General features: G+C 38.5%; 1 protein-coding gene and 1 pseudogene across 3 annotated transcripts; one reads left to right on the forward strand and one right to left on the reverse strand.

Moving 5' to 3' along the window:
• Positions 1 to 5,961: 5,961 nt before the first annotated feature.
• On the reverse strand, positions 5,962 to 6,039 carry LOC121459161 (annotated as a pseudogene).
• Positions 6,040 to 12,596: 6,557 nt separating this feature from the next.
• On the forward strand, positions 12,597 to 83,452 carry LOC121458917 (tyrosine-protein kinase Yes). Of its 3 annotated transcripts, none has more exons than XM_041668306.1 (12): positions 12,597 to 12,745; positions 50,163 to 50,435; positions 54,387 to 54,486; positions 57,810 to 57,908; positions 59,001 to 59,104; positions 59,189 to 59,338; positions 60,904 to 61,059; positions 61,261 to 61,440; positions 65,172 to 65,248; positions 66,478 to 66,631; positions 69,928 to 70,059; positions 82,312 to 83,452. In XM_041668306.1, exons 2-12 carry the CDS (start codon positions 50,171 to 50,173, stop codon positions 82,518 to 82,520), a joined length of 1,626 nt encoding a protein of 541 aa, XP_041524240.1. In that variant the 5' UTR covers positions 12,597 to 12,745; positions 50,163 to 50,170; the 3' UTR covers positions 82,521 to 83,452. The 3 variants fall into 3 exon arrangements, with proteins under 3 accessions (XP_041524240.1, XP_041524241.1, XP_041524239.1); XM_041668307.1 differs by lacking the exon at positions 12,597 to 12,745 and adding an exon at positions 32,011 to 32,051; XM_041668305.1 differs by lacking the exon at positions 12,597 to 12,745 and adding an exon at positions 43,189 to 43,212.
• Positions 83,453 to 112,443: the final 28,991 nt, after the last annotated feature.

Consider the following 112,443-nt stretch of genomic DNA (forward strand, 5'->3'; position numbering starts at 1 on the left):
CATACTTTCTACTGGCTAATATCCCTGTGAAATGTGCTCAAAGAAATCTGTAATCTGATTTCCCCAAAGAAGGTTTTACAAACCAGAAGTTCATGTCTCATGATATGCTTTATACAACTTCTTTTTCTCTACATTACTTACACTCTTTGCTGGGATCATTATCTTAAACATAATTCCAAGGAAATACTTATGGAAAATGTGTGGGCGTGGGGAGGGATCCACCTCAGTCTCAGCCAGGAGTCACCATTCCTTTTTAAATTCTGCATTTGCAGAATTCTTTCTGGTCTCCTAGACATTAGCAGCCAGATTTAAATTTAACAATTTATAGTGTAGCACTATAAAGGGAATAATAAAGGTTGGAAATGTAGCTCAGTAGAGTAAATGCTTAGTACCCACAAGACCCTCAGTTCAGTCCCAAGCAAACAGAAAATGAAATTAATAAAATACTGTGAAACATTTGCAATTGTTAAATATAAAGTTAAATATTCAAATTTGAGCTGAACCAAAGTTAGATTACATCTTCTAAATGTATAATAGCAAAATCATGATTGCAGGATGAAATATCTAGGTAAATATCTTACATGTGCTTCCAGTAATGCTAACAATCTAAGTGTAGTAAACAAATGCATACAATGTGTGATGGTGTATTCAGAGAGGCTTCAGAGTCCTGAAACAAAGGGAACTGTCATGCATGGCTCGGAGAAACCAATTAGTGGAAGCTAGACTTTACAGTGTCAAATAATTTAACTGAAATTCAGTATGCTCTTGATGAAACAAGAAAACAAAATCTCAGAGTGAAGCCTAATTTAAATCCATCAGTTTTAATAAAGAAGACTCAAGTAAGCTTCTTTTAATTTTTAATTTTTGAGTTTTTGACACAGGGTTTCTCAGTGTAGCCCCAGTTGTCCTTGAACTCATAAATTCACCTGTCTTTTTCTTCCTAAAGGAAAGCAACATCATGCCTGGCTAAGCTTCCAACTTTTAAAACCTCATTATGGAGCCGGGCAGTGGTGGCGCACGCCTTTAATCCCAGCACTCGGGAGGCAGAGACAGGCGGATCTCTGTGAGTTCGAGACCAGCCTGGTCTACAAGAGCTAGTTCCAGGACAGGCTCCAAAGCCACAGAGAAACCCTGTCTTGAAAAACCAAAAAAAAAAAAAAAAAAAAAAAATTAAAAAAATAAAACCTCATTATGATTTATGTATTATTATTGGTGGTGGTGGTTGGTCACAGATGGAGATCAGAGATAACTTCCTGGGATATGTTCTCTCCTTCTATCATTTGGGTCCTAGGATTAAACTCAGGTCATCAGGCAGGAAGTACCTTTGCTTGCTGAGCCATTTCACCAGGTCAAGTTTCAATTATGATTGCCAAGGGACTGGAAGGGTTGTTGTTGAATCATTACAAGAGGAGGGACATGTGTGCACACTCAATACAGGTATGATTAAAAAGAAGGCAGAGAATTAGGTATTTGTACTTTAAAAAATGTTTCAGTCATTTACCTAAATTTGGTTTTCAATTCTCAAGTATGCTATCATTTGCTTTTTTTTTTTTTTTAAAAAAAAAAAAGCTAATTAGAACAATTCTGATCTCAGTACACACACTGAACTTGCTTGTTGCCAAATTCAGCCAAACTAAAGTTGAAGGGAAAGAAATGTTTTTGAGACAGGCTCTTTCTGTGTAGTCAAAGCTTCACAGCCCTACCTTAACCTCCTAAAGTTCTCAGGTTAGAGATGTATCAGTGTCTAGCTCCTTTTTCTGTGCTAGGGACTGAAGCCAAGGTCTTTCTTTCATTGCACATGATAAGCACACATTCAAATCTTGAGCTCAAAGAAATATACCAACCTCAAAGAAATCTTCATATTAAGAAAAACAGAATTACAGAAGTTGTACTTTTTCTTGAGGAAGAATTCCTTAATACAGAGACACCTGTCACTTTTTTCTTTTCTTGCTGCTGATTCTCAGTGGAAATCTTAACCCCACAAAGGGCTGATGGGCTAAACTGACTTGAAGGCTATACTTTCTGCATCGCCTTTAGTGGTCTCTTTAATGAGATTTATTGTCTATTGGCAAAATATTGATTTTTTTTAAATAATATTCACCACCAAGCACATGAATTTTATAGGAGAAAAAGGGCTAAACAATTGTATGCCAGTTTTAAACTTAAAAAATATATTGTGAGAACTCTAGATAGAGATGTCACAGTAGTTGAGTGGTAGCTCTAAAAAATGATTTCAGCTCAATTTCAGCTCTCTCCCTTTTGGTGGAATGATTTTTGTCTTAATGATTAATTTTTCTTTCCCTCATTTCCCTACTTCTTGAATGAAGCTTTTTAAATCACTTTCTGCTTCCTAGACTATTGTGAAGATTAACTTAATACATAGAAAGTTGAGAACAATGTCTGATTCATTGTTTAAAAAAATGTTACGTGTGAGCTTTACAAAATACAGTGGAGAATTCAATACTTTCAAATTGTATGTTAAGATAACTAAATTATATAGGAAGTACATCATAAACCAGGTGATATTCTTGGTTTCTAACATTTTTACTGCAATCCATGGTAGAAAAGAAATTACATCATAACTATTACACATATACAAAGAAAGCTAATGTTTTTTACAAAACATGGCATAGAATATAGTTCTTTGCTTCAATCTTCAAAGGATTTTAATTACCACTAAATAAATTGATTTTTTATCATTCATTAAGAAATATTAACATAGTTGCAAAGAATATTTGCCTTGTTCTATCCCTTCATTTTAGAGTAGAAAAAGTGACATTCTAAGAACTGGAACATTTACTTGACATCTTAGAGACAAAGCTACACAAGGGCTATGGATTCTGTGATCAGAATGATTTCAATTGAGATATACAGTAAAATTTACCTTTAAAATTTATAGCTGAGTGACTTTCTCAGTATATTCATAAAGCTAGTCTCATAATATTTTCCTAACCCCAAGAAGCAACTCTGTGCCCACTACAGTGGTACCAAAATTTATTTTACTCAGAATCCAAAGATTTTTTTTCAATGTCATAACCTGCTATCGCTATCCAAATAGATAACCCCAGAGGTAAATAAACATGTCTAAAATATCAAATTTTAATTCCTGTACTTGGGAGGCAAAGGCAGGTGGACTTGTACCTCTTTAAGTTCCAAGATAGCCAGAACTACAGGGAGATATCCTGTCAAAAAACAAAACAAAAAACAAACAAAAAACACAAACCAAACAAACAAATCAAGTTTATCAAATAGCTCATAGGATTTTGAATAGCTGTGGGCTAAAAACCATTAAAGATGTCTGTATTTTTCTCCCCCAACCCCATTCCTTCCAATATCTCAAGAGGATGTGGTCAGCACTTAGGAATGGTTTTTGTGTACTTGAAACAGACTCAGGAAATGCTTTGTCCTTTCGACATATATAATCTTAAAGGAATGAAACTGGTACTTTTTACAGGGAATGTGTGAGGTTTTGAGAAAAAGTAGTTTATTCTGGAAACTTTTTATGAAAAGTTTTTTTTCCTGTATTTTAGGGCTTTTAAATAAAATGTATTAGACAAAAAACCCGTAAGAGATTTGAGGGGAACCAAAACGTTTTTTCTGGACAGAAATTCAAATGAATTTTAAATTACTCACCATAACAAAAACTGAGTTTCTAATCTGTGATGATTTTTGTTTTATTTTTCCAAACTATTCATTCCTTTGTCTCTTCTTTTCTTCAGTTTAAACTTACTGGAATTAATTTTACGAGCACAAACATCAATGTCTTTTATGTGCCAAAAATTGTAGTTTTCACAAGACAAATCTCTTATGTGAAAGCCTATCACATCTATGTTATTGAAATAGCATCCTCCAAATTGTGATAGCCATCACATGCAGTTTGAATTGTCAGTACATAGCTGGTAATTCTTTAGAATACAGTTTTGAGAATTCATAAGAATACCTGTTGAATGTGGCAAGGGCCTTTAATCCTAGCACTCAGGAGGCAGAGGCTTGTGGATCCCAGTGAGTTCAAGGCCAGCCTGGCCTACAAATGATTTCCAGAGCAGCCAGGGATACACAGAGAAACCCTGTCCCGAAAAACAAAATATCTAACTGTGAAAATTTGAGTCCAAATAATGTGAAAATTTGAGGATTAGGTAGCCATAAAGACATGAACCATGATGGTAGTAATAAGACTACAGGGCAGTTGAGAAATAATGGCTAGGGTTTTTTTCTTCTTCTTAAAACATAATATTTAAATCATATTCATTTTTAGTGAGTACTTCAAAAAGAAAGCTTTTTGGTTTTTTTGTTTTTTCTGTGTAGCCTTTGGTTATCCTATAACTTGCTCTGTAAACCAGGTTGGCTTACAGAAATCCACCTCCCTCTGTTTCCTGAGTGCTGGGATTAGAGGTGTGCACCACAGCCACCTGGCTCAAAAGAAAAGAAAGTTTCTGCCAGGTGGTAGTGGTGCACACCTTTAATCCCAGGACTCAGGAGGGTGGCAAGAGGCAGGCAGAGCTCTGTGAGTTCTGAGTTCCAGGACAGGTTCCAAAGCTACAAAGAGTTTCGAGAAACTCTGTCTTGAAAACTTTAAAAAAAAGACAAAGGAAAAAGAAAGCTTCTAATGGTCTACAAGCATAGGGTATTAAGTCCTTTTTCTTAAAAAATCTGCTAATTCTTGTTGGTGGTGCCACACATCTTTAATCCCAGTACTCGGAGGCAGAGACAGGTGGTTCTCTGAGTTCTTGAGTGTCTGTCTCACTATCTTGTTTCACTACATTACCCAAAACCACAAAATGGCCGGTTGTGGTGGCACATGCTGGTAGGATTTGCTGAAGAAGGCAGAGGCAGGAGGCTCATGAGTTTGAGGCCAGCCAGGGCTTAAAAAAAATAACTCACAAAATGTTTAATATAGACTAAAATATAATGCAGTAGGTGGTGCTTTGTAAATGTTCTATGAACGAATAAACTGATCTTAAGATATTAATAATATTACTTCATGGGCTGGAGAGATGGCTCAGAGGTTAGCACAGGTGGCTCTTCCAGAGTTCAATTCCCAACAACCATCTAGAATAAGATCTGGTGTCCTCCTTTGGCATGCAGGCAGAACACTGTATACATAAATAAATATCTTTTTTTTTAAAAAAGAAAATTGCTTCACATGATATTATTAACTGTTATGGGGTCTTATCATTATGGTTATCATGCAAAGTTTAACTATAGTCATCTCAACTTGACAGACTAACATGGAAATTTTTAACATTGTATAAAATTGTATATTTTATATACAATTGCTTTTCAGGTATTTGGTTTTTGCTTAAAAAATATGGTTTATGCAGGTTTCAGTAGACATCTGAGTGAATAACTGCAAAATACTAGTAATCAGTCTTTTTTTATTAAAAAGAAACAAACTTTTTTTTCATTTTACATACCAATCTCAGTTTCCACTCCCTCCCCTCCTCCCATTCCCTCCACATACCCCCCTCCCACTCCACCCCCATCCACTCCTCAGAGAGGGGAAGGCACATTGCTTTGGGGAAGGTCCAAGACCCTCCCTACTGTATCTAGGCTGAGCCAGGTATCCATCCAAAGAGAATAGGTTCCCCAAAAGCCAGTACAAGCAATAGGGAATAAATCCTGGTGCCACTACTAGTGGCCCCACAGTCTGTCCCAGCCATGTCAATCACATTCAAAGGGACTAGTTGGGTCCTACACTTGTTCCTTCCCAGTCTGGCTGGTGTTGGTGAACTCTCATTAGCTCAGGTAGACTGTTTCAGTGGGTGTTCTCATCATGGTCTTGACCTCTTTGCTCATATTCTCACTCCTCCCACTCTTCAACTGGACTTTGGGAGCTAAGGCAGTTTCTCAGAAAATTGGGAATCAATCAATCAGGAATCAGCAATAACACTCCTTGGGCATATACCCAAAAGATGCTCAATCACACTATAAGGACATTTCATAGTGGCATTATTTGTAATAGCCAGAAAGTCTTATCTAATATTTTTTAAAAAATATTAGATAACAAACTATAGAAATGATCCCTGAAAGTATAGTCTTTCTAATATTTTTTTAAAAATAGATTTATTTATTTATCCAGGCTGAAGCTTCCTCTCCCTCCTCTCCTCCTAGTCCTTCCCACACCCCCTTCTGATTTCCCACCCCAATTAATTCTTTTAAGATTAGTCTCAGACATTTAAGTTTGTCCCAACCTTTTCTTAGGGATATAGTATCATAACAGAATTTTCAATGAATTTATAGAACCTCACATTTTTCGCTTGCGCATTTATTTTTAAAATCTCGTTTATATTTAAGAGATTTCACTATTATCCCAGACCGGTCCCAGTTGCTGGAATTACAGATGTATGTATCATACTCAGCTTCAGCTATGTACTTTTTTTTTTTTTAATGAGCAATTTACCTTTGGTTCTAGAATTAGGGAGAAATAATTGTGGTTTTACATGGTCCTGGAAATACTGTAATTCTTGTGAGAATATATTTTGAAATCATTAAGATTCTCAGTACATTTTAGAAAAGCTCCTCTCATTGTGTTTAAGTCCTTCTCAGACTTGAGAGCTCCAAACTGAAAATAAGCCTGCTCACCTCCAAAGGATATTCTGAGGATTCAATGAAAGCTGTAGTCAAGTCCTGTGCGGATAGTGCAGGGATCAATAAAAGACAGCCAATTGTGTGACATTTTATTCTTTTGGCTTTTGGGGAGTCTACCACTCAGCTCTCAAATAAATCACACATGGAGGCTTATTCTTAGTTGTAGGGCCTGGGTCTACCCTTGTTCTTGGGGTTCATCTTGAGGACAGTTTCTGGTTAGCCAGCTAAAACATTTTGTTTGTTCCTGTGCTCCCCCTGCCCAGACTGGTGATTAGCTGTAGGGCATTGCTGACTCCATCTTTGGTGTGGTAATTTCCCATCTGCCTGGGCGGAAATCCTTGTGCAGCAGCTAGGTCTGTAAGGATTTTCCCCAAGGTTAAATAAACGACACTTGGTTGATCTCCTTTCGAATGATCCAGGTCTCTTTCAATCTCCAGGCCCTTGCCCGACTAGCGTAAGGTACAGTGGTGCGCGAACTGTACCGAGGGGGTAACAAAGAATCGGGTGTTACACTTAGTTATGAATGCCTGGCCTTCCCTTGGCTTGTTTCTTGCTAGCTTTTCTTAATTTAAATTATCCCACTACCTTTCGCCTCTAGGCTTTTTCCTTTTCTTACTTGTTTATGTCTTACTTTCCTTCTCACCCTGTGGCTGTCTGGCTGGCTGGGTCGAAGGGCCCCTGACATCCTCCTCCCCTTGTACTTGCCTTCTCCTTTCGTGGTTTCTCCTTCTATTTATACTTTCTGTGTACCAAGCATGCCTATTCTTGTTCTGCTTTGCTATTGGCTGTTCAGCTCTTTACTAGACCATCATGTTTTAGACAGGCAAAAAATAACAGCTTCACAGAGTTAATCAAATGGAGCATAAACAAAAGTCACATGCCAGGCGGTGGTGGTGCAGGCCAAAGCTACAGAGAAACCCTGTCTCGAAAAACCAAATAAATAAGCAAACAAACATCACACACCTTAAAATAATATTCCCCATTGTGTTGCTGGTGTTTTATCAACTTTATTATCTGCATTGCTGATCTGATTAATACATGCATTCACATGACTTAAAACGCAATTCACCAAATATGGGTCTTACTGTACATAGTTAATATAAATCGATCTCTCTCTCTCTCTCTCTCTTTTTCTCTCTCTCTTTTCTGAGACAGGGTTTCTCTGTGTAGCCCTGGTAGATTTCTGCCTCCTAAGTGCTAGGATTAAAGGCAAGCACCACTATGTGTTTTAGTAAGAAAAAAACAAAAAACAATTCAACTAATCAAAAGCCCTACTCACATACAAGTCAGAGTGAATACATTTTGTTAAAGGATTAAAGACATTGTAGTTTATGATGAGCCAAGTTTTAAAATTTGGTCAGTCACCAATGAAAAAGTGATCTTTGTAGCTAAAAATGAAATAAAATGTTCAGATTTAGAAAGATTTTTTTTTTAAAAAAAAGTTTGAAAAGCTTAAACACAGTATAAAACCCAAGCTGGCATCACCTAGTAAAACATATTATTATTAAAGAGCTTCCTAATATCAATATTTCATGCTTCATGGTCACATTTAATCAACTTAAAAGACATTGCTTGATTTAGTTTCTTTTCTAAACTATCAGTTCTGGTAAACATTCTAACTTCAACATCTTACCTTCAAGCAAAGTTAGATTCTACTTCTCCTAATCCATGTGTAAAGATCTCCAGAAGTAGCAAGCTGGTACCAATTTAAAGGAGTTTAAACGCAAGGCCAGAAACACTGCCAATATGATTACATACCAGCTAAAGGGATCAGAAAAGCACAGGCCCAATACTCAACAAAGGCTACTCATTCTAGGAATGAGTTGTTATAGGAACTGCAAGTACAGGTTATGGGAGGAGATGATGTCTTTCAACATATTTCAGTTTAGGGTAGCTGCTGTCCAAACTGTGCTGAGCAGGAGTCTGGGGTTGTCATTAGTGCTCAGGGGAAGAGTGAGGCCATGATCTCAAAGCCTTGACTGCTTCAAGTAGGTAAGAGGACTGATGTCAGCTTTATGCCTGGCTAGAAGCACATCAATCTGTGCTGGGGCTCCTGCAAGCTCCTATCTCTACTGGCTGTGCAGCTCCTTTATCCCTCTCTGTGAAAATCCCCTTTAAGTGCCCCACTTCTAGTCTGTACAGAAAGCAGGAAATCCTGCCCTCACAGAGCTGAGGTGACTGACAGAAATACAAAATTGTGTTTTGTTTTCTGGGATTTTTTGTTTCGTTTGAGACAGGAGGAGCCTAGGTTAGCCTGGAACTCAGTATGTAGCTGAGGGTGGCCTAGAACTCCTGACGCTTTGCTTCGGTCTCTCAAGAGCTAGGTTCTAAATTGGGTTTCTCACTTGCAAAGAACAGACTCTGTACTTAACTTAAGCCGAAAGAAATTTATTAGAGTACGTTTAGAGAATTAGCAGGAAGACTAGAGAAGCAGGCTTAGTCAGGAAACAAGGAAGGTATGGGGAATCCAAGTCCAGCTCCAAGAATAATCTGAGTTACTTTCAAAATTCAAAATTCTAGAGGACCAAACAGATGCCTCAGCTGGTAAACATGTTCGCCACAAAAAGTGAGAACCTGCAATCAATTTCCAGGATCCACATGGTGGAAGAGAAACCAACTTCCACAAGCTGTGATCTCACCTTCCAAAGTACCACAGTGCATATCTCTCCCCAAATTAAAAATAAATACTCAAAATTCCAGATTGAAGCCTGCTATTAGTAGTACATGTATTCAGAGAACAGGTTTAAATTCCAGTTACTAGGTAGAGAACTAGTTTTCAGAAAATCTTAGATATACTTTTCTCCCCATATCCTTCTCCTCATCAACCAAGTCTCCCTTACAAGAGGAACTCAAAGACAAAGCAAAGGATGACCTTGAACTCCTCCTCAGCTGCTTCTACCTCTGAGATTATAGGCACACAGGGTTTACCTAGTGCTGGAGATGGAACCTACAGCTCTGTGGCTCTGTGTAGACTAAGCAAGCTCTCTATCAACTGAGCTACATTTCTAGATCCATAGATTCCCTTTTTCAAAAAGCATCAACAACCACTACTTTCTATAGATCACTCTGCAGAGGACACACATAGGATGTCAAGTGTAAATTCAGTGTAGAAGTTGCAGTTAAATGAGCAGAATGAAATGTCAACTTGGAATGAGTTTGAAAATGTAGGCAAGACTTCTGAGAAGAAGCAAGCTGCATGAATAGTAAGAGCTAGAATTGAAAGTGGGGATTTTGTTCTAAGCCTAATCCAAACTAAAAAGAAACTACAAGGATTCAAGTCAGAGACTATGTCAATGGATCCCAAAGAAGATGTAAAAGCAAAAACTAGATTGTTACAAAACAGCCCTGGATCGGAGGAGGTACCACATAACCACAAAGTTAAAAGCCAGAGAAAGCAATAAAAAGTATCAAGAAGACAGGGTGGATTTGCTGAACTTCATATAAATGTGTATTCATTGTAGGGCATGTTCACATGCCTGTTATTCTAGTTCTCTTAGACAGTGGAGAGGAAACAAAAACAAAACCACCAGGTCCAGTACAAGGTAATGAAAATACAAGGTTTAAGAAAATGATGGATCACTGTACTGCTTCAGAGAGCTCAGCACAATGAGCCTCACACTCAAGAAGAAATGCCTGATCCTACAAGTCTTAGCTCTTGTGCTCTTTCTAGATGGGTCCTTGGAGTAGGCATGGCCAGCTGGAAAAGACAAAGTCAAGGTGGTATAGATAACAGCAGGTGCCATGTGGTTACAAGGATATCCTGCTTCTAATGGATAAATGACATCTTGAAAAATCTGTCTGGTGTTTGAGATCATACACTGCATGCACCTTATGCAAAGCAGCTGGCCTTTCAGTTACAGGAAGAGAAAATGACATCATCAGGGCCTTAGTGTGTGTGTGTGGGGGGGGGAGTCAGATCTCTCCTTGAGAGCAGAAGTTTAACCTAAACAAAAACATTTCCAGGCAGAATCACAGGTTCCATTGTGTATCAGTTCAATTACTAATAATTCAAATTTCCAACCAAGTAATTTTAAGCACTAAAAAGCTTTAATAAGAATATCTTAGTTTTAGAAATACCTAGTATAGTTTAAACTTTCCCCTGACCTCCCCTTCTTCCCTAGGGCTCACTTTCCCGGAAGCTTCAAGATAGGTCCTTATCACACCACAACACTGTGCGAGAGGGAACCAGGGACTGAAATCTTTCACTTGTCCATTTCACAAACAGGTTTTTAGCTCAGACTAATTTCTGTAACACCAAACTCAGCAAAACTTTCCAGATTCTGCCACTTTCTTAAAAAATAGTTTTAAATATTTCTAAAATTAATAACCATTAAATGTAATACATAATTTGTAGGTGTGATTTTGATGCCTTCTCCCTACCTTAAAATACAGAAATTGTGTGCGCTGGCACCTACCTGCAACCCCAGGACTGGGAGGTGGAGGTAAAGCAGGGGCTCAAGGCCATCCTCTACACAGCAAGTTCAAAACCAGCCTGGGCTAAACAAGACCCTGTATCGGAAAAAAAAGTAACAAAGCATACAGAACAAATTCAAAGCAGGTTAAACTAACATTGGGAAGGGTTTTTGTTTGTTTTGTTTTTGAGATTGCGTTTAGGGGTACACGTACTATATTTCTACTATACCTGGAGGTTTAGAAACGGAACAGCTCAAATAGGTAAAATTCTAGTTTTAAGAAAAATGGAATAAACATCAATATGAAAAACTTAATGCCCCAAACAATGGCAAAATAAAGCATCATTCTACATTACATGTAGTTGTTCATGTGAACTCCAATACCTTTGTTTTGAAACTTTCAAAAAAAACTTTTAAGTTTTTTTTTCCGTTTAAGTTCCAAAATACCAGAACAATGACACAGTTGGTGGTGCTATTGAGAATATGCCGAAGATGATTCTGAACTTTGTTGAAAGCCACAAAGGAAACCACAGCAATACTTCGGATATCCCCACCAAACAGGAAATACAAAAGGGAAATCAAGGGTTTGACAAGGCTGAAGTGGCTTTAGCAGGACGCGTCTAGATTTCAGTCTCTTGACCTTGCCTCTCATCTTTACCCCAGTTCCTTCTGAACCCTTCCTTTTCTACAAGGCAAACAAAAAAGATGCATGGCCTTCGGAAAGGGAAAATCCTTTCATCATGGCTTCTCCCCTTTAAGGGGCCCTCGCCTCAGTTTTAACATCTGTCTGTCAAGCAGAGCTATAGTCTGGGTTCCCTCTTAGTAGGATCAAATAATATGCTGTCCCGCACCAAGTGAAAGCCACCATTCCTGGGAGAGTTGCCAACACAACTCAGCTTCGGTTCCTCTCCCGGCAAGGCTGGTTCGACCTACAGTCAACAGGAAGCTTCTGGGGCAGGGACAGGATCCCAGCTTCGGAAAGAGGCCAGACGAGAACGTTTTTGGATCCCGACCAGGGTGTCAGCACCGCCCCGCTGGCTCACGCGCTTGGGCTGAGATTTTACTATCAGTGACAAAGACTGCGCAGACACAAGGCTGAGAAACGAAAAGTCAAACTCTTCAAAGAACCTCAACCCCGGCCACCCCATAAAACAAAGCCCCACGCCCCTCGGCGCAACGGAGAACCGGGCCGAGCTCCGTTGTGCCCGTCGCGGTAGTTGGCGCGCGGGAGGGCAGGGCGCCGCAGGCCTGTGCAGCTTTCTCTTCACGCCCCCTCAGGAGCCCGCCTGGCCCCCGCCGCCATGTTGGGCCGGCAGGCGTGACACGGCCTGGCCTCCCGGCCAAGCGCGAACCCCGCACAGAGATCCGGCGCCGGAAGGCGCTCGAAGCAGGCAGCGCGGCCAGGCGCGAGTTCCGGTGAGCGGGCGCGCGCAGGTAGCCGCAGCCCCCGCCCCGCGCTGCCGCCCCCGTCGGGAACGGAGGGGCGGGGCCGGCGGCTAGAGGAGGAGGAGGAGGAGGAGGAGGAGGAGGAGGAGGAGGAGGAGGAGAGAGGGAGGCCGTGGGGTGCGGGCGCCCGGGAATTCCCTCCTCCTCAAGTAACGCGTCCCGGGCCGGCTGTGCCGTCGTCGCTGCCTCCCGGCGCCCCGCGGTTAGGAGACGGAGCACGGAGAGAGGGCCGCGCGGGAGTGCGCCTCGGCCGGCCACCGTCTCCCCCAGCGACCCGTGCGAGTGCGGCCAGACGGCAGGTAGGCTCGCGGCGGGCTCTCGCAACGGAAGCTGCTGACCCCGGCCGGGCAGCGCTAGGCCCCGGCGTCCGTCCTCCCGCTCCCCGGCTTCTCGAGGCGCCGCCGTTCCTGCCGCTGTCTGCCGGCGGGGCCAGGAGTCGGGAAGTTGTGGAGAAACTTCTCCCTCCTGCGGTCCGGCGGGCGGGCTGGCGGGCGTGTCTCCCGGGCGCGCTACCTGCTGGCCCCCAGCCTCGGTCCCCCTTCCCGTCTAGTCCTTCCCGATCCTGCGAGAGTCCGACTGGTAGTCTAGTCGACGTCGGGGCCGCTGTTGCACCCTGCGTCCTAAAGGGCTTCGGGTCACTCGCGAGTGAGGACGAGCGGGAGGCAGGGGAGTGGCCCCTTCTTGACCTAGCGGCTAGAGGTCTGTGTCGCCTGACGCCCGCAGCAACTTTCCGGAGAGAGGACTGGGACGTGGGGCTGGGGTGGGGTAGGGGTGAGAGTTGGTGAGCATCCGTCTGTGCAAGGTTTGATTGAAAACCGCGACGAGTTTATAAAGTTTTCCTTTGTTTGGGGTTGAAGGTGATGGGAATTATTATATTCAGAGGCCTCTTTTAAAGGTGCCCTGACACTCTGCCTCGTGTTGGGTTCGGCTCTTTATTCCGTGTTAATGAAAATTTTGTCTGAGAGTCTGTTTTTCTTTTTGGTAATTATTTCCAGCATTTGCATTATTGGACACGCGGAAGAGCTGCTTTAAGAAAGTGGGAATATCGTTTCTGGAATAGGGACTTCTGTAGTGAACGGGGCATAGTGTGGGCTTTTTTTTTTTTTTTTTTTACATAAGTGATCGAAACAGTCGTGAAATGGTTAATGACAGTTATAATAAAATAAATAAATGAAAAGTCTGCAGTACACCCACAACTTTGCAGCTCTGTCGTTTGTCATGTATGTGTGTCCCACAGCTGTGTTTTCATATAGGTGATTTCCCAGGACACCATGTTGTAGTATATTTTGTGCATTATACTGTAAGATTACTGTACCAAAAGTATCTTGACAATTGAAAGTGTATATTAAAATTCTGTTTAATTTCTAAATTTAAAATGTTACAAAATGTGCATTTGTCATATGAACTTAATGTGAAATACTTGTTCAACTCTATTAAGAAGTCCAGTGACTGTGGACAGAAAACATTTTGAGTGGACAGGTAAGAGGATGTTAAATTAAAAGCCGAAGTTCTTGTATGCATCACATATGAGAGAACACAAACTGCATGAAAGTTGTACACCAGAGGAATATTTCCTTTCTTCTAGCCATGTCAACATTTAGCTATATCTTATTTTTTGAGTACCAGCTAAACCACAGTGAAGAATTTAGATACTGGTTAACATTTCAGAGGGTCCTAAATTTGAAAAAAACCGAAACTATTGCCTTTGATTAAAACAAGACAGTTTGTATTCATGTCTCTAGCATAAAAGCTAGAAGGGCTCTTAAAATATATACTTTGCCATAACCATGGTAATGTTAACATAGCTTTAATTTTGCAGCCTGTTTTTGCTGACTTCACAAACCACAAAATTGACTCCTTTCTGTTAACTGAAAGTGAAATTACAGCCCTGACCTGTCTTCCTGGGAGAGGTATAGACTTTTGTCTTATGGTCAAAGGATAATATTAATATATAGTCAAAAGTTTGTTTTTAGTTGAGGAAACTCCAGAAAATCATTGTCTATGCAAATAAATTTTATTTTTGTGTTTATAAGTGCTGAAAGAAGATTAGTGACCCAGCACAAATGAATTATTACTAGTCTTTATTTATTTGTAGTTCTAAAATTGCATAGTACTAGTGGTAAATAGCTTATTATGGGTAAATTAAAAAAAATACATTTAGCTCCTGTTGCCATGATTTAGGAAAGAGGCATAAACAGATTTTTTAAAAAAAGGCTCTGACATCTAGAAATGGTCTAGAAATGTAAACTTAAGTGATAAAACTAGTATTTAAAAAGAACTACAAGGAAGTAATTTGCATAAAAACAAAGACTCTCGAGAGGGAGGGAGGCAGCTGTGATAAGCATCCCTACTTCTGTAGTAGTAGGAAAAAATTCCCCCTCTTCTCCACAGGGTTTCTCTTTGTAACAGTGATGGCTGTTCAGAAACTGCCCTGTAGACCAGGTTAGCCTGGTACTCACAGTAATCCACCTGCCTCTGCCTTCCCAGTGTTGGAGTTAAAGATGTGCGCCACCATGTGCGCCACCACCGCTTGGTTAGGAAAGTTCTTTTAACCTTGGGGTCGTGGATGTGTTTATCTTAATTCATCAAGTCATATAGTTGTGTGTTTTTCTGTACGTAGGTTTTATATTTTACGTGAACATTTTTAAGATGCCTAGTGTAATGCAGTATAGATGGTGTTTGGATTAAACTAATATTTGGGAGGATAACCTGGTTTCTTGTCACATCCTTCAATCTTTCCCCTTTTTGTTAAAAAATTTAATCATTGGTGACTCCCTGGGCTCTCCTTTGCTAACAGGTTTAGGCTTTCTGCATCATAACTGTCATGTACTAGCCTGTATCTATAACTGCCTTGAAAATACCACACATTTCCAGATGTACAATAATGAGATAATTTTGAAAAAAAGTATTTTTCATAGAAATACTCTTAGTTTTTGTTGTTATATTGATATTTTGAGAGAAGGCAATATACTTTACTATTTTTAAATGTAAGTAATAGTAAGTAATCAAAATGTTTATTGAATGAATGGATGTTGTTCTGTTATCAAGTACCTACTTTTGAGAAAATCAGGTACCATAACAAAAGTGATTCAGCAAGTCTTGACTTTCATTCTGTTTTTTCTCCAGAGCAGTAATGATTTAACTAAAAAGTTCGTCGGTTAGTTTTGATATTCCCATGAGATTCTTGTTATGTAGTAATTTTTTCCTTATTGACACTTAATGAAGTGGGTAGAGTCTGAAGAAATAATACACTTTTGTTGCAGACGAAAATAGTGACCGTTTGGTTGCGTTTCAGAGACAGTGTAGTTGCTAGACGCTGCTTTATTTGTTCTGTGTAGTCGTGTGCTGTTTTAGCTGTTGATTTTGTTGCTTAACATTATTGTAATGGAGCACTGACGAAGAGATTGCATCTGTGCCAAGTTCTTATGTCACAGGAACTTTGCCTTGTTGTAAAGGTGATGTTTGTTACTCTGGCCCTGTGTGAATATTTACAGGAAGTTTTAGTAAGATCTTCTATTGTTCTGAGGGCTACATGACTAGGTCACCTTTGTTTCACATTTAAACTGGTTTATAATATAAATACAAGTCCTCTAGCAAGATCCAGTTGCTGCTTCTTAAAGGAAATACTTGATTCCTATTAAGGTATCTTGGTGTCTTAACAAGTACTGTGTACAGCCGTTTGTGTGGCTGTGGTAGGGTATATATTTTCTTTTTTCTTTTCTCAGCTGCTCCAGTGCCACAATTAGCTGAGTATTGCTCAGCTGCAGCTGCTGGGTGATTATGAGCCATCTAGCTCCTGTCTAAACTCAGAGGCGGATTTAGCAAAAGGAGCTATAGTAACAGTCGAGATAGAAAAAGAAGAGCCAGTGCTGCTGCCAGTGTCATTTGAGCAAGTCTGTGCCAAGGAATTCTTGGCTGCCGTAGCACTCACTACTATTGTCTTGGAACCAGCCAACTTGATGGCAGCATATCTTGATCTGAGTTGAGATTTACCCTTTAGATTTGGAAGTATACTCCAAGAAAGGTGGAAAGTCCTGTGATTACAAAGTATAGCATCATGTACTGAAGGCCTGAATTACAATGATGAGACCTCAGTGTCTCATCTCCTTGCCTAGCAGCACCCTTTGGTGTCTCTTCTTGGGTTTCGAGAAACATTTAACATATTCCACTCTACTTTAACTACTGTTACTATTTGGGGGAATGACTGGATTTCTGATGTACCAATCTACATTTTTCTTTTCTAATAAAAAGTGGAAGACCCTCAAGAGGAGTTAGTTCTAGAACCAGCTACCCATAGCTTGTCCCCTGCTGTCTGAAATTTGGAAGTAAAAATCCAAAATTCTTATTTATTATTGTTGGTATTTCAGAACATAAGCCTCAACAAGTACAAGTACTAGCGATACATGGTAGTCTGATTCCCACCATCTATTGGGGAGAAGGCTGAGATGGGAGGATTGGGAATTTAAGGTCAGCCTAGACCATTTAGTAGTACCTTATCTCAAAAGTAAAAGAAAAATATCAGCATGCAAATACACTATCAGCTATGTATGGAAAATTTTAGACTGGAAGATGCCATTGGCAAATTTTGTTGCCTCTGAAATGATATTCGTAGCATCTTATACAGCTATCTACTGAAAATGCAGGGACAATCAATTCCTTTTACTAATCCTGATAATACTGAGTAGTTCAGGGTTTGGCTAATTTGAGGTGGGGATTAGAATTCAAACTTTAAGGAAGAAATATATAGAAGACTGAGCATGCTTAAGTGTATGTTGTCATAAGGTCATTTAACAAGAGACTGGTAAAAAGCTCATATGACAAAGATATTTCTTCTAAAATTGTAGTATTTCTTTCTGTGGTTGTTGTTGTTGACAAAATGTTTCTGTAGCAAGGGGCTGTTTCTATAGTAGTCCACAGTAAAGAATTTTTAAAACTTTTACATTTATTTGTTTATTTAGGTGTGTGTGTGTGTGTGTGTGTGTGTGTGTGTGTGTATGAGAGAGAGAGAGAGAGGGAGAGGGAGAGGGAGAGAGGGGGAGGGAGAGAGGATAACCTGCAGGAGACCATTCTCTTCTATCATTTGGGTTCTGAGATTGAACTCACTGTTCAGTTTTATTCACTAATCAGACATTTTACCAGCCTAAGAAATAATCTTTGAATTGTATCAAAGATGTGGTTTGCAGTATAACCATATGACTATAACTGTGGACTTTTTCTTTTTTCTTTTTTTCTGTTTTGGTTTTTCAAGACAAGATTTCTCTGTGTAGCTTTGTAGCCTGTCCTGGAAATAGCTCTTGTAGACCAGGCTGCCCTTGAACTCACAGAGATGTACCTACCTCTGCCTCCCGAGTACTGGAATTAAAGGTGTGTGCTCATAATAAATATTTTTTGTATATCCTTACCAAAATTAATAAAATCAGCTTAGTGCTTTTTTATAGATTAAATTTAAATAATATCAGCTTTCTTTTGCTCTCAAAGTTTTGTTCTACATTATATAAAATAATTTAAAATAATCTTTCAAATGAGAATTTTAAAGGTTTTCTTTATAAACTAAAAATCAGTTGAAGTTAAACTAGTCTTTAGGAACGTTTATTTTAAAGAAATACTTTTTAAAGTTTTGGCATTTTGGTTGTGAGCCTAGCCTTTAATGGAAGAACCACCTCTCGAGACCTATTTTTTACAGTTTTAATGAATATAGATTATTCTTGAGTTATAAAAAGAATCCCGTTTTCGTTAAAATCTGAAGTACATTTGATAATTTATCATACTAAAATTGACAATATTGTAATTTAGGTTTATCTCTCCCTAGGATGAAAGAAAAGAGATATACTCATTTGCTGTGATGTGTTTGAAGGAATTTATAGTACTTGGGACACATTATGCTGTGGTTTTGGCAGGGTTTAGGAAGTGCAGGAAGGAAAGTGCTGACCACTGAAACTTCCAATGTATATCTAGAGGCTTAAGTTGTTTCAGTAGTCTGTCTGTCTTCCCCTCCCCTCTTTGTGTTTTAAATAATTTTCAGTTCCTTAACATTCAAGAGCAGTTGGAGTGAGATAGGGTTGATGGCTCACATATATAAGTTAATACTTAGGATTGTTCTGTGGCAGACTTATTGAAGTCTAACCTTTGTTCTCATCTCTTTTACAGATAAGGATACCTTAAAGTAATGGCAGTCAGGCCTATGGAAAGGAGCAGAGAAGGAAATGCGGTATAATGAGGAAAGAATAAAAATACATCAACTTTTATAAAGACATGCTTCTTTTTAATTAGTGTACAGAATTCCATTTATAATAGTGACCAATTCCATAGCTTCGTCAATTTAGTAAACTTCTTAGGTAAAAGGTTGTCGAGCCAGATGGTTCCTGATTTTAGTTTGGCTCTGCTGGACTAGGTGTGTCTTTGTTGGAGAAAGTATGTCACTGGGGACAGGCTTTGAGGTCTCAGAGGCTCAGGCGTGGTCAGTGGATCAAGTCTTGCTGCCTGAGGAACTCTCAGCTTCTCCAGTAACCGTGTTTGCCTGCATGATGATAATGGACTAAACCACTGATCTTGTAAGCCATCCCCAATAAAATGGTGTCCTTTATAAGAGTTGCTGTGGTCATGATGTCTCTTTTCAGAAATAGAAACCCTAACTAAGATAGTGGTATTAAGTGTGTGATACTTCTGAAACTTTTTTGTTTGGTTGGTTTTTGTTTTTTTGAGACAGGGTTTCCCAGTGAAGCCCTGGCTGTCCTGGAGCTCACACTGTAGACCAGGCTGACCTTGAATTCAGAAATCTTGCTTGCCTCTGCCTCCGTGATGCTGGGATTAAAGGCCTGTGCCACCACCACCCAGTGGAAATTGATTTCTTAACTGACCTTTGAAGCAGTTAAGTTATCAAATAATTCATAGCTATTTGGATGAGGACATTGCCACACTGTAACAGGAAAATATCTACTATCATTATAATTCAGATTTAATTTTTAAAATTTGGTTATTGTGTTTATGTGAATTCATGATGGGAGGAAGCCTGCCTGCCACAGCATGTGTCTGGAGGTCAGAGGACACCTTAAGGAGTGGGTTCTTTCCTCTCACCTTTAAAGGGGTTTCAGGAATTGAACTTAGGTAACTAGGTTTACATGGCAAACATCTTTACCCAATGAGCCATCTTAATTGACAAACACTCCTTGATAAGGGTATTTATTTTTCCTTAAATTAATAATTAATATTTGGAACACAACAAGCATGGGTATTCGAAATCTTCACCTTTCAAGACTTACTAGGGAAAAATAAACCTAAAATTGCAAGTAGGTTGTGTTCTCAATTTATTAGTTTTATGAAATTGGAATGTTTCTCCAGAATGCCTTTTCCTGTAGTGTAACCTTTCTGGTTAGATTTCTATGTAGCCCATTAAAATTATCCCGTAAAACTGTAAAAAAACAGTTGTAATAGTGTTTTTCATTTTTTTTTGTTTTTAAATATGTACTCTTTGAATTAATAAAATGCTTATTTATAAATATTAAGTATGAGTAGATAAACCTATTGTCTAGCCTGTCACTTCTTTGTACCTTTGCAGCCCCTACTCTTGTTAAGAATCACTAAGAATTCTAGTGAACCTTGAGTAAAGAATTATCCGTAGTCTCTCCCACCTGCTTAGTAAGCTTTTTGATACCTACTGTTCTACTTTTGATGCCTCGTACTCTAGCCCTACAGGATGGAGTGGAGCTTCAGAAAATAAGACGGGGGCTTGGTGTGACTCTGGGTTTTCTAATTTTCCTTTTTATTTTGTCCTTTTCTTTTTTCTATCCATTCCTAGTGTTGGATGTTGAGTGATGACAAAAGCTTGTTCTATAACAGGTTGTTGGGATACTAATATTTAACATGGATTACCATATTTAATATGAATGTTTTTAATATGTTTCCAAATACACAGGAAAATCATGGAGGACATAGTCATTATAGCTGGAGCAACTGATACTTGACTTACTACAGGTGTATGCGCATGATTTAGCAGAACTAGGATTTGAATCTAGACCTTTATTCCTTAGGAATGAAACAGTGGCAGGAAAGGAGAGTCTTATCCTTTTCTATTTTAAACCATACATTTGAATTTGGTAAAAACAAAAATTTTCACTTGAACATTTTTTGTCTTTGTATCTATGGTTTTACAGTGTAACCAGACTGGCCTTGAACTAGTCTGTAGCCCAAGCTAGCTTCAGGTTCTTAGTCTTCTTGCCTTTGCTTTCTGCTTTCTAGTAATGGAATTAGAGACATCTGCCACAGTCTTGACTTTTACACTTTTCTTTTTAATGGAAGAAGCGTTTTGTAGCAGATATGATATAGGAGGGTCATCTGTCTATATCTTACTTTCATTGATTAATAAAGGACTGCCTTGGCCTTTTAATAGGGCAGAAAATTAGGTGGGTAGAGTATACAGAACAGAATGCTGGCAAGAAGGCAATGAGGCAGACACCATGATTCTTTGACCCGAAACGGATGTAGGCTAGAATCTTTCCCGGTAAGCCACCACCTCGTGGTGCTACATAGATTATTAGAAATGGGTTAAGCAAGATGTGAGAGTTAGCCAAGAAGAGGCTAGAGCTAATGGGCCAAGCAGTGTTTAAATGAATACAATTTGTGTGTTGTTATTTTGGGTGTAAAGCTAACCATGCGGGAGCCGGGCGGGACCAAAAGCAGGCCTGCTCCATCATCACTACACAGATACTGTTGTTTGTGGATTTACCATGGAAAATGATTCAAGGATTCTTTATAAATGTCTAGCTCAGGTTAACAGAGACAGTTGTTAGCATGTTTTCCCAATCATTTTTTTTCCTCTCTAAATTTAATTTATTGAAAGAACAAAGAAGCAAGCAAGAAATGATTTATTTTCTCATGCTATCCTTCATGTAGGTTTAGGCCTACATAATTAATATATATGTGTATATATATATATATATTTGTGTATATCTGTACGTATATATATACATACACACACATATATGTATAGTCTGTTTATAGTCAAGCTCCCATCATGTGTAATTGTGCATACATAAAATACTTACGTATGTGCACATAGGCTTGTATTCAAATTGAGTCTCTGACTCATATTGCTAATACTCAATGTTGCTTTGGTGGCTAATATGTATTATTTATTCTTAGATGAGTTAGTAGAAATAGATTGTACAGGCCTCATCACCTCCATGTTTTAGATCATGCTACACAAAGAGGTGCTTGCGAGGTTACCAGTTTTTGGATGGTGATTTCCTATTGTTAGAGATTTATCAAGTGGTCAAGCTACATTTGGAGGAAGCAGTAGTTCTTTTCTACTGGCTCATTATTATTATTATTATTATTATTAATTTTTTTTACTGTCTTCCATGTAGTTTGTTTCTATAAATAATATCACTATACAAATTCTTCACTATCTTGAAATAATTTCCCATCTAAAGGTCTAAATGGAATTTTTGTTTGCTAACTTCGGCCATGTATTAAATTCTTATGATGACAGCTTCCTTCACTCCTTTAGAAGTCTCTTTTTGGCTTCCTTTCATGCCTTAAGTTGTAGCTGAGATTATATCTTTGTCCCCCCCTCATAAGCTAGAGCATCGTTTTCTGGTGGGAACACCAGCCAGACTCTATAACATTATTATGCCACAGAGAATACATGCATTACAGATCCGTTATAAATAACTTCAGCAATTCATCACTGCCCATGCTTAGTAAGTTTTCACATGAAGAGTGACAGCTTTTATTTTGTTACTGTGCCAGCTCTAGTTTAGAATGGAAGTTTTATTTTAGCTCCTCAAAGTTTTCATGAGCCCAAGACAGTGCCATGAACCCAAGACAGTGATACTTATGAAGTGTTTTTTTTTTTTTTTAATGTGGGATATGCAGCTGGCAGTGTCTACTTATTACAGACCCATCAACAAATACCTCACTAAAACTCATGCAGCAACCAGATTTTTTTACTTTTTATTTTTAACTTTTTGGCTTGGCAGACTTAATGTAAATTATGGAGGAGACTTTTTCTTTGTGCCACCAACTCACAAATAATGACACAGAGAATTGTTAATTATGAAAGCTCAGCCCTAGCTTATGCTCGTTCCTAGCCAGTTATAACTTAAATTAACCCAGATATTTAAATCTACATTCTTTTACGTGGCTTGGTTATCTTTATGCTGTACTGACTATCCTGTTTCCTCCATGTAGGACTAGCGACCTTGCCTTTCTTTTTCCCAAGACCACTCTGTTCCCAGAAGTCCCACCTAACCTCTTCCTGCCTAGCTATCAGCCATTCAGCTCTGTATTAAACCAATGACAGTGACACATGTTCACACAGTGTAAAGGAATAATCTTAAACAAATTAGTGTCATTGTTTGTTTTCTTCCAAGTAAGTTATTTAACTTGACTGACGTTTGAATTGGCAGGGAGATGTAAAGAGAAGTACTTAATTATTGCTAAACACAGTTGCCCATTTTCAATGAGAGCATTCCGTTTATGTCTAGTGACTGCTTAAAAATGATAACAGGTTCTGTTAAGTTACATTAATGTAAACAAGTCATGATAAGGAGATTTGGGAAAAATAAGTCTGTCAGGCACTCTTAACTGCTCATAACAACTTCACACATTGAAGGAGATGAAATTTTAGTGGACTGATACTTATTTTTGCCTCAGAAATGACCCAGTAATTAAACAAGTTGGATATTGTCAGGTCCCAAAGAAATCTAGGATAGGTCTCACTCAGTACCTGTGGCTCCTCCCAGCAGTTCTCCCTGCACCACCCACTCTAAACTTCTCCTTCCCAGTGGCTGCTGGGCTTCTGTTTCCTTCACCCTTGCTTCAGATTCCTGTATATCTCAGACATGTTGGTTGTGTTGGTCTTCTGGCTCACTCCTGGCCACTTGTTCCATGCCTCTCTTCTTGTTCTGCTTGCTACCTCTTTTCCTCTCTTGCTCCCCTTCCTCACCCTACTCCTCTCATGACCCCGTTAAGTTTCAGTCTGCTGGCTGTACTCAGTCTAGATCCTTCAAGATGCCTCTGGCTGTTCCTCCCTCAGATCTACAATAAACGTTCTCAACCATACCTTGGAGCAATCATGTCCTCATGTTTTTCATACTGATTATCTGTTTAGTATTTGTGGCTTTCTACCTAGAAACTTCGAAAGCTTTATGTAACAGTTTTGATAATCAGAATGTTTGCATTTTTTTTCTCTTTTTTTTTTTGGCCAGGCGGTGGTGGCGCACGCCTTTAATCTTAGGTCTCGGGAGGCAGAGGTAGGCAGATCTCTGAGTTTGAGGTCAGCTTGGTCTACAGAGCTAGTTCCAGGACTGGCTCCATAGATACTGAGAAACCCTGTCTCGAAAAAAAAGTTTGCATTTTTAATAAGAAAGTGTTGACATATATATACAGTTAATACAAATTTTATTATATTTCTTGGTGTGTGTGTGTGTGTGTGTGTGTGTGTGTGTGTACATGCACCCAGGTAAATACCTGCTAAACTATGTGTGTGGTAACCAGTGGCTAACTTTAAGGGGTTGGTTCTTTCCTTTTACCACGTAGACATGGATCCCAGGGGAATCAAACAAACTTAGTCATTAGGTTTGGTGCCAAGTGCCTTTATTTGCTAAGCCATCTCATCAAGTTCGTTATTCTAATTTTTGGATTCACTCCCTAACACTGCAAAAATTAAAACAACAGCAATTAGATTTTTCCTTTAAGTGCTTATTAGAGGGGAAATTGTTGATCATGTATCACACTTAAAACATTTGGAGCTAGGGGTTTAACTTGGTGGTAACTGTGGTTATCACATGAAGCACCAGGTTCAATCCCCAACATCAAACAAAACATTTAAATAACAATATTTCCATCAAAATAACTATATATACAAAAAACCCTAGTTAGCTTTAACTGTTAACCTGACAGCATTGGCTCTCTCAAAAAGAGATTCTTCCTTCAGTGAGGTATTGCTTAGATCATATTGGCCTGTAGTTTTGTATGTTAGGTATTGTCTTGGTTGTTGATTGATGTGAGAGGACCTCGTCCACTGTGGCAGGTGGTCCTGGGTTATTTAAGAAAGCTAGCTAAACTTGAGCCAGCCAGGAAGTAGTGTTTGAAATGGTTTCTTGTTCATGTTCCTGTTTGAGTTCCTTCCCTCACTTCCCACAGTGATAGACAATGATTTGTAAGCTAAAATAATGCCTTTCATCTCTTAAGCAAATTTGGTGTTTATCACAGCAGCAAAGAGCTAGAATACAAACTATTTCTGGTTATGTTCTATAAAATCACTATAACATTAAGTTACTAGTCACTGAACATCCTTAGGGGGAAACCCAGAGTTAGGTTTATAGATGCTTTTGTACATACACTGTAACTGTTGCATTCATGCTTCCGTCCAAAAACACCTTAACATGCATTATTAATTTGGTAACATTGAACTCGACACAACACTTTAACTCATGCCTAAATGCTGGCCTTGAACTCACAGAAATCTGCTTCCTGAGTGCTGGGATTGAAGGCATGTGCCACCACCACCTTGTTTAAATGCAGCTTTTCTAACACCTGTGTTTTCTGTTAGACACAGCCTAGACTTCTTACATTTGTATACTTATTTATTCTGAACTTTTTAGACAGGGTCTCTTTCACAGCTCAGTGATTGATTAAATTGGCCAGCAAGTTCTCAGGATCCTCCTGTCTCTTCCTCCATGTTGTATATCAGTTTCTTCTGAGATCAAAGCCTTCCATTTTGGAGGAACCTTAAAATGTAGGATGTAAAAAGGAAAGTGAAACAACAGGATGTTTTAAGAGGAGGTGAAACACTCCATCCTGGAGGGAAGCTCCTTAGCTAAGTAAACTCAAAATAGCAACCGGAAATTCTTGAAACTGACCAGATTCTCTAGGAGTACATAAACACTAAAGTTTCAAGACAAGCCAAGATACTTTATACTGCTAGCTGGGCTGTCTTGAAGAGACTCACACCAACCTAGCTGCCTGAAAGAAACAGACCTACATAGTTGTTTGTAAGAGGCTCAGACTAGTGGACTACCAGGAAAGGACACTTGGTTGAGCTGCCTCTAGACTATGCAGTGTGCTTCAGGTTTCCAGCTTTCTAGCTGGGGTGGACTTTTGGTGATGTAGCTGTCTTTAAGTCATTTCTGGTCTTACCCATAGTTCTATAAGTAACCCCAGTACAACTTATTAGTTTACCAAGTTGGACTTTGATAGTACCTGGACTTGGTTTGTCATTGATTCCCTATTTGGGGTAAGTAGACTTTTATTCCCGTCTTCCCAGGAATAATGCCACACAATACTCCCCAGCACTGAGTGAGATTACAAGCAATGTTCTGCTACCCTGGTTTTTTACATTGATGTTAGAGATCATCATTCGGGTCTTCATGTTTGGGTAGCAAGTACTTTACTGAGTTATTTGAGTTATTTCATAGCCTCATTTTGCACTTATGCATACTTCAGTATTAACCCTAAACACCAGGACATTTAAATTGCAAAATCAGTAAAATGCACAAAAATGTAAAAAAAAAAGCACCAAAGACCACATAAAGGACACTCAGGAAAGCAGTGGGTCACCTTGTTTTACCTGTGCTAGGCATATATGAATCTGTCAACTCAGTTTTTGCAGTCCTTTTGAAATGCCTTTGAGTGAGTGCCAATGTATTTTACTAAGAGAATGGATGACCATGTGTGTGTTAATGACATTTATAGTAGTGAATATTATAGAATGCTTTCTGAGCTAACCATAACAAAAGACAAAGATCCTATTTCAAGTTTCCTAGTTCTTTGAGTGCATTGCTTAAACTTAGCAGTCATCTAGCATCTCTTCTCCACTGTAGGACAAGAAGAGAAGAAGAAAATGCTTCAGTGTTTAGTGGTGTGTCAGAGAAGGAAATCATTCCCACTTCCTCAAATCTCTCATCCTTGAATCATAGTGGTTTGGGTAATTAATTGTTCTGTAGAGGGCAGCCCCCTGCCAGTAAGGGGAAGAGGAATGTGCCATCTCTTACTGACTTATTTCTTCTATGACACATTAAGAAGATTTATAATCTTCTTCATCTCTTGACTGGTGCTCATTGATTTACCTTGAGAGTTAATCAATGAAAGCATCCAAATCTGGACAGGTTGTATTACTTAGTATATAGAGTTATTCAAGTCATGGCACATTTTGATTCAAAACATGGTGTCTGGCCCCTAACAGCCCTATGTTATCATTGGGCTCTGTATCCTCAGATACACCCAACTATGTGTCCTATAGGGGCTAGGGATATATCTCAATGGTGGAGCACTTGCTGACATCACCTAAGTCTGGGTTCAATCCTAGTATCACTGGGTGGGAAGTGCTGAAACAAACTACAGCTGTACTGAACATGTGGACTTTTTTTTGTCATTATTATATAAACATATTTTAAAATTATTTATATAGCACTTGCATATTGTTAGCTAATAAAAGTAAAGATAACTTAAAAGTATATGTGAGAAAGTCTATAAGTTAAATGTACATGGTTCACCCTTCTTTTTATTTTATAAGAATAAAGACTTGAGAGCCCATGGATTTTGGCATCCTGATTATAATTTAGATATATTGGTACCATTCCTCCATGGATACTGAGAGACTATATGCTGATTGCTTGTCTGGGCATGGTGGAAGGCAAAATCATGGCTCTGCAAGATGATCATATTCTGTGAATTCCAGGAACATGTGACTATATTACATTGTCTTAATCTGTTTTTGTCACTTTGTTACTAACGATACATTGACTGGTAGTTTATAGGAACTAAGAGTTTAATCAGTGCACTGTTTTGAAGGCTGGGAGTATCCAAGGATGAGGGTTTGTATCTGATGAGGCCTTTGATGATGATGACCCTATAGAGTTCTGGGGTGGCCCAGAGCATCACATGGGGAGGGGTTTATAAGAGATGAATTGAAACTGGTTCTGATAAGAGACTCACTCTGGGAACAAACCATTAGTTTATTAATGGAGGAATAGTTTAATTCATTCAAAAGAGGAACCTTTTATGGTTTTTCTCAAACATGGTCCTTCTTGGTCTGTACCACCTCTTAATTCCTCACAATTTCAACATGAGCCTTGGTAGAAACATTTAGATATGCTATTTCAGTAACTTTTCCTGTCTATAAAATACCATTACAAAAACAACTTAAAGGGTGTTTATTTTGGTTCATAGCTCAAGGGAACAGTTTTGTTTCAACAGGGAACTCCTGACTGTAGGAGCTTGAGGCAACTGGTCACATTGCATTTGCAGTTAGGAAGCAGAGAGTGATAATGTTTGTTCAGCTTGATTTTTCCTTTTTGAGTCTAGGACCCATGGAATGATACTGCACAGTAGATCATCTCACCTCAACCCGATCTAAATAGTATGCCACTGACATGTCTGGAGGTTAACCTAATCTAGGTAATCATTCACAAAAGGTAGGGTGCAGGCACATGTGTTTGCAGATGCAGGTAAGGTTGCTAATAAACTGAGAGTTTGCTTAAGTTTTGAAACAGTGATTGCCTCCTGGGATATCTGAGTGGACCCAATATTAACAAATATTTATTAACAAAGATTTTATTCAGTGTGTGCGTGTTACCATTTTAAGCTACCTATCAAATTTATTCTTTCATTCTGGAGGTGTTTTTGTGGATTGTTTGTTTGTTTGTTTTCCTGACAGGGTTTCTCTTTGTAGCCCTTCTGGCCTGGAATTCACTGTAGACCAGACCATTCCAGAACTCACAGAAATCTGCCTGCCTTTGCCTCCAGAGTGCTGGCACTAAAGGCTTGTACCAGCATCTGGTTTATTCTGGAGTTTTAATGTGTGATGGGTTGCTTTGCTTTTTTTTTTTTTTTTTTTTTTTGAGCATGATAAATTTGAAATTCCTGAGAAAGACTCCAGTGGATGCTTAGTAGACAACTTTACCAGTTTCCAGAGAGCCTTTTGGTTTCTGGAAAAGAATGTCTGTAGGCATTTTTTGTGAATCACACTTGTTTTCCGTGTGTCAAAATACCTAAACTAAATCAACTAAAGGAAGAAAGGTTTGTTTTGATGTATATTTTCAGGAGTTTTAGTTCATGGTTGGCCAGCATTTCTACTTTGGGGCCAACGTGAGGAAGAATATCATGTCTGGAACATATGGTAGAACAGAGGTGCACTCCTTATGGCATCCAGGAAGGAGGAAGAAAGATAAGGAGGGGAGGAGGAAAGAATGCATGTCTAGGAACAAGATAAGTCCTTCCTTGACATTCTCCTTCCTGCAACTAGACCATAGTCCGTTTCTACCCCACTTCTAGTGATATCCTCAAATTATGAATCCATCATTGAATTGATCCAAGATCAAGAGCCAGTCACACAGATTATCTATTAAAACCAAAGGTAAAATTTTAAAACTTTACTGCCAAGCACTCAGAAGTGCTACTACTGATTGCTCAGAATTTTCACTCTTCATCTCATTCCCATGAAGCCTGTACCTCACAAGTCCTCCAAAATCCAAAGGATAGGAGTAAATAGTGTTTATAGTCCTAATGAGAGGAGACTAGGGAAAAAGCCAAAAGCTACATACCCAATATAGAGTACCCTAAAGATCTTGGTCTTCCAAGTTTCTCCAGTAGTAAAAAGTTTGAAAGCTATATGCCCTGCAGGATACATCCACACTAACACAGTGCAACTAAAGAAAACCCAGTTTAACAACAACAACAACAACAAAAAAAAAAGCATGGGTATGGGAGGGAGAGGATTGGTAGATTAAAATAACAATAAAAACATCCTAAAATGTAAGTTACTTTCCATATCTGTCTCAGCAGGCAGCTAGGCCTTTAGCAAATGAGCCTTCATGGAACATTTTAGATTCAAACTATGTCTTAGTTTTGTTTCCTATTGTAGGGATAAAATACTCTGACAGAAACACATGGGAATAAAAGGATTTATTTTAGCTGACAGTTCCAGGTTATAGTCTATCATAGCAGAGAAATCAGAGTGGCAAACTTGAAGCAACTGACCATGCTATAGTCAGGAACAGAGAGTGGATGTGTGTGTACTTCAGCACACTTTCCACTTTGCCACTCTTTAATCTCTTTTTGTTTCTTTCTTTGTTTGTTTTTTTGAGACAGGGTTTCTCTGTGTAGCCCTGTGACATGGGATTTCCCTCTGTTTGCTGTGAATATGTTTTATTACCATTGGTTAATAAAGAAACTGTCTTGACCTATGGCAGGGCAGAATATAGCAAGGTGGGAAATCCAAGCAGAGATAGAAGAGGAAAGAAGGTGGAGTCTGGGAGAATGTAGCTATCAAAGGAATAGCATGCCAGCACCAGTAAGCCACAGTCTCATGGCAATACATAGATTAATAAAAATGGGTTAATTTAAGATGTAAGAGCTAGCTAGGAATATGCCTGTATGATTATTTGGGTCTGGATGGCTGGAAATGAAGTGCAGTCTCCGTTTACAGCCCTAGTTGCCCTGGAACTCACTCTGTAGACCTGACTGGCCTCAAATTTAGAGATCGGCCTGGCTCTGCCTGGTGAGTGCTGGGTGATAAGTATTGGATCCTCAGTTATTAGGTATCCTTCACCAGTGCAGTAAGCCAGTCAAGTTGAATTAATAAGTCCAGGTTTAATAAACAGAGCAAAGCAACTCCCCGGTGACTCTCAGAAAGGCAGGAGAGGAAATCACATGGTGGGTCTTGGTGTAGGAGGTTCCTTTGTCTATGTGTTGCTTTTATTGGTTGAACAAGTTTCTAGACACAAATACAGAGTTTAACATGGCTTTTTGCTGTTTGCTGGCAGTGTGCCGCACAGAGTTTTTCCCGACTCAGCAGCAGTACCAAAAAAAAAAAAAGCCGCGTAGTTTTAAAACCCAGCTTCCTGGGCTGTACTGCCGGGTGTTTCTGTGCCTGGGAGGAAAGTATCTGAGATCATGCCCGTGGCTGAGCTCTGCCTGCCTGGGCAGACTGCGGGATCAGGCTTGGGCAGGCGGGAGAGCATGGCGGATTCCTGCCACCATACATAAAGATGTTTCCAGGCTGTCCAGTGCTCTGTGTGGCAGATTTGGCTGTAACTCAGAAAAAAAGAGGTTATAAACTGCTGAGCATGGCTCCTACCTGGCAGCCCCAAAGCTAGCAAAAATGTTATGTCCACCATTTTGAAATTGGAGAGAGACAGAGGCAACATCCAGAGCAGCTGCAACCAAGCTGCTTAGCATTTTAAAAGCTCTCCAAGACAGTAGAGAATTACAGACAATTCAATAGGACAGATTCAGACATCAGTGACCTCTAAATGGATCACAATGTTGTATAAATGTATGTAGGCTTGTGAGAGAAAAGATAAAGAGTATACAGAGTCATAGAATAAAGTTAATGCTTTAAAAAAAAGGGTAAAGTCTTTAAAGAGACGAGACACAGTACATACAGTCATAGATTAAAAGGAAGTAAAACAAATAAGCCATGTAAAAAATGAAAAATTCACAGAGAGTCTGGATTCTGTGTATTCTTTAAATTTTTTGACTGTGAAGGAGCTAAGTACAGAGAGATGTTTCATTGTGTGGGCTGCTAAGCCAAACCAGAATGTATATTAAAAAGGTATTATGTCTTCAGAATTTGGGCCTAAGGATATGATGCTTTGAAAAAGAGGTTCTTCTGTTTTCACAGAGAATGAGACCCTGTGGATTGCTTCTAGACCAATAGGGTATGATAGACCACGCCTTCCTGAAAGGTTGCTGTAAACACCCTCAAAAATTTCTTTGCCCAACTGCTGACTGAGATAAACCTAACACACAGGATATACCATAAAAGACCCGATTAACATCGCATACAGCACAAAGCAGTTTGGAGAGAAAAAACTGTGCCCATATTCCCAAATATTGTTTATAAATGTTCTTTTACATTTAAAGGGGGGCATGATATAGATAGGAATAATTTGCATTGATATGAATCTTAATTTACTGATACTAATTTAAGGTCAGTCTTGTTATATGTATATTTCTGCTCTTGATTAAGGTATTGTAATTGTGTATTCATTTAAAAATGTATAATTAGGAAATATAGATTAATAGATAATCATCTATAATAGCCAAAGTTGGTAGTCATGTTAGATTTTCTAGATGTGCATAGATATATTTTAGATAGACATTATTCATATCTTTCAAAGACTACAGAATATGGCATTTAAAATGTTTTAATAACCTAGGGCTTTTCATGACAATGAGACACATCTGCTCCTGGCAGCACCAGATACTTCAAGAGGAAGATGGGCATCAAAAAGGCTCCTTATGGAGTTTGATAGCCATTTCGGCAAGAAACTGCTCTTGCTTGGACTGTTGCATAAACTGGACCTAAAGAACCCACAGAGAGAGGACTGCTGAACTTGCCTAAAGGTGAGATGGTCCTTTGGAGTTCCTGTTTCATAAAAGAGTCTGCGAGACATTCTGCAGAACACAAAAGAAAGTGACTAAACTGTCTTTGGAATTTCCTGCTTCATGGAAATGTCTGCTGGATGCTATGGGCCTGTAGGCTGAAGATGGATACCTCAACGGTACAAAAGAACTTTGGGTGACTGTCCAGGCAGCGAGATGTCTCTCTCAATTCCAGAGTTTTGGAATTTGCTTACAATGTACTTCCTGTTTACATAGGTAATATATCCTTCTGGAGTCTTTGATGGAGTTATAGAATTTATAGTTACAGATTTCGTTAGTTATAAACTGTAATTCTTGCTTGATAACTGTTTTGTTGTGTGTACTTTTACTATGTTAAAGTTAAAGCCTTCCTTTTGTTTAAACAGTAAAGGGGAAATTGTGTAGGAGGTTCTTCTGTCTATGTGTTGCTTTCATCTGTTGATAAAGAAACTGCCTTGGCCTTTTGATAGGGCAGCACTTAGGTAGGTGGAGTAGAGAGAACTGAATGCTGGGAAGAAGGGTAGATGGAGAGCTGCCATGGAGCTGCCAGGTCAGACACGCTGAATCCTTCCCAGTAAGCCACGACCTCGTGGTGATCACAGATTATTAGAAATGGGTTAATTCAAGATGTGAGAGTTAGCCAATAAGAGGTTAGAGATAATGAGCTAGGCAGTGTTTAAGTGAATACAGTTTCTGTGTGATTATTTTGGGTGTAAGCTAGCTGGGCAGGACGAACAAAGGGCACCGATGCTCCCATCAACGAGGTCTGGCAACCAAGTCTTAAATCCTGTAGGTATGCTCTTAGCAGCCCCAAGAGAGGATCTTTTCTTTTCTTTTCTTTTCTTTTTCTTTTTCGATTTTTTTGAGACAGAGTTTCTCTGTAACTTTGGAGCCTGTCGTTGAACTAACTTTTGTAGACCAGGCTGGCCTCAAATTCACAGAGATCCACCTGCTTCTGCTTCCCAACTGTTGGGATTAAAGACATGTGCCACAACCCACTAGCTGGAAGTCTTTCTTTGGGCAAGGTCTGGAGAGGGCAGATCCGGGAGCTGCTGTTTGGCACACTGAGGGTAGGATTTGTAATGGGCCCTCCCAACACTGGGCATGGCCCTGTGCCACAGTCTCTCTACTCTTAGAAAGTTCAGGATTCCCTACTGTGCTGGATAGTTTTGTATCGACTTGACACACACTGAAGTCATCTGAGCAGAGGGAAGCTCAGTTAAGAAAATGCTTCCATAAGATTGGGCTGTACACAAGCCTGTAGGGATTTTTTTTTATAAGGGAGGTTCCCAACCCATTGTGGGCTGTTTTGTTCTGGGTTCTATAACAAAGCAGGTTGTGTAAGCCTTGAAGAAGTAAGCCTTATAATAAGCAGCATGCCTCCATGGTCTCCGCATCAGCTCCTGCCTCCATGTTCCTGTCCTGTTTGACTTCCTGTCCTAGCTCCCTGTGATGATGAACAGTGATACAGAAGTATAAGCTGAAATAAATAAACCTTTTCCTTCCCAAGTTGCACAGAATAAGACACCTATGTAGGAATGCTTGCCTCTCATAGTAGGTAGGTCTTCCCACTATTAAGGCAATCCTCCTATCTCCACCACCCCAACTTGCACTTGCTCTAAACAGTCTTTCATTGAGATTCACTTCTCAGGTGATTTGAGATTGGGTCAAACTTTGAATTAAAACTAACCATCACGAACAAGAACATCTAATAGATTTTGATATTTTAAGTGATCTGAGACTTTGCCCATTAAAGACTAAAGTTGTTTTCTAACAAATAGTTGGAAAATCACTGCTTTCCTATGCTATTCTGTGAACTTTGCTTTTAGGAGAAACTTAGGAGGAAACAAACCTATTTAAAAAGCAAAGTTGAAACTTGCTCTATTTTTTCATTTGTAGGTATCTATAGAATTGTATTAGCATTGATAAAAGCTAAAGAAATTGAACAGTAAACATTTAATGAACACCTATATATAAACCCCAATTTATTATTATTATTTTATTGCTTTAAAAAATACCAATCCAAATTCCCACTCCCTCCCCTCTTCCCGTACCCTCCCACTCCTCCCCCTGCAATCCTAAGAGAGGACAAGGTGATCTGCCCTTGGCAGGTTCAAGGACCTCCTTACTACATCTAGGTTGAGCAACGTATACATTCAAAGAGAATAGGATCCCCAAAAGCCAGTACATGCAGTAGAGACAAATCCCAGTGCCACTGTCAGTGACCCCTCAGTCCGCCCCAGCTGTCAACCATATTCAGAGGGACTAGTTTGATCCCATGCTCATTCACTCCCAGGCTAGTTGGAGTTGGTGAGCTCCCATTAGCTCAGGCACACTGTCTCAGTGGGTGAACCCCTCATGGTCTTGACTTCCTTGCTCATATTTTCCCTCCTTCTGCTCTTCAATTGGACCTTGGGAGCTCAGTCCAGTGCTTCGATGTAGTTCTCTGCCTCTGTTTCCATCTATTGTTGGATGAAGGTTCTATGGTGATATGTAAGGTGATCATCAGTCTTGACTACAGGACAAGGCCAGTTCAGGCACCCTCTCCTCTATTGCTTAGGGTCTTAGCTGGGCAAACCCCAGTATTTTATGTGTTTAATTTATTGATAACAGGACAGAACTTTTTATTTATTTATGGTTTTTTGAGACAGGATTTCTCAGTGTAGCCTTGGCTGTCCTAGAACTTGCCCTCTTAACCAGGATGGCCTCCAACTCAGCGATCAGTCAGCCTCTGCCTCCTGTGTCCTGGCATTAAAGGCATGTGCCGCCACCACCCGGCTAGGACATAGCTTTCTTAATGGAATTTTTAACTTGAGAAAAACAACTTTTAGTATGTTTGGCTATTAAAGTGTCAAGAGATTTCAAAACTCATCCGGTGGTGGTGGTACATACCTTTAGTCCCAGCATTAGGGGAGACAGAGGCTGGTGGATCTTTTGAGTTTGAGGCCAGCCTTGTCTACAGAGTTCCAGGACAGCTAGGGCTACACAGAGAAACTCTGCCTCGACACCTACCCCGTTCCCCCCAAAAGATAGGGTCGTCCTATGTAGCTCATGCTAGCCTAAGATCTTCCTGTGTTGGTAACCCTTTCTGCCAATAATAATACATACATACATAAATATAAATAATTGTACACATATGCACAGTATAACATGAAGAAAACAAGAAAAACTAAATATAAGGGGAAGCAGGACTGAATGCAGGTACTAGATGTAAATTACTGAAGGGTATAAAGTTGATTGTTTTTCTAATTCTAGTTCTGTCATAGACTTTGATTTTGGTGGTAGATAAGTACATGAAATACATTTGGTGCTGAAAAGTCTAGTGGGAAGCTTCACAGTTTCTGTTTCAAATGCCAATTCTAACTGGCTAAGTTCACTAAATTGTGTAGACTACGGTTTGGTTATTTTGGTATGTGATATTTTTATTTGCAATTTTTTTTTTTTTGATTTTTCGAGACAGGGTTTCTCCGCAGCTCTTTTGGTTCCTGTCCTGGAACTAGCTCTTGCAGACCAGGCTGGCCTTGAACTCACAGAGATCCGCCTGCCTCTGCCTCCCGAGTGCTGGGATTAAAGGCGTGCGCCACCACTGCCCGGCATTTGCAAAATTTTTTAAAAATGAATTTTTAAAAGGTTCTTATTATAGATGTCAAAGTAGCTTAAATTCTCAAAAATAGGATAAACCTGATAGACTGATACCCAGAAGTATACTAAGTTGTTTCTAATGATTGAAGTTTTACTGAAGGTAATTTACTTTGTTTTCTTAGTTTATCAAATCCATTGTTTTAAATTTTCTGGGTTTTTGTTTGTTTGTTTTTGTTTTTTGAAACAAGGTTTCTTTGTGTATTCCTGGTTGTCCTGGATCTCAGAGATTTTTCTGTCTCTGCCTCCTTAGTTTGGGATTAGCGTTCTATGCCACTCCCCCCCCCCCAGCTCAGCATGTTGTTTTAAATGTATTCATTTTCTTCTTATTTGGAAATACTTTTTTACACACTATGTTCTAATTTCCATTTCCCCTCCCAAATCCTCTCTACTTTCTCACCCTTCTAGATCCATTCCTCCTTTTTCTCTCTCTTAAAAAAGATAGGCCAGAAAACCAAAAACAAGCAAACAAAAATAAAACAAAATGAATATAAATAGCAACAAAAACAAAGAGGACAAAAAGCATACAAACATGAAACATAAAATTTCAAAATGACCAATAAGGCAACAAACACCCAAATGAAACAACAAAAGATCTCCAGAATTACCTTTCAGTTCATTTTGTTGTCCATCTACTAGTAGGCATGGGACCTACCCTTAAAGTGTGGTTTGTATATCTACACTAATTTTTCATTTTTCAGCAGTTGTCAATAGGTGATGGCTTCTTGATTAGGAATGGGTGCTGATGTCTACTTTCCCTTCTCAGCACTGGTACCCTGTCTGCATTAGACCTGTGCAGGCCCCTCACATGCTGCTGTATTCTCTGGAGTTCATATGTGCAACAGTCCTGTTGTTTCCCTTGGTGGCATCCAACCCCTCTGGCTCTTCTTCTGCATAGTTTCCTGAGTCCTGAGGGGAGGGTTTATTTGAAGACGTCCCATTTAGGACTGAGTGTTCCAAGGTCTCTCGCTCTCTGTGGGTTGTCTGGTTGTGGGTCTCTGTATTAGTTTCCATATACTGTAGGAAAAAGCTTCTCTGATAATTGAGTGAGACACTGATCTGTAGGTATAACAATGTTACTAAGAGTCATTTTATTGCTTCTTTAATTGTTCCTTTATCAGAACAATAATCAAAATTTTAAATCTTTTAAGCTTTACATTAATTTGAAATTTAAAAAATTATATCCCTTAAAATGACCATCAAAAAAGTTGTATCCCACAGCAGAAAATAAATTATGAATTATTTACAATTCTTTGCATCAGGTCAGGTCCTTCTCATGGCAGTCTTCTTTAAAGAAGCTATGAGCTGGGCGTGGTGGCACTGGGCTGAATCCCAGTGCATGGTAAGTTGCTGCAGGAAGATCAGAAAAGAAACCAGAAAGTTCCAAGGACATAGCAAGTGAAGGCTTACTTTTTCAAGGTCAGTTTGTGTATCTGGTGTGTGTGTGTGTGTGTGTGTGTGTGTGTGTGTGTGTGTGTGGGGTGGGGTAGTTCCCAGAGTGAGCCCTGCAAACTCAGTTTTCAGTAGACCATGTTTTCTGTTCTTTGACTCTTGGAAAACTAAGTTCTTTGTTTTTAGTAGACACAGTACATACCCTATAGTAGTCTGCCACTTCTCTCTTCCTGTGTTTTCTGTTTTATGATCCTGTCTGTCCTTTGTGCTTTGTACTAAAGGAGGTTTTAAAATGAAATCAGAGAAAAATCATTGACTATTTATAACCCTTTGAATTGCTTGACTGGTAGAGATTTCTTGTTTATACTTGTTTTAAAAGTAAGTTTATAAATTAATTTTTTTAACAGTGCTGGAGACTAAACCCATTACACATGTTAGGCACATATTCTACCTAATCTCTAGCCTTCTGAAGGCTTTCTCAAACATTAGAACGTTGTTGTAAACTGGAGCCATCTGGGCAAAATGCCAAACTACAACTTTGTCCTTTAGCTGGTTGCAATATATGATGTCACAATTGGTTAGCTTGCTGAATTTGGAAGGAATGTACATATAAATCCTTTTTAAAAATTCAAAAGTTGTTAAGTCTGAGAGTTTTTAGTCTCTACTAATAATAAAGGGACAAGTTACTGGTGAGAGGTGGGAGGCTGTTTTCAAAGTGAGTGGATTTGTGTTGATTAAGTAGTGAAGATGGCTGTCAGTAATGTTACCCTATTTCTAAAGTTTTGGAAAGAACTAATATTGAATACCTTATCTATGAACATTATGCACATAAAATGTATACAAGGCTTTCCTAGAGAGTGAGGAAAATGTAGTTTAGAAGGCAGTAACCCTAGGTTCCACTGAGCCACATCTTTAAGAAGACAGCTTTTCCTCAGCTCCAGGTTCCTCACATGAAAAATATAGTAACTATGTCTACTCCTAGTAACAGGTTAGGATTGTGTGGGAAATAAAACTGGGAAGATAAACTACTATCATCTGTTTTTAAATGAACTTAACATATTGTATTTCATGATAGTCTATTCTGTCTGCAAGGCCTAGCCAGATGCATTAAAAACCCTACCTCAGATTCATTCCAGCTTTACCAAACAGTTATAAAGCAGGTTCTATTTTTTTTAAGATTTATTTATTTATTACGTATACAGTGTTCTGCCTATATGCATTCCTGCAGGCCAGAAGAGGGTACCAGATCTCATTACAGATGGCTGTGAGCCACCATGTGGTTGCTGGGAATTGAACTCAGGACCTTTGGAAGAGCAGGCAGTGCTCTTAACCACTGAGCCATCTCTCCAGCCCCATAAAGCAGGTTCTAATAAGTGAATTCTTTAAAAGAATTATTTTTTGAGACACTATATAACCCTGACTGTTCTGGAACTCAGAAATCCACCTGCTTCTGCTCCCTAGTGCTGGGATTAAAGACATGTCCGACCATGCCCAGCTAAAAGTAAGGAAGTTCTGATATTTATAGTTGGAAAGTTTTGAGTTATAAAATCGATGTAGGAAAACTATTTCTAAAACTCTTTGCTATGTTTGAGTCTAGGAGAAATCAAATATGAGGTTGTTTGTTCTGTAAAATTGGTTAGAACTAAGCTACAGTTGATTGATTTTCTTTTAAAAGAAAGTTTAAAAAAACATATAAAATGTTATTTGTGGGAGGAAACAAAAGATCTTTTGAGACAGGATCTCCAGTAGCCTAGACTGGCCTTTCACTCCCTGTGTAGCTGAGAATGACTTTGAAGTTTTGATGTTCCCACTTCTATCTCCTCTTGAGTACTGAGGCCTGGTTTTATGTGATGCCAGAGATAAAACACATGCAAGCACCAATACATGGTGCATGCAAGGCAAATCATCTTAACAAACTGAGCTACATCCCCAGCCCCCAAATCAGCACCTTTATTAGTGTGGTATATGGCTTCATTGCTTCTCTTCCTAGTCTTATGTTGTACTTCCAGTCTGAATTACTTATGGTTTTAAAAATACATTGTTTTTTCCTTTTCCATGGCTTTTCAACACCCTGTTGTCTCTCCTTACAAGACTCTGTATCTCTGCATCTTTATTTTTCTCAGATTTCTTACTGGTCTTTCACTCAACCCCAAGACTATTTTTGGAAAATAAGCAGGTAATAGGGAAGTTACCCTGAAATGCCAGGTCAAGGGTTGGGTTCTGTTGTCTGGTTTCTAGGAAGCCCTGTGGAGTGTTAGAGAGAGAAATGATGAACAGGGCCCCCTCAATTTTAAATTAGCAAGCAATAAAAAAAATTGGGTTATATTTTAAGTAAAAGTGAGAAAGGAGGAAGTTGAATTTGCTAGAATAAATGTTGGGAGGTGGACAGTATTAAGAGGCTAGAAATTTGAAATCAAGTACTCGGCCATTTTAGTGTCCAGCAACATTTTGTACTGCTACAACTTTTTTCTTACAAGATTTTGAAACAAGACAGATTATTAAATTTTTTTGATCTATTCTTCGAGAAGTTTAAACATGCATATAATGTATTTGATCCTATTGACTCGTGGTCCCTTGTACTCTCCGCATTTGTCCAGTAAGAGAAGAACTGTCCCTGTGCATTTGGGTGTAGGGCCATCCAATGAACTATTGCTAAGCTACTAGAGGCCGCATACCTGAAGAAACTTGACTCCTATTCACAGTGGGAGTTGACTCGCAGTCAGCTGCCAATAGCTCTCAGCTAGGGAAGGAGCATCATAAGTGCATCCCCATCAATGCTGGAATTTGCCTCTCTTGATCTTGTACAGGCAGCTGCAGCTATCAATGCCCCAGTCATGTCCAGAAAACACTATTTCACATGAGCCCTTTCCAGCCTCTGTCTCTTTAGTCTTTCCAACCCCCTTATTCCTTGATAGTCTCTGAACCTTGCAGGGAGGGGGAGTGATGTAGATACCACACTTGGGACTAAACATTCTGTGGCTAATTTATTGTCTACAGTTTGACTAGTTGTGATTCCCTATATCAATTGTTGTCTACTGCAGTAAAATAACCTCTCTAATGAGGCAAACTAAATAGTGGTAAGATTGTTTGGTAGTTATTCAGGTCCTGACCACTATTTCCACCACTAAACTAGAACTCAGTGATTAACTTGTAGTTCTGATGGTTTTATTTTCTTTCATTTAAAAGCAATTTTCTTTTTTTTTATTACTTAAAAACATACCAATCCATATTCCCACTCCCTCCCCTCCTCCCAGTTCCCTCCCTCTCCCTCCACAGACTCTCCCCCACCCCTCCAACCCTAAGGGAGTGCCATGCACTGATGAAGGAAGGTCATTGGCTAATAAAGAAACTGCCTTGGCCCATTTGATAGGCCAGCCTTTAGGTGGGTGGAGTAAACAGAACAGAATGCTGGGAGGAAGAGGAAGTGAGCTCAGATGCGAGGCGCTGCTCTCCAGAGCAGACACTACGAAGCTCCGACCCAGGATGGACGTAGGCTGGAATCTTCCCGGTAAGCGCACCTTGGGGTGCTACACACATTAATAGAAATGGGTAATCAAGATGTAAGAATTAGCCAGTAAGAAGCTAGAGCTAATGGGCCAGGCAGTGTTTAAATGAATACAATTTGTGTGTTGTTATTTCGGGGGCATAAGCTAGCCAGGCGGCCAGGAGCCGGGCTGTGGGAAGAGGTCCACAGCTCCCTCACTACAATGCACCCTGCCCTGTGGAAAGTCCAAGGCTCTCCCTACTACTTCTAGGTTGAGCAAGGTTTACATCCAAAGAGAATAGGATCCCATGAAGCCGGTATATGGAGTAGAGACACATCCCAGTGTCACTATCAGTGGCCCCTCAGCCTGCCCCAGCTGTTAACCCTCTTCAGGGGGGCTTGGTTGTTCCCATACTCATTCACTGCCAGTCCAGTTGGAGTTGGTGAGCTACCGTTAGCTCAAGCAAACTGTTTCAGTGGATAACCCCCTCATGGTCTTGAATTTCTTGCTCATACTCTCACTCCCTCCACTCTTCAACTGGATCTTGGGAGTTCAGTCTAGTGCTCCGATGTGGGTCATTGCCTCTGTTCCCCATCTGTTGTTGGACGAAGGTTCTATGGTGATATTTAAGATAATCATCAGTCTAACTACAGGGTAAGGTCAGTTCAGACATCCTCTCCTCTGTTGCTTAGGGTCTCTGCTGGGTTCATTGCTGTGGATTCTTGGGCATTTTTCTAGAGCCAGTTTTCTTGCTAACTCCATAATGGCTCCCTCAATCAAGATACCTCTTTCCTTGCTCAAGTTCTCCTCCATCCCCCCTTTTCCCCGCATCCCTGCCCCCCTGCTCCCAAATTATTGTCTGATTCCAATTTCCAGGTGGGTCTATATATATTTTTCTTTGGGTTTACCTTATTACTTAGTTTGTCTAGGATCCTGAGCTATAGGCTCGTTGCCCTTTGTTTATGACTAGTATCCACTTATGAGTGAGTACATACCATATTCATTTTTTTGGGGGGTCTGAGTTACCTCACTCAGGATGATGTTTTCTAATTCCATCCATTTGCATGCAAAATTCATGTCATTATGTTTTACTGCTGAGTAGTACTCTAATGTGTAGATGTGTCCCACTTTCTTTATCCATTCTTCAGTTGAGAGGCGTCTGGGTTGTTTCCAGGTCCTAGCTATTACAAATAATGCTGCTATGAGCATAGTTGAACAAATGCTCTGGTAGTACGATTGAGCATCTTTTGGATATATTCCCAAGAGTGGAATTGCTGGATCCTGAGGGAGGTTGATTCCCAGTTTTCTGAGGAACTGCCACACGGATTTCCAAAGTGGTTGCACAAGTTTGCATTCCCACCAGCAATGGATGAGTGTTCCCCTTGCTCCACAACCTCTCCAGCATAAGCTATCATTAGTGTTTTTGATCTTAGCCATTCTTACAAATGTAAGATGGTATCTCAAGGTTGTTTTGATTTGCATTTCCCTGATAGCTAAGGACTAAGAACAAGTCCTTAAGTATCTTTTGGCCATTTGAAATTCTTCTGTTGAGAACTCTCTGTTTAGTCAGTTTACCACTTTTTAATTGGGTTACTTAGAATTTTAATGTCTAATTTCTTGAGTTCTTTATATATTTTGAAGATCAGACCTTTGTCTGGTGTGGGGTTGGTGAAGAATTTTTTCCCATTCAGTAGGCTGCCTTTTTGGCTTATTAACTGTGTGCTTTGCTTTATAGAAGCTTCTCAGTTTCAGGAGGTCCATTTGTTGAAGATGCTTTCTTTTTTTCCATTGTATAATTTTTGCTTTCTTGTCAAAAATCAGGTGTTCATAGGTGTGTGAATTAATATTCAAGTCTTCAATTTGATTCCATTGGTCAACGTCTCTGTTTTCATGCCAATACCAAGCTGTTTTCATTAGTGTAGCTCTGTAATAGAGTTTGATGTCAGGGATGGTAATGCCTCCGGCAGTTCCTTTATTATACAGGATTGTTTTAGCTATCATGGGTTTCTTGTTTTTTTATCTGAAGTTGAGTATCCTTCTTTCAAGGTCTGTGAAGAATTGTGCTGGGATTTTGATGGGGATTGCATTGAATCTATAGATTGCCTTTGGTAAGATTGCTATTTTTACTATGTTTATCCTTCCTATCCAAGGGCATGGGAGAGCCTTCCATTTTCTGGAAATTTCTTTCTTCAAAGACATAAAGTTCTAGTCAAATATGTCTTTCACGTCCTTTGTTAGTGTTACACCTAGATATTTTATGTGATTTGTGGCTATTGTGAAAGGTGATGTTTCTCTGATTATCCTCTCAGCTTCTTTATCCTTTGTGTATAGGAGAGCTAATGATTTTTTTGAGTTGATCTTTTATCTTTTATCTTTTATCCTGCCACTTCACTGAAGATATTTATCAGCGTAGGAGTTCTCTGGTAGAATTTTTGGGCTTACTGATATACACTATTATATCATCTGCAAATAATGAAAGTTTAACTTCTTCCTTTCCGATTTGAATTCCCTTGATCTCCTTATTTTGCCTTATTGCTATTGCTAAAACTTCAAGAACTGTATTGAAGAGATATGGAGAGAGCCTTGTCTTGTTCCTGATTTTAGTGGAATAGCTTTGAGTTTCTCTCCATTTAATTTGATGTTAGTTGTCGGCTTGCTATATATTGCTTTTATTATATTTAGATATGATCCTTGTATCCCTAATCTCTCCAAGACCTTTATCATAAAGGGGTTTTGAATTTTGTCAAATGCTTTTTCTGCAGCCAACAAAATGATCATGTGTTTTTTTTTCTTTCAGTTTGTTTATATGACGGATTACATTGATTTTCGTATGTTGAACCAGCCCTGCATCTCTGGGATGAAGCCTACTTTGATCATAATGGGTGATTTTCTTTGATGTGTTCTTGAATTTGGTTTGCCAGAATTTTATTGAGAATTTTTGAATCCATGTTCATGAGTGAGATTGGTCTGTAATTCTCTTTCTTGGTTGAGTCTTTGTGCAATTTTGGTATCAAGGTAACTGTAGCTTCTTCAAAAGAGTTTGGCAGTGTGAAACACATTAAGGAGTATAGGTATTAGCTCTTCTTGGAAGTTCTGGTAGAATTCAGCACTAAAACCATTTGGCCCTGGGCTGTTTTGGTAGGAAGGTTTTTTGATAGGAGCTTCTATCTCCTTGTGGTATATAGGTCTATTTAAGTTGCTTACCTGGTCTTGATTTAATTTTGGTAGGTGGTATCTGTCTAAAAAATTGTTCATTTCTTTTACTTTTTCCAGTTTTGTGGAGTACAGATTTTTGTAGTAGGACCTAATGATTCTCTGAATTTCCTCAGTATCCATTATTATGTCCCCCTTTTCATTTCTGATTTTGTTAATTTGGATGTTCTCTCTCTGTCTTTTGATTAGTTTGGATAAGGGTTTGTCAATCTTGTTGATTTTTCTCCAGGAACCAGCTTTTTGTTTCCTGGATTCTTTGGATTGTTTTCTGTGTTTCTATTTTGTTGATTTCAGCCCTCAACTTGAATATTTTCTGTCTTCCTCTGCTTTTGGGTAAGTCTGCTTTTTTTTTTTTTTTCTAGAGCTTTCAGGAATGCCGTTAGGTCATTGATGTGAGCTTTCTCCATTTTTCTTATGCGGGCACTTAGTACTATGAACCTCTTAGCACTGCTTTCATAGTGTCTCATAGGTTTGGGTATGTTGTGTCTTCATGTTCTTTCTTTCTTTTTTTTTGGTTTTTCAAGACAGGGTTTCTCTGTGGTTTTGAAGCCTGTCCTGGAACTAGCTCTTGTAGACCTGGCTGGTCTCGAACTCACAGAGATCCGCCTGCCTCTGCCTCCCGAGTGCTGGGATTAAAGGCGTGCACCACCACCGCCCGGTGTGTCTTCATTTTCATTGAATTCAAGGAAGATTTTAATTTATTTCTTTTTCGACCCAGGAGTGGTTCACTAGTTGACTGTTCAATTTCCATGAGTTTGTAGGCTTTCTGAAAGTATTGTTGAATTCTAACTTTACTCCATGGTGATTTGATAAGACACAGTGGATTACTTCAATATTTTTTTATATCTGTGGGTGTTTGCTTTGTTACCGAAAATGTGATCAATTTTAGAGAAGTTTCCATGAGATGTTGAGAAGAAAGTATATTCTTTTTTGTTTGGGTGGAATGTTCTATTGATGTCTGTTAAGTCCGTTTGATTCATTACATGTTAGTTCTCTTATTTCTCTGTTTAGTTTCTGTCTGTTTGACCTGTCCATTGTCGAGAGAAGATTGTTGAAATCTCCTACTATTAGTGTGTGGGGTTTGATGTGCAATTTAAGTTTCAGTAATGTTTCATTTACATATGTGGGTGCTCTTGAATTAGAGACATAGATATTCAGGATTGAGACTTCATCTTGTTATGAGTATAAAATGTCCTTCTCCATCTCTTCTGATTGATTTTAGTTTGAAATCAATTTTGTTAGCTATTAGGTTTAGCCACATCTGCTTGTTTCTTAGGTCCGTTTGATTGGAAAACCTTTTCTCAACCCTTTACTCTGAGGTAGTGTCTGTCTTTGAGGTTGAGGTGTGTTTCTTGTAAACAGAATGCTGGATCCTGTTTTCGTATCTATTCTCTTAGCCAGTGTCTTTTTATAGGTGACTTGAGTCCATTGATATTAAGCGATATTAATGACCAGTGGTTGTTAACTCTGGTTATCTTTTGGTAGTAGTGTTTGTGTGTTTCCCTTCTTTGGGTTATGTAGAAGGAGCTGCAGGCAGGCCTGCTTTTTGTCCTGCTTGACTCCTGCTTGACTAGCTTAGCCCCAGAAATAATAACACGGAAACTGTATTCATTTAAACACTGTCTGGCCCATTATTTCTAGCCTCTTTTGGCTAACTCTCACATCTTGATTAACCCATTTCTAATAATCTGTGTTGCACCACGAAGTGGTGGCTTACTGGGAAGATTCTAACCACCATCTGTCTTGGGTAGGAGAAGCATGGCATCTGCCTCACTGCCTTCTTCCTCACAGCATTCTGTTCTGTCTTCCCCGCCTACCTATGTTCTGACCTATCAGGCCAAGCAGTTTTCTTTAATGAAAGCAACAGATAGATAGAAGACCCTCCTATATCAGGGTTATGCTGGTGGGGAGGGGTTATCAGATGGCTGAGTTATTGTGGGTATAGTTAGCTTCTTTGGGTCATGGCTTTCCTTCTAGTACTTTCTGTAAGGCTGGGTTTGTGTATATGTATTGTTTAAATCTGTTTTGTCATTGAATATCTTGTTTTCTCCATCAATGGTGAATGAAAGCTTTGCTGGGTACAGTATTCTGGGCTTGCATCCGTGGTATCTTAGTGTCTGCAGCACATCTATCCAGGACCTCTGGCTTTCATGGTTTCCACTGAGAAGCCAGGTATAATTCTAATAGGTTTTCCTTTATATGTTAATTGACCTTTTTCTTTTACAGCTCTTAGTATTCTTTCTTTGTTCTGTATGTTTTGTGTTTTGATTATTATATGGTGAGGGGATGTTTTTTTTTTTTTTAATCCAGTTTATTTGGTGTTCTCTAAGCTTCTTGTACCTTTTTAGGTTGGGAAAGTTTTCTTCTATAATTTTGTTGAATATTTTTTCTGTGCCTTTGAGCTGGAATTCTTTTTTTACCCCTATTATTCTCAGGTTTGGTCTTTTCATGTTGTCTCAGATTTTCTGAATGCTTTGTGTTAAGAATTTGTTGGATTTAGTGTTTTCTTTGTCCACTGAGTTTATTTCCTCAATAGAATCTTCAGTGCTGGAGATTCTTTCTTCAACTCTTGTATTTTGTTAGTTATACTTGTCTCTGTAGGTCCTGTTCATTTACCCAGATTTTCCATTTCCAGAGTTCCCTTGGTTTATGTTTTCTTTATTACCTCTATTTCAATCTTCAAATCTTGAACTGTTTCCTTCACCTGTTTTATTGCTTTTTCTTGGTTTTCTTCTGTTTCTTTGAGGGATTTATTCATTTCTTCCAGCTTTTTGTTTATCTTCTTCTCTGTTTCTTTAAGGGAGTTTTTCACTTCCTCTTTAAGGGTCTTCATCATTTTCATTAAGTAATGTTTAAAGTCATTTTTTTTTCTATATCTTCTGGGGTAGGATGATCAAGTCTTCCTGTTGTGTGTCCGCTGGGTTCTGGTGGTACCATGTTGGAGGAGTTCTTCTTGGATTGGCGCCTTTCCATTTCTTCCTTCAAGTCTTATGACTCTTATGTTCACCAAGAATTGTCTCCAGGGAGTTAGCAGGGATGGATGCTTTGGGGTGGGGTAGATGGCTGTCTAGCAGACTAGCTCCCTGCTGGTGCTCCTATGTCTACCCAGTATTGGTCTCCATGGAGCTCGCAGGGAACAACGCATTGGGGATGGGGTAGATGGCTGTCTAGCAGATCAGCTTCCTATTGGTGCTCCTATGTCCACCAAGTATTGGTCTGCAAGAAGCCAGCAGGGAAGGACCTGTTGGGGTGGGGTAAATGGCTATTTAGTAGAACAGCTCCCTGCTGGTGCTAGGAATGCCTAAGGCACCTGGGGAGGGGGGCCCTGGCCTTTCTTTCATGTCTAGGTTTTAGGGAGTAGGCGTCTGTGATCCCAGGGCCACTATTGTCTCACCTTCTATGTCCACCAAGTACTAGTCTTTATGGAGCTCGCAGGGAATGACATGTTCTTTTGATGGTTTTAATAGTTTTGTGGTAAATGTATTTAACATCAGCTCATCCAGATGCATTTTGTATTGTTGGCTTCCTTTTGATATCAGCAGATGTCCATTTTAAAGCTTCCTAAATAGAGTGAAATGATAGCTATATTGATGTTTAGATGTATCCAGATCCAAGTAAACATACGACTTTTTGAGAAGGAAGTGTTATTTTTGTAAAGCAACTGGAATACACATGACTCTCTGAGGGTTTATAGTAGAACAGATTATATAGAAAAAAGATAAATAGCTTCATAGAGCAAAGGCGTCTTTAGTTTTATCTCATAAGGCCAACCAGTTCCATTTCTAGCTGTTGCTGAGGCTGGGGAGGAAAAAAAAGCCCAAAGATTTGCAGGAATAACCCTAAACTGGAATAAATAACTCATTTAACAAAAATGTCAACAAAAATTAATGAACTGATTATAACACTGTGGAGCTATCTCAGATTCACACACAGTATTTATTTGACTTTTAGAAGATACAAAAGATTGCTTTTGTAATTACCTCTATGTAAAACACTAGAAAAGATGAATCCGTAATTAGAAGCAACCAATTAGTGGTTACCTAGGGCTATGGTTAGGAATTGTCTGAGGGATGTTAAAAACCTTGTATGTTGTGATTATAGTGTTGTTTGTGAAGTTTGACCTGTTCACCAAAACACAGTTGAAACTCTCATGAAATGGGTACATACCTCAGTTAATGGGGGGGGGGGGGTTGGCATTTTATGTAAAAACTTTGATAGTGTCTAAGAGGAAGGATTTCCATAATTTTCATTTTTAAGTTCATAGTCTACAAGAATCTTAAATTGCAGCAACACCCACTTCCTTTGCACCACTTTCTTTCCTGAGCATGCAGGGACTTACTTAAACACTCTTGTGTTCTATGGTATTTTGTACCTCTTTCCCCTCTAGCACTTTGCAGATTTAACAGTATTTTGTTTCTTACACTTTCTGTGGGACCTTTTGTAAAAAGAGGAGGACCCTCCTCCTTCCCTTGCTCCTCCTGTGTTCTAATAATTTATGTTAACATATACCTAAGTCAGTAGCTTAGAACTCAAAGCAATCTATAAAACAGTCTGATCTTTCTAAAATCTGCATTTATTGTGTGTGTGTGTGTGTGTGTGTGTGTGTGTGCATCTGCGCCATGACATACATATAAAGATCAGAGGATAACTTTCAAGAGTTTGTTCTTTAAAAGAAACAAACAAAAAAAGTCAGGTATTTGGCTAAAGAGTGGTTAAGAGCACTGGCTGCTCCTCCAGAGGACCTGGGTTTGATTTCCAGCATCTACATGGCAACTCCCAATGCCTATAACTCCAGTTCCAGGGCTTCTGTGGGTACCAGGCACACACATGGTACACAAGCATGCATGCAGACAAAACACCCTTATACATGAAATTAGCAATTTAAAAAATTATCTTTTTAATTGCAGAAAGTCAGTTCTTGCCTCCTGCCTTGCTGAGGCAATGTCTGCCTTGTTTCTTTTGTACTCAGTATTCCATGTTAGCTGGCCCACAAGTTTTCAATCTTTTTTTTTCTGCCTTTTCCTCCCATTTTACAGTCAGAGTGCTGGGATTACAGGTATATACCACTACCTCCAGCTTTTTATGTGAGTTCCTGGAATGGAAGTCTGTTCATCACGTTTGGGACAGGGCTTCTCTGTGTAACAGCCCTGACTGGCCAGAATTCACTTTGTAGACCAGACTGGCCTTGGACTCAGATCTACCAGTACTACCTCCCTGCGGGGATTAAAGGTGTTCTCCACCACGCCCAGTTTTACTGGCAGGTTTGTTTACCCACTAAACCAGTAGTTTTCAACCTTCGTAGTGCTGCGACCCTTTAATATAGTTCCTCATGTTGTGGTGACCCCCCAACCATAAAATTATTTTCATTGCTACTTTGTAACTGTAATTTTGCTACTGTTGTGAATAGTAATGTAAATGTAAATATTTGCCAAAGTGGTTGCTACCCACAGGTTGAGAACCACTGCTTTCAACCATGTTACCAGCAACCCCTTCCTGCCCCTGGTCACCACCAAATGTCTTTTAACTCTTGTCTACACCTGACAGTTACTTTAAAATAAAACCACACTGCATTTTTAACATTTGAAATGAGATGGACAGCAGTAGGGCTTCTGTGTGTCAATGCAGGGTACTGCTGGAACTGATCTGACAGCGGTAGTCTCGCCTGTGCTATTGAAGAGGATAAGTGGGTGAGTGGAAAGAGGAGGAAAATAAGAGGTATATAAAAAGTAGAATAATCAGGGTTTAGATGATTAATTTGGCTAAGGAAGAGGAGATTTTTAAAAGAAAATTATCTATATTTGCTGTGAGGACCAAGAGAATATTAAGAGGAAAGGGGAGACAAGTCAGGAGTACTAATAGAAGACTTCATAGGTAAGCAGAGGAAAATGCCTGTGGCTCTTGAAGGGATGTGTGTAATGAGTCTTGTTGGACTTTCTTTGTACTGCCAGCCCCTAAGTAATAACTTGGAGACTTAAGTCATACTGTATGAAGAAGGTAGGAAAGTAATTAAGGAAACTGTGAGAGGAAATAGGTAGTAAGTAATTACAGTCACTTTTTTTGAACTGATAGGACATTTCACCATGAGCCTACTCAGAATTAAAATTGTGTTTTCTTTCATATTTTAAACTCTTTTATATGACTGCTGTTCTTTCAGACTTTAGTTATTAATATTTTAATACTTAGACTTTGTATTTAGATAATTTTGTAAACTTGTTATACTAATATTTAGTTCAACATATGCAGTTCAACATATTTTGTGGGTATTACATATACCCACAGATAAATTTTAGCCTTAAATATTGACTTAGAATTTTCCAAAGTAATAATCAAAAGTGTAACTTAATATTTGTGTTGGCTGGGGGATTGAACACTTGTTGTTAATTGCTCTTTCATATATTTGTTTTGCTTTGTTTGTCGGGACAGAGTTTTTGTGTGTATCCCTGGCTGTCTTGAACTAGCTCTGTAGAGCAGGCTGACCTCAAATTTAGAGTTCAGCCTGCCTCTGCCTCTGGAGTGCTAAGGTTGAAGGCATGCACAACCACTGCCCAGCTCAATTTTGTCTTTTTGAAGTTCCCGGTATGTTAACTAATTCTCAAATATTGCCTTATTGCCTCTGCAGGTTTGATAATGGGCTGCATTAAAAGTAAAGAAAATAAAAGTCCATCCATTAAATATACACCGGAAAACCCTCCAGAGCCTGTAAGCACAAGTGGCAGTCATTATGGAACGGAACACACTACAGTTGCCCCAACCTCTTCCACAAAGGGAACATCTGTCAATTTTAACAGTCTTTCCATGACACCATTTGGAGGGTCATCTGGAGTGACTCCTTTTGGAGGAGCATCTTCCTCATTCTCAGTGGTGCCAAGTCCATACCCTACAGGTTTAACAGGTGAGATTTAAATTGTCAGTTGCAGAAAATATAACCTTGGACTTTACATACTTCAGGTATGGCCACTGTTAGGAAAAATTTCTTATTAGCAGATTTTCAAAAAAGTTGGATGAGCAAATAAAGCCTTTAACAAAAGGCAGTCTGACTGTGTAGCCGCATTACTCTCAATGTTTTTGGGTTTGTCTTCCCTTCCCTTCCCTTCCCTTCCCTTCCCTTCCACGGAGCTGTATCTCCAGCTTTGAAGTTTTAATATATACATGATAGGGTTCTGGGAAGTTTGATCATCAGTGTTGGCAGCAGACAGCCTTATTAGCTAAGTCATCTTGCCGTGCACTGCGGCCCCGGTCTGCGCTCTAGACCCCAGTTCACGAGCTTCGGGAAAGGGGTCTGGAGGTTGAGAATATAGACATAGAGACAGACTGACACGCAGACCTTTTAACACTGGTACCAAAAGCCCCCCTTTAATTAACATCATGTAGGCTTAAATACACGTCAGTCAATGGCCAACAGGTGATAATCCCATCCTCTGATCCTCTAAGCTAGGCACAGCTTCTAGTAACTTCAATTAGAAGGTTCTAGCAGGGTAGAACAGCTGAAAGCCAGTACTCAATTAGTCCCAACATCCAGCTGAAGGCCAGGACTTAATTGGTCCCAACACCATCTTACTGGCCCAGGTACTGATTTTAGGAAGGAAAATTCTGAAGCTCAATGTTCAGATTGTTTTCCTTCAGAGTGACAGTTGATAAGCAACAGATTTAGTACTCTAGTCCAAAACTCCATTTATTACATTGTTACTGCCTTTCAGGGGATGGCAAGAAGTGATAATTGACAATCTTGCTACAGAATCATGTAGTCTTAAAGTGTAGATTTTAAAAAGAATGAAAATAGCTCTTTTGCTCAAAGCCCCACATGAGGATGCTTTTTTCTTAAAATGACAAAGCACAACTGTCTTAAAAAAGGGTGAGTTCCAGGATTTCCTGTTGTGAAAGTTCCATGATGTCAGCAAGGCATGGTGTTACTAATCTTTGGAGTGCCCACCCTAACCTTGGGTGTAAACAGGTGCCAAGGACAAATGGAATGGCTCATGACCTTATTAATAATCAGTGGAGACAAAAAGTAGAAATCTCTTCTACAAGCGTGGCCTGTATAGTATATGCATTTGTCTTCCTCATTCTGCTCATTTCTGGACCAGTAGAAATAGCCAGAGGTCTGTAACACACTAGATCTATTAGCATTTGGACAATGCTAGATATTATTGATCACAGTTCTAATTTCAGCCACCCAGTGACCAGGGTGCTATTTCTGATAGTTAACACAAGCCTTGACATTACTTGGGAAAGGTAGTGATTAAAAACGGCTAGAGTAAATAAATGTTGATACAAAAAGGCATTTCTTTAGTTACTTAAAAAATTTTTTAAAAATCACTATTTTTATTTGTTGCAAATTATGTGCATGCATACAATATATTTTGATTCTTTTCACCTCCCACAATCCTCCCCCCAACTCTTCGCAGATCTGCTTTCAATACTTAAAGCAATTTACTTATTTGAAATATTCCATTTATGGGTGTTCATATAATAACTAAAAAAAGGGGGGGGGGGAGGACCAGAATGTCTTATATAAGATATAGAGAGGTGAGCAATATAAACAAAGCTTCTGTACCTAGTTAAATTTATATTATAATGATTGAATAATAATTAGTTAATAAACAGCTAAAGAGAGTGATTAGTAGTGTTTAAGTATTTGAAGGCAAAAACAAGATGATTGATGAAGGCCCTATAGTTGCCAAAGAAAGCCACCTTGAGAAGAAATCACTTGAACTGATACTTAATTGATAGATATGATCTGTTTGTAGAGCTCAGGAAAGAACAAGCAAAATAACAAAATTAGCAAACACAAAGTTCAAGAAATACAAATGCACTTAGAACTTTTGAAGACCAAAGAACATAAATGGGAGAATTGTACTAGACTAAACAGTTGGACAGGACACTGTAATTGCTTAGGACCATAGACTGTAGGAAAGGGCTTGGGTGTTATTCAAAGCTAGAAAGAAGCTTTGAGATTTAAGTAAGGGAATTTGCTTGTTGGGTTTCCTCTTTAAAAATACTCTAGGGACTGTAGAGATGGATCAGCAGTTTAGAACACTGGATGTTCTTCCAGAGGACCTGGGTTTGGTTCCAAGCATCCATATCAGGCCTCTAGCAACTACCTGTAACTCCAGTTCAACACCGTCCTCTGGCCTCCTCAGACACCTGTACATACATGGCTTACACGCATAAACACATAAATGAAAATAAAACTTGAAAAGTAATTAAAACTGACTCTAGTAGCTGTGTGAAGAATGGGAGATAGTAAAGCAGAGTAGAAGTAAGTTAGGAAGGTAATTTCTGGTGCCAGCTTTCCTAGTGAGAGGTGGCACCACAGTAGAATGAGAAATAGGTAAATTATCAATGTTAGAACTAGAACTAACAGTCCCAACCATATCACACTCCCTTTTGCTTAGAGAGAGAGGAGACTTGAACAAATATAGATTAAAGAAGAAAAATCAAGAGCTTCATTCGTTTATAATAAATTTTGAGTACTTACTAGACAATGAAGTAGAGATACCAAATAAGCAAGTGGATTGATGACTAAAGCTTAGAGTGAGCTGATGCTATGTATGAACGTGTTCCTATACCTTTGTTTTTCTTCTGCTTTGTATTTAGAGGCAGTAAGTTTTATTTTCCATGTTATTTCCATGCATTTTCCATGTCACAGTATTTGCATTTATCACTCATTTGTAGTTTTACTACTACCTACCTTTTCCCTCTCCCATTAAAAAAAAAAGATGGATAAATAATAATGGATGCAGCAAACCAATTGGACTATACTAGATAGAGATGATAAATAATTGAGTTAAGACTATATTGGTCAACCGGATGTGGTGGCACAACGTCTTTAACTCCAGCACTCAGGAGGCAGAGGCAGGCAGATCTCTTATGATTTGGATGCCAGCCTGGTCCATAGAGTGAGGCCTTGTCTCAAAAAGAATATGTTCCTCAGAGGTCTGATCTTGCATGTAGGAGACTAAGGATTTGATCCTCTCACACCCTTTTTGGAAAAGAGTTGGTTAAAAAAAAACCATAAAATTTCAGTAGGAATAAGATCAAGAATTCCATTGTACAACCTTGTAACTACTCTGCTTAGTAACAACAAATTGTATTGAAAATTGGTTAAAGTAGATTTTAAGTTTCTTGCCAAAAAAAGATGAATAATGTGACTTGATTTAACCATTGCATAATTTGCATGTGTTTCAAAATCTTATTATTCTTGATAAATATATACATTTATAAAAATGATATAATAGACTTTTAAAGCTAGAATGCCTTCCTTTAAATATTTAAACACTGCATTGTCATTTTTTATATATATGTTCTGTTATTCTATTTGCACATAATATATCAGATATTAAATGTGTTCATCTTTTAAATATATTAATACATTAATAAATCTGATAACTATTTTTTTGAATTTATACAGTATAATTCATATTGGCCATACACTTAACTTTCAGGACAAATATGATATTTTTAAGTATAAAGTGAGCTTTAAGAAAACCTTAATGATTGCTTTTAATGGATTTAGATGGAAATGCTTTCATGTTAAGGAATTGAAGACAGGTGCATGTAGTTTGTGTGCTTTCCGTCCCAAAGAATTGATATGCAATGTGGCTTCTTTTTCAAACCAGACATGTTGCTTCAGAAGTGAAATTATGTTTATTTCAGAGTTTATAGGATTTTAGAATTTATACAGTTTCACAGGAAGCCTTAGAACTTTTTATTAAAACCCAGCTTCTAAAAAAATACTAGAGGAAGATGGAAACTGAACCTAAGCTTTTACCAGCAATAATTGTTTATTTCTTTCATTGTATTCAGGTATATCATTTACCTTGGTCTTTTTTTCCTGTGCCAGGTGGTGTCACTATATTTGTGGCCTTATATGATTATGAAGCTAGAACTACAGAAGACCTTTCCTTTAAGAAGGGTGAAAGATTTCAAATAATTAACAATACGTAAGTTTTGTGTATATTTTGTAAGAGAGGAGCCTGGTCTCTACATGGACCGCTGATGGAATTGATGATATGGAAATGAGAGTGGTGGGGTATGGATCTTTGTTTCGGGTTAGATGATGCCTTTGATTACATTGGATAATATATTGCTACCAGCAGAAGTTATTACTTTTACAAATTGTACTTAGGGTTAATCTGTGAACACAGATTTTAGAAGAAAGAATTCTAGGTGTGGTGGCACATACCTGTAATCCCAGCACTAGAGAAGATCTTGAGTATGAAGCTAGCCTAAGTTGCATAGTGAGTTCCAGGTAAACATGGGCTATATGACTTCCTGTCTCCAGAAATGATGCCCTTTATAAAAAGATCTTTAGAAAGTAAAATCTGTATTTATATAAATACCAGATGACTTTACAACCTTATGTGTTGGGGATGGGAGAGGTAGATATAGAACCCCTGTACTCTGAAACTTACCAAATTGTGTTTTTCTTAGTTACTCTTAGACTTTGTCATTTAGCAGTCTGCCATAGAAAATTTGATGCTTGTTATGCTGCAGATTTCCTAATTTCATTAGTAAACATAACAACCACCTTGTAACTTCTCAAAGCATGTACTTATGGTCTTCTGCTTCTTGTCATGTTTCCCTCTGTCCTCATTTTACCATATGTTATCACTTCCTGTTCCAGAACATAAACTGATTGTGTCTCTCTGCCTTAAGATCCTTCAGTAGCTTACGTTAGTTACAAAGATTTAAAAAGAGCAACAACAACAACAATAATCATCATCCATCAAGACTTTGCCCTGTATTTCTATCCTTTCTCATTCTGCTACCCAACAATATAATTGCAATATTTGGAGTACAATAGTTTCTCACCCTCTTCTTGCCTTCATACATACTATTTCTTTTTCTGGAATAACTTTTGGTCTGTTTCTTTTTTTGTGGGGTGGGAAGGGTGCTTGTTTGAGACGGGGATAGAATCCTGAGCCTCAAGCATGCAAATTCTGTGCTATGTCACTAAACTCTACTTGATTACTTGCTTCTTTCCCCTTTCAAGTTAGCTTTCCTCATCCTTTAAAAGGTATTTCCTATATCCTTTTCAGTGGTTCATCTCCTTGTCTTCTTCCTCTCCTGCCTGGCTCAGTTCGCACACCTTACTCTATGAATGTTTCTCTTAGGTGTTTACATGATGTTCTACAAACCTCAGTCATGGCTATCATCATATTGCAAATTACAATTTTTAATTTAGCCTATCATTTTTTTCTTTTGATTTTTCGAGACAGGGTCTCTCTGTGTAGCTTTGGAGCCTGTCCTGGAACTCACTCTGAAGACCAGGCTGGCCTTGAACTCTCAGGGATGCCTGCCTCTGCCTCCTGAGTGCTGAGATTAAAGGTGTGCACCACCATTGCCCGGCTGATTTTTCATTCTTTTAGACCAATGATTTTCAGCTTGGGGCAGAATCACACAGAAGGTATTTAGCAGTGTCTGGAGATATTTTTGTTTGTCACAGTCAGGGAGAGTGTGACAACTGTCATCTTGTACCTGCTAGGGATATTGGTAAAATTATGCTATGTACCTGACAAAAGATTCATCAAATATGAAGTGTCAGAGTGTTAGTACCATTATAATTGCTGTCCCTGCTCCAGAATCAGTTCTTGACCTTACAGACTGCTGTTTGTCTTACACTTAGTGACGCTCAGTGAATGACTCAGGGAATTCTTAGGAAGGTCAAATACAAAGTTTTAATAAGAAAGAATCATCACAGGTTCTAGGCCAACTAGGGCTACATACTATATATATGAGAAAAAGATTTAATGTATTCTAGGGCTCCACTAATCAATGTATTTGTTTGCAAATAGTTAAATTATCAAAAGTTTTCTTAATTTTTTCTTTAGAGATTAAATTCACTTCGAACATTTATAAAAGTTTCAGTTCAGACAATACATGTAATCTTCAGTAGTGAATCTCTCACACACATCTTGTTAGAGATACTTTCATAGGAATTTTGGAAAAGCCAAGGTTAATATATATTCTAAACAATATGCAGCCTCATATTTTGAAATATATTATTTTTGCTGATGTTTGGATATCAGTTTTTGAATAACATTTTAGAACCATACATGTTTGTTTTACTTGAATCAGGTCTTGCTATATGGCCCAGTCTGTTCTGCCCCCACCTCCTGGGTGCTGGATCATAGGCTTATGCCACCACCACTAGAACTTCAGCTTTTTTTTAAAGAAATAGTTTTGCCTATTGTGAGAGAGACAGGCAAAGAAATATTTTTATTTATTGGGAGAGAGACAGACAAAGGAATAGTTGTACTTATTGTGAGAGAAACACACTCCACACACAGTGTGGGTATGTACATGTATCATGGCATGTGTATGGAGGTCAGAAGACAACTTTTAGAAATAGGTTCTCTGTCGTTCTCTCCCCCAGCCCTGTAGGATTGGGGATCACTTAGGTCTTTAGATTTGGCAACAAGTGCCTTTACCCACTAAGCCATTTCACCAGCTCCAGAAATTCAACTTTGATTGTCAAGTTTGCGTATAAGAATAGTAAGACCTTTGATTGTATTTTTAAGGTGACTTTTATAAATGTTAGAATTTTATTTCTTATTAAAATAAAGCATTTGGTATCAAGAACAAAAAAATTAGCATGACATAGGCTAAAATGTAGGTAAACCTTAATATGATATGTGTGTAGGCACATATATGGAGCCTAGAGGACAACTTGGTGTAGTTGATTCTCCCCTTCCTCTTTTACACTGACTCTGGGCATTGAATTTAGGTCATTAGCTTGCGTGGCAAGTGCCTTCACCTGCTGAACTATCTTACCAGCCTAGGGTTTTTATGATAGCAAAATGTTCTAAAATGTATTATTTTGATGACTTTACAATTCTGAATATATTAAAGTCCTTAAATGTTATCTTTTAAATGTGAGAGGTGTATATAGCATACAAATAAAATCTTAAACTTCTAAAATTGTATTTAAAATTTAGTAAATTTCTTTATTCAGCATAGTTTATTAGCCTTAGTTGAAAGAATTCACATGAAAAAAGTAAGTAGAATTCAAATGTACAGTATTTAAGGGTTTTCTGTTATTACTGTTGGTTTAGAGCAACAGTTGTGCTTTTGCGTGGTCTTAATTCCCTTATTCATCTAACCAGCTTTTAAAAATAGTGTTTTTTGAGCTCAGCTCTTTGTGTATTAATCCAAGAAAAACTCCAGATTAAATATGGAAGTGGTTTCTGTTATTTGCATGAGATAAGAATTATACCTTGGGTAAGTGTCTGCATTATAGTGATTGTTGTTTTTTGTGTTGCAGGGAAGGAGACTGGTGGGAAGCAAGATCAATTGCTACCGGAAAGAATGGTTATATTCCTAGCAATTATGTAGCACCTGCAGATTCCATTCAGGCAGAAGAGTATGATGCTACTTCATATTTTATTAATTAATGCACATTCTTCTTAACACAACTTATACACTATTATATTCTAGTCTTAATACAGCTAATGTATCTTATTAATAAGTGCTTTTAAGAATGATTAATATATCTACTCAGACACACAATAAGCAAATCTTTATTAATCATTTTACATTGTATTCTCTTTCCTTTATTTTCCCGTTTATTTTTAAAACTCATATTTTTGCACTCCATAGGCCGGAATGATGCATTTGTGTTGCTTGCTTGTTTTTACTGATACAAATCATCACATCAGTGTTCTTTTTCTACCAGGACTCTTTTTTACTTTGTTTGGTTCTTTGTCTTCAGTATTCTGTGAACTTTCCCACAGTAATAACTGTCATTTTTTTTTGTCACTAAGCTTTATTAAATCAAACCCACGCATATTTGGAGTTTCCTATGATTTTGGTATGATCTGCTTGCAGCATTTTACTGAATACAGGTGATCATATTTGTTTCTAAAGAATTAATTCCCCTCACTGACATATTGTTCTGTTTGTATTTTTGTCTTTCCTTCTCTATTTACTGATTTTCTGGTTGGTAAGGGGAATTTAGAGACATGGTGAGAGTAGTTAGTACATGGAAAAACTGTTTCCATGTTTTGTTTGTTTGTTTTGCTTTTTGATTCTTTGTTTTTTCATTTTTTGAAACAGGGTTTCTCTTTTTAGCCCTGGCTGTCCTGAAACTCGCTTTGTAGACCAGGCTAGACTCACAGAGATCTGTCTGCCTCTGCCTCCTGAATGCTGGGATTAAAGGCATTCACCACTACTGCCTGGGTCACAGTTAATATTTTTATACTTGAGCTAACATTAATACTTTGTTTGCTTATTTCTTTTTCAAGACAGGGTTTCTCTGTGTAGCCCTGACTGTCCTGGAACTCACTCTGAAGGTCAGGCTGCCATCAAACTCACAGAGATCCTCCTGTATCTGCCTGGAATTAGGGGAGTGTGCTACCGCTGCCAGGCTATTGCACTCCATTCTTATTGATACATTTATGTAATTTTTTTGATCCTCATACCTTTTATCTCAAAACATCATTAAATTCTTTTTCAGATGGTATTTTGGGAAAATGGGGAGAAAAGATGCTGAAAGATTACTTCTGAATCCTGGGAATCAGCGAGGTATATTCTTAGTCAGAGAAAGTGAAACCACTAAAGGTATGAATATTTTATTAATATGTGCACAATATGCATTAGGCATAGGTTGAGGAAGCTGGAGTGAACATGTCCCTCTCCCCCCAGGCGCCTATTCCCTCTCGATTCGTGACTGGGATGAGGTAAGGGGTGACAATGTGAAGCATTACAAAATCAGGAAACTTGACAACGGTGGATACTACATCACGACCAGAGCTCCGTTTGATACTTTGCAGAAACTGGTGAAGCACTACACAGGTAGGTGAGCACTTCAGGGGTAGGAATTAATCCCTTACATTCTATTTTGTGAGGACAGTTCTTTATCTTTCTTAAGCTTTAATATGCTCATTTATATTTACACACAGTCAATCACCAATAGATGTTGATGTTCTGGGTTGAATTTTTTTGGAAAAGTATTTATTTAGTGTTCGTGCATGTTAATGTGTGTATGTGCACACTCATGCTATGATGCTATGATACATGGTGTGAAGGTCAGGGAACAACGTAGGGACTCACTTCTCTTTTCATATCCTCTGGGTCCTGGAGATGCAATTTAAGCTGTCAGGGTTGGCCACAAGTACCAGCTGAGCCATCTTGCTGGTGCTGTGCTCTAGTTCCAAAATGAGGAACAAGAGTCACATGTGACCCAGGTAACATAGCAGGACCATGAATTGAGCTATTGGATAGCATGCTCAAATCAGGCTATAATTGGAATCCTTATGCCTTATTGGCAAAGTGTTTGCATTGGAGTTCTAGATCATAATGTATAAATGCTAAGATTGATTGTGATAATAAATTATAGAACATGATAGCAAATATTTATGTATATTAAATAGCTAAAATTAAACTTGTAATATAAAAAAGCTTTCTCAGAGCTAAGATTATAGCTTGGTGGTAAAGTGCTTACTAGCATGTGCCATGTTTCCCTCCCCAGCACTTCAAAAAAGAAAAGGAAAGGAATAGAGTCAAAAGCTCTCAGATATCTTTATTGATTTTATTCTGTAGAAGCTGAATCTTTGAAGGCTTTCTAAAATAAAAACCCTACAAAATCCAGTTTGAACATGCTATTTCTTTCTTTTTGGTGTTTGAAACAGGGTTTCTCTGTGTAGCCTTGGCTGGCCTGGAACTCACTTTGTAGTAAACCAGGCTGGCCTTGAACTCACATAGCTCCACCTGCCTTTGCCTCCTGAATTCTGGGATTAAAGGTGTACATCAACACTGCCCAGCTGAAGGTGTTATTTCTTATCCAAGCAAATGAACCTATAGGAAATATAGACATTTTTGTCTTTTCAAGGACCTTTGAAAAGTATTCTGTTTTGCGGTCTTGTGTCTTTGGAGCCTGTCCTAGAACTAGCTCTTATAGGCCAGGTTAGCCTTGAACTCAAAGAGATCCACCTGCCTCTGCCTCCTGAAGGCTGGGATTAAAGGCATGCGCCACCACTGCCTGGCCACTTGTATATACTTCTTATAGAAAGCTTCTTGTTGTATATGTAGCTTTAGAGTAAAGCTGATTAGAGGTTTTAATTCAATAATTTAAGCTTTTTTAAAAAACCAAATAATAATCCAGGTATGGTGGCATACCCTTTAATCCTAGAAGAAGAGAAATCACTAAGTTCAAGGCCAGCTTGGTCTACATAGTAAGTTCCAAGCTAGTCAGGACCACCTACTAAGATCTTGTCTAAAAAACTAATTAAATAATCAATTATGTGTGTGTATGTATATTTGTGCATATATGTAAATATATACACATATGTATATACACACACTAATTGTCTTAACTTTGAAAGTAATTCATTTACAGTGTACCTTGTTCATTTATCTAGAACATGCTGATGGTTTATGTCACAAGTTAACAACTGTGTGTCCAACTGTGAAACCTCAGACTCAAGGTCTAGCAAAAGATGCTTGGGAAATCCCTCGAGAATCTTTGCGACTGGAGGTTAAACTGGGTCAAGGATGCTTTGGTGAAGTGTGGATGGGTAAGAAACCTGAGCTTTGTTGTTACTTCATTTGGTTATTGTGAAACCATAAATTACAATAGCAAAATATGTATAGTATGTATTTAATTATATGTTGGATAATTGTTATTGTTGATTGAATTTTGGTCTAAAATCCCTTGAAATACAGACTCAGATACAGAATTACAGATACTGAAAGAGTAAAATAAATTGTTTTCCTAGGAACATGGAATGGAACCACAAAGGTAGCAATCAAAACCCTAAAGCCAGGTACAATGATGCCAGAAGCTTTCCTTCAAGAAGCTCAGATAATGAAAAAATTAAGACATGATAAACTTGTTCCATTGTATGCAGTTGTTTCCGAAGAGCCAATTTATATTGTCACCGAGTTTATGGCAAAAGGTATGTAGATATGAGTTGTGTTTTACATGGTTCTATTGCAATTAAACGACTTTATTTCTGTTCTTTCTTAGATTAAAAAAAAAATCATACAATATATTTTGCTCATATTCTTTCCCAGATACCCACTCAGCCCAGTCAGCCACCCAACTTTATATTCTTTCTCTTAAAAAAAAAAGAAAAAAGAAAACACAAAAAATATCCAAAACAAAATTAAAACAAGACCATGGAGTCTGTTTTTTGTTGGCCAGTTATTCCTGGGCATGCAGCCTTTCTTGGGGTATGGTTGATATACCCATTGTCTCTCCGTTGGAAAACAAACAAACAAACAAAAAAGAACAACAACTGAATTTTCCCTTTCCCTGAAGCTGTCAATTGCGAATAGGGTCTTGGTAAGGAGTTGGATTTTGTGCCCACTTGCCCTTCTCTTTGTTGGGAACTTGTCTGGTTTGAACTTGTGTCTTTGGGAGTTCATATGTGCATCAGACCTGCTGTGTCTGGAAAATACTGTTATTGTGGAGTCATCCACCACCTCTGGCTCTCGCATAGATCTCTGAGCCTTGAGGGGAGGGCTTTGATAATAATTAGGGTGTGATCCCATTTAGACCTCAGTGTTTCAGTCTCTTACTCTCTGTATTTTGTCTAGTTGTGATCCATCTACTGCAAGAAGTCTTCTCTCTGGTGAGACTCAGTGATACACTTTTCTGTGTGGGTATAGCAGTATTTTGGTAGGAGTCCTTTTGCTTTGTTCATTTAACACAATAATTGGAGATTTTCTCTGGTGTCTATGATCTACCTCTCAGAGGTATGGGTTCCATCTCATGAAGTGGGCTTTTTAAGTCCAACCAGAAGATGGATGGTTACTCCTGTAACAGTCATGCCCCATTGCACCAGGGAGTATACCTGGCAGGCTGATTGCTAATGTAGCTCACAGAATACACGTTTGTCCTTTAAAATTATGTTTATTTATGTATTTTGCATGCATATATGTATAGGCGTCGTGACATATATGTGAAGGTCAAAGTATAGCTTGACGGAGTGGACCGTTTTCTTCTACCATTCAGGTCTTGGGGATTAAACTCAGGTTACCAGTCTTGGCAGCAGACATCTTTCTTTACCCACTGAGCCCTCTTGCAGGCCCTCTATACATACAGATTTTTGTCATAGTATTTTCTAACTTAAGATTTTTTTTCTGTAGACTTTTAAAAGAGGAAATGTTAGGGTTTTTTTTTTTTTAATGGAATAGTGGTTTTTTTTCTAGTTCTCCCAGAGGACCTTATGAAACTATAAAGAAAAATTAGAGTGCATCTTTTGAAAGTAGATTTAAGTAAAGGAAATGTAATTGCTAGGGCAGTCAAAAAGTAGACAAATTGAATTAAAGTGTTAAACTGTAGAAGGCAAAGATATTGAAGGGAATCATTTTTATCTCATTTTACATAAACACAGTTCTTAACACACTGGACTTGCAGAGGCTGTTCTCCCTTACTGTCAATTGAAATTTCTCATCCTTCCCACCTTATAGGAGCACAGGTGAGCTCTTACTTAACGGTGGCGTGTTAGAGTCGGGCAAAACGAGGCAAGGTTGATGCTCTTCCCTCTTTATATCTATGCTAATGATGCTGTAGAAGAGGAGCCAGTAAGTGATTAAACGATGCTGATTAGTCTGAATCTACCTATTTTTAATTGGATCTATTTTAAAATTTTTTATTTTTGTACTATGTTTTGTTGTTATTTGTTTTTGTTTTTTTGAGACAGGGTTCTCTGTGTAACCCTGGCTGTCAAGGAACTTAGTCTGTAGAACAGGTTGGCCTTGAACTCAGAGACCCACCTGCCTCTACTTCCCAAGTGCTCTAATTAAAAGCATGTACCACCACTGCCTGATTTATTTTTATTTTTTTTGAATCAGACTAATTAAGTTACTATTATGTCACCTTCTCTAGTAGTTCATGTTGGCTGATAATGTAGTTCCTACTAATGGTGATAGAGAAACAAAAATCTCTCTAAAAGGACTAAAACCAATAACCTATTAATTGATAGCTAAAATATACCTAAAGTTCCAAAGTATATGTCTTCTTTGGAAGGCATTTAGGCTGCAAACAACTGCTACCTATGGCATTTGAATGAGTGCATTAAATGAATTAGAAGAGGAAGTGAGAAAAGGAAAAGAAAGAAATTTAAATCAACATATTGGTAGCATGAAAAAAACAAATGGAGGTAAGACTAATGGAGCATCCATATAGTTCAATATAGCAGTCTTTTAAAATGTAGAGAAAATGCTAGAATTCCGTGTTGTTACATAATTTGGTTAAGATTATTTCTAGGTAAGAGATTTCAAATATAAAATAATAAAAGTTTCTGGGTTTAAAATACAATTATTCCTCAGTCATTAATATTTAGTTGCTTAACAGTAAACCTTGTTAGTCCTTTAAAACTTATTGTCTCATGTGCTTTATCAGAAACCTATTGTTGCAAACAGATTTTCTTGTTGTTCTTAATTTCCATATGTGTTTTTTTCCTACTGTTGTGCTGACAACCAAGCCCAGGGTCTTGTACATTCTAAGAATACACTCTGCCACTGAGCTTTGTTGGCCCCAGCCCTGCACATGAGTTTTCATATTATTCTCATCCTTCAGAATTTGTTTCTTCTATTTGTGGGGTCCCACTGTGAACCCCAGCGCAGAATTGAGCCAGCCGCCCGCACGACTGGCCCTGGCCGAGGTGGGGGGGCGTTCACAGCTGATAAGTCGGATCTCCCCCCTTGCTCCCCTTCAGCACTATCTTGGCTGGGAGTATTCTTCACCGGCTTTGCGATGTCACCTTTTTTGAATTTTGCACCTTTTTCTAACTGTCACGCTTTTGGCATAGCTGCAGGTTCTAGGCGCCAACTGCGCCCCAAAAGAAAAAACAAATAAATAAATTAAATAAAAATAAAAAAAATAAACTGTCACTTTTTTTGTGTGCTAACTTGGCCACTCCGGCCTTCTATATGCTCATGCTCGATTCAACCCACATCTGTCTTTACCAGTTCTACCAATTATATTTTCCTGATCTAATGTAGAATCCATGGTCAAGCCCAGCATTCAATTGCCATCTCTCTTTTGTGTCTTTTAATCTGAAATTCTCAGCCTTTCTTATGAAAATGAGTATTTTTGTTGTTTTGTTTTTATAAAAATGTGTCTTGTTTTGGGTTTATCTGATGTTGTATGCTTTTTACTCATAGTAGAGAGAGAATAACCAGACCTCCCTTTTAACCTTCCACTTTGCTGAATTCATCATACTTTACTATGCCCCTAGTGCCATCTTCTGACACCAGGAGCTGTTCATCATACCATCGTGAGCTGCTTGTAATTGTAACTACTCCATGATATTCTCAGTTGGCTGTATACTAGACTCAAACTGACTTTTAAAATATATAGCTGGTTTTTTTTTTTTTTTGTCACAGAATCTTGATCAAAGTGTGTGGGGGCAATGACTAAAGTGGTGATGTTTTCTGTCAGAATGGGAAGTGGTACTTTGTCCCTTTAAAATCTGTAATCAAGAGAAGTTTTAAACTTTCAGTTTGAGGCTCCACTGGAGTCTTTGATACTTCCAAAAGTGTCCAAAATACATAAAAAAAAAAAAACACTGAGAAGTTTTTCTGGTTTGATGATTTGTTTAAGGTATTGAAGACTATTTGTTTCTATTTTAAAGTAATGTTCACATTTTCCCCCCGGATACCTTTCTGTCTCTTACAGGGAGCTTGTTAGATTTCCTTAAAGAAGGAGATGGAAAATATTTGAAACTTCCACAGCTGGTCGATATGGCTGCTCAGGTAGTTGCATATATATGTATCAATTTGAATTAAAAGCATATGTTTAAAATGCAGAAAAATCTTAGCATAATATTAAAATTTGTGCAGTGAAATACTGCAGTTTTAGAAGAAGAGAGAAGGTTAGAGGTAGTTCAGTGTGAGCCCTTAAGTATACTGCAGCTCTTGTGGTTGCCCAATATCATACGACCTTTGACATAGAGCTTCCACGAATACAAAGTCTGTATTTACATTTCAGCAGATAAATTTAAGAAAATTAAGACAGGCTGAGTGATGGTAGCACATGCTTTTAATAGCAGCATTCAGGGCGTAGAGGCAGGTGTTTGAGTTCCAGGATAGCCAAGACTACACAGAGAAACCCTGTCTCAAATAGATAGATAGATAGATAGATAGATAGATAGATAGATAGAGATAGTTAATAAATAAATAATAAATAAATGGAAAAAATTAAGATGGATATGGGTTATTCCAAAATTTAAAACCTGAAAGTATATGCTATTTTTTTGTTTGTCTAAAATAAGTTTATGTGCTTGCTTCTGTAGCTCTTACCTGTTAGTGAAAGTCATTTGATAATGCCAGCAAATTTCAGAGGAGACAGGAATATGCCAGGCTATACATTCAAGGCTCTTAGGCACTTTCTTTTGGAAAAATGGCAAGCCTTTTTAATAAAACAGTTAGATAAATGGCATGGGCTTTGTGAGCTACATACAAACCCTATTGGGCCTCATTAGTTATACAGCCCTTTAAATGTAAAAGCCATTTTCTTTTAACACTTCTCAAGTCATATGAAAACAGGCTGTGGGTACATCTGACTTACAAGCTATAGTTTGTTCATACTTCAGGACCTTAGATTGTGTCTGGTATGGACTGTGCGAGTTTTTGTCCAGAGACTCCAGACTCCATCCTCTTGTGATAGATTTCTTCTGACCATTGACAAGAAGACAATAGGACTTTGTGCTGGTCATGTGACTGGATGTACTCTGGGCATAAAATATTGATCTTCAAAATATGTGTTGATTGATTTTTACTTGCAGTATTTGGGATATAAAGATTAATCATTTTTTAAAACTTAAGTTTTGTTCTATTGTCTTCTGGATTGTGTCTGTTACTGTAATTTTTTTTGAGATACCTAATTCTTCAACAGTCCCTTTAACCAAAAGTATCCTCCCTTTGCATCATATATTTTGCATCTTTTTTTATATTTTGCATCTTATTGTGCTTCCTCTCTTAAGATTGCTGATGGTATGGCGTATATTGAAAGAATGAACTATATTCACCGAGATCTCCGAGCTGCTAATATTCTTGTAGGAGAAAATCTTGTATGCAAAATAGCAGATTTTGGCTTAGCAAGATTAATTGAAGACAATGAGTACACAGCAAGACAAGGTAAAATAACATACATAGATGCTAATACCCTATGCTTGTTTTACTTAACACCCAGGACTTTATGCAATACCAATAATTCTAGTGGATAACGAGGTTCCTGCCTACCTGGGCTGTCAAAGCACATCAGGGTAGGATGTGGATGCAAGAGCCTTTTGTGGGAAACAGGGCACAGCTAGATACTGCCTTTTTGCTCAGCATGTAACATGCATTTTCATGTGGACCTGGCATGAAACCATCGGTAGACTAAGTGCTTCTGTGTGAGCATTTCCCATGTAGCAAAGCTGCTCCATCTATGAAATCTGTTGGCGATCAACAGGATTTGGGGGGATAGGAGTTTAGGAAAATGGCTCAGCTGGTAAAAAACACTTGGAAAGCAAAGCCTGGTGGCCTGTTTGACCCCTGGAACCCATGTCATAAAGTTGGATGTTGTAGTCTGCACCCTTAATCCCAGCACTCCTGTAGGGAGACATGGAACATGAAGGCAGAAGGCTCACTCAGAAGTTAGCAGGCCAGCTAACCAGGAATAGATAATACAGTAGCAAAAATGAGAGCCCCAGTCTTGACAAGGCACTTTTTCAGGTGGTAGTGGCACACACCTTTAATCCCAGCTCTTGGTAGGCAGAGGCAGGTGGGTCTTTGTGAGTTCAAGGCCAGCCTGATCTACAGAGCAAGTTCTAGGACTTGCTCCAAAGCTACAGTGAAACCCTGTTTTGGAAGAAAGAGAGAGAGAGACTTCTAGATTGCTTCAGAGGACTCAGAACCATTGATATTATTCAAACAATTATATACAAGAAATAATACTTTGACTGTTTAATAGCTAATTCCTAAAGAAGAACTTGACGAGATACTTTTGTATTATAAATATAGCAGATAAAATGTCCTTGGTACTTCCTTTAGGATGGCAGCAGTAAATTTTATTTATTCTTTGTGTTTTCATGTGTGTTTGTTTTTGGGAGTACAGACACACACATGACATAGCAAACGCCCAAAGGTCAGAGGATTACTTTGGGTATTACTCTCCCATCTTGAGATTGGGTTCTTGTTTTCCAGGATAAGTACCAGGGTTAGCTGCCTGCAAATGCCCTGACATTTTTCTGTTTCCATTTACCTTTTCACTGTAAAAGCACTGGAGTCATAGACACAAGTTACATGGGTTCTGGAAATCAAAACTCAGATTCATAGGGGCAGCAAGCACTTAACACACTGAGCTATCGCCCTTGTCCCAGATAAATGTTTTCTCATTTTTTTAAAAAACAAACTTGATAAGTTGTTATTTAAACTATTTTCTTAGATTGGAGGTGGTTCCCAATTAAACATTATCTCTTTCTACTCCAAGGAGATATCAACAATGTCTAGAAACATTTTTGGTTTTCTAATTTGAGGGCTACTGTCAGCATCTGATGGGTAGAGGCTAAGATACTGATAATCATGCTGTAACATACAGCGTAATAATCACACATTCACAAAATAATTCCATCCCAGAATAGTTAGCATTGCCAAAGTAGAAAGCCCGTGATTTAGCTACAGTTTAAAAAAAAAAAAAAGATTTATTTTATGTGTGGGGGTCTTTTGCTTGCATGTAGTACCTATGGAGACCAGAAGAGGGTGTCATATCCCCTAGAACTGGAGTGAGAGATGTTAACTGCTGAGTCACCTCACCATCCTTCCACTTCTTTTCTGTCTCTGTCTCTATATATACTTACCTCTAACTAGTCATACATTCTTGTAGTCCTTACTTAGAAAATCCTAACCATTTGTTAAAGGCTAAATTTATCTGCCACTCTTTAATGAAGCCTTGTTATTGTAAAAGTTGAACTGTTTTCATACTTAAGAACTTCTTTAAAACATATATATATATATACATATACATATACACACACGTATATAATCACTTTGAGTATATACAGCACTTAAAATTTTACTAGCATAAATACACAAATTTCATGAAAGTTGTGTTGTTTTTGTATTTATATTAATTAGCAAAATGCTTGTATATTAAAGTCATAGACTAAATATTTTTATAAGTTAACATATATTTTAAACATGATAACCCAAGGGATGGTACAATGGCTCAGCTGACAAATGTGCTAGTTACTCAAACCTGGTGACCTGAGTTTGTTTGATGGAACCCTTAAAGTTAGAAAGATAGATCCACTCCACAGAGTTGTTCTCTGACCTCCATACAAGTGCCAAGGCACATGAGAATGCACACAAACACACAATAAAAAATGTGATAGCACAATAAAAGCTTCTGTAAAGATAGCACAGAAGTACAGAAAAGATTACGAGCCAGTAGCCATTAGTCTTCAACCATAAATGGCTACAGCCTCTGGACATCAAGTGAATTTGAAGTTATATATTTTATAATAGTGTAGTGTCTCGTGTCTCTAAACCTAGCAGTTGGAAATTAGAAGCAGAAGGATCAGAAGTTCATGGTCATTCTCTAATAGATAGCATGTTAGAGACCAACTGACCCTCTCTTAAGAGGCCATACAGAGGGAGAGAGGGATGCACGTATGAAGTTTAGTCTTTGTTCATTACTTATTTTACATATACAGACACACACATGAAGTTTTAGTCTTTGTTCATTACTTATTTTACATATACAGACACACACATGAAGTTTTAGTCTTTGTTCATTTCTTATTTTACATATACAGACACACACATGAAGTTTTAGTCTTTGTTCATTACTTATTTTACATATACAGACACACACAAAACAGCAGCAGATTGAGCAAAAGTTTGTAATCCTAGTTTGTAGGAGGCTGACATAGGATTGTAAGCATTCTTTTCTTTCAAGACAGGGTTTCTCTGTGTATCCCTGACTGTACTGGAACTTGCTTTGTAGATTAGGCTGCTCTTGAACTCAGAGATCACCTGCCTCTGCTTCCTGTCTACTGGGATTAAAGTATGCACTATCATGCCTGCCCGGCCACGATTATGAGAATTTAAGACTAGCCTAAGATAAATACAGCAAGATCAGAATCCCATGTGCTCTTCCTCCATGTTTCCAATGTTATAATCCATGTTTTTGTCTTATTAAACCTTCTACTGCTGTCTTATTGGATCATGTTCTATTCCCACTAGCAATGTTTTATATCATTAAATATAAGAAAAAAACAGATTTAACATAGAAATTTAAAGTCAATGAAATTTTCCACATATTTTCTATGTTTGAAGACTTAAACTTATGACACCAAAAATTGGGATATTGATAGAGATTAGACTTTTGACCTTACATTTACACAAATAGGCTCTTTTAAAACATTTAACATTGCCAACATTATTTTTAGGTGCAAAATTTCCAATCAAATGGACAGCGCCTGAGGCTGCCTTGTATGGTCGGTTTACTATAAAGTCAGATGTGTGGTCATTTGGAATACTACAGACAGAATTGGTAACAAAGGGGAGAGTACCATATCCAGGTAAGCTTCCGTTTTTCTAATTTTTTCGTTATCTCGACATAGACTTTAATGAGGGGTACACTTAGCAAACATGTAAGGGAGAGAGACTATTTCTTCTTTCCTACCCCTTTATTTTGGCACTGGATATGTAGCAATTCATGAAGTCTGGAATCCTTGAGCAAGCACAGGAGGTGTGTCCTACATTCACTTCAGTTTTCTCATCTAAAATGTTTTCCAAAAAAGCCTTTTATATCTGTTCTTTCACATCAGAAGCATATCTTAAATATGCTAGGTTATATCTGCCCCCCCCCCAAGTAATTCTTTTCTAGAAGTGTGATATTCTAGACTCAAAAGATTGTTTTGAGAAGCATTGTACCCTCCTTAGTAATAAGAGGAAAAAACAAACTATTTTACTCTAAAAATTAAGACATTGATACAGGTTTTTGGGAGCCAGAAGAAATTTTAGCCTAATTGAAATTCAGCTATAATTGAATATTATTACTTCAACCTGTTACCTCTCAAACATGCCCACTGAAGTGAAGTATCCTAACAGTTGAAGAGTGTGAAAGCATAGAAAATACAATTTTTGGAAAGAATTGCTATAATGATCTTCTCTTACATGCCATTCCTTAATACTTGCAGATGTAGATCTATGTTGTCACATTCTCTGATTCACATCCTTTCATTATGTGTTGACATTTAACCCATACAAGTTCTCCTCACCTAATGGTCATTCCTTATCACTCTGTCCAGTAAGACTCCACTCCTGTCTTAATTCATGGTCATGTTTATTTTATTTTATTATATTCCTATGATGACATTTTGTTTGTGTTTTAATGAATAATGCTGGCCTAAAGGTCAGAGTGCAGAACTAAGCCAAGCAGTGGTGGCACACACCTTTAATCCCAGGACTCAGGGAGACAGAGGCAGAGGGGTCTCTGTGAGTTCAAGGCCAGCGTTGGCTATACTAGATTGATCCAGTCTCAAAGAGAAATAGAGATAGGTAGTGTTGGCTCACTCCTTTAATCCCAGTACATGGAAGTCACATGCCTTTAATCCCAGTACTAGGGAGGTGGAGACAGGAAGGTATAACATAATTAATAAAAACCCAGAGACAGATATTGGGGTGTTGGACTCTAGACTGAGAAGGAGTTGCCCCCAGAGATCATCTCACACACCACAGCTTACACACCAAAAGCATGAGGATTTTATTAATTTTGTCATGACAGGGTCCCCCAGCATTCGGGAAGCCGAGGGACCTCTAATTGCTGGTACAGCCTACTTTTAAAGGGGCCACAGAAGCAAGGGGGGTTGTTCTTTGACTATTCTGATTGGCTTATTTGAAAGGGCTATTACCAATAATTGACTGGAGAGCTGTTGCCAGATCAGATGAGGTAAGAGGTCATTTTGACCCCGTTTCCCAGGGGACTGAATCAAAACATACGTATATGGGTAATTGTTCAGGAACTAAGTACGTGCGAGTGTAGCTGTTAGGTCCTTGGTTCCCAGGGGAGGAGGGGAAGCACTATGGCACAGAGGCTGAGAGGATTCAGAATTGTCAAAAATGGTTTCAGGATTGTCTTAAAGTCTTACGGGGTTCTGCAAGAAGGTCAGAAAAACAAAACAGCCAGCCATTGGCTCCTACGATTTCTACCTGAAATGGTGATCCTGCCTCCAGGAATCTCAGAATGAGTCTGTGTCTGAGAGCTGTCTTCTCACATTTCTGTTCCTCTCTGTGGCTGTAATTACCACTCAGTTTCTGTGGCAAACTAGTATGGCTCCTGGGATTAAAGGTGTGTGTCACCACTGCCTGATCTGTAAATCTGACCAGTGAAGCTCTTTTACTCTCTGATCTTCAGACAATCTTTATTTATTAAAATACAAATGAAACATTAGTACATATGGCTGGATAGAAAGAGGAATATAAGGCAGGAGGAGATAAGAGCTAAGAGCAGTCTGGAGATACAGTCTTGATAAGTCAGTCAGTCAGAGCATGCAGTATGAGAGAGGACCGCCCTCTTGGTCTGAGAGTTCAGTAGAGGTAAAAGGTAGTCTCTTTAGTAACTGGCTGTTCTGCGTCTCTGATCTCTCACCTTTTACCCCCTAATATCTGACTCTGGGTTCTTAGTAAGAAAAATTAGAATTTTGCTACACACACACCTCTCTCCAACCATCCATAACACTCTTCTTTCTACGTCCCTAGTGCTGGGATTAAAGGCATGTGATCCCAAGTGCTGGTGTCACGTTTGTGTGAGCTGTTTCTTTTTTAGACAGAGTCAATCTCCTGTAGCTCAGGGTGGCCTTGAACTCAGAGAGATCCATCTGCCTGGGATTAAAGGTGTTTGCCACCACTGCCTAGCCTCTGTGACTATTCAGTGGCATTGCTCTGCCACCCTGATCTTCAGGCAAGCTTTATTTGTTAGGCTACAAACAAAATATCACTACAGTAGTATCTGCCCTGGAGTGTGGTTGATACACAAAGTGACACTCCATAGAGAAAACTGGTGTTTCTCTTTGTTTTCAGGTCTTCAGTTGAAAATACCTTATTGATTAGAGGTGGAATGCCCTCTCTACTTTTTCCTTTCAGGGACCCCATCTGTCTTGAACCTGTGAAAATCTTGCATGTTACCTCAGTCTCTGAGTGTGTATGTGCATCAGTCCTATTGTGTCTGGAAGACCCTGTTTCCTTGGAGTCAACTATCTCCTCTAGCTTTTACAATTTTTTTTTCTGTTGAGTATTTTCTTTTTTTTTATTTTCCGTTTTAAATTTTATTTTATATTTCATCCACAGTTCTTCCATTCTCCCCCAGCTCCCTGGTCTTTCTTCTTCCTTTTCCACATCAATTCCTGAACCTTAAGAGGAAGGCTTTAATGAAGGCATCCCATTTAGGACTGAATTTTCTAAAATATCTCAATCTCTGCAAATTATCCAGTTGTGGGACTCTGTTAATTCCAATGCAAGAAGAAATATCTCTTATATGGCCTAAGTGAGATGCTGATCTATGGGTATAGTACTATGTCATTAGATGACTATGTTCCTTTAGCCAAATAATAATAGAAGTTTTCCCCCTAGGCCTATGGCTTTTCTAGTCTTAGTTTCTTGGCCATTTTAATAGTGTCAGGTATGGGTTCCATCTCATAGAGTGTGCCTTAAATCTGCACAGAAAGTGTTTATCCCCATAACATTTGTGATACTGTTGCACCAGTGTGTCTTTCAGGCAGGTTGCAATTGTAGATAGTTTGGTGACATTGATGACCTTTCTCTTCTGGCACATGCAGAGTACCATCCAGCACTTTGAAAGTAGGGGTAAAGCTTCTAGTTAGGCACCAGATTCTCTGTATTCAATGTCATAAGTGTTTTCTTTAGCAATAGGCCCTTACCATCAGGTTGTAGAAGACAACCAATAGCCTTGGCAGTAGTAGCCTGTGATGTTTGGCAGTAGTGTTTCTATGGGACCCCTTTGGCCAACATCAATATTCCTGGCACTAGTGGTTTTACTTGGTAGTATAAATTGTTTAGTTGGGATACTCTCTCCCTAATATTCGGTGACTATTTAGTTTTTGTTTTGAAGACCGCAATTCCATATACCTACAGACACCTGATTTCTGACAAAGAAGCCAAAGTACATACTGGAGAAAAGGCAGCATCTCCAACAAATGACACTGGTCAAACTGAATGACTCCATGTAGAAGAATCCAAATAAATCCATACATATCACCTTGTATAAAACTCCAGATGGATTAAGGATCTCAACAGAATATCAGATATCTTCACTCTGATGGAATAGAAAGTAGGGGGAAGGTTTGAACTCATTGGCGCAGGAAAAGACTTCTAAATAGGGCAGCCATAGCATAACCACTAAGAACAAATAATAAATGGGATCTCATGAATCTGAAAAGCTTGTATACAGCAAGGATACAATATTCCTTTTAATACATATATATATATATATATATATATATATATATATATATATATATATATATATATATTTGTTCTTCTTATACTACGTTCTCTCATGGCTTGAGTACTTTCCATCTGTGTTCTTATTTCTCACTTTAAACCTTAACAATACCTAAAACTGCTTCCTCTCCTCACCACAATTTTGTGTGCCCCTTATCTGACTCCTACTCTGCATCTTTCAATCTTTGTCTACTCTAGCTTTAACAAGATCTTTAATGTTTTGGTACCAACTTTGCCAGATCCTCATCCTCTTCATGAAACCCCTCTTAAATTTTACAGTCAAGCAGTATGAGTACTCCCTTGGGTTTATCTTATCCTTTGTCCTTCTTTTATTACTACTTAATCATAATGCTGGATAAAATCTAGTTCTATCCTTTCTGTATCGGCAAATATAGCCAGAGAGGTGAAAAAACAATTGTATTGAATCATTTTCCTTTGAAGTTTTACTCGTGGTGTACTTTTAGTTTGGCCACAATAGAGAATTTAATATCTACTATCTCACTACAGACAATCACAGAATTAGATAGATACATAATACAGTTGTTTTTATGTTTCACAGCCACCAAGGAAGAATACAGGCTTTTTTTTTTTTTATTGACACCTATGTTAATAATATGTTTCTTCTTAACATTTTCTAAGTGCATGTAGAAGGAGCTACAGGCCGCTTCCCGCCGCCCAGGTCCCGGCCGCCGTCTAGCTTTACCCAAAACAATTACACGGAAACTGTATTCATTTATACACTGCCTGGCCCATTTAGCTCTAGCCTCTTATTCTCACATCTTGATTAACCCATTTCTAACAATCTGTGTAGCACCACGAGGTGGTAGCTTACCGGGAAAGATTCTAGCCTACATCCATCTTAGGTCGAAGAATCATGGCGTCTGACTCACTTTCCTTCTTCCCAGCATTCTGTTCTGTCTACTCCACCCACCTATGTTCTGACCTATCAGGCCAAGCAGTTTCTTTATTAATTAACCAATGAAAGCAACACATATAAAGAAGATACTCCTACATCAAGTGGGAATATTGATGAAGTCCAAATGAAGACATCAATTTTGTTTTGGGGAGTTTTTTGTTTGTTTGTTTATTTTTTTTTTCTGAACAAAGGAGAAAGAAGTACAGGTACTCCCAAAAAGGAAGCTCCTAAAAAAATAACTTCAAAATTCTGCATTAAAAAAAAAATCCCTTTAGGCCCTTTCCAGTAGGTTCTCCTAACCTTCACCTATAGAGGTAAAGGCTATGGTAGGATATTTAACAGAAAACAGGCACTCAGGGTCTGAAAGCTGAGCTGAGCTAAAAGCAAAGAGTGCTAGAGAGTTCCTGCCTAGCCACAATGAACATTCAGGAACATTTTAGGCTTTTTGTTGAGATCCTAAAAGGCAATGTGTCACAACTCTAGAGGTGGTGGATCCAAGGGGAATGGAGCCAGTACTAAAGTCTCATGTCAACTTTATTCAGCACCACAGACAATTTGTACACTGTGGCTTAATAAAGGTCACATGAGTAAAGTTCTCATGAGTTCAAGCTGTATAAAATTTCCATAGAGGCATGGTTTAAATATTTAATTCAATAACAGCAGCAAGTGATAATGAGTTATCTGAAGTAAACTCACTCTTGTGCTACACCTGACAGGAGCAAACCCAGGAGTAGCACAAAAACATATTCCAAGAATAATTTTGTTTTTGAAGAAACTGAGGTCCCAAGACTCTTGGTCTTATTTTGTGTTATCACAAGCACTCAGAATTCTCCTCACATTCCTGGACTGTGTTCTAACAGCAGTGCTCTAGTAGGAAAGGCAAAACTAAAGAAAACCTAAAGCCAAGTCTTGCCAAGTAAGAACTAGGTGATTTGACAGTACATTTACTGTCAAAACAAAAACAACCTAATGTCTTGAAGAAAAAGAAATAATCTATAATGTGTGATTAAGAATGTTAACATAAAGTAGATCTATGTTTTCTGTAAAAGAAAAATAAAGCTGCAATTATTTAGTGCAGTGGTTCCCAGCCTTGCTAATGCAGTGACCCTTTAGTACAGTTCCTCATGTTGTGGTGACCCCCAACTATAAAATTATTTTATTGCTACTTCATAGCTATAATTTTGCTATTGTTGTGAATTGTAATATAAATATATGATATGTAGGATTTCTGATATGTGACCCCTATGAAAGGATCTGAGAATTGCTGATTTCGGGGTGGGGAGATGAGCCATGTCTTAATTATTGTTCTATTACTATGAAGAGACAGCATGACCAAGGCAACTCTTATAAAAGAAGGCACTTAAGTGGGGGCTTACTTAAAGTTTTAGAGGGTTAGTCCATGGTTATCATGACAGGAAGCAGACAGGTCTGGCGCAGGAGCAATAGCTGAGAGCTTTACATCTGAGCATCAGGCCGAGCAACATTAGGTTTGGCTTTTGAAACCTTATAGCCCATTTCCAGTGACATAGTCCCTTCGACAGGGCCACACCTTCTAATCCTTTTCAAACACTCCAATTAACTGGTGACGAGTGTTCCAATATTTTAAGCTATGGAGGTCATTCTCATCCAAACTGCCACAAACCAGGTGTGGTAGTGCATGTTTTAATCCCAGCAGTTGAGAAGCAGAAATAGGTCGATATTTGTGAGTTCCAGGCCAGCAGAGTACACAGTAAGACCATGTCTCCAAAATATAAATAAGTAAATAGATGACTCATTCAGGAATTGAAAATTGCTAGGTCCTAAAGTGAGCCCCAGTCATAAACTAAGTAAAGAACTTCAAATAAGCACTTTGTGTGTGTGTGTGTGTGTGTACGCATAGGTGTAGTATGGTGTGTAGGGTATAAGTGCATGGTATGTTTGTATAGTATGTGCACATGGTGTATATGCATGTGCATACACACACGTGTATTTGTTGTCTAAGTCAGTGCATCCTTTTGTCACCCAAGCTTTCCTTGATCTTACTATTTAAAATAGGTAGGCTGGCCTCAAATTGAAGTGATCTTCCTGTCTCAGCCTCTAAACTGCTGGTCCTATAGGTGTACATGACCAAAGTTAACAATACTTGAAAGAAGTGGTTAGCAAAATAATAAGGAAAACTGTGAAATAATCAAAGCTGGATGTGGCAATGCACACTTGAAGTCCCAGCAATTAGGAGGCTACAGCAGAAGGATTAAAGTTCAAGGCACCTTGGGCTGTTTAAAAAGACCCTATCTCTAATAAGTAAATATCACGTAAGAGCTGTAAAACATGGAAGACAAAATTAGTGGATTCATAGGTTCATTATTAGAAGAATTCTCAGGACAGTGTTTAGATTAAATGCCTGGGGATGTGTGGGGATGGACAGTGTATGAACTAAGTGGAACACAGTGGAAAGGTCTAGTTTCTCTGTACCTGGAGTCCTAGGAAATGGGAGAGTGGAACAGTAATAAGTATTACTAGGAAAGGACTAGCCAGAAAATAGCTTTTCTTTAAAAATAGTTTTTGTTAACTCTGAACTTGAAGCAGGATAAAGGAAATTCGGTGTACTTCAATCAGGTATAGCATTACTAGCATTACCACACTATAAAAATCAAAGCCAAATAGCCACAGGGAGTTGGTATATACTTGCCTTTTCCTCACTGCATACAGAAGCTGGAAACAGGTGAAATATCTTTAGTCTTCCTTCCTTCCCTCCTTCCCTCCCTCCTTATTTATTTGTGTGTGTGTGTATGTGTGCGCGTGTGCGCGCACGCACGCACGCACGCACACCTGTGGAAAGATCAGAGGACAACCTGTAAGAGTTAGCTCTGTCTACAATATAGATTCTGGTGCTCAAACTCAAGTCACCAGATTTGGTAGCAAAGTACCTTTACCTGTTAAGCCACCCTGGCAAAAATTATGCTTTTAAAGTGCTTTGGAAAAAATTTTTAGAAAACACCAGTATTGTCTTACCACATTTATAGTACATCTAAAAATAAATTCAATGGGGCTGGAGTGACCACTCAGTGCCCTTCAAGAGGACCTGGATTCCATTCCCAACACCCACATGGTGACTGACAACTGACCATAACTAATTCCAGGGGAAACAACATCCTACTCTGGATTTTGTGCATATTACATGCATGTAGTAAATGGGCATATATGCAAGCAAAACCACCTGTATGCTTTACATTTTTTTTAAAAAAAATTAAAGAGTAAAGAGGAAAAAATAAATTACATGATAGTAACACAAAGGTCACAGGGTGTAAAATAGTAGTAGGAGATAGTTCTGACCTTCTGTTAATACTTACAGATTATAAAAATACTCCTTTAAAGTAAAAGCCCCAGGAAAGCATATTGCAATTGCAGTAGAATGTGGCTCAGTAGAAGACTCTGGAGTGTAGAATGCTCACTTAACATGCACTTAGCCATGGGTTTGATCCCTAGCACAAAAAACAAAATCCAGTAGAATGTAATGATGAGCAGTGATTTTTTTTAAAACAAACTAAAAAGAGGACAAAAGAATAGATGGGGAAAACAGCAAGTAAATGAGATGATAAACCTAGCAGTGGTGGATACTTTAACCCCAGCACTCAGGAGGCAGAGACAGGTGGTTCTCTTGAGTTTGAGGCCAGCCTGGTCTACACAGTGAGTACTAGGATAGCCAGGACTACACAGAGAAACCAGATCTCAGAAAAAGAGGAGGAGAGGGGGTGTAGAGGAGGAAGAGGAATAGTTAAACCTTTACCCATAATTACATTGTGTGTAAATGCACTAAATATTTCAGTTAATAGATAAAAACCAGATTTTAAAAATATGCATAAACACATACCTCTAATACACTTTGATCACTCCTCATATTTCTTTTGAGGCAAAGTCTTTCATTGGACCTAAGGCTCATATATTTTTTTCCTCTTGGCTAAGCTAGAAATGAGCAGACCCCAGAAATCCTTCTGTTTCTGCCTCACCCCTCATCCCTGCCCTTGGAGCTGGTACAAGTACGCTTTGACTACCCAGTTTATTACATGAATGCTGGAATCCCAATTCTGGATGGTCCTCATGACTTTGTAGTGCTCTTAACCATTGAGCTATCATTCCAGCTCCTATAGTAAGTACTATTTTTAAGAGATTCACTTTAAATATATAAGCTGTAAAAAAAGATTAAAATTTAGAGATTGGAAAGAGATATACGATGCAAAATACCAGCCAAAAGAAAACCTGTGAGCTTCAAGGCAAGAAATACTACAAAAATGAGACAAAGTTCAATGAATATTGATAAAAGAAAGGGTCAGTTGAACAGGGAAACATAAAAGTCCAAATGTTTAACTAACTACATGTCTGTAAATATACAGTGCATAAATAAACATTCAAATAAGCAGGATATAAACAGTTTGTAGATTTTTTTTTCTTTTGGCAGAGGAAGTGCTAGGGATTGGACCTAGGGTCAGGTATGCGCTAAGCCAGCACTCTCCCACTGAGCTACCATTTGAGCCCCCAGATTCCCAAGCTTCAAAAGAGGAAAAGATTATATATTGTCTATCTTTGATTACTGAAGAGGATTAACATATAGCATCAACCAACTACTACTATTTTACCAAAATAATGTCAACAAATATAAGCAATAATGAAATACTTCGTTGACAGAGTGCAAAGCCATTATTATTATCTGTTTTAAGTATGAAGTGTTACAGTCTTTCATCTTCTTATTGAAGAGCAGGCATGAAAGAAATGACTTCCTGCCATACTCCAGAGTTAATGTCTTACTCAGAATCTTAGAAGCGCTTCTGAGGAAGTGATTATTTTTCTGAAGATTGAGGGGAGGTCATTTCTGCCATGCTTTACTTTTAAATTTGTTGCCATAAAACTCTGAATAGTTCTGATTATCAAAAAATTCTGAAGGGTCAAATCTTGAATGAAATTTATTAGGAAAGAGGACTGAAGTATAATTCAGTAGTAGAGCATGTGTTTAGTATACATAAGACCCTGGGTTCAGAGACTGGAGAGATAGCTTAACAGTGGTAAAGAGTACACTACTCTGATAGAGAACTGGAGCTCATATCCAACTTCCACATTATACAAGACACAACTGCCTGTAAGTTCAGCTCCAAGGGTGCCAATGGCCCATATATACTCTGCAAGTTCTTGTTCTTTGCCTCTCTTCTTCTCCCCATCCTTTCCTCTTCTCCTCTTCTCCCATACACATACACACACATACACACACACACACTTACACACACTTAAAAATACAACAGATCTTGTAAAAGTATAAGGCCCTGGGTTCTATCTCCAGTACCCCCACACCCCAAAAGGAGAAGTGATTGGTACTTAAAGTTGGTATTGTAAGTTTAGGCTTATTTAGACTAATTAATGTTAGTCTCTTAACTCCAAAAGCTGTAGGCATATATGATCAATAGCAAAAGGTTTCCAGTTTAAAGACCCTCAGAGAGGACCTTCCCTCAGGAGGAGACCCCTGAGCCAAAGGAACAATCCGAGACCACTGGCTGCAAACTGCAAGAGGTTTTTTATTGAGAGTACACAGGTACCTGCGGGTGTCAGAGTCTCTTTGGAAGACTTGCACGCCCTCAGGCTGGGCAGGGGGTCTTTTATATGGAAATGTGCGGCAGAAGCATGCTGGATACAGGATGAGGTGAGGGTTTCACTTGGGGACAAGCTCCTCGGGGACATGAAGATATGATAATAGCTGAGTTGGCTCTATCTAGGGCACATGTAGTTTTTCCCAGAACTTTTTGTTCCCCTCCTAGGCCTGATGTCTGACCATAGATATCCTGTTTGGCAGCCTAGGAGTACCGACTTTACCTTGAACTTATACTCGTTTGTGTGAAAGCCTTGCAAAATGGCATTACAGAAGCTAAGCTGGGGTCTTTCACAGTTACAGTATGGTTTCATTGAATGTTAAATATTTAGTCATTTTTGCATGTGTCTAACAACTTCTGGCTTTATTTCTGTAGCAGAAAATATATTGGATTTCACTAAAAAGTGATATGTTCTTTGATGAAAACATTGTCTTTCAATTTTTAAGACTTAAGTATTTTGAGGAATCAGTTATTCTTTAGAAGGTCATAAATAAAAATGGAAATAGTTTTTTATCATATTCCATAGGGTTTTTTTTTATCATATTCCATTGTTTTAAAGCAGTCATAGTCAGTGAACAATCTCACTGCTGGTAAGGGTAAGGCTGGCAGTGAAGGTGATAATGGGATGTGGGAAAGAGTCAAGGTTTTGCTGTATTAGTTGTTTTATATGTTGCTAGAATAAAACACCTGAGTTAAGGAAGGAGGGAGGGAGGAAGGAAGGAAGGAAGGGTTTATTTTAGCTCACAGTTGAAGGTACTATCCTATCATAGAGTCATAACTGTAGAAGTGTAACATTGTGTCTAGTCAAGAAGCAAAGAGAGATGAATGCTAGTGTTCAGCTTTCTTCTTTATATTCAGTCCAAGACCCCAGCTCATAGAATGGTACTACCGACAGTTAAGTGGGTCTTCCCACCTCAAATAACCTACCCTAGATAATCCTTCCTAGGTATTTCTAGAGGCTATCTTAATCTAGATAATCCTTGACAGCCATGCTGACATTTTCTCCTAGATGATTATACCATCACAGTCAGTGTCTAGAAGAGAAATTTAGGAAGAGTCCACTTGCTAGCTTGGGACAGTGCACATGGGAAGGAATTTAAAAAAGAATAGAAGAAACTGAATTGTGTAATAAGACAAATCCAAATATGTGATATAGATAAGGAAACTCAGAGTAGTGAAATAGTTATGTGGTTAGTATACACAAAAATAAAGCTAGAATTCTCTCCTAATTTAGTTTCAATTCCTTATTAATTAAAGTTGGGGTTATTAAATGGTAATAGAAAATACCAATCACCCTAAATTCTCAAATTTAGTTGGCACATGAAGATACTGTGTTATAAGTAAAAGTTTAAGTGGAATGAATAATTGGTCATATATTAAAATATAAATTATCTCTGGGCAGTGGTAGCACACTCCTTTAATTCCAGCACTCAGGAGACAGAGACAGGCAGATCTCTGCCAATCTGGTCAACAAGAGCTAGTTCCAGTTACAAAGTTACAGAGAAACCCTGTCTCGGGGGGGAAATATAAATATAAACATTATACACACACACACACACACACACACACACACACACACACACATATAAATGATTATCCATATAATCATTTCTCGGCTTTTCTTTGTATAAATTGATATTTAAATTTTATTCTATTCTCTGTTGAAAATGTCTTTTCACTAGATAAACTTAGTATGTCTTTAGTTATTGGCTAGGACACTTAATCTGTTTTGCTATTTGTAGCTAGGACCATTATTTTTAACGTTTGAATCTTAACATTAGGTATGGTAAACCGTGAAGTACTGGAACAAGTGGAGCGAGGGTACAGGATGCCTTGCCCTCAGGGCTGTCCAGAATCCCTCCATGACTTGATGAATCTTTGTTGGAAGAAGGACCCTGATGAGAGACCAACATTTGAATATATTCAGTCCTTCTTGGAAGATTACTTCACTGCTACAGAGCCACAATACCAACCAGGAGAAAATTTATAATCCAAGTAGCCTGTGTGTGCAGATCTTCCAAAACATAAAGACCTTTGGGAGTTTGTCACGCACGGGAATGAGAAGATACTTTTCACTCTGCATGTTTCTATGGTAAACTGGAATTCCAGATAATGGTTGCACAAAGCAGTTTTTCCCCCTAAGTGTTAAACTCTAAAGTACCAATGATATATCTTATAACTTACTTCATGGTCCAAAGAGCGTCAAGCTAAGATATTGTGACTATGTTGGTGATAGCATGGTAAGAAAGAGCAACAAGACTACTGTTTACTAGTCACTTCCTTTCCTTCCCAAAACTCAGAGAAAACTATTTATTGAAATGGACAAAATTTGAGCTATTATACCATAGTAAAATTTAAAATCAAAAAACTCTATGGGACCAAATAATTCCATTCCAGTCTTTTAAAAAAAATCTCTCGCATTTTTTTTTCAAAAGTTAGGTTTTTGTTTCATTTTGTTTTTCTATTTGACAGTTGCCATGCAGTCTTAACACAGATCTCCTTTTGTGTGGAATGGGCCGAGTCTTCCAGAAGCAAAAAGGAGATTATAAACAACATCAAACACTTGATTTAATGGTAGACCACAGCAATGGAATTTGGAAGCATAATACCCTATGTTCACACTTAGTTCATAGAACTGGAAAGTAGAGACAGCTTTTTTACTTTCGTCATTTTGAATTGTTCATAATGAAAGTACCCAGAATGTGAGCTTGTCATTTGCAAGGTTGTACTGATTGTCTTAAGGCAATGCACAATTGAAATTATATCCAGTTCCAGAGAAAATTCTTAATATTTACATAGCATAAAAATAAAAGCCCAGGGGGCTGGAGAGATGGCTCAGTGGTTAAGAGCATTGCCTGCTCTTCCAAAGGTCCTGAGTTCAATTCCCAGCAACCACATGGTGGCTCACAACCATCTGGAATGAGGTCTGGTGCCCTCTTCTGGCCTGCAGGCATACACACAGACAGAATATTGTATACATAATAAATAAATATTTAAAAAAATAAAATAAAAGCCCAGCATTTAAACAGTCCATTTTAAAAAAATAGATGGAGCACTGTGAAGCATTGTTAAGTGTGCTTTTATGGTGATTGACTCCACACATAAACATCACTAGATCAGGGACTTGAATGCACTTTGCTTGTATTAAGTATAGAATAGGAGAGAGGAAAATGTATTTAAATAAGTATGAGAGAAGAAAATGTGAAAATTTTACAGATACTGGGGTGGGATGGAGTGTTTAATGTTGGCGTTGTGGAGTGACATCATGGCTTTGCTGGCACTCAGAGCTCCTCATTAGCTGTTTCTGAGACTTTAAAAGTTATCAAGTATGACTGTAAAACTAATTTTTCTTAACATATATACTAAATAAGTTTTACGGCCTCAAAATAGTGAAGATAAAGCTTAACACTAATTTCAGTGACGCTATTTTATACAGAACCTTTTTAGAACTCCAATTTTCAAATTTCTGAAACTTCACTTACATTTCCAATATACTTGATGATTATAGTTTCCTTTCATAATATATTCAATTTGAGGAAGAATACATATCCTGAGTAATAATAATTTAAAGAGGGGATTTTTGCCAGTTTAAAGTACAGAAGTAAAACTTTAAAAATGAGTTTTTCTAACTCAAATTATGAAGTATTAATTTGAATTGAGTAGTGCTAATGGTTTAAAGGTCTAGCAAGGAAAAAACTGAGTCTGCTAAATAAATTAAAAGTTGAATATTAATGTTTTTTAAATACTGTGTTTTATAGTTACACTTTAAAGCATTGTATCAAGTTCTTCTATTTTCAGCATATAATTTTAAACTTCTATCATTTTAATCACTAAATTTAAAGTTCTGTGCCATGGTAAATTATGTTCAAATTTAACTTTTTAAATGTGACAAGTGAACTTTATGCAAGTTGGCAAAAAGTTCTGGTACTAAAAGTTCTATTTTTTTTTCCAATTAACCTATTCAGAGAATCTCCTGAGAAGAATGTCGTCCTTATTTGCCCTGATGTCTGCAGTTTGTGTCATGAGTGTTTTAAAGGGCTTCATGTGATCTGTGGTATTGTAGTTTTTCTAAGCAGTCTTCAAAGGGTAAATATGTTTATGTACTAATTCTGGTCAGAAAAATAAGGCAGGAAAAGTTGATGGCATTCTTTAGATTTTAAATGAATTGAATGAGGCAGTTCTTACAATAACACTTGTAAGAATACAACATTAACTTAATGTGTATTCAGTTTAAATTGTTACGTATTTTTAAATTGTCACAAAAAGAAACAGTTTTGTACATTTGGAAGATTTTTTTACCAACAGTTTTCATCTTTATTGTCTAAACTTGGAACTTTAACCCTTACCAAAAAAGAAAAGTTGGCAAAAACAGCCTTCTAGCACAGTTTTTTAAAATAAATAATGATAACCTAAGACTTAATATTTTTATAAAATGTTGTGATATTGTTTTGTGGATAATTGAAATAAAAATCTTTGTTGTATGCATCTATATATCTTTTCAGTTGCTCATTAACTTGATTATTCTGAATTTATTCTTCCATTGGAAAAATGTTGTTAGAAATTGTACATCCCAACCAACTAGAGTTAACATCAGTTCTTTCTTTCTTAAGTTCAGAACACTATTGAATTTATTTCACACGATTAATTTTCTGTGTATAGTAATGACATTTTCTAAAATTGTATCCGCAAATACAGCCACTGTGTCACATAGAGAAACCTGGGTGATTTGAGGGAAGGTATTTCCAACTATGCAGGAGTTAAATAGGATAGACGCTTTGTACAAAAGTCTCTGTGTTCTACAAACCTCTTTTCACAGGTTTAAGGAAAATAAAAATTTAAATGCCTGCTCAAAAGCTTTTGTGATTTTCAGTATTATAATTGTATTAACTATTTTTTACTACTACTTCATATAAAATTGTTGCCCCCTTTCATGATTTCAAAAAAAAAAGAAAGAAAGAAAAAAAAAAGAAAATAAAACCCAAATAGCAATCAGTACAATGCTTCCTTCAATTCATTGTTGATGTTGTTTATTAATAATTCCTTAGAATGTTTTTCCAGCTGGGCATGTTGTACATGCTTCTAATCTCAGCATTTGGGAAACAGAGGAAGGCAAATCTCTTATTTCCAGGCCCAAACTGTATAGGTAGACAGTTCCAGATCAACCAGGGTTACACAGCTTACTTTTTTTTTTCTAGTTTCACAATTGACTTTTAGTGTTATATGTGCTTGATTAACATTTAAATTGTACATTTGTACTTTGCCAAGTATTTCTTTTTATGCTTAGAAAGCATTTTTCTGCCCCAATATTAAAAATTCATGCCACCTATTTTATAGTTTTTGCTTTTTAAAAATATTTTGATTTATTTAGAAAGCTATTGGAATATGAAACATGACTTTATAGTATATTATCTCTTATTTTTCTTTGGGTTCCCAACACAGTGAAAACTCAAATCAGTCTTATGTGGGGGCAAAACTTAACTTGGGTCTCATTGGTGTTGCTATGTATTGGTATTGGAAGATGATTGTCATCTCACTGTGATTCCTCTGTTCTCAGGATGTCATTGCAGAGCTTCTGAAGGCCATTGTATTAGGGTTCTCTCGATAACAAAACTTATAGAATGAATCTCTATATATATCAAGAAGGGATTTATTATAATGATTTTTAAGCTGTGGTCCAGCTATTCCAACAATGACTGACTATGAAAGGAAAGTTCAAAAATAGTAGTTGCTCAGTCCGTGACGCTGGTTATCTCATCTGGTCTTCAGTATACCCTGGAAGCCCAAAGTCATTGGCTCTAATGCCATTGAAGGAATGGACTTGCTCGTGAGGTACAAACAGGCAGCTTCCTTCTTCCATGTCCTTAATTGGCTTCCAGAAGAAAGTGTGACCCAGATTATATCTGGACTGAAGGTATGTCTTTCCACCTCAAGATCCATATTAAATCATATCTCTTCTCAGCTCAAAAGACCTGGGTTAAAGGCATATTTTCCTGCTTCAAAGATCCAGAGTAAATATAGTCAAGTTGACAGTATAGTCACTACTTCCTTTCTTAAATCTGTTCTTCTGAGCCATTGTGCCAATGGTGGTTTTGTTTTTGCACTTTTTCTGTTGTGGTGTGGGAAGCCCTTCTGTATATGTGTTGCTTTTATTGGTTAGTGAAAAAAGAAACTGCCTTGGCCTGTGATAGGGCAGAGTAGAGCTAAGTGGAGAAAACTAAACTGAATGCTGGGTGAAGGCAGAGTCACAGGACACCAGCTGGAACCTTGCAGGTAGGCCACAAGCATCATGGTAAAATAGAAAATAATAGTGATATAAGAGCTAGCTAGCAATACACTTAAGTGATTGGCCAAGCAGTGATTTAAATAATAAGAGTTTCTGAGTGGTTATTTCGAGTCTGGGTATCTGGGAAAAAACAAGCAGCCTTCTTCAACACTTGTTTAAACCACGGCTGCTTAAACTTTCCATTTGTGATCCCATTTTTTGCAAGAAATTTATATAACTGGATAAATAGATAATAAAAATAATACTGATGAAGTCATAAATTTATTTTAAGGTAATTCTTCAGTATATCTTTACCATTTATTACAGTTAAAGGTAAATGTATATACTAGTGAGATGGATGTGTCTTTATTTGGGGTTTTTCCATTTGAATGCAAGGTCTTTTGTTTTTTTTGTTGTTTTTTCCCATTATTATTATTATTATTAAAAATTTCCACCTCCTCCCCCCTCCCAAATCCCTCCACCTCCCCTACCCCTGCACCGCCATCCTCCTCCCTCTCCAGTTCCAAAGAGCAGTCAGGGTTCCCTGCCCTTTGGGAAGTCCAAGGTCCTCCCCCTCCATCCAGGTCTAGGAAGGTGAGCATCCAAAAAGACCAGGCTCCCACAAAGCCAGTATATGCAGTAGGATCAAAACCCAGTGCCATTGTCCTTGGCTTTTCAGTCAGCTCTCTTTGTCCAACATGTTCAGAGAGTCTGGTTTGATCACATGTTCCATCAGACCCAGTTCAGCTGGACTTGGTAAGGTCCCATTAGATCAGCCCCACCGTCTCAGTGGATGGGTGAACCCTCGCGGTCCTGACTTCCTTGCTCATGTTCTCCCTCCTCCTGCTCCGCATTTGGACCTCTGAAGCTTAGTCCAGTGCTACAATGTGGGTCTTTCTATCTCCATCCATTGCCAGATGAAGATTCTATGGTGATATGCAAGATATTCATCAGTTTGGCTATAGGGTAGGGCTATTTCAGGCTCCCTCTCCTCAGCTGCCCAAGGAACTAGCAGGGGACATCTCCTTGGACTCCTGGGAAACCCTCTAGAGTCAAGTCTCTTGCCAACCCTAAAATGGCTCCCTTAATTGAGACATATACTTCCTTGCTCCTATATCCACCCTTCCTCCATCCCAGCCCTCCCATTCCCCCAAGCTCTTCCCATCCTCCCCTTCTCACTCTTCTCACCCCATGTCCCCTTACCCCCCATCCCCACCCCCAAGTTCCCAATTTTTGCCTGGCAATCTTGTCTCCTTCCAATATCCAGGAGGATAACTGTATTTTCTTTGGGTTCACCTTCTTATTTAGCTTTTCTAGGATCATGAAATAGAGGCTTAATGTCCTTTATTTATGGCTAGAATCACTTATGAGTGAGTACATCCCATGTTCATCTTTATGGGTCTGGGTTCCCTCAGTCAGGATAGTGTTTTCTATTTCCATCATTTGCATGCAAAATTCAAGATGTCATTGTTTTTTTACCACTGAGTAATATTCCAGTGCGTAATTTTTCCACATTTTCTTTATCCATTCTTCCATTGAGGGGCAACTAAGTTGTTTCCAGGTTCTGACTATTACAAATAATGCTTCTATGAACATAGTTGAACAAATGCTTTTGTCATATGATATGGCATCTCTTGGGAATATTCCCAAGAGTGATATTGCTGGATCCTGGGGTAGGTGGATCTGGAATTTCCTGAGAAACTGCCACACTGATTTCCAAAGTGGTTGCACAAGTTTGCATTCCCACCAGCAATGGATGAGGGTACCCCTTCCTCCACAGCCTCTCCAGGAAAGGCTATCATTGGAGTTTTTTATTTTAGCGATTCTGACAGATGTAAGATGATATCTCAAAGTTGTTTTGATTTGCATTTCTCTGATCGCTAAGGAGATTGAGCATGACCTTAAGTGTCTTTTAGCCATTTGAAGTTCTTCTGTTGAGAATTCTCTGTTCAGTTTAGTGCCCCATTTTTTAATTGGGTTAATTAGCCTTTTAAAGTCCAGTTTCCTGAGTTCTCTATATATTTTGGAGATCAGACCTTTGTCTGTTGTGGGGTTGGTGAAGATCTTCTCCCAGTCAGTAGGTTGCCTTTTTGTCTTAGTGACAGTGTCCTTTGCTTTACAGAAGCTTCTCAGTTTCAGTATGTCCCATTTATTCAATGTTGCCCTTAATGTCTGTGCTGCTGGGGAAGATAGGAAGCTATCTTCAGTCCCCATCTGTTGTAGGGTACTTCCCACTTTCTCTTCTATCAGGTTCAGTGTATTCAGATTGATATTGAGGTCTTTAATCCATTTGGACTTGAGTTTTGTACATGGTGATAGATATGGATCTATTTTCATTCTTTTAGAGCTTGGCATCCTGTTCAGCCAGCACCATTGGTTGAAGATGCTTTCTTTCTACCATTGTATACCTTTAGCTCCTTTGTCAAAAATCAGCTGTTCATAGGTTTGTGGGTTAAAATCTGGGTCTTCCATTCCATTGGTCAACAGTTCTGTTTTTGTGCCAATACCAAGCTGTTTTCATTACTGTAGCTCTGTAATAGAGTTTGAAGTCAGGGATGGTAATGCCTCCAGAAGTTCCTTTATTGTATAATGATGGACGTGGGTCTTGTAGTTTATCTGTTGTTCTCATTGGTTAACTAATAAAACTGCTTGGCCCTGATAGGACAGAAAATTAGGTAGGCGTAGTAAACAGAACAGAATGCTGGGAGAAAGAAGCTGAGTCAGTGAGTCAGTGAGTCGCCATGATTCTCCCACCCCAGACAGACACAGGTTAAGATCTTTCCTGGTAAGCCAGCTTGTGGGCTACACAGATTATTATAAATGGGTTAGATCAATATGTAAGAGCTAGCCAGTAAGAGGCTGGAACTAATGGGCCAGGCAGTGTTTAAAAGAATACAGTTTCCATGTAATTATTTTGGGGCATAAGCTAGCCATGCGGGCGGCCGGGTGCCGGGGACGCAGCCCCGCCACTCCTATTACTACAGTATAAGATTGTTTTGGCTATCCTGGGTTTTCTGTTTTTCCATATAAAGTTGATTATTGTTCACTAAAGGTCTGTGAAGAATTTTGTTGAGATTTTGATTGGGATTGCATTGAATGTATAGATTGCTTTTGGTAGAATTGCCATTTTTACTATGTTGATCTTCCCAATCCAAGAGCAAGGGAGATCCTTCCATTTTCTGGTATCCTCTTCAACTTCTTTCTTCAATGCCTTAAAGTTCTTTTCAAATAGATCTTTCACTTCCTTGGTTAGAGTTACCCCAAGATATTTTATGCTACTTGCAGCTGTCATGAAAGGTGATGCTTCTCTGATTTCCCTCTCTGCTTTTTTATCCTTTGTCTATATGAGGGCAACTGATTTTTTGTAGTTGATCTTGTATCCTGCCACATTATTAAAGGTGTTTATCAGCTGTAGGAGTTATTTGGTAGAGTTTTTGGAGTCGCTTATGAACACTATCATATCATCTGCAAATAACAAAAGTTTGACTTCTTCCTTTCCGATTCGAATCCCTTTGATCTCCTTATCCTGTCTTATTGCTATTGCTAGAACATCAAGCACTATATTGAAGTGGTATGGAGAGAGTGGACAGCCTTGTCATGTTCCTGATTTTAGTGGATGGCTTTGAGTTTCTCTCCATTTAATTTAATGTTAGCTGTTGGCTTTCTGGATATTGCTTTTATTATATTTAGGAATGAACCTTGTATCTCCAGTCTCTCCAAGACCTTTTTCATAAAGGGGTGTTGAATTTTGTCAAATGCTCTTTAGCATCTAATGAAATGATCATATTTTTTCCCTTCAGTTTATTTATATGATGGATTACATTGATAGATTTTTGTATGTTGAACCAGCCCTGCCTCTCTGGGATGAAGCCAACTTGATCACAATGTATAATTTTTTGGATGTGTTCTTGGATTCGGTTTGCCAGTATTTTATTGAGAGTTTTTGTATCGATGTTCATTAGTGAGATTGGTCTGCAATTTTCTCTCCTGGTTATGTCTTTGTGTGGTTTTGGTATCAGGGTGACTGTAGCTTCATAAAAGGAGTTTGGCAATGACTCCTCTGTTTCTATTCTGTAAAACACATTAAAAAGTATAGGTATTAGTTCTTCTTGGAAGTTCGGGTAGAATTCTGCATTGAAACCATCTGGTCCAGGGCTTTTTTTGGTAGGGAGGTTTCTCATGACAGATTCCAATTTATCAGGACTTACAGGTCTATTTAAACTGTTCTCCTGGTCTTGATTTAATTTTGGTATATGGTACTTATCTAAAAAGGTGTCCATTTCTTTCACATTTTCCATTTTTGTGGCATACAGGCTTTTGTAGTAAGATCTAATGTTTCTCTGAATTTCCTCTGTGTCTGTGGTTATGTCCCCCTCTTTCATTTCTGATCCTGTTAATTTGCATATTCTTTCTCTGCATTTTGATTAGTTTGGATAGGGGTTTGTCAATCTTCTTGATTTTCTCTTAAGAACCAGCTTTTTGTTTCTTTGATTCTTTGGATTGTTTTCTGTGTTTCCATTTTGTTGACTTCAGCCCTCAGTTTGATTATTTCCAATCTTCTACTTCTCCTGTGTGAATCTGCTTCTTTTATTCTTCTAGAGCTTTCAACTGTGCCCTTACGTCTCTAATGTCTGCTTTCTCCATTTTCTTTATGTGGGCACTTAGTGCTATGAACTTTCCTCTTAGCACTGCCTTCATAGTGTCCCTTAGGTTCGGGTATGATGTGTCTTTATTATCATTGAATTCAATGAAGCCTTTGATTTCTTTATTTCTTCCTTGACCCAGGGGTGGCTCAGTAGTTGACTGTCCAATTTCCATGAGTTTGTAGGCTTTCGGGGGGTTAGAATTGTTGTTAAATTCTAAACTTATTCCATGGTAATCCGATAGTACACAGGTGGTTACTACAATTTCTTTGAATCTTTAGATGTTTGCTTTCCTACCAATTATGTGATCAATTTTTGAGAAGGTTCCATGTGGTGCTTAGAAGAAGGTGTATTCTTTTCTATTTGGGTGCAATGTTCTATAAATGTCTGTTAATTACATTTGGTTCATTACATGTGATAGTTCTCTTATTTCTCTGTTTAGTTTCTGTGTGGTTGACCTGTCAGTTGGTGAGAGCAGAGTGTTGAAATCTCCTACTCTTAGAGTGTGGGGTTTGATGTATGTTTTGAGTTCTAATAATGTTTCTTTTACATAAGTGAGTGCTTTTATATTAGGGGCATAGATACTCAGGATAGAGACTTCCTCCTGCTGAATTGTTCCTGTTATGAGTATAAAGTGTCCATCTCCATCTCTTCTGATTGATTTTAGTTTGAAATCAGTATTGTTAGATATTAGTATAGCCACACCCGCTTGTTTCTTTGCTCCATTTGATTGGAAAACCTTTTCCCATACCTTTCCTCTGAGATAATGTCTGTCTTTCAGTTTGAGGTTTGTTTCTTGTAAACAGCAGAATGTTCTATTATGATTTCATATCCATTCTCTTAACCTGTGCCTTTTTATAGGTGAATTGAGTCCAGTGATAGTAAGTGATATTAGTGACCAGTTGTTGTTAACTCCCGTTATTTTTTGGTGGTAGAATTTGTGTGTTTCCCTTCTTTGAGTTGTGCTGGTAGAGGGTTGTCAGATGCTTGATATGGGTGTTGTTGGCTTCCTTGTTTTGTGATTTCCCTTGTAATATTTTCTGTAAGGCTGGGTTTGTGGCAACATAATGTTTAAATTTGTTTTTATCCTGGAATATCTTTCTTTTTTTTTCATTGATGGTGAATGGAAGCTTTGCTGGGTATAGTAGTTTGTGCTTGCATCCATGTTCTCTTAGTGTCTGTAGCACATCTATCCAAGACCTTCTGGCTTTCATGGTTTCCATTGAGAATTCAGGTGTAATTCTGATAGGTTTTCCTTTATATGTTACTTGATCTTTTTCCTTTGCAGCTCTTAATATCTGTTCTTTATTCAGTATGTTTTGTGTTTTCATAATTACATGGCGCGGGGATGCTTTCTTTTGATCCAGTCTATTTGGTGTTCTGTGTGCTTCTTGTACCTTCTTAGGAATATCCTTTTTTAGGTTGGGAAAGTTTTCTTCTATAATTTTGTTGATTATATTTTCTGGGCCTTTGAGCTGTAATTCTCTCCTTCTTCTACCTCTATTATTCTTAGGTTTGGTCTTTTCAGTGTCCCAGATTTCCTGGATGTTTTGTGTTAAGAATTTCTTGAATTTGTTTTGTTCTGTAATCAGTGAGTTTATTTCCTCTATAGTATCTTCAGTGTCTGAGATTCTTTCTTTTATCTCTTGTATTCTGTTGGCAATACTTGTCTCTGTAGTTCCTGTTCATTTACCCAGAATTTCCATATCCAACCTTCCCTCAGATTGTGTTTTCTTCATTACCTCCATTTCATTTTTTAAGTCTTGAAATGTTTCCCTTACCTCTTTGATTGCTTTTTCTTGTTCTTCTTGGGTATCTTTGAGAGATTTATTCATTTCATCTACCTTTTTGTTTGTGTTCTCCATTTCTTTATGGCAGTTTTTCACCTCCTGTTTAAGGTCCTCAATTATTTTCATTAAGTTCTGTTTAAGGTCAATTTGGAGTAAGGTGTTCAATTCTTCTTGTTTCAGGATCCCTGGATTCTGGTGAGGACATGTTGCTTTTCAGGTTTTTGGAGGAATTCTTGCATTGGCTCCTGCCCATCTCTTCCTTCAAGTGGAGTCAGGAGAGTCTTGGTGTCTTAGTCCAGTCTTTGCTGTGACTGACTCTCTGGGTGGATCTCCTCATTGCAGGAGCAGGGACTGTTCCTTTCCGTCCGGATGGAACTCCTAAGCATTGAGACAGTGATGCCTGGTAGCCCAAGGACACTGCGGACAAAAGGGCAAACATAGGGGCAGGGCAGGGTTGAGTAGAACACAGCAGACCTTGTAGCACAAGCTGAAGGTGCCCACACTCCCTTGTGGGGACATTCAGGTCTGCCTGGCAGGGAGACACTCACCCCTCTGGGTGGATAGCCTTAGTGCAGGAGCAGGAAACTGTTCCTGAGCCAAGAACCTTGCAGACAATAGGGCAGACTTAGGGGAGGTAGGGTCGTGTGTAACAAACCCCTGCATCAGGAGCTGGGGGAGGGGGGCTGTGTTCCTATTGCTTTTATTGTATTTAGGTATGATCCTTGTATCCCTAACCTCTCCAAAACCTTTATCATAAAGGGGTGTTGAATTTTGTCAAATGCTTTTTCCGCATCTAATGAAATGATCATATGGTTTTTTTCTTTCAGTTTATTTATATGGTGGATTACATTGATAGATTTGCGTATGTTGAACCAGCCCTGCATCTCTAGATGAAGCCTATGTGGTCGTAATGGATAATTTTTAAAATGTCTTGGATTCTGTTTGCCAGAATTTTATTGAGAATTTTTGCATCAAAGTTCATTAGTGAGATTGGTCTGTAATTCTCTTTCTTGGTTGGGTCTTTGTGTGGTTTTGGAATCAGGGTGACTGTAACTTCATAAAAAGAGTTTGGCAGCTTCCTGCAGGGGCTATAATCCCTGTCTACTGCTTCTCTCTTCCTACCCCACCCAGCTTGCACCCAGAAACCCCCCCTTCTGCCTCCCTCCCCTCTTCGGCCCTTAACATCACCCAGCTCAGCCTGTTTGGGCGCTGGGACTAAGTCGTGAGTGTAACCGGGCAGGCAGGCGGAAGTCCCTTTTTCTCAATTGTCTGCCTGCAGCAAGCAAGGTAGGCCCTTTGTTTGCGAGCTACCTTCCCAGCAAGGAGATCTGATCTCGGTGCCAGAAGAGACGTCAGTGGGGTGAGTGAGTTCCTGACCCTCGGCAGCAGCCCGGGAAACAGAACACAGACATTCCTCATCCCCCTATAGTTCCTGGTCTTTCTGTAGGGGTTATAATCCCCGGCTACTGCCTCTCTTCCTACCCCACCCAGCTTGCACCCAGAACCCCCCCTTCTGCCTCCTTCCCCTCTTCGGGCCCATAACATCACCTAGCTCAGCCTGTTTGGGCTTTGGGACCAAGTCGTGAGGGCAACCAGGCAGGCGGGAGAGAGTCCCTTTGTCTCAATAGCCTGCCTGCAGCAAACAAGGTAGGCCTTTTGTTTGTGAGCTACCTTCCCAGCAAGGAGACTGGATCTTGGTACCAGAAGATCCATCAGTGGGCACGGAGATCTGATCCTGTAAGAGAAGATCCATAGGGGAGCACTCAGAGGAAGAGATGGACAGGTGCCAATGTAAGAATTCACCCAACAATCTGAAAAACAACATGAAACCACCAGAACCCAGCAAATTTACAGCAGGAGGACAGGAACACTGTTGTTCTTAAAAAGTACTGCAAGATCCCCGGTGGCAGTAGGCAGCAGAAATGCTGTAGGTCCCAAATAGTGGCGGAGGGCCATGTGGTGGCAGGCAGCGGGCTCTGGGAGCAGCCAGTCCCAGGCAGAAATGGCTGCCAGTCCCAGAGCGGCGGCCTGAGCAGTGGTGGCAGGCCAAGTGGCGGCAGACAGCGGGCCCTGGAAGTAGCCAGTCCCAGGCAGAGATGGCTGCTGGTCTCAGAGCAGTGGTGGCGGGCCATGTGGCCGCAGGCAGTGGGCCCCAGGAAGAGATGGCTGCTGGTCCCCGAGCAATGGCTTGTTCCAGGCAGGGAGACACATGGTGGGCGGGCAGAAGACAGAAACATGGATAGACACAACATGCAGGGTGAGGTTGAATGTTTATTCAGGGGGTTATGGAGGAGGAAGGGTGAAGGGGGGGACAGAGAGAGGGAGAGAGAGAGGAGGAGGAGGAGAAAGAGACAAGGGGAAAGAAGAGAAGTGGGGAGAGAGGCAGAAGCAAAGCTGCCTCTCTGGGAGGAAGATGGAAAAGAGGACGAGCTCAGGCCGGAAGCTGAAGATCAGCCTGCCTCAGAGGATGGGGAGGGGAATGGGTGTGGCTTGTCTCTTAAAGGGACCAAAACCATAACACTACCAGGTCTTCCTTATAATAAAAAGCACGCACATCAAGGAAGCAGTAAAGGAAGGGGCCAAGATGGTGGCGGGCAGGTCAGAGGTAATGGGAGTGGCGTGGCTTGTCCCTTAAAATAACAGGAAAGCACAACAAACACCTTAGTCATAAAGTAGAAAAAATTGACTTTATAAAAGTAATAGAGGCCCTTAAACAGGAGGTGAAAAACTCCCTTAAAGAAATGGATGAGATGAATAACAAAAGGTATGAAGAATTGAGTAAATCCGTAAATGATATCCTAGGAAAACAATCAAACAGATAATGGAAACAGTTCAAGACTTGAAAACTGAAATGGAAGCAAGGAAGAAACATAAACTGAGGGCCGGCTGGATATGGAAAATCTAGGTAAACGAATAGAGACTACAGAAACAAGCATAACCAAAAGAATAAAAGAGATATAAGAAAGAATCTCAGATTTTGAAGACATCATAGAGAAAATAAATGCACTGATAAAGAAAACAGGAAACCCAACAAACTCTCATCCCAAAACATTCAGGAAATCTGGGACACAATAAAAAGACCAAAGCTAAGAATAATAGGTGTAGAAAAAGGAGAAGTACAGCTCAAAGGCCCAGAAAATATATTTAATAAAATTATAGGAGAAAACTTTCCCAACTTAAAGAAAGATATTCTTATGAAGGTTCAAGAAGCATGCAGAACACTGAATAGACTGGATAAAAAAAAATCCCCTCACCATATAATAATAAAAATACAAAACATACAGAATAAAGAAAGAATATTAAGAGCTGCAAAGGAAAAAGGTCAAATAACTTATAAAGGTAAACCTATCAGACTTACACCCGACTTCTCTATGGAAACTATGTAAGCCAGAAGGTTCTGGATGGATGTGCTGCAGAAAAGCCCAGGAAAACCAAAACAATCTTATAATTGGAACTCCTGGAGGCATTACCATCCCTGACTTCAAACTCTATTACAGAGCTACAGTAATGAAAACAGCTTGGTATTGGCAGAATAACAGAGAAGTCGACCAATGGAATCGAATAGAAAACCCAGATTTTAACCCTCAATCCTATGAACACCTGATTTTCAATAAAGAAGCTAAAAATATACAATGGAAGAAAGAAAGCATCTTCAACAAATGGTGCTGGCATAAGTGGATGTCATCCTGTAAAAGAATGAAAATAGATCCATATCTATCACCATGCACAAAACTCAAGTCTACATGGATTAAAGACCTCGATATCAGTCTGAACACACGGAACCTGATAGAAGAGAAAGTGTGAAGTACTCTACAACATATGGGCACAGAACTGTTGTAATAGGAGCGGCGGTGCTCTGTCCCTGGCAACCAGCCCCCCGCATGGCTAGTTTATACCCCGAAATAATTACATGGAAACTGTATTCTTTTAAACACTGCTTGGCCCATTAGTTTTAACCTCTTATTGGCTAGCTCTTACATATAGATCTAACCCATTTTTAATAATCTGTATAGCCCACAAGCTCACTTACCAGGAAAGATCTTTACCTGCGTCTGTCTGGAGTGGGATAATCATGGCTACTCACTGACTCAGCTTCTTTCTCCCAGCATTCTTTTCTGTTTACTCCACCCACCTATGTTCTAACCTATCAGTGTATCGGTGCAAATAAATGCAAGGCAGATATTAAAGAATATATACAGCTTTAATGTTTAAATAAACTTACAGAACTGAGGTTCCCGCGTAGCCGTTTCACAGGAGGCAGGAAAAGGGACGAGCCGCCTCCCGTGTGCCCGATTTATCCGTATGCATTTGCCCGAGGCAAACCCGCCCCCTAAAAGGGCTGGCTTAACCGTACATCTCCCCCTTTTGTCTAAATAAGACAGAACTAAACCAAATATAACTATAAACAATAATAACAAATGATAAATATAACAATATTGAGAACAAAAGTTTTGCTAGACATTCCATCTCAAGGAGTCTAAATAATATAGAGAGTAACTACAATTAAATAATCTTCAACTCCATCAAAGATCTGAGAAGGGAATAAATATTACTTAACAAATGAGAGATATCCAAAATGTGCAAGAAATGACAGAGACAACTGACTACCTGGGCAATCACTCAAAGTCTCGTTTGCATTGTTGAGTCAACCAACTTTGGCTAAGGCCTAACATAACTGACATACCATTATCAAATGCAAGGAACTTTCTTAGAATTATCCTACCCTGTCTTGGCAAGATAAGACAATCCTGTTTCATATTTTAGTCAGTAGTTGAGGTATGGGCTTTTCTTAACCCAAAGGCCAGTTCTGCCAAGAAGACAATCTCCCAGTGGAGTGTCTTTGGTGCTCAATGTTCTCTCGGGAGTAGAGTGGTATTGCCAGGAGTAATTGTGTCTCGTTGGCATAGAATTCTAGGTTAGATTAAAGGCCATTTCCTACAGCTCTTCCAAGAGGCTGAAGATTATACTATCTATACTAAATATAATCTCTATGTATCTAAAAGACCTGATTACTCTTTCGGCACATAACATCACCCAGCCCAGCCTGTCTGGGCGCTGGGTCCGAATCCTCGGGGCACCCAAGCGGGCGGGAGTCCATTTGTTTTTATTGCCTGCCTGCACCAAGCAGGGTAGGCGCTTTTTTTGCGACCTGCCCACCAGCACGGAGGCCTGATCTCTTGGCGCCAGGAGAGCCAGCATTGGGGTGAGTTTCTGGACCCGCAGCACCAGCCTGGGAAGGGGAGCTCAGAGGTTCCTTGGCCCCCTATCCTTCTTGGGCTCTCTGCAGGGCCTCCACTCCCTGCATACTGCCTCTTTCTTCCTAGCCCACCCAGCTCCCATTCAGAACCCTCCCCACTTCGCCCCCACTGCCCTCTTTCGGCACATAACATCACCCAGCCCAGACTGTCTGGGCACTAGGTCCGAATCCTCGGGGCACCCAAGCGGGCGGGAGTCCCTTTGTTTCTATTGCCTGCCTGCACCAAGCAGGGTAGGCGCTTTCTTTGTGACCTGCCCAATCAGCACGGAGACCTGATCTCTCAGCGCCAGGAGAGCCAACGTTGGGGAGAGCCAGCATTGGGTAGGTAAGGAGACCTGATCCGGTAAAAGAAGATCCATAAGGGAGAATTTGGAAGAAGAGATGGGCAGACGCCAAGGCAAGAATTCGCCCAACAAGCTGAAAAGCAACATGAAGCCACCAGAAACCAGCGACCTCACAACGGGAGGACATGAACAACTTAATCAAGAAGAAGTAGAAAAGATTGACTTCATGAAAGTGATTGATGCTCTTAAACAGCATGTAAAAAACGCCCTTATAGAAATGGATGAGAAATATAACAGAAAGTTTGAAGAATTGAATAAATCAGTGAATGATACCCTAGAAAACCAAGGAAAAACAATCAAACAGATAATGGAAACAGTTCAAGACTTGAAAACTGAAATGGAAGCAAAGAAGAAAACACAAACACAGGGCCGGCTGGACATGGAAAATTTAAGTAAACAAACAGAGTCTACAGAAACAAACATAACCAACAGAATACAAGAGTTAGAAGAAAGAATCTCAGATTCTGAAGATACCATAGAGAAAATAAACACACTGATCAAAGAAAACAGCAAGTCCAACAAACTCTCATCACAAAATATTCAGGAAATATGGGACACAATAAAAAGACCAAACCTAAGAATAATTGGAGTAGAAGAAGGAGAAGAAGTGCAGCTCAATGGTCCAGAAAATATATTTAATAAAATTATAGAAGAAAACTTTCCCAACCTAAAGAAAGATAAACCGATGAAGGTTCAAGAAGCATACAGAACACCGAATAGGCTGGATCAAAAAAAAAAAAAATCCCCTCACCATATAATTATTAAAACACAAAGCATACAGAATAAGGAAAGAATATTAAGAGCTGCAAAGGAAAAAGGCCAAGTTACTTATAAAGGTAAACCTATAAGACTTACACCTGACTTCTCCATGGAAACCATGAAAGCCAGAAGGTCCTGGATAGATGTACTGCAGAAAGTGAGAGACCATGGATGCAAGCCCAGATTACTATACCCAGCCAAGCTTTCATTCACTATAAATGGAGAAAATAAAATTTTCCAGGAAAAAAACAAATTTAAACAATATGCAGCCACAAATCCAGCCTTTCAGAAAGTAATAGAAGGAAAATCACTAACCAAGGAGTCCAACAATGACCACAATGACTCAGACATCTAGAGACCCTTCACATACACAAAACAAAGAAGGGAAACACACAAACTCTACGACTAAAAAAATGACCGGCGTTAACAACCACTGGTCATTAATATCACTTAATGTCAATGGACTCAACTGACCTATAAAAAGGCACAGACTAAGAGATTGGATACACAAAGTGGATCCAACATTCTGCTGTTTACAAGAAACACACCTCATCCACAAAGACAGGCACCTACTCAGAGTAAAGGGCTGGGAAAAGGCTTATCAAGCAAATGGACCTAAGAAACAAGCAGGTGTGGCCATACTAATTTCTAACAAAGTAGACTTCAAACCTAAATCAATCAGAAGAGATGGAGAGGGGCATTTTATACTCATAACAGGAACAATTCATCAGGATGAAGTCTCAATCCTGAACATCTATGCCCCTAATATAAAAGCACCCATGTACATAAAAGAAACATTCTTAAAACTCAAGGCAGCTATCAAACCACACACACTAATAGGAGGAGACTTCAACACTCCTCTCTCACCAATGGACAGGTCAATCAGACAGAAACCTAACAGAGAAATAAGAGAATGAATGGAGGTAATGAATCAAATGGACTTAACAGACATCTATAGAACATTCCACCCAAATAGGAAAGAATATACCTTCTTCTCTGCAGCTCATGGAACCTTCTCAAAAATCGACCACATAGTCAGTAACAAAGAAAACATCCACAGTTACAAAAAAATATTAGTAACCACCTGTGTCTTATCAGATCACCATGGATTAAAGTTAGAATTCAACAACAATCCTACCCCCAGAAAGCCTACAAATTCATGGAAACTGAACAGTCAACTACTGAACCATACCTGGATTAAGGAAGAAATTAAGAAAGAAATTAAAGTCTTCCTGGAATTCAATGAAAATAAAGAAACAACATACTTAAACTTAAGGGACACTATGAAAGCAGTCCTTAGAGGAAAGTTCATAGCACTAAGTGCTCACTTAAAGAAAACAGAGAAAGCACATATTGGAGACTTAACAGCCCACTTGAAAGCTCTAGAAAAAAAAGAAGCAGACTCACCTAGGAGAAGTAGAAGACTGGAAATAATCAAACTGAGGGCTGAAATCAACAAAATAGAAACACAGAAAACAATACAGAGAATCAATGAAACAAAAAGCTGGTTCCTAGAGAAAATCAACAAGATTGATAAACCCCTATCCAAACTAATCAAATGGCAGAGAGAGAATTTGCAAATTAATAAGATCAGAAATGAAAAGGGAGACATAACCACAGACACAGAGGAAATTCAGAGAATCATTAGATCTTACTACAAAAGCCTATATGCCACAAAACTGGAAAATGTAAAGGAAATGGACACTTTTTTAGATAAATACCATATAACAAAGTTAAACCAGGACCAGGAGAACAATCTAAATAGATCTGTTAGTCGCGAAGAATGAGAAGAGGTTATCAAAAACCTCCCTACCAAAAAAGCCCAGGACCAGATGTCTTCAATGCGGAATTCTTCCAGAACTTCCAAGAAGAACTAATACCTATACTCCTTAATGTATTTCACAATATTGAAACAGAAGAGTCATTGCCAAATTCCTTTTATGAAGCTACAGTTACCCTGATACCAAAACCGCACAAAGACTCAACCAAGAAAGAAAATTATAGACCAATCTCACTCATGAACATCGATGCAAAAATCCTCAACAAAATACTGGCAAACCGTATCCAAGAACACATTAGAAAAATTATCCATTATGATCAAGTAGGCTTCATCCCAGATATGCAGGGCTGGTTCAACTTACGAAAATCTATCAATGTAATCCAGCATATAAATAAACTGAAAGAAAAAAAACCATATGATCCTCTTCTCTGTAAACCCTTTACTTCCAACGATAATCCAAAGACAAAAACATAGGCATCCTCAGGAATATTAACCTTCATCTGGCGATGAAAGGAGACAGAGACAGAGACCCACACGGGAGCACTGGACAGAAATCTCAAGGTCCAAATCAGGAGCAGAAGGAGACGGAGCACGAGCAAGGAACTCAGGACCACGAGGGGTGCACCCACACACTAAGACAATGGGGATGTTCTATTGGGATCTAACCAAGGCCAGCTGGCCTAGGTCTGAAAAAGCATGGGATAAATCCGGACTAGCTGAACATAGCGGACAATGAGGAATACTGAGAATTCAAGAAAAATTGCAGTGGGTTTTTGATCCTACTGCACGTACTGGCTTTGTGGGAGCCTGGGCAGTTGGAATGCTCACCTTACGAGATCTGGATAGAGGTGGGCAGTCCTTGGGCTTCCCACAGGTCAGGGAACCCTGATTGCTCTTCGAGCAGATGAGGGGGGGGGAGGGAAATGGGAAACGGTTGTGGGGACGAGGCAGAAATTCTTAATAAATAAAAAAAAAAAGAAGTGAGAACAGTGTTCCTGTTCTCTGTAGAACGTTTATTTTGAAAGATAATCATGTTCTTTGGAAAGTGTATGAATTTGATGAACTGCTTTTGCGAGAAACGCATATGTGTTTCTCTGAAAAGCGAATCCGTGGTTTGCTATATGTCAAAGTAGTGTTAGAAGTGAGAACAGTGTTCCAGTTGTCTGTAGAACCTTTACTTCCAACGATAATCATGTTCCTTGGAAAACGTATGAATTTGATGAAATGCTTTTGTGAGAACCGTACATGAGTTTCTCCGAAAGGAGAAGCCGTTGTTTGAGATTTGTCAAATTATTGTCAGAAGTGAGAACAGTGTTCCTGTACTCTGTTGAATCTTTTTTTCGAAATATAATCATGTTCTTTGGAAAGTGTATGAATTTCAAGAAATGCTGCTGTGAGAAACGCACATGTGTTTCTCTGAAAAGAGAAGACGTTGTTTGAGATTTGTCAAAGTATTGTCAGAAGTGAGAACAGTGTTGCTGTTCTCTGTAGAAACTTTACTTCGAAAGATAATCATGTTCTTTGGAAAGTGTAAGATTTCATGAAATGCTTTTGTGAGAAACGCACATGAGTTTCTCTGAAAAGAGAAGCCGTTGTTTGCTATATGTCAAAGTAGTGTTAGAAGTGAGTATAGTGTTCCTTTTCACTGTAGAAGGTTTACTGTGAAAGATAATCACGTTCTTTTGAAAGTGTATGAATTTCATGAAATGCTTTTGTGAGATACACACGTGTTTCTCAAATGAGATGTTTTGCTATTCACTGCAGACGCTTTACTTTGAAAGAGAATCATCTTCTTTGAAAGTGTATGGATTACATGAAATGCTTTTTGGAGAAACGCACAAGTGTTTTTCTGAAAGAGGAAGCCGTTGTTTGAGATTTGTCAAAGTATTGTCAGAAGTGAGAATAGTGTTCCTCTTCTCTGTAGAACCTTTTTTTTGAAAGATAATCATGTTCTTTGGAAAGTGTATGAATTTCAAGAAATGCTTCTGTGAGAAAAGCACATGTGTTTCTTTGAAAAGAGAAGCCATTGTTTACTATATGTCAAAGTAGTGTTAGAAATGAGAACAGTGTTCCTGTTCTCTGTAGACCCTTTACTTCCAACGATAATCATGTTCCTTGGAAAATGTATGAGTTTCATGTAATGCTTTTGTGAGAAACGTACATGAGTTTCTCCGAAAGGAGAAGCCGTTGTTTGAGATTTGTCAAAGTATTGTCAGAAGTGAGAACAGTGTTCCTGTTCTCTGTAGAATCTTGATTTCGAAAGATAATCATGTTCTTTGGAAAGTGTATGAATTTCATGAAATGCTTTTGTGAGAAACGTACAGGAGTTAGTCCGAAAGGAGAAGTTGTTGTTTGAGATTTGTCAAAGTATTGTCAGAAGTGAGAACAGTGTTCCTGTTCTCTGTGGAACCTTTAGTTCCAAAGATAAACATGTCCCTTGGAAAATGTATGAATTTGATGAAATGCTTTTGTGAGAAACGTACATGAGTTTCTCCGAAAGGAGAAGCCGTTGTTTGAGATTTGTCAAAGTATTGTCAGAAGTGAGAACAGTGTTCCTGTTCTCTGTAAAATCTTTTTTTCGAAATATAATCATGTTCTTTGGAAAGTGTATGAATTTCAAGAAATGCTGCTGTGAGAAACGCACATGTGTTTCTCTGAAAAGAGAAGACGTTGTTTGAGATTTGTCAAAGTATTGTCAGAAGTGAGAACAGTGTTGCTGTTCTCTGTAGAAACTTTACTTCGAAAGATAATCATGTTCTTTGGAAAGTGTAAGATTTCATGAAATGCTTTTGTGAGAAACGCACATGAGTTTCTCTGAAAAGAGAAGCCGTTGTTTGCTATATGTCAAAGTAGTGTTAGAAGTGAGTATAGTGTTCCTTTTCACTGTAGAAGGTTTACTGTGAAAGATAATCACGTTCTTTTGAAAGTGTATGAATTTCATGAAATGCTTTTGTGAGATACACACGTGTTTCTCAAATGAGATGTTTTGCTATTCACTGCAGACGCTTTACTTTGAAAGAGAATCATCTTCTTTGAAAGTGTATGGATTACATGAAATGCTTTTTGGAGAAACGCACAAGTGTTTTTCTGAAAGAGGAAGCCGTTGTTTGAGATTTGTCAAAGTATTGTCAGAAGTGAGAATAGTGTTCCTCTTCTCTGTAGAACCTTTTTTTTGAAAGATAATCATGTTCTTTGGAAAGTGTATGAATTTCAAGAAATGCTTCTGTGAGAAAAGCACATGTGTTTCTTTGAAAAGAGAAGCCATTGTTTACTATATGTCAAAGTAGTGTTAGAAATGAGAACAGTGTTCCTGTTCTCTGTAGACCCTTTACTTCCAACGATAATCATGTTCCTTGGAAAATGTATGAGTTTCATGTAATGCTTTTGTGAGAAACGTACATGAGTTTCTCCGAAAGGAGAAGCCGTTGTTTGAGATTTGTCAAAGTATTGTCAGAAGTGAGAACAGTGTTCCTGTTCTCTGTAGAATCTTGATTTCGAAAGATAATCATGTTCTTTGGAAAGTGTATGAATTTCATGAAATGCTTTTGTGAGAAACGTACAGGAGTTAGTCCGAAAGGAGAAGTTGTTGTTTGAGATTTGTCAAAGTATTGTCAGAAGTGAGAACAGTGTTCCTGTTCTCTGTGGAACCTTTAGTTCCAAAGATAAACATGTCCCTTGGAAAATGTATGAATTTGATGAAATGCTTTTGTGAGAAACGTACATGAGTTTCTCCGAAAGGAGAAGCCGTTGTTTGAGATTTGTCAAAGTATTGTCAGAAGTGAGAACAGTGTTCCTGTTCTCTGTAAAATCTTTTTTTCGAAATATAATCATGTTCTTTGGAAAGTGTATGAATTTCAAGAAATGCTGCTGTGAGAAACGCACATGTGTTTCTCTGAAAAGAGAAGACGTTGTTTGAGATTTGTCAAAGTATTGTCAGAAGTGAGAACAGTGTTGCTGTTCTCTGTAGAAACTTTACTTCGAAAGATAATCATGTTCTTTGGAAAGTGTAAGATTTCATGAAATGCTTTTGTGAGAAACGCACATGAGTTTCTCTGAAAAGAGAAGCCGTTGTTTGCTATATGTCAAAGTAGTGTTAGAAGTGAGTATAGTGTTCCTTTTCACTGTAGAAGGTTTACTGTGAAAGATAATCACGTTCTTTTGAAAGTGTATGAATTTCATGAAATGCTTTTGTGAGATACACACGTGTTTCTCAAATGAGATGTTTTGCTATTCACTGCAGACGCTTTACTTTGAAAGAGAATCATCTTCTTTGAAAGTGTATGGATTACATGAAATGCTTTTTGGAGAAACGCACAAGTGTTTTTCTGAAAGAGGAAGCCGTTGTTTGAGATTTGTCAAAGTATTGTCAGAAGTGAGAATAGTGTTCCTCTTCTCTGTAGAACCTTTTTTTTGAAAGATAATCATGTTCTTTGGAAAGTGTATGAATTTCAAGAAATGCTTCTGTGAGAAAAGCACATGTGTTTCTTTGAAAAGAGAAGCCATTGTTTACTATATGTCAAAGTAGTGTTAGAAATGAGAACAGTGTTCCTGTTCTCTGTAGACCCTTTACTTCCAACGATAATCATGTTCCTTGGAAAATGTATGAGTTTCATGTAATGCTTTTGTGAGAAACGTACATGAGTTTCTCCGAAAGGAGAAGCCGTTTTTTGCTATATGTCAAAGTAGTGTTAGAAGTGAGTACAGTATTCCGTTTCACTGTAGAAGGTTTACTGTGAAAGATAATCACGTTCTTTTGAAAGTGTATCAATTTCATGAAATGCTTTTGTGAGATACACACGTGTTTCTCAAATGAAAAGTTTTGCTATTCAATGCAGACGCTTTATTTTGAAAGAGAATCATCTTCTTTGAAAGTGTATGGATTACATGAAATGCTTTTTGGAGAAACGCACAAGTGTTTTTCTGAAAGAGGAAGCCGTTCTTTGAGATTTGTCAAAGTATTGTCAGAAGTGAGAACAGTGTTCTTGTTCTCTGTAGAATCTTTACTTTGAAAGATAATTATGTTGTATGGAAAGTGTATGAATTTGATGAACTGTTTTTGTGAGAAATGGACATGTGTTTCTCTGAAAAGAGAAGCCGTTGTTTGCTATATGTCAAAGTATTGTTAGAAGTGAGAAGAGTGTTCCTGTTCTCTGTAGAACCTTTACTTCGAAAGATAATGATGTTCTTTGGAAAGTGTATGAATTTGATGAACTGCTTTTGTGAGAAACGCACATGTGTTTCTCTGAAATGCGAATCCGTTGTTTGCTATATGTCAAAGAAGTGTTAGAAGTGAGAACAGTGTTCCTGTTCTCTGTAGAACCTTTATTTCCAACGATATCATGTTCCTTGGAAAATGTATGAATTTCATGAAATGCTTTTGTGAGAAACGTACATGGGTTTCTCCGAAAGGAGAAGCCGTTTTTTGAGATTTGTCAAAGTATTGTCTGAAGTGAGAACAGTGTTCCTGTTCTCTGTAGAATCTTTATGTTGAAACATAATCATGTTCTTTGGAAAGTGTATGAATTTCAAGAAATGCTTTTGTGAGAAACGCACATGTGTTTCTCTGAAAAGAGAAGCCGTTGTCAAAGTAGTGTTAGAAGTGAGAACAGTGTTCCTATTCTCTGTAGAACCTTTACTTCCAAAGATAATCATGGTCTTTGGAAAATGTATGAATTTCAAGAAATGCTTTTGTGAGAAACGTACATGAGTTTCTCCGAAAGGAGAAGCCCTTTTTTGAGATTTGTCAAAGTATTGTCAGAAGTGAGAACAGTGTTCCTGTTCTCTGTAGAATCTTTTTTTCGAAAGATAATCATGTTCTTTGGAAAGTGTATGAATTTCATGAAATGCTTTTGTGAGATACACACGTGTTTCTCAAATGAAAATTTTGCTATTCACTGCAGACGCTTTACTTTGAAAGAGAATCATCTTCTTTGAAAGTGTATGGATTACATGAAATGCTTTTTGGAGAAACGCACAAGTGTTTTTCTGAAAGAGGAGGCCGTTGTTTGAATTTGTCAAAGTATTGTCAGAATGGAGATTAGTGTTCCTGTTCTCTGTAGAATCTTTACTTTGAAAGATAATTATGTTGTTTGGAAAGTGTATGATTTTGATGAACTGTTTTTGTGAGAAACGGACATGTGTTTCTCTGAAAAGAGAAGCCGTTGTTTGCTATATGTCAAAGTATTGTTAGAAGTGAGAACAGTGTTCCTGTTCTCTGTAGAACCTTTACTTCGAAAGATAATGATGTTCTTTGGAAAGTGTATGAATTTGATGAACTGCTTTTGTGAGAAACGCACATGTGTTTCTCTGAAAAGCGATTCCGTTGTTTGCTATATGTCAAATTAGTGTTAAAAGTGAGAACAGTGTTCCTGTTCTCTGTAGAACCTTTACTTCCAACGATAACCATGTTCCTTGGAAAATGTATGAATTTGATGAAATGCTTTTGTGAGAAACGTACATGAGTTTCTCCAAAAGGAGAAGCCGTTGTTTGAGATTTGTCAAAGTATTGTCAGAAGTGAGAACAGTGTTCCTGTTCTCTGTAGAATCTTTATTTCGAAAGATAATCATGTTCTTTGGAAAGTGTATGAATTTGAAGAAATGCTTCTATGAGAAACGCACATGTGTTTCTCTGAAAAGAGAAGACGTTGTTTGCTATATGTCAAAGTATTGTTCGAAGTGAGAACAGTGTTCCTGTTCTCTGTAGAACCTTTACTTCAAAAGATAGTCATGTTCTTTTGAAAGTGTATGAATTTCATGAAATGCTTTTGTGAGAAACGTACAGGAGTTAGTCCGAAAGGAGAAGCCGTTCTTTGAGATTTGTCTAAGTATTGTCAGAAGTGAGAACAGTGTTCCTGTTCTCTGTAGAATCTTTATTTCGAAAGATAATCATGTTTTTGGAAAGTGTATGAATTTCAAGGAATGCTTTTGTGAGAAACGCACATGTGTTACTCTGAAAAGGGAAGACGTTGTTTGCTATATGTCAAAGTATTGTTAGAAGTGAGAACAGTGTTCCTGTTCTCTGTAGAACCTTTACTTCGAAAGATAATGATGTTCTTTGGAAAGTGTATGAATTTGATGAACTGCTTTTATGAGAAACGCACATGTGTTTCTCTGAAAAGCGAATCCGTTGTTTGCTATATGTCAAAGTAGTGTTAGAAGTGAGAACAGTATTCCTGTTTTCTGTAGAACCTTTACTTCCAACGATAATCATGTTCCTTGGAAAATGTATGAATTTCATGAAATGCTTTTGTGAGAAACGTACATGAGTTTCTCCGAAAGGAGAAGCCGTTGTTTGAGATTTGTCAAAGTATTTTCTGAAGTGAGAACAGTGTTCCTGTTCTCTGGAGAATCTTCATTTCGAAAGATAATCATGTTTTTGGAAAGTGTATGAATTTCAAGGAATGCTTCTGTGAGAAACGCACATGAGTTTCTCTGAAAAGAGAAGACGTTGTTTGCTATATGTCAAAGTATTGTTAGTAATGAGAAGTGTTCCTGTTCTCTGTAGAACCTTTACTTCGAAAGATAATCGTATTCTTGGAAAGTGTATGATTTCATGAAATGCTTTTGTGAGAAACGGACATGAGTTTCTCTGAAAAGTGAAGCCGTTGTTTGCTATTTGTCAAAGTTATGTTAGAAGTGAGTACAGTGTTCCTTTTCACTGCAGAAGGTTTACTGTGAAAGATAATCACGTTCTTTTGAAAGTGTATGAATTTCATGAAAGGCTTTTGTGAGATACACACGTGTTTCTCAAATGAAAAGTTTTGCTATTCAATGCAGACGCTTTATTTTGAAAGAGAATCATCTTCTTTGAAAGTGTATGGATTACATGAAATGCTTTTTGGAGAAACGCACAAGTGTTTTTCTGAAAGAGGAAGCCGTTCTTTGAGATTTGTCAAAGTATTGTCAGAAGTGAGAACAGTATTCCTGTTCTCTGTAGAACCTTTACTTCGAAAGATAATGATGTTCTTTGGAAAGTGTATGAATTTGATGAACTGCTTTTGTGAGAAACGCACATGTGTTTCTCTGAAAAGAGAAGCCGTTGTTTGCTATATGTCAAAGTAGAGTTAGAAGTGAGCACAGTGTTCCTGTTCTCTGTGGAACCTTTACATCCAAAGATAATCATGTTCTTTGGACAATGTATGAATTTCATGAAATGCTTTTGTGAGAAACGTATATGAGTTTCTCTGAAAGGAGAAGCCGTTGTTTGAGATTTGTCAAAGTATTGCCAGAAGTGAGAACAGTGTTCCTCTTCTCTGTAGAATCTTTTTTTCTAAAGATAATCATGTTCTTTGGAAACTGTATGAATTTCAAGAAATGCTGCTGTGAGAAACGCACATGTGTTTCTCTGAAAAGAGAAGACGTTGTTTGCTATATGTCAAAGTATTGTTAGAAGTGAGAACAGTGTTCCTGTTCTCTGTAGAAACTTTACTTCGAAAGATAATCATGTTCTTTTGAAAGTGTATAAATTTCATGAAATGCTTTTGTGAGAAACGCACATGTGTTTCTTTGAAAAGAGAAGCCGTTGTTTGCTATATGTCAAAGTAGTGTTAGAGTGAGAACAGTGTTCCTGTTCTCTGTAGACCCTTTAATTCCAACGATAATCATGTTCCTTGGAAAATGTATGAATTTCATGAAATGCTTTTGTGAGAAACATACATGAGTTTCTCCGAAAGGAGAAGCCGTTGTTTGAGATTTGTCAAAGTATTGTCACAGGTGAGAACAGTGTTCCTGTTCTCTGGAGAATCTTCATTTCGAAAGATAATCATGTTTTTTTAAAGTGTATGATTTCATGAAATGCTTTTGTGAGAAACGCACATGAGTTTCTCTGAAAAGAGAAGCCGTTGTGTGCTATATTTCAAATAGTGTTAGAAGTGAGTACAGTGTTCCTTTTCACTGTAGAAGGTTTACTGTGAAAGATAATCACGTTCTTTTGAAAGTGTATGAATTTCATGAAATGCTTTTTGTGAGATACACACGTGTTTCTCAAATGAGATATTTTGCTATTCACTGCAGATGCTTTACTTTGAAAGAGAATCATCTTCTTTGAAAGTGTATGGATTACATGAAATGCTTTTTGGAGAAACGGACATGTGTTTCTCTGAAAAGAGAAGCCGTTGTTTGCTATATGTCAAAGTATTGTTAGAAGTGAGAACAGTGTTCCTGTTCTCTGTAGAACTTTTACTTCGAAAGATAATGATGTTCTTTGGAAAGTGTATGAATTTGATGAACTGCTTTTGTGAGAAACGCACATGTGTTTCTCTGAAAAGCGAATCCGTTGTTTGCTATATGTCAAAGTAGAGTTAGAAGTGAGAACAGTGTTCCTGTTCTCTGTAGAAACTTTACTTCGAAAGATAATCATGTTCTTTTGAAAGTGTATAAATTTCATGAAATGCTTTTGTGAGAAACGCACATGTGTTTCTTTGAAAAGAGAAGCCGTTGTTTGCTATATGTCAAAGTAGTGTTAGAGTGAGAACTGTGTTCCTGTTCTCTGTAGACCCTTTAATTCCAACGATAATCATGTTCCTTGGAAAATGTATGAATTTCATGAAATGCTTTTGTGAGAAACATACATGAGTTTCTCCGAAAGGAGAAGCCGTTGTTTGAGATTTGTCAAAGTATTGTCACAGGTGAGAACAGTGTTCCTGTTCTCTGGAGAATCTTCATTTCGAAAGATAATCATGTTTTTTTAAAGTGTATGATTTCATGAAATGCTTTTGTGAGAAACGCACATGAGTTTCTCTGAAAAGAGAAGCCGTTGTGTGCTATATTTCAAATAGTGTTAGAAGTGAGTACAGTGTTCCTTTTCACTGTAGAAGGTTTACTGTGAAAGATAATCACGTTCTTTTGAAAGTGTATGAATTTCATGAAATGCTTTTTGTGAGATACACACGTGTTTCTCAAATGAGATATTTTGCTATTCACTGCAGATGCTTTACTTTGAAAGAGAATCATCTTCTTTGAAAGTGTATGGATTACATGAAATGCTTTTTGGAGAAACGGACATGTGTTTCTCTGAAAAGAGAAGCCGTTGTTTGCTATATGTCAAAGTATTGTTAGAAGTGAGAACAGTGTTCCTGTTCTCTGTAGAACTTTTACTTCGAAAGATAATGATGTTCTTTGGAAAGTGTATGAATTTGATGAACTGCTTTTGTGAGAAACGCACATGTGTTTCTCTGAAAAGCGAATCCGTTGTTTGCTATATGTCAAAGTAGAGTTAGAAGTGAGAACAGTGTTCCTGTTCTCTGTGGAACCTTTACTTCCAAAGATAATCATGTTCTTTGAACAATGTATGAATTTCATGAAATGCTTTTGTTAGAAACGTACATGAGTTTCTCTGAAAGGAGAAGCCGTTGTATGAGATTTGTCAAAGTATTGCCAGAAGTAAGAACAGTGTTCCTCTTCTCTGTAGAATCTTTTTTTCGAAAGATAATCATGTTCTTTGGAAAGTGTATGAATACCAAGAAATGCTTCTGTGAGAAACGCACATGTGTTTCTCTGAAAAGAGAAGACATTGTTTGCTATATGTCAAAGTATTTTTTCCACACAATAACTGATTTTGGTTAACTGACTGTATGTGGCTTAACATATTAAAGAACAATTTAAAATAAGCTCCCAGTTTTTTCTTCAGGTCCAAAAAATTATGCTAATATGCACAAGCTTTCTCAGATGATTACACACAAAGCCTTACTCCTTTATGAAGCACAAAACATTGTAACACTGAATTAACTTATAGAGTTTTACTACTGTTGAGGGAGCTGTGAGCTGCATTCTTGCCATCCGGCTCCTGCCCGTCTGGCTAGCTTATGCTGCAAAATAACAACACACAAACTGTATTCATATAAACACTGCCTGGCCATTACATCTAGCCTCTTCTGGTTAACTCTCACATCTTGCCTTAACCCATATTTATTAATCTGTGTAGCACCAGTCTTACCGGGAAATATTCAACATGTCTGACCTGGTGACTTGCATCATCGTGTCTGCTCTGGAGAGCAGTGGCATGGCATCTGATCTCTCTTCCCTTCTTTCCAGCATTCTCTTCTGTATACTCTGCCTACCTAATTTTCTGCCTATCATGC

Source organism: Microtus oregoni, unplaced genomic scaffold, assembly GCF_018167655.1.
Source record: "Microtus oregoni isolate MIOR12 unplaced genomic scaffold, Mior012 000018F_ref0000195, whole genome shotgun sequence".
NCBI classification, from domain to species: domain Eukaryota; kingdom Metazoa; phylum Chordata; class Mammalia; order Rodentia; family Cricetidae; genus Microtus; species Microtus oregoni.

Coding starts and splice junctions, on each gene's coding strand:
- LOC121458917 (XM_041668305.1), top strand. Junction 54,487..57,809: donor TTTCAAATAATTAACAATAC/GTAAGTTTTGTG, acceptor TTTGTGTTGCAG/GGAAGGAGACTGGTGGGAAG. Junction 59,105..59,188: donor AGAAAGTGAAACCACTAAAG/GTATGAATATTT, acceptor CTCTCCCCCCAG/GCGCCTATTCCCTCTCGATT.